The sequence below is a fragment of the Lepus europaeus genome, chromosome 21 (genome assembly GCF_033115175.1).
Source record: "Lepus europaeus isolate LE1 chromosome 21, mLepTim1.pri, whole genome shotgun sequence".
NCBI classification, from domain to species: domain Eukaryota; kingdom Metazoa; phylum Chordata; class Mammalia; order Lagomorpha; family Leporidae; genus Lepus; species Lepus europaeus.
The window spans coordinates 53,544,049-53,668,962 of NC_084847.1; the positions used below are offsets into that span (position 1 = coordinate 53,544,049).

The following is a 124,914-nucleotide window of genomic DNA, read 5'->3' on the forward strand; positions in this document are numbered from 1 at the left end:
TAAATGTACCTTTTAATTCTTTTAAAAAAACATTAATTTTTCAAAAGCATAATTTTTGAAGACAAATTTAAAAGTCATATTCTTAGCTATACAAGTGCCCTTGATGTGTACCTGCCAATTCAGTGACATGTTAACAATAGATAATCCATGTCCGTTAAACACGAGCATTTGGAAGGGCCTTCTAGATAACAGAATTGATGAGCTGAGCAACTTCCCTGAAGCCACTGGGAGGCCAGCAGCCTGAGGTTAGACCCCAATCATGTCAGTCCCCACAGGGCTTCTTTGGTTTCTGCACTCGATGTGCTTCTCTTTGAATCCATCCAGCGAGTTATCTACCAAGTGTCTGCCCAGCCCCACTGATGCAGCAAGCGTTGTCCGAGGCCCTGAGGGTTCAGCCGTGAACAGCAGGTGCATCCTTCGGGTCTGCGTGGAGTTGACAGTCTACAGAGAAGACGAGGAAGAGGGCACCAAGCTAACCAGGAGCGCTGGTGGCCTGGAGGTGCCATCTTCCGAAAGCAGACCGTGCAGAGGGGACACGTTTGCTGGGCAAGCTCCAGAGTGCTGGGACGGTTGGGACGGTTGGGACGGTGAGGTGCCTGTGAGAGGAGCCAGGGGAGATGTTTGGCAGGCAGCTACAGAAGCAGGTCTGGGCTCAGCAGAGAGATCTGGGTTGGAAGAGAGCAAGCGAGAGTGAGTAGCACATCCAAGCAGATGAAGTCATAAGGAGACTCAGGGAACGGACAAGATGGCCTGAGACCAAGCTACGAAGAACTCCAGTGTTTGGAGGTCAGGCAGAGGAGAAGCTGCCAGACCAGAGGCCAGAAAGCTGAGGAGAATGTGGAGTTCTGGACCTAAAAGAAAAAAGGAGAATGGCAGACTGTTAGATGCTACACAGGCAAGACCGAGAAGCGTGCATGGGGGGGGGGGTGGCTGCCATGGACTACTTTGGCCAGGCCCTTTGCAGGGGATGCTGGAGGCGAGAGTCTGCCTGCAGGGGTGAGGGTGAGTGGGCAATGAGGCAGTGCAGACAATGAAATGAGTGAGAGGGGGTAGAGAAAGATGGGGCAGCAGTGGAAGAGAGTGTGGAATCCAAATGTTTTGATGGCAACCACTGGAGCATGTCGTGGGAAGCCCAGGAGGCGAGAGAGAGAGAGAAAGAGAAAGGACTCAGGTAGGGGCTGATCAGTGCGTGCCCAGTGTGAGAAGAGAGAAGCCCAGAGCACGTGTGGAGGACCAGGCACTGGCAGGTCTCGCGACTTCCTTCCTCCTCTAAATGTTCTTTCTCAGTCTTCTCCCGGACCTGTTCTGCTCATCAGGGCACTGTGCAAATGTTGTTTTTCCCAGGATCCTCACTTCCATCTTCTCTTCTCCCTGGTGCTGCTTCTCTGTTATGTAACTCCACCCACTGCTGCGACTTGACCTTCAAATGGCTCATGACCTTCAACCCTCTGTCTCTAGCCCAACTGTCTCTTCCTCGCAATACACTTGGCATATGTCCAAAAGGGGACACATTGAGGGTTTAGATTAGAGATTTTAGGCTTGAAGTGCCAGGAGAAATGTTCAAGAGGCGGCTGCCGGCCGGCGCTGTGGCTCACTAGGCTACTCCTCCACCTGCAGCACCGGCACACCGGGTTCTAGTCCCGGTCGGGGCACCGGATTCTGTCCAGGTTGCTCCTCTTCCAGTCCAGCTCTCTGCTGTGGCCCAGGAGTGCAGTGGAGGATGGCCCAGGTCCTTGGGCCCTGCACCCACATGGGAGACAAGGAGGAAGCACCTGGCTCCTGGCTTTGGATTGGCGCAGCGCTGGCCGTAGCGACCATTTGGGGGGTGAACCAATGGAAAGAAGACCTTCCTCTCTGTCTCTCTCTCTCACTGTCTAACTCTGCCTGTAAAAAAAAAAAAAAAGAGGCAGCTGCAAGGCAGGTGTGGGGCCCAGCAGAGAAATCTGGCTTGGAATAGAGCCCCAAGAGTGAGGGGTATCTTCAGCCAGACAAACTCTGCAGACCGAGAATCTCCTTTTGGGTGCTGATGGGCAGTGTTGTGCTGGCGTCAGCTCATGCCAGTTCAGACTGACTCACAAGAGCCCACTGTCAGAGGACACTTCTCTTCCCGGCTCCCTGCCCAGTGAAGTCACTTCGATAGTCACAACTTGGAATTAACCATGGTGGGAGGAGTATTTACATCACGGAAATCAGCACGTGCTTCAGATTAGGGTCCCCCCTCCGGAAGGGCTGGGTAAAACATTCCCTATACACTGTTGTTCCAGACACCTCACACTCAGCACATTCAAGACTGCATCAGACAGGTAACTCCACGCCCTATCCTGCCCACCCTTCCACCTTCCCCAGATCTCTCAGCCCAGTTAGCAGCCCCACAACTCACCATCCAAAGACGGTCCAAGCTGCTGTAACAAAGAAGCCCAAAAATTCAGTGACTTAAACCCTAGAAGAGACCGCAGGAGTGTGGACACTTCTGGCCTTCATCTCTGTGTCCAACATGGTCCAAGCTGAATCTCAACCTTTGGGAAGGGGGTACGGAGAGCAACACAAGTTCTTTCCTGGTTACGGATGCCACTGACTTCCGCTCAGAAGTTGGCCAAGACGTAAGGAAGGCTGGGATATGTAGTCTCCAGCTATGGACCCTGCAAAAACATCAATGATGGAAGAAAGGCGATGGGTAAGGCTGGCAGTCAATCGGTGTCATTGGTAGGTACCCGCTGTCAGTGCTGCCTCCTGGATACTGCTGGACTCCACCCCTTCTGCCGTGTGCCAGCTGCTGTCCTGTCGGCCTTGCCTGTTTCTTGGCCTCTAGGATAGCCCATCTCTAATCAACCTACCAAACAGCCGCCAGAGATATCTTCCTAAGATGCAAATTGCATTGTATACCTTTGCTATTGAAAACCACGCAGCACATGCGTAGCTCCCCACCGGTTCCATGCATAGGACCAAACCCTATTTGCGTGACACATAGGCCTTGACTCAGCACGCCTCCCACCCACCCCCACCTTAACTCCATTTCCTTCTCCACCAGAAAAATTCAGGTCATGTTCTGGGGCTTCGCTGAAATATTGCCTCTCAGATGACATTGTGCCTCACTGCAGTGCTGGCCGCATTCCTATGGCAGCCGTTACTGGATTGTGTGTTTCTGGGCATTTGCCACCTGCTGTGGGCCAGGGGCGCCCTGTGAAGCCAAGCACTTGGTATATCTAGTGGAAGGCTGGCTGAAGCTCAGTCAGCAAGGAGCTAACTCTTAACAAGGTGTGGGGGTCGGAGGGGCCCAGGTCTCACTCTGGCATCTTCAGCATCAATACCAAGTGCTCAGGTTTGGCCAGCCTAAATGTGGCCATGGATGTGAGAACCTCCAGATGACTTTACTGAATTAATTGTTTAGTCATCCATCTTCCTGGATAGATATTAAAGTCTATGAGTGTCCCATCAAGTTCTATGAGCCATTTTATTCCCAGTCCCTGCAAGGCACCTAGAGAACATGTGTAGAATGAGTAAAAGCGTGACGACATCTGCCCTTGGCCGGCACTTTTCACAGGCCTCAGTTGAAACCTCAGCTCTGTCACTGAGCAACTGAGCTGCCTGGGGCGAGTCACTCAGCCTGGGCCTTTGTTTCCCCTGCAAAATAGGCTAAGAATCTGCTTGTTAAAGGGACTAAAAGGCAATGTTTATAACACTTACAGCAATACCCGGGACACAGAAAATGCTTTGTATGTTGCTAAATAGAAATGGAGTTGGAGGAGCCAGCGCTGTGGTATAGTAGGTGCCAGCATCCCTTATGGGCACTGGTTCAAGTCCCGGCTGCTCCTCTTCTGATCCAGCTCCCTGCTATGGCCTGGGAAAGCAGTAGAAGATGGCCCCAGTGCTTGGGCCCCTGCACCCATGTGGGAGACCTGGAAGAGGCTCCTGGTTCCTGGCTTCGGATCAGCTCAGGTCCAGCTATTGTAGCCATTTGGGGACGGAACCAGCAGATGGAAGACCCTTCTCTCTGTGTGTAACCAAGCCTCTCAAATAAATTAATAAATCTTTATAAATAAATGGAGTTGCAGGTGTGGACCAGTTTGTCTTTGATTTGTATTTTTTAAAAAAAGGTTTATTTATTTATATGAAAGGCAGAGTTACAGACAGATGGAGAGAGAGAGAGAGAGAGAGAGAGGGAGGGAGATCTTCCATTCACAGGTTTACTCCCCAGATGGCCACAATGGCTGGAGCTGGGCCAATCCAAAGCCAGGAGTCAGGAGCTTCCTCCAGGTCCCCAATATGGGTGCAGGGGCCCAAGGACTTGGGCCATTTTCTGTTGCTTTCCCAGGTGCACCAGCAGGGAGCTGGATTGGAAGTGGAGCAGCTGGGAATCGAACTGGTACCCACATGGGGTGCCAGCACTGCAGGTGCGGCTTTACCCACCATGCCACAGCACTGGTCTCTTTTGCTTTGTTTTCTACTCTTAGCCCCCCTCTGACACTGACCTCTGCCATCAGCTCATATCCGACCCTCCTCTCCTAGACCAAGCGCCTAATGATTCCCACACATTCTAGAAGGGTTCGTGCCTCTAGACCTGGGCACATGCTGCTCTCTGCATGGAAGACTTTCCCACCCTGTGCCCTGTTTACCCTTCATATTCAGCTCGACTCCACTTCTAGACTCCTTCCTGGACTCACAGAGATGAGCAGCCCCTGCCTCCACTGGGCCTCCATGTCAGCCATCTACAGGCATTGTCTCAGCTCTCCCCACTGTACCAGACTCCTTATGAACAGGTGTATTTTTTATCTATCTCAACACACCCCACACACACCTAGCATAATTCTTGCCACACTGTGGACAGTAAAGATGTTTGCTAAATGAATGGATAGACATATGAAATGCATTAATTATTTCACCTTAACCACTTCTATAACACAGTAGAACCTTATGTCAGATTTCATGAGACAGGAAAACTGGCCACAGTTGCCTGGGAATGAACCAAGCCTAGTTGCTTTTCTTCCAGTTGCGAAAGGAAAATTCACTTCTTATAACCAGATAGACAGCAAGCTTCTAACTTATGCACAATAATAGAAAGGCTTTAAAAAAAAAAAAAAAAGAAACCTGGGGACATTCTTGGGGCCCAGTGCTTACAGAATCCAGGTCCTTGATTCTGGCATGGGACGGGGTCCTCAGGGACAGCAGAGCTTGGAGGGAAACACGGAGGCCACATCTCACTGGCTGAGAAGAGATGTGGCTCCACCCCCCTGGCTCCACCCCCGCTGGGCTATGTGGCCAAGACAGCGCCCTGCCTCCATGTGGGGCGACCTCTGCAAAACGCAGGGCTTGGACTGGTAAGGTTTCTTCTGACTGGGAAAGTTTCTACTCTGAGACGGCTGGTGGAGACGGAGGTTGAAGGGGAGTGGAATTGACTTGGGGGGAAGTGAGGCAACATCTCTCAGTGTTCAGCAGACAGCATGCATAGGATCAGCATGAACAGAATCTCTTTCATCCCCACCTCAGCATTTTGGAAGACGAAGAGATACAGGCTCTGGGAGCTTAGCGGGCTCTCGCAGTCCACCCAGGCCTCACTGTATAGAGAGGTCAGTGACTGACCTGTGGTCACTTGAGAAAATGTCAATCTCCTAGCTGCTGGGTCAGCTCCTTCCCTCCCCTCCGGCTCACCCCTCCCACTGACACCTGCAGGGCTCCAGTCTGGGGAGCCAGACCTGGACTCGGAGCCCACCGCGGGGATGCGCAATGCCACTGTCACCAGTAAGTAAGGAATGAGCCAGCTCAGCCCATCCTTTGGTCGAGGAAGAGCTGGGTCTTTTCCATAAGGGGCAACCAGTGAGCAGAGAACCCTCGGGGACACGCCGCAGTCACACTACCCTCTTCCTGTGCCATTGCTGTTCTCACAGCTGCCAACCCCCAAACAAGCAGATGGGAGTGCAGAAGTGCCCCAACACGTTATATTCACATGTGCCTATTACATGCACACACACAGCCCCAACATGTTATGTTCACGTGTGCCTATGTACATGCACACACAGCCCCAACACATTATGTTCACGTGTGCCTATGTACATGCACACATCCAACACGTTATGTTCATGTGTGCCTATGTACATGCACACACACAGCCCCAACATGTTATGTTCACGTGTGCCTATGTACATGCACACACAGCCCCAACACATTATGTTCACGCGTGCCTATTACATGCACACACAGCCCCAACATGTTATATTCACGTGTGCCTATGTACATGCACACACAGCCCCAACATGTTATATTCACGTGTGCCTATGTACATGCACACACAGCCCCAACATGTTATATTCACGTGTGCCTATGTACATGCACACACAGCCCCAACATGTTATGTTCACTTGTGCCTATGTACATGCACACACAGCCCCAACATGTTATATTCACGTGTGCCTATGTACATACACACACAGCCCCAACATGTTATGTTCACTTGTGCCTATGTACATGCACACACAGCCCCAACACATTATGTTCACGCGTGCCTATTACATGCACACACACAGCCCCAACATGTTATGTTCGCGTGTGCCTATTACATGCACACACACAGCCCTAACACATTATGTTCACGTGTGCCTATGTACATACACACACACAGCCCCAACACATTATGTTCACGTGTGCCTATTACATGCACACACACAGCCCCAACATGTTATGTTCACGTGTGCCTATGCACACACAGCCCCAACACACTATGTTCACGTGTGCCTATTACATGCACACACACAGCCCCAACATGTTATGTTCACGTGTGCCTATGCACACACACAGCCCCAACACACTATGTTTACTTGTGCCTATGTACATGCACACACATTATATTCACGTGTGCATATGTACACGCACACGTCCAACACGTTATGTTCACGTGTGCCTATGTACATGCACACACAGCCCCAACATGTTATGTTCACGTGTGCCTATGTACATGCACACACAGCCCCAACATGTTATGTTCACGTGTGCCTATGTACATGCACACACAGCCCCAACACGTTATGTTCACATGTGCCTATGTACATGCACACACACAGCCCCAACACATTATGTTCACGTGTGCCTATGTACATGCACACACACACAGCCCCAACACATTATGTTCACGTGTGCCTATTACATGCACACACACAGCCCCAACATGTTATGTTCACGTGTGCCTATGCACACACACAGCCCCAACACACTATGTTCACTTGTGCCTATGTACATGCACACACATTATATTCACGTGTGCATATGTACACGCACACGTCCAACACGTTATGTTCACGTGTGCCTATGTACATGCACACACACAGCCCCAACACATTATGTTCACGTGTACCTATGTACATGCACACACACACAGCCCCAACACATTATGTTCACGTGTGTCTATTACATGCACACACACAGCCCCAACATGTTATGTTCATGTGTGCCTATGCACACACACAGCCCCAACACACTAGGTTCACTTGTGCCTATGTACATGCACACACATTATATTCACGTGTGCATATGTACACGCACACGTCCAACACGTTATGTTCACGTGTGCCCATGTACATGCACATGTCCAACACGTTATGTTCATGTGTGCCTATGTACATGCACACACAGCCCCAACACATTATATTCACGTGTGCCCATGTACATGCACATGTCCAACACGTTATGTTCACGTGTGCCTATGCACATGCACACACACACACACACGGCCACACCGGCCAGCACAGGCTCACAGAGTCTCCCTCGGCTAACTCGGGCAGTCGGAGCTGCTGCTTCACCGCTGCTGTCCAAGCCTGCTATGCTGGTAGTGCTGGGAGCCCAGAAGAGCCCAGGGCCTACCAGAAGCTGGACACCGTGATCACTGCCCTCTAGGGAGAACAGGCGGTTGAGCAGAGAGCGAAGGGTAAGGACAGGTCGGCTGAGAGCCTGTGTGTGCATGTGTGTACACGTGTGTGCGTGTGTGTGCATGTATGCACGTGTGTAGGTGGAAGGCCCAGGAGAGGAAAAGAGGCCACGAGGGAGGCACGGGGAAGAGATGGAGACACACCCCCTCGGGTCGCGCCCTCTCTGTCTTCCCTTCTACTCCGGGAGACTTCCTTCAGGCCCAGGTGTGACAGAAGCCTTGTGATGGTGGCACTCCCCCCAACACACCCCACAGCCCATTTGAAAAGCTACGGCAGCAGGGTCCCCATCAGTCACCCTGCGGGATCCTGGTCTCCCTCGCTTCCCTACTCTCCTCTCTGCCGCCCATTGCCCAGGGCTGGTCTCGCTGGGGCCCTCCCCGCCGCCGAGCGCGGAGGTGTCTGCGCCTTTAAAGCGGCGGCCCCCGGCCGGGTTATTGTCTCGCCTCGCAGCCAATCGCCGGAGCCGTTGGGGGCGGGGTCCCGGCCTCCCGATTGGCCGCCGCGCGCCCCGCCCGCCCGGGATCCCGGGAGCTGTCCGGCCGCCGCGGTGCTGATCCCGCCGCCGCCCACGGGCCGCGAGCCGCACCGAGGGGCACTATGAGCGGGGGCGTCTACGGCGGAGGTGAGCCGGTCCCGGGCCTCCGGGGCCTCGCGCGCAGCCCTGCGCCCCGTACCCGCGCCGCCCAAGCTCGGGGCACCCCGGGGCCTGTCACCTCGGCGCTCAAGCGAGTCCGACCCCAGGTTTGGGTCCCGTGCCACCCCTACTTTCCCGGGACGCCCCAGGCGCGCCGGGCCCAGCCTCTCCACTACCCTTCTCCGTCCCTGGCTCCGTCCTTCCCAGCCCGGAGAGTGGCCTGAACAAGGCCACCGGCTAGGAGGGAACTCTGGCGGCTTGACCCCCACTCCAGGGCCCCCTCTCGGACCGTGGCTCTGCCCTGTCCCCCTTCCTCTCCGACCTGTCCGCGAGGACAGAGTTTGGGGGAGGTCTCCTCACCTGCCCGTCTCCCCGCACAGATGAGGTGGGGGCGCTGGTCTTTGACATTGGCTCCTTCTCGGTCCGCGCCGGGTATGCTGGGGAGGACTGTCCCAAGGTGAGCCTTTCAGATCCCTCCCCAAATCCTCTCCAGGCTCGCCACTAACCCAGGGCTCTCCCAGCTGAGCAGATGTGGGAAAACAGTCAGGGGCGGGCTGAGGACCCTGCCCTGGGACTGAACGGGCAACCGGGTGATCTTCCTTTCTCTGCCCATGCTGCCCCCTCCCACCCAGGCTGACTTCCCCACCACGGTGGGGCTGCTGGCCGCGGAGGAGGGGGGCGGGCTGGAGCTGGAGGGGGAGAAAGAGAAGAAGGGGAAGATCTTCCACATTGACACCAATGCCCTGCACGTGCCTCGGGATGGAGCGGAGGTCATGTCGCCCCTCAAGAACGGCATGAGTAAGGCCCCCCCCCCGACCCTGAGTCAGACCAGGAGCCCACTCCCCGCCCGTGGGACTCTGTCTCACAGCCACAGAGTCCTCCTCACAACTGCCCAAGTCCCAGGGACCTCCTCAGAGCCCCCTGCAGCTGCCTGGTTCCTAGCCCAGGAGCCCCAGATTCCCGGGAGTGGGGAAGGGGCTTTTCCTCTGGAGTTGAACTCCCCCTCCCCTGGGCTTGGCGTCCCTCCACGCTTCCTTTCCTGTCGCTGACCCCTCCCCGCCTCACCTGCGTCTTTCTGGCCCCAGTTGAGGACTGGGAGTGCTTCCGAGCCATCCTGGATCACACCTACAGCAAACATGTCAAGTCTGAGCCAAACCTGCACCCCGTGCTCATGTCAGAGGCCCCGGTGAGTGCCCTGGGCCCCCAGCACACCTGTCCCTTCTCAGACAGCCCTTCCAGCCTCGTCATCTTGGGCCACCTGTCTTCCTCTTTCTCTTCCTGCTCTATACGCTCCACTGCCCTTCTCCCCTCCAGTTCTTTTTTAATCCTTTAACTTGAAAATAGTTGTAGTACATAAGGTCGATTTGCTTTATAAAACATGTGAAGAAGAAACACTGCAATTCTTACCGCCTTCTTCCATTTCCCCTTTTCCAAATGCCATTGCTTTTCTCCCTGTTATCTTTTTTTTTTTTTTTTTTTTTTTGGTATTTCCTTCCATATCTCCCAATATCACACTTACATTGCTGTTTGCAGGTTTTCTATATTAGGCATCATCTATGAATTTCCTACTAGAAAAAAGAGCATCGAGTTCTCTCCTCCTCTAGCCTATATCACACATATTTCTCGTTCCCCACCTTTAAGTACGGTTCTGGCTTAGATTTTCTGAAAGATCAGTATTCACTATTTAGCCTCCTGTTACTATGTATGCTAATCAGGGCTGAGCTGGGGAATCAATGATCGCTTTTCTGTTTCTTGAGTGGCTTTAAACAATCTGATTTTAGCTCTCCTTTCACCTCCACATCCAGAGCCACCTGACAGTGCCCATTTCTGAGCTCTCTCAGGGTTCTGTGGCTCAGTACAGGTTGTTCCTGGCTTTTCCCAGTACTGCCTTGGGAGTCAGCATTTACAAATCTGTTAAGTCAGTTACTACTCGCCGATCTGACCCTTAACTTTCAAAGTTTTCTTGCTGGTTGCTCTTTTTTCTTTTATTTATTTATTATTTATTTATTTTTTTGACAGGCAGTGTTAGACAGTGAGAGAGACAGAGAGGAGAAAGGTCTTCCTTCCGTTGGTTCACCCTCCAATGGCCGCTGCGGCCGGCGCACCTCGCTGATCCGAAGCCAGGAGTCAGGTGCTTCTCCTGGTCTCCCATGGGGTGCAGGGCCCAAGGACCTGGGCCATCCTCCACTGCCTTCCCGGGCCATAGCAGAGAGCTGGACTGGAAGAGGAGCAACCGGGACAGAATCCGGTGCCCCGACCAGGACTAGAACCCAGTGTGCCAGCGCCACAGGCAGAGGATTAGCCTAGTGAGCCGCAGCACCGGCCGCTCTTTTCTTATTTTCACAACCTGAGGCGCTACTCTTTCTCAGGTGAAATTCACATGACATAAAATTCACCTTTTTAAGTCAACAATGGAGGGGCAGGCATTTGGCATGGTGGTTACGACGCCACTTGGGATGCCGGCATCCTACATCAGAGTACCTGGATGCAAGTCGCAGCTCTGCTTCTGATTCCGGCTTCCTGTTAGTGTGCACCCCTGGGAGGCAGCCAGTGATGACTCAATTATTTGGATCCCTGCCCCCCGTGTGGAAGACCTGGATTGAGTTCCTGGCTCCTGGCTTCAGCCTGGCCCAGTCTTGGATGTTGAAGGATTTGGGGGAGTAAATCAATGAATGGGAGCTCTGTCTGTCTCTCTCGCTCCATATTTCTGAGAAAAAAGCAATTCCATGACTTAAAAAAATTATTAATATAAAGAGAACAGATTTCATGGGTTTTTTTTTGTTTGTCTCCCATGCGGGTGCAGGGCCCAAGCACTTGGGCCATCCTCCACTGCTTTCCTGGGCCACAGCAGAGAGCTGGACTGGAAGAGGAGCAACCGAGACAAAATCCGGTGCCCCGACTAGGACTAGAACCCGGTGTGCTGGTGCCGCAGGCAGAGGATTAGCCTAGTGAGCTGTGGCGCTGGCTTCTTTTTTGTTTTTTAAAGATGTATTTATTGGGGCTGGCGCTATGGCACAACGAGTTAACACCCTGGTCTGAAGCACCAGGGGCATCCTATGTGGGTACCTGTTCGAGACCCGGCTGCTCCACTTTCGATCCAGCTCTCTGCTGTGCCCTGGGAAAGCAGTAGAAGATGGCCCAAGTCCTTGGGTCCCTGCACCCGATCTTAAAAAATATACATATTTATTTATTTACTTGAAAGACAGATATAGAGAGAAAGAGAGAGAAATCTTCCATCTGCTGGTTCACTCCATAAATGGCTGCATTGGCCAGGGCTGGGCCAGGCTGAAGCCAGGAGCCAGGAACTCTATCTGGGTCTCTCACAGGAGTGCAGGGGCTCAAGCACTTGGGCCATCCTCCACTGCTTTCCCAGGCATATTAGCAGGGAGCTGGATCAGAAGTGGAGCAGCCGGGACTTGAACCGGTGCCTATATGGGATACTGACACTGCAGGCTGAAGCCTAACCTAGGCCACAGCACTGGCCCCATCATCACCACTATCTAGTCAAAACATTTTCCTCGTCCCTAAAAGGAAACCCCTTCCCTTGAGATAGTTTTTCCCACTGCTCTGTAGCCTCCAGTCTGCTGTCTCTGGACAGATCCGTGCCAGCCCTTTCCTATAAAAGGAACCACATCATCTGTGACTTTGGGTGTTCAGATTCCCCCATTTAGCGTAATTCTTTTTAAAGTGCACCCAGCTTGCAGCGTGTGTCAGTGTGTCATTCCTTATTAAGGCTGACTACTAGGGAATCTACGACAGTTTATTTATCTTTCATCACTGGGGGCCATTTGGATCAATTCTATCTTTGGCTATCCGGGATAGTGCTGCTGTGAACATTCGTGTACAAGGAGCTGAGTACTTGTGTTTAGTTCTCCGGCACATATGACCCAGAGTAGAGTTGCTGGATCCTGTGGTAATTCAGTGTTCGCCTTTTTGGGTAACCACCAGCTGAACATTTTACATTCTCGCCAGCAGTGTGCCAGGGTTTCTGCGTCTCCACGTCCTTGCCAACACTTGCTGTCTTCTGGATTTTAGTTATCATCACTCTCTGGTGGGGGTGAAGTGGTACTCAATAGCCTATTGCATTTGCATTTGATTATAGTTTCCCTGGAGTCCCGCATCAGAATAAAATTAGATACGTGTATTCAATCTACCATTATTAACCCAGAAACCCTGGTCTGCTGCTTTGTTCCCTCTGAGGGGAGAGGGCTAGCCGGAGGTCTGGGAAGGGCCTGAGGGGAGTGTTGCCAGAAAAGAGCCCTTAGGCCACGGTGCAAGGACAATGACTCCAGACACAGCTCGGGCCAGAGCTTCTGGGTGATCTTGGGCAAGTCTCTGAGTTTTGTCTTCCTCAACTAAGTTTGTGCTGTGACCTCCAACATTCTTGACAGCTCTCACATTCTAAAGATCCGTGTGAACCAAGGCGCTTGATCTGTGTCCCCTGTCAGAGTTGTGTGTACATATGTGTGTGTGTGTTGATGTATGCGTACACGTATAGGAACATGTGCGTGTGTGTGTGAGAGAATGTGTGTGCACCCCCATGCACGGGTGTGGGTCTGTGCCTCTCCCTTGCTGACGCCTCCCATCCTGCACTTTCTCCCCAGTGGAATACTCGGGCCAAGAGGGAGAAGCTGACGGAGCTGATGTTCGAGCAGTACAACATTCCTGCCTTCTTCTTGTGCAAGACCGCCGTGCTGACCGCGTATCCTCCGGGTTGAGCTGCTCCGCCTGGGCGGAGGACCAGGGTGGGGTGTGTGGTGCCCTGAGCCGGGAGCTGGGCTGGCTCTCTGAAGATCAGTGAGCCAGGTGGACAGACGCCTCCCTTCACCCCATTGGTGCAGAAGGCCCAGCGGGCTGAGTGCATGGGGGGCAGATCAAGGATCTTTCCTCATTCCTTGCATCAAGCAGAGTAGAGAGAGAGAGTCGGACAAGTAGAAGGCCGGGGCTGGGGCTGGAGACAGGTAGGTGGGTATGACACGGGCGGGGTCCTTCCCAATCAGCCAATCAGCGTAAGACACGGGGGGGGTCCTTCCCAAGCAGCCAATCAGTGTAAGACACGGGGGGGGTGTTCCTTCTTAAACAGCCAATCAGCGTTGCCCTTTCTTCAGGGCCTGCCTTGCCTTGACCCCCACGCTAGGCTCTGGGGTGATAGGATCGCTTAAATTCAGGGCGCCGGTAGGACACAGAGCTAAGCATGAAGAGCTGGGAGTTCAGAAGGAAGAGAGGAAGGAGCTGTGATCCAGACAGGGAAGACGGGGCCTTAGAAGCCTTTCGCAGGAGTTGCGCCAGGGGGAGGGACTTGCAGACCGGTGGGCGGGACGCCGGGAGAGCAGGGAGCGACCAGGCCAGTTCTGAGTCCCAGCCCCGACTGGCTGCTGCAGTCTCTTTGACCCACCCGTCCCACACCAGCTTTGCAAATGGACGCTCCACGGGCCTTGTGCTGGACAGCGGGGCCACACACACCACGGCCATTCCAGTGCACGATGGCTACGTCCTGCAGCAAGGTGGGGGCTCGGCAGGGGCTGGGGGTGCCCTCGGGAGGACCAGGTCCTGACGCTGTTTCCTCTTCAGGCATCGTCAAGTCGCCCCTGGCCGGGGACTTCATTTCCATGCAGTGCCGGGAGCTCTTCCAGGAAATGGCCATCGACATCATCCCTCCATACATGATTGCAGCCAAGGTGGGGCCCCCAGGGGCCCGGAGTTGCCACCACAGAGTCCCGGGTGCTCACCCTATGCCCGTCAGACCCCTGACCCATGAGCTAGTAGGTAGAAAGCAGTAGGGCTCCCAGGAGACCTTGGATCCAGTTCCTCAATTTCCAGTCGAGGCATCCGTGCCCTGGCCAGGCTGAGGGACATGACTGAGATATTATGCAACCGGCCAGCTTGCAGAAGGACTGTGCCGTGGGATCTGGAGTCCAGTAGACCCAGGTGTGAGTTCTGCCTCTGTCTCTGAGCTGTGTGACGTCAGGAACGGTGTGGAAACTCCCTGAACCTCAGTGGAGAGGGCTCTGTGAGTGTCTGGTGATACAACATACACCTCACATGAAACACAGCCCAGGGAAAGGCCATTCCTGGAAGCTTCTGGTCTCCCATTGGCACCCACGCTGTGTGACCCTGTCCGTTCTCTCTCCTCTCCATCAGGGAAGGGTGAAGGACACCTCTCCGGGCCCGCAGAGCAAAGATCCCAAGCCAGCCAGCCTAGGAAGGCAGGTGTGGTCATCTGGGCTGGGCAAGCTTGGTCTGGGCTGGGGTGCTTAGAGGCTGTACCCCTACAGGAGCCTGTTCGAGAGGGCGCCCCCCCGAACTGGAAGAAGAAGGAGAAGCTACCTCAGGTCTCCAAGTCCTGGCACAACTACATGTGCAACGTGAGGCACTGGGGAGGGCCCCCTGAAACAGACCCCTCCCCAGAGGCTCTGCAGGGGGTTGGGGGTGGATGCTCGGGAGCCAAACCAGGTCTTCACCCCTCCCCGCTTCTCAGGAGGTGATCCAGGACTTCCAGGCCTCGGTGCTACAGGTCTCAGACTCCCCCTATGATGAGCAGTGAGTGGGGCTCGGAGCTGGGGGGGGGACGGAATTAGGGCTCAGGGGGCCCTCCCCCTGGGGCTTTTGTGAGCACCCCAAGCAGAGTCTTGCTCCTTCCCGGGCAGGGTGGCTGCACAGATGCCCACAGTGCACTACGAGATGCCCAATGGCTACAACACGGACTACGGTGCCGAGCGGCTCCGCATCCCCGAGGGCCTGTTTGACCCCTCCAACGTCAAGGTCGGGCTGACTGGCGGGCACTGGGGTAGTGGCCGGCCAGGGTCCCTGGACACTGCAAGAGGCTGAGAAGGACTACAGGGGTTGGGGGGAGGACAGAGGGCCCAAAGCCCAGGTCACCTTTGTCCACAGGGCCTGTCAGGGAACACTATGTTAGGCGTGGGCCACGTGGTGACCACCAGCATTGGCATGTGCGACATTGACATCCGCCCGGTGAGGATGGAGCCAGAGGCTGGGCAGAGGGGCCCGGGGTTCATGGGGAGGAGGGACGGGATGTTACCTGAAGGCTTACTCCTCTCTCCTGCTGTCAGGGCCTGTATGGCAGCGTCATCGTCACCGGCGGGAACACGCTGCTTCAGGGCTTCACTGACAGGCTCAATCGAGAGCTCTCCCAGAAGACCCCACCGGTAGGAGCCCACCCTTGACTGGCATCCTGGAATTCCTATCCTGGCTCCGCCCTCCGGGAACGCGGCTCTTCCTGGCCCCATCCCCAGCATCCAGTGCTCCGGCCACCAGAGCAGACCGCCTGCCCCTGTGGCTTCTCAGCCCCGCCCCGACCCCGCCCCTTTCCAGAACCTGGGTGTCTGCTTCCCCAGCCCCTTTGCCCCCACAGAGCATGCGACTGAAGCTCATCGCCAGCAACAGCACCATGGAGCGCAAGTTCAGCCCCTGGATTGGGGGCTCCATCTTGGCCTCACTGGTGAGAGGGAAGGGGCTTGGCATAGCGCTGAATGTGGGGGAGGGGCGCCCCGACTGCTCCTGCCGCCTCTGCCTGCCTCCACATTCACTCATTCAACAAACATTTATTTATTTTTTTTAAGATTTTACTTATTTGGGGCCGGCGCCATGGCTCAACAGGCTAATCCTCCGCCTAGCTGTGCTGGCACACCGGGTTCTAGTCCCGGTCGGGGTACCGGATTCTGTCCCGGTTGCCCCTCTTCCAGTCTAGCTCTCTGCTGTGGCCCGGGAAGGCAGTGGAGGATGGCCCAAATCCTTGGGCCCTGCACCCCATGGGAGACCAGGAGAAGCACCTGGCTCCTGCCTTTGGATCAGCACGGTGCGCCGGCCGCAGCACCCATTGGAGGGTGAACCAACGGCAAAGGAAGACCTTTCTCTCTGTCTCTCTCTCTCACTGTCCACTCTGCCTGTCAAAAAAAAAAAAAAAAAAAAAAAGATTTTACTTATTTGAGAGGTAGAGTTACAGAGAGAAGGAGAGACAGAGCCACAGGTCTTCCATCTATTGGTTCACTCCCCAGATGGCCGCCATGGCCAGAGCTGAGCCGATCTGAAGCCAGGAGCCAGGAACTTCTGGGTCTCCCACATGGATGCAGGGGCCCAAGCACTTGGTTTATCTTCAACTTCTTTCCCAGGCCATAGCAGAGAGCTGGATCGGAAGAGGAGCAGCCTGGACTTGAACCGGTGCCCATATGGGTTCTGGTGCTGGAGGCGGAGGCTTAGCCCACAATGCCACAGCGTGGGCCCCACATTTTTGGAGAGGGCAGTCAATGAGGACTACTCTACTAGGACACAATTCGGGGAGCAGGGGGAGCTAGAGTTGTTCGGAATGAGGCTGCAGTGAGGTGCCCACTGGGCCAAGTTAGCAGGAGGGAGACCCTGAAGGTTGGGGCAAGGGAGCGATGAGACATAGCAGGCCTGCCTGGTAGTTCTTGGGATCAGCTTGTAGTCTGGGGTCAGGGGGTCAAGGTTAGGGTACGGAAGTAATGTGACCATGCATGTCCTTCAGGGAAGACCACCAGACCTGAGACCTTGGGATCTAGAATCAAGGAGTTCTTGGAAGGTGGCTGGAGTCGTGGAGTGGGTATCTGGGGAGGGGGGTGCAGAGTAAGGGGCCGCTGGAGAAGGAGGCGGACAGGCAGGGTCTGGGGCCAGAGGTGGTGAGTGCAGTGTGGATCTGCTGCGGGGGCAGAGGCAGGACGTGGAGCAGGGAGCTGGCATGCAGTCTCCATCTGCAGGGCGCCAGCCACCCCAGAGGACAGCAGGGCCAGCCACTAGAAGGGGAACCCCAGAAAGACAGAAATGAGGCTCAGAAAAATTGCATCTGGCGGTCCACGCTTATCTAAAGGCTGGGGCAGGTCAAGCACATTACCGCAGGCCTAGGGTGTGCTTGTTCTAGACACACAGCCCGACAGTCCGCAGCTGCATGAGCAAGACCGTCTGCCACAGAGACCATCATCAGGAAGTGGCCACAAAGTGCGCAGGTGTTCCTTGGAGAATCTGGTGCAGGTCAGGGGTCATGAAGGGCCTCCAAGGAGCTGAGATGGGAAGAGGTGAAAAAGAAAGGGAGGGTGCCCAGACTGGGGGAGCCAAGCAAGGCCCCAGGCCAAGGACAGATGCAGTGGGTTCCGGGCTGCAGGGTGGATCGGAAGGAGGCAGAGGGCAAGCACAGCTCTGCTGTGAGGGGGGAGTGGCTCTCAGCGCTGGCATTGGGAGCTAATCGGTGAGTTCATGGACAGAATGTGGGTTGTTTGCAGGCAAGAGGTCCAGCCCGCTAGCTCTGGCAGGCGTAGGGCAGCACTGTCCAACAAGAACACGACGCAAGTCACATACGTGATCATACGTTTTCTAGTAACCTCAGTGATGGCTGGGAATTGGTTTTGGGACCCCTTGGATACCGAAATCCCTGGATGCTCAAGTCCCTTATATAAAATAGCTTCATATTGCCCAGAACCTCTGCAGATTCCCCTGTAAGCATTAAACCATCTCTAGCTTACTTACAATTCCTAATTTGATGTAAATGCTGTATCGACTGTTGTTATACTGTATCCCTTCAGAATCACAAGAAAAAGTCCTCTGTACTTGTTCAGTTCAGATGAAATGTTTTGAATCTGCTGGTACAGAACGGGCAGATATGGAGAGCCAAGACTACAAACAGCTGAAAATAGAGTATTTTTGAATTAGTGTGTGTAAAACACCATAATTTAACAAGCAATCAATATAAAAAATTCTTAGTGAGATTTTTTAAAAGAATTGTTTGTTTATTTATTTATTTGAAAGGCAAAGTTACAGAGAGGTAGAGGCAGAGAGAGAGACAGAGAGAGAGAGGACTTCCATACGCTGGTTCACTCCTCAGATGGCCCAATGCCCAGAGCTATACCCATCCAAAGCCAGGAGCCAGGAACCTCTTCAGCATCTCCCACGTGGGTGCAGGGACCCAAGGACTTGGGCCATCCTCCACTGCTTTCCTAGGTCATAGCAGAGAGCTGGATTGGAAGTGGAGCAGCCAGGACTTGAACTGGTGCCCATATGGGATGCTGGCGGTGCAGGAGGCGGCTTTACCCGCTATGCCACAGCGCCGGCCCCAAGCAAGATCTTTTACACCCTTTTTTCTGTACTCAGTCATCAAAACCCAGCATATTTTTCCCACTTGGAGCACATCTCAACCTGGACTGGCCACATTTCAGGTGCTCGTTAGCCACTCGATGCTGGTGGACAGCCCGGGGGCAGCCTGGGTGTAGGGGGTGAGAAAGGCCAGGGCAGCAGCAGGACTGGGTAGGCTCTGCAGGAAGATGGTGAAGTCCTGTATGAATATGAGGGCCGAGGGAGACTCAGGCAGAGATACTCAGGGCACAGGGACAAGAGATGGGGAGCCTGGGGGAGGGGTGAGGTAGGCCAGATGGCCCAAGAAGGGCCGTCCAGTGAACTGAGGAGACAAACAGGGACAGAAGTTGGGGACACACAGACGTGGAAGGGACAATCTCAACAGGGCTGGGGGTGTGGCAACAGAGCACCTGCCTCCTGGAAGTTAGGTGGTGTCTGGGTGGTGAGATGTAGGAAATGGGGGGAGGCCTGGATTTCCCCCTGATCCCCGTGCAGGAGTGGTGTGTGTGTAGGGTTAGGTGTTTGGTAAGAGCAGCCAGGAGCTCGGTAAATACTTGTGAATGAATGATTGAACGCTGAGGCGGGCATTCTCCTAACGGATACGGAAGAGAGGTGGAGAGGGATGTGGCCGGGAGGGGCAGGGGCTCAAGCGCGCAGCGGGGTGGGGTGGGGGGCGGCGCGTCCTGACCCTGTCCCCTCCCCTCCACCTAGGGCACTTTCCAGCAGATGTGGATCTCCAAACAGGAGTACGAGGAGGGCGGGAAGCAGTGCGTGGAGCGGAAGTGTCCCTGAGGGCGCCCCCTCTCCAGCCCCCTGCTGCGGACAGGGGCGCTCAGGAGCGGGGGCCGTCCCGGGGCCAGGCCTCCATGGAGCGAGCGCAGATCGAAGCCCTCCACCCCCTCCCAGCGCCCCCTCCCCGCCCCCTTCGTCCTCTTAGATTGAGATGTTTCTGAGCTGAAAGAAGTAAAAAGGTTTTAATTAAAACAAAAACAAGTTTGACCTCTTTGGGGCTGGCCGGGCGGAGGGAGGCGAGTGGCGCAGGGAACAACCCCAGGAAAGAACCGATGGCCCCACGTGTCAGCGGCCACCGGACCCAGCTCGGGGCCAGCTAGGAGCCAGCTGGGGGAGGGTCTACGGAGGAGAGGAGGCGGCGGGGGCGGGGCGGGGGCGGGGCCTCCGCCGGGCCTCGAGTCTCGGGCGAGCTGCGCTTACGCACCCCGGGACCTGCAGCTCAGGTGAGCCAGGGCTGCGCTGTCCCTTCCCGGGGCTCTCGGCGGTGACAGGCACGAGGCGAGCACTGGGGCACTGATACACCTCAACAGCTCAGAACTTCAGGACCTGGGGAGGAGCTGGGGTTTCCGCGGGGGAGACCCCTGAGCCCTCCCATTAAGAGCTGCTTGTTCTGGGCTCTTCATTGGAGCTTGGGGACCTGCACCCTTGGGGTGAAATTGTAGTCATTTGCGCCTGGGATGTGTTTCTGGGGTGAGGGCACCCAGCCTTTCTTCAGACTCTCAGAGAGTGGGTCCCGGACCCAAAAGAGGCAGAAAACCCCTGATCCTAGTCCCACCGAGAGCAGAGGCGCCAGTGCCCAAGAGGGCCATGACTTGCCCAAGGTCACCCAGCTCTGCCCACACCTTGGCCAGGGCTCCTTCCACCTCCCCCTGACCCTAGACCCCCATCCTGGAGCAATCACTGGGTTGGGGGGGGTGGCATGTCCTCCCACCTTGCCAGAGCCAGCAGGGGACTGATTCCAGAGAGAGCTCCTCATGGGAGCCCAAACCCCAGCCCCTTACTGTGTGATGTAGCTTAGGATCCTCCACCCCCACCCCCACCCCCAGGGATCCTGCAGGCCAGACCAGGAGGGGGCCCAGGTCTTCATGGTGAGCCTTCCACAGTGGTGTGGGGGGGCTTGGGAAGAGGCCCCCCTGTGCATTGGGAGGGATGGAAGTGGGAGAGAGGGGGTAGCCACATCTGCACCCTGCCCCCTCCTTACTGGACTCCTCCCCCACTCCTGACAGGAACTAGGAGGCCAAAGTCTGCCCCAATGTCAAAAAATTGATTGCTTTGCAGGGCGGGGGCAGGAGTGGGGCTGTGGAGGGATTGGCAGGGAGGGCACAGCCCCTCTGCTTGGGTCTGGGCTGGGGTCATGTCTGGAGGGCGGGTCTGAGGCCACCTTAGAGAGGGAGGGCGGCTGGGCTCCGGCTGCCTGCCAGGGCTGATAAGGGGCCCTGGGGGCTCCCACAAACGGTTTTGTCACTGGGGGGAGGATAGCCTGCAGGGCTCAGGAGGGGACAAGGATATGGAGCCACTTTGGGGTCTACTCCGAAGAGCGGTAAGACCAGTAGGGTGGGGGACAGGCCCTCAGCCCCCCCCCCCAAACCCGAGGGCTGGCCCCTCCCCTTCCCTGCTCTGTCCTCCCCCTCAGCTTATCTCCCAGATGTCGCCCCTGCCCCAAAGTCACTGACCCCCTTACCACCAGATCCTTCCCCATCCCCCAGACCACTTTCCCCAGGCTCATGCCCACCCACCCCCCAACAGCAACAGCTGTCCCCTCGGTCCTCCCAGACCATCTACAGGCGTGTGGAAGGCCCCCAGCCAGGACGCCTGGAGGAGGAAGAGGAAGAAGGGGAGGAGGGGGCCGAGCCACCGGCCCGCTTCTGCCCCATGGAGCTGAAGGGCCCCGAGACCCTGGGTTCTAGACAAGGGCGTCCCGGCAGCATACCCTGGGCGGCAGCAGGACAAAAGGCTGCCCCCTACCTGGTCCTGACCGCCCTTCTGATCTTCACGGGGGGTGAGAGCCATCCCCACTCCCACAATGCAGGGCCCGGGGCTGGGGTTGGGGGAGATCCCCGGGGTCCGGACGGGGGCACAAGGAGAATGCCTGTCTTGCCACCCGCCAGCCTTCCTTCTGGGCTACGTGGCCTTCCGAGGGACCTGCCAGGCTTGCGGGGACTCCGTGCTGGTGGTCGGTGACGATGTCAACTATGAGCAGGGCCCGGACTTCCACCAGGGCACGTTGTACTGGAGCGACCTCCAGGCCATGTTCCTGCGGCTCCTGGGGGAGGGGCGCCTGGAGGACACCATGAGGTGAGCATCAGCCTGGCCCCTACCTGGCTGTGAAGGGTTCCCCCCCCCTTGCCGGCTCAGACTGAGCCTCCTTTTCTGTCGTCCCCCTCTGCGCCCTCCCACCCGCCTTGCCGGCCTCCCTGGTCTACAGCCCCGGGTGGGGAGGGGCATTGGGGATTGCGGTGTGGGGGGGGTAAGGCTCGGGCTCAGAGTGGCACCTGTACAAGACAGAGGCAGGACAGGCCAGGAGAGCCCTGAATGCTGGACCCATGGCAGTGGGGTGTTTTGAGGGGCGCCGAGAAGGGGTGATACAGGGAACCAGAGAAGGAAGGCAGGAACAAGTGCCTTTGTGGGCACAGACCTCGCTCCAGACTGGCAGTCGTGAGGCACAGCAAAGGCGCCCTGTGTGTGTCTCGTCCTGCAGTGGGCGCCGATCCCTGCTGGGGAGGATGGGAGAGCTCTCTGTGTCTATCTCTGCCTCTCTGCTTTTCAAATAAACAAAACGAAAGTAGAACCCATAGCTCAGCCATTATCCTCAGTTCGGGTCCACTGCACTCCGTGGCTCAGTGCCATGTCCGCCCCCACCCCCACCCCCACGGGTCCCCTGGAGGAGCTCGAGCGACTGTTTGAAATTGCACCTGTTCAGTGGGTCCAGAGAATAACGGTGGTGCGCACTGTGAAGTCCTGTGCAGCAGGGAGAACAGCCAGCCGGAGGCACACAGGGCAAACGGACGCACCCTTGAAAGGTGCGAAGTTTAGTGGGTTAAAGTGCCTGTTGCCATGCCTGCTCCTGGCTCTACTCTTCCAGGTTCTGACCATTTCTCCCGGGGTGGAACTCTCTTCCTGTGAAGCCCAGGCCATCAAGCTCTCCCTGCTGATCTGTTCTCTCCCCCCGCCCGGCCCTTCTCCTCTGCACACCCTGGCCCACTATGCTTCTGCACTACTTCAAAATCCACACAGCGCTTAGGACCCCCCCTTGACAAGTCCGCACACCCCACATCCGAGTGCCCGAGTCTGCCTCCTCGGAGCCCTGGGGGGTGAGAAGCGGAGCATCCCTCTCTTCAGATCTCCAGGACTGGCTGGAGCCATGGCATGGCGGGTGAAGCCACTGCCTGTGGCCCTGACACCCCATGGGGGTGCCGGTTTGAGTCCTGCCTGCTCCACTTCTGACCCAGCTCCCTGCTGGATCATGTGAGAAAGCAGCAGAGCATGGCTCAGGTCCTTGGGCCCCTGCACCCACGTGGGAGACCCCCAGGGGAAGCTCCTGGCTCCTGGCTTCTGCCTGGCCCAGCCCTGTCTTTTTTTTTTATTATTTTTTTTATTTTTTTTTTTATTTTTGACAGGCAGAGTGGACAGTGAGGGAGAGACAGAGAGAAAGGTCTTCCTTGCCGTTGGTTCACCCTCCAATGGCTGCCGAGGCCGGCGCACCACGCTGATCCGAAGGCAGGAGCCAGGTGCTTCTCCTGGTCTCCCATGGGGTGCAGGGCCCAAGGACTTGGGCCATCCTCCACTGCAGAGAGCTGGCCACAGCAGAGAGCTGGCCTGGAAGAGGGGCAACCGGGACAGGATCGGTGCCCCGACTGGGACTAGAACCGGTGTGCCGGCGCCGCAAGGCGGAGGATTAGCCTAGTGAGCCACGGCGCCGGCCCCAGCCCTGTCTTATGGCCACTTGGGGAGTGAACCAGCAGATGGAGGATCTCTCTCTCTCTCTCTCTCTCTCTCTCTCTCTGCTTCTGCCTCACCATCTCTGTTACGCTGCCTTTCAAATAAATAATAATAAACACATATTTTATTTATTTATTTAAAAGGCAGAGTTAGAGAGAGAGAGAGAGAGAGAGAGAGAGAGAGAGAGAGACAGAGAGAGGTCTTCCATCCACTGGTTTACTCCCCAGGTGGCCACTGTGGCCAGAGCTGCACCAATCTGTAGCCAGGAGCCAGGAGCTTCTTCCAGGTCTCCCACGCAGGTGCAGGGGCCCAAGGACTTGGGCCATCTTCTACTGCTTTCTCAGGCCATAGTAGAGAGCTGGATCAGAAGTGAAGCAGGTGCCCATATAGGATGCCGGCACTGCAGGTGGCGGCTTTCCCTGCTAGGCCACAGCACTGGCCCAATAACTATGTACTCACTAACTGACCAATTAACCAGCTAAGAGCCTCCAGGCCGCTTGGTGTCTTGGGCCAGGTTTCTGCCAAGGCCAGCCCTCAGAGGGGTCTTCTGTGATGAGGAGTGCGGGCGGGAGAGGGTCTGTCTCAGCAAAAAGGCCACGGGGGAGCCGACTGACAGCGGGCTGTGCGGGTACAGCCCATGCAGAGGCGAGAGCCAGGCGCACAGGGTGGAGATGGAGGTCTGCTGCCTCTGCCCGCCTACCCTGGCCGCCGCGGGCCTGGGGCAGCTCCGTCTCTGGCATCCTCCCTCTTCTCCGAGGCCCTAACGCCACCTCTCCCCGCTCAGGCAGACCAGCCGTCGGGAACGGGTGGCGGGCTCGGCCGGGATGGCTGCTCTGGCCCAGGACATCCTTGCCACGCTCTCCCGCCAGAAGCTGGACCACGTGTGGACCGACACGCACTACGTGGGGCTGCAGTTCCCGGACCCGTGAGTGCGTGGGGGATGTGGGCGTGCAGCGGGTGCACGCGCGGCCAGGGGCACTCACCACCTCCACTCCTCAGGGCGCACCCCAACACCCTGCACTGGGTCGACACGGCTGGCAGAGCCGGGGAGCAGCTCCAGCTGGAGGACCCCGATGCCTACTGTCCCTACAGCGCCACGGGCAACGCCACGGTGAGCGCTCCTGCCCGTGCCAGGGTGTGGGACAGTGCGGGCCCCTTCTCCCGAGGGGCGGGGAGCATGGTGTCACCATCCTCTGTGTCCCCAGGGAGAGCTGGTGTACGCCCACTATGGGCGCCCGGAGGACCTGCAGGACCTGCGGGCCAGGGGCGTGGAGCCGGCCGGCCGCCTCCTGCTGGTGCGCGTGGGTGTGACCAGCTTTGCCCAGAAGGTGAGGGTCTTTGGTGGTGGACAGCGTGGAGCTGGGGGGCTCTAGGACCAGACTGCCCCCTGGCAGTGGGTGGAAGGTTGTCAGAAAGAAAAAAGAAAAGAGACAAGCCAGTAGGAGGAAAACATTTGTGGGAACCAAAAGTCGGGCAGGGAGCAATCACTTGAGGGGCTGTGGGGTACCGTCGGGTTTGAAGGGCCAGGTGGTGCCACCCACAGGCTAGACAAGTGCAGGCCAAAGGCTGTGCATTGTCACCTGTGCTTGCTTGTCTTGTCCCACATGACTGGTTTACTCTGGGTGAAGGAGTCCTGTGGCTGCCCTGCTCCCACAGGTGGCCAGCGCCCAGGCCTTTGGTGCCCGGGGGGTGCTCATATACCCAGACCCAGCCGACTTCTCCCAGGACGCACACAAGCTAGGCCTGGCCAGCCACCGCGCTGTGTATGGACACGTGAGTCTCAGGGAAGCCAGCAATGCCCTCCTGGGATCCCAAGGCCATGCCTCCTTGCTGGGAAGGGGGCTGACACCCCCCCCCCCCGATTCAGGGAAGCCCAGCCCAGAGTTTCAGGGCGGGCACGCTTTTCACCACAGGTGCACCTGGGAACTGGCGACCCCTACACGCCTGGCTTCCCTTCCTTCAACCAAACCCAGTTCCCTCCGGTGGAATCCTCAGGCCTCCCCAGCATCCCAGCCCAGCCCATCAGTGGAGACATTGCTTCCCAGCTGCTGGGGTGAGAGGGAGGAGGGGGCCGGGGGTGAACTAGGAAAAGGAGACCCTTCTTCTGGGCGGACACACTTCTGGCCAGGACCGAGCGACTGGCCAATGAAGTTCCAGCTAGATTTCTCACCCACCTCTCCTGGGCGCTGGTGCCAGACACGCCCTGCACAACTGCCCAGGGCAGCCTGGGCTGCACTGCCCCCTTGGACACAGGGTAGGGGCAGACACCTGGAGGAGGCAGAGGCGGGCGGGAGGGAAAGGGTGAAGAGTGGGTGTTGGGCTCCTCTGTAGCCTGGCCCTCGGCCATTGCCAATCCTTCCTGTCTTCTTCTTCTCCAGGAAGCTCAAAGGCCCTGTGGCCCCCCAGGAATGGCAGGGGCACCTGCCGGGTCCCCCTTACCACCTGGGCCCTGGGCCAGGCCTGCTCCTTGAGGTCAACAACCACAAGGCCTCCACCCCCATTAACAACATCTTTGGCTGCATCGAGGGCCTCTCAGAGCCAGGTATGCTTACCTGCCCAGAGGGGACAGGGGAGGGAGGCTGGTGGACAGAGGCTGAGCGGGGACGGGTGGGGCACCCAGCAGTGGAACGGGCAGTGCTGCTCAACAGTGAGCCCCCCAGCGCTGGAGGTGAGCAGGCCCCAGGTTGGCGGGTAACAGAGACCCAAGCATGAAGGAGGTCAGATGAGAGCCATAAGCCTTTCAAGCGTTAACCGGATGTAGCTGGTGGTGGGGCCAACGCAGCTTGTTCACCTAGAGAGAGCAGGGCTTGAGTGTGGTGCAGGTAAGTGCCACCGGGCAGGAGCAGGGAGGCCTGCGGTGGGGTTCAGACGAGGAGGCTGGTGGTGGGATTGGGAGCAGGGAGTTAGAGGGGAAAACCTGTCGGGACCCAGCAACCAGTGGATCCTGAGGAGCAGTGAGACAATGGAGTCGGGAGTGTCCCCTGCCACCCTGCCCAGGGAGCAGGCCATTGGGGAAAGACAAGGGGACAGGGCTGGGGTGGCCGACACGGGGCAACTCAGAGATGGGGCTGGCGGAGGGGATGGAGCCGTGAGGGGTGGGGCCCTGGGGCCCCGTTTTAAGAGCTGGGCCCCCAACACGCCCTCCCCAGATCACTATGTTGTCATTGGAGCCCAGAGAGACGCCTGGGGTCCGGGAGCAGCCAAGTCTGCCGTGGGCACCGCTATCCTGCTGGAGCTGGTGCGAACCTTCTCCTCCATGGTGAGCAACGGTAAGGTCAAGGCCTGGGCCCTGCGGTGCTGGGGCTGGGACCAGAGGCAGTTGGGAGGGTGGCGACCGTGCCCTGGGCTCCAAAGCTGCCTCCTCCACGGCCCCGGTGTCACCGAACCTCCATTTCCTAGTAGGAGATTCCGTAGGCAAAGCCAGCTCGGCACTGGCGGAGCTGAGACAGGGCAGACGCAGGGTGAGACAGACTGAGATGGAGGCCCGATGGGAGATGTGACTGGGACACAGGGACACAGAGAGGGGGTCCTTGCTTGGCCCCAGCCATGCCCCTTCCCTCTGCCCCCCCAGGCTTCCGGCCCCGCAGAAGTCTGCTCTTCATCAGCTGGGATGGGGGCGACTTTGGAAGCGTGGGCTCCACAGAGTGGCTGGAGGTGACATGGGGTCCTGGGCAGGTGGCCTGACAGCCTGGTGAGCTGGGGGCTCCCACTCCATACCCTGAACACCCCCCATACCCCACCCGCACACACACAGGGCTACCTCAGCGTGCTGCACCTCAAGGCCGTGGTCTACGTGAGCCTGGACAACGCGGTAATGGGTGAGCCGGGGACAGTGCTGCCCCCTGGCCCTAAGGCTCCCCGTCCACCCGCCTCCTCCCCCTGCACCAAGGCTAAGCCTTGAGCCTGGCTTCGCTCTGCCCATTCAGGAGATGACAAATTCCACGCCAAGACCAGCCCCCTTCTGATCAGCCTCATTGAGAACATCTTGAAGCAGGCAAGAGCCCGCTGGGTAGCACAGCTCAGGCAGGGGCGCTGGTGTGGGCAGAGCTGACCCCAGCCCGCACCTTGTCCCCAGGTGGACTCCCCTAACCACAGTGGGCAGACCCTCTACCAGCAGGTGGTGGTCACCAATCCCAGCTGGGATGCTGAGGTGTAAGTGGGGGTGGGAGGGAGCTGGGGGGATGGGAGGAGGGGCGGCTGAGCCCATGGAGCCCCTACCCCCAACCTCCCTGCCCCCAGGATCAGACCCCTGCCCATGGACAGCAGTGCCTACTCCTTCACGGCCTTCGCGGGGGTCCCTGCTGTGGAATTCTCTTTCCTGGAGGTGAGTGGGCCTCCCGCCCCGGCCCCCAGCGCCAGCCCCGCCGCCCGCCCGCACCACGCGCTGCCCTAGCCGCTCCGTGTCCCGGCAGGATGACCAGGTCTACCCGTTCCTGCACACGAAGGAGGACACCTATGAGAACCTGCACAGGATGCTGCGAGGCCGCCTGCCCGCCGTGGCCCAGGCTGTGGCCCAGCTCGCGGGGCTGCTGCTCATCCGGCTCAGCCACGATCACCTGCTGCCCCTGGACTTCGGCCGCTACGGGGACGTGGTCCTCAGGCACATTGGCAGCCTCAACGAGTTCTCCGGGGACCTCAAGGTCCAAGATGCCAAGCGCGGTCCTGGCCTCTGGGGGTGGCGGGCACGATATCCCCTTACGGTGGGGCCCGGGCTCCCCCAGCCCTCGGGGTCTGGGTCCCCTGTGGCACCCTGGCCTTTTTCCTCCCATCCCCAATCCCCTAAGCCCCGAGGGCCTAGCTGGAATCTTCCAGGTCCCGGGGGCCCCGCCCTCCGCGAACGCCAGAGTCCAGGGTCCTCTCCTCTCCATTCCGCACCCTCCCCCCAGCATTCTGTGCCCCGATCCCTGCTCGCTCCTGCCAGGCTCCGGGTCCCAGCCCCGTCCCCTAGCACCCCGACCCCATCCTGGGCCGGGGTCCTGGCCCCTCCGCCGGCCCCAGCCCGCGCCTCCGCTCTCAGGCCCGCGGGCTGACCCTGCAGTGGGTGTATTCGGCGCGGGGGGACTACATCCGGGCGGCTGAAAAGCTGCGGAAGGAGATCTACAGCTCGGAGCAGCGCGACGAGCGCCTGATGCGCATGTACAACGTGCGCATAATGCGGGTGAGGCCCCGCCCCGCCCCGACGCCCCGCCCCCAGGGACCCTCGGCCTCTCCGGGGTGGGGGGCGCTCCCTGCCCTGCGCGTTCACGGGGCTAGCTCCGCCTCGTCCTCTGGGCGCTAGCTAAGCCTGCCCTTGCCAAGTGGTGAGATGGGCCGGGAGGGCCAGGACCTTGGCCAATCACCCTGGCAACATCTAGCAGAGCCCCGCAGTTACCTCCAGGAAGCACGTCGACAGTGGTCCACAGCCTTAGAGGACAAGCTTAAGGCCTGGGTGGTGGAAGAGGCTAGAGAAATTTGGAACGTGGAGCGCTCTCTTTCTTCTGGTAGTGAGCTGGGCGAAACCCAGAAGGGCTCCCTGGAGGAAGTGTCTACTTCTTGCTTCCGGCTGCCTCCTTTGGCATCGCATATTGCCTCTGTTTACAAAGCCCATCCTTCCATTTTTAAAAAAGATTTTATTTATTTATTATTTGAAAGGCAAAGAGAGGGAGAGGGGAGGGAGCAGGGGAGAGTGAGCTTCCATTCGCTGGGTCACTCCCCAAATGGCCACAGTAGCTGGGGCTGGGCCAGGCCAAAGCCAGGACCCAGGACCTCCATCCTGGTCTCCCACTTGGGCTGTGTGCTGATTTCCTAGGTGCATTAGCAGGGAGCAGGACAGGAATTGGAGCAGCTGGGACTCCAGCCGGCGGGCGCTCCAGGATGGGATGCCTGCCTTGCAGGGCAGCTTAGTTCCCGGTGCCACAGCGCCAGCCCAAAGCCCATCCCTCTTTTTCTTCCTCGCTTCTTTCTCTGACCTCTCTCCTGCTCCTTTCCCCCTCGGCCGAGACGCCTGCGACCCTGAGGTCAGACGTGGAGAGCCGGCTGGGTCCATTCTCATTCACGGACCTGGGTTTAACTTCTGCTTGGTTTGATCGCTGCAGGAATACAAAAAAGACACCCGCTCTCCCAGTCTCTCCCAGGGTCAGGAGGCACCTTTGTATGAGATGCATGGCTCTGGCTCAGGGTGGACAGGCAGGGACCCAGGACTGCAGAGCGGGGGCCAGACTCAAAGAACTTTGTAGCTCAGACAGGGGGTTTGGTAAACTACAGCCAGCAGGCAAGACTCAGCCACTGCGTGGTTTTGTAAATAAAGTTTTATTGCAACACGGCCATGCTCATTGGTTTTCGTGTGGCTGCTTAGTGCAACAGTGGCCACACGGAGTCATTGCCGTAGGAACAGTCTGGCTTGCAAAGCCTAAGATACGCACTGTCTGGCGTTTTGCAGGGAGTTTGCTGACCTCTGTTTTAGACTGTGACTTGGGTGTTGAGGTACAGGCAGAACTTGAGTTGCTACAGAACCAGGGTGTGGTGGTGACACAGGCCTGGCTTTCCTGAGAGGCAGGGCGTGGACAGCAGAGGCAGAGGGGAGCCGAGCGCCCAGGAGTCGGTTAGGGATCCCTTGCTGGAGCACTGCATGCTGGGAGAAGGCGCTGGAATTTGAGGGTCTGAGCGCCAAGGGAATTGGCAGGGTTTCTGAGCAGTGAGTGAGGTGGCAGAGGGGCGGCGTAAGTGGGCTGAAGAGGAAATGAAGTTCACAAAGGCGGTGCTCTGGCTGAGGGTGGCCTGGGTACTGAGGGAGGAGGAGGGGCGTGGCAATGGCAGCTGCTGGGAGCTGTACCTCAGTTTCCCCAGTAGGACTCCCCCAAAGTCCGAGAGGGAGGTGGCTCCTATGAGAGGCTAAGAAACTCCCCCAGGTCACACAAAACCAGAGACCCCCCCCCAAAGCCTGGGCTCACCCCCACCTCCCTCCCCTGTGACGGGGAAGATGGTGGCGCTCACCAGGGAAAGCAGGTTCGGGTTCTGCAAGGGGTCGGTCCCACGCCCTAACCCAGGGCGGTGGTCCTGTGAGTGACTTGGTTGAGGGGGTTTACCTGGGTGAAGCTGGGGACGTGGACGAGCTCTGAGTGAACGAGGGAGCTGCCCCTGGGGATTCCGATTTCGCGGGAGTGGCTGATTCTGGTATTTGCCGGGAGGCCCTCCGGCTGCTCAGCTGCTCGGGGAGCAGGAGGAGGAAGCAGAGGGGCCGGCAGCCAGGTGGGAGGAGGTGAGGCCAGAGAACAGCACGCGGGTCAGAGGTGACTAGGAGCAGAATCAGGCAGGACTGTGTGTCTCCTTGACCTTTGACCCTGGCTGTGGACATTGGGGGAGGTAGGGCAGAGTGGCTGGGTGTGGAGAGGTATGGTATTAAGAAGGGAAACGCCAGGACAATAGATTGTTCTTTGAGGCCTTGGGCAGGAAGTGAAGGGGTGACCGAGAGGCAGGCGTGGGGGCTAGAACCCAACTTGGCGGGAGGACGCCCCCTGCCCGACAACTGATGGCGTCAAGAGCACGGCTGTTCCTGATTGGGCAGCCACAGGGAGGTGGGACTTGGGCCGCTCCTGGCTGTAGACCAAGCCAGCTAGCAGCTACCAGATCACCGAGGGGCCGCTGGCGGGAAAGAGCCAGGCCTGGAGCCCCCAGCTCGAGCTGCCGCCCCTGTGTGCGCAGGTGGAGTTCTACTTCCTGTCCCAGTACGTGTCGCCGGCCGACTCCCCCGTTCCGCCACATCTTCCTGGGCCGTGGGGACCACACGCTGGGCGCCCTGCTCGACCATCTCCGGCTGCTGCGCACCGACTCCGGGGTGGAGCCAGGCTTGGGCTTCCAGGAGAGCCGCTTCCGGCGCCAGCTGGCCCTGCTCACCTGGACGCTGCAGGGGGCAGCCAACGCGCTGAGCGGGGACGTCTGGAACATCGATAACAACTTCTGAGGGCCGCCAGCCCTCCTGGGCGCCTGCCCCCGGGCCCTGCGGGGCCCTCCTCTCCCCGCTGCTGCCACTGACCCCTCCTCAGCCTGGGCGCAGACCGCGGCCCCGCGGGTGGGAGGAGGTGACCATTCCTCCCTAGCCATCCCCTCGCTCACTCTCAGCCCCCCTTCCACCTTCTGGAAGGTTGGCCAGGCCTGGGACGTGGCCGCTGTCTTCACAGGAGAGATGGTGGCATCGTGACCTTGTGCCCACAGGTGCTCCGCGGAGAGGGCCATGGGTCTGGATTCAATAAACCTCCTGAGGCCACTGTCTGTCTAGTACTTGTCGGTTCTTCCTCACCCGTCTCACTCCTTTGAGACTTAGGGAAGGGCTGGGCAGGGGGCCCAGAGGTCCCAGGAATTTGGTGGGGAAGGCTGAACTGTAGGGAACTAAGAAAATAATGAAGACCCTTCTCCAGAGACCATCGTGGGGTGGGGACCTGGCTCAGTGCCTCATCCTGGTGTTGAAAAAGCAGGAACAGGGGTCGGGCTGAGCCACAGCCTGAGATGCCGCATCCCACATTGAGTGCCAGGTTGAACCCTGGCTGCTCTGCTTCTGATCCAGCTTCCTGCTAACGCACCTGGGAAGGCAGCCGCAGGTGGTTCAAGAACTCGGGGCCGGCGCCGTGGCTCAACAGGCTAATGCTCCGCCTTGCGGCGCCGGCACACCGGGTTCTAGTCCCGGTCGGGGCACCGATCCTGTCCCGGTTGCCCCTCTTCCAGGCCAGCTCTCTGCTGTGGCCAGGGAGTGCAGTGGAGGATGGCCCAAGTGTTTGGGCTCTGCACCCCATGGGAGACCAGGATAAGCACCTGGCTCCTGCCATCGGAACAGCGCGGTGCGCCGGCCGCAGCGCGCCTACCGCGGCGGCCATTGGAGGGTGAACCAACGGCAAAGGAAGACCTTTCTCTCTCTCTCTCTCTCTCTCTCACTGTCCACTCTGCCTGTCAAAAAAAAAAAAAAAAAAAAGAACTCGGACCCTGCCGCCCAGTGGGGGGCCACATGGAGTTCCTGGCTCCTGGCTCTAGCCTGGCTCAGCCCTGGCTGTTGCGGCCATTTGCGGAGTGAACCAGCAAAAGAAAGCTCACTCTGCCTTTCAGATAAATTAATTAAAAACAAAAAAATCAGAAACAATGCTCTTTCTTCCAGGCTGTCAATCGGCCATGTTTTCTTTGCTATTCACTGCCGCATTCCCTAGGCACACCCTCCCAGGCACCCAGGGTGCTGCCCCACAGACTGGTGGGAACAGCCCATGGTGCCCAGGCCCCTGCTGGGGGAGGAGGGTGGCAGCTGTTTCTGGCTGCCAGCAGGGACCTTGTAGCCCAGAACCCACCCTCCACTGTCAGGGCGAATTTCCCTTCCAAAGCATAAACTCAAACAGTAAGATTATTGGGGTGGGTGTTGTGATGCAGGGTATAAGCCGCTGTCTGTGGTGCTGGCATCCCATATAGGCACTGGTCTGTGTCCTGGCTGCTCCACTTCCAATCCAGCTTCCTGCTAATGGCCTGGGAAGAGCAGCAGACAGTGGCCCCTTTGTTTGGGCCCCTGCTACCCACATGGGAGACCCAGAAGAAGCTCCTGGCTCCCAGCTTCGATCTGGCCCAGTGCTGGCCATTATGGCCATCTGGGGAGTGAACAAGCAGATAGAAGCTCTCTCTTTCCTTTTAACTCAAAATAAATAAATATTTAGAAATAAAAAAAAAAAAACCACAAAAATAAGATTACCAAGCATTTCAAGACAGCAACGACAGATGAAACCTCAAACAGTGTCCTTCTGAACAAGGGTCCCTGTAAGACTGTAGTGGCCACGTACCTGTCGGAGCGGCCTCCTCAGGCCTGCCTTGCCCAGCCTTTGTTCAGTGAGGGTGGAGACACAGGCACAGGGTGATTATCCCTTATCTAAAATTCCTGGGACCAGAAGTGCTTCTGATCTTGTTGTTGCTTTTTTTCTCTTTTGACTTATTTATTTGAAAGGCGGAATTCCAGAGAGGCACAGGTAGAGACAGAGAGGTCTTCCATCCTGGTTCACTCTCTAGATGGCCACAATGGCCGGAGCTGCGCTGATCCGAAGCCAGGAGCCAGGAGCTGCTTCTGGGTCTCCCACATGGGCGCAGGGGCCCGAGAACTTGGGCCATCTTCCACTGCTTTCCCAGGGCACAGCAGAAACTGGATTGGAAGTGGAGCAGCCGGGACTCGAACCGGTGCCTATACGGGATGCCGGTGCTGCAGGCAGCAGCTTTACCCATCAGTCTCTTCTCACCCCTATACAGAAGGTTCTCGGTTCCAGTGGCTGATTTATGACTTGTTGACTTTATGATGGTGGGAAAGTGAAACACATTCAGCAGAAACCCTACTTCAAACTGATCTTTTTCTGGGCCAGTGCTATGGGGTCTGGTCCTCTCTCTCCATGCTGGGCCATGGCAGCGAGTGCAGCTCCCAGTCAGCCCCAGGGGAGTCAGCTGTGCACGGATGCCGGGCAGGTTAGGTAGATTAAGTAAGTGCACTTTCAACTTAACGTTCTCAACTTACAGAGGGTTTATTGTAAGTAATTTTACAGAGAACCAAGGAGACAGCTGTCTCAAAAGCTTTGAGGGGCCAGCATTGTGGCACAGCAGATGAAACTGTTGCCTGCAACGCTGGCATCCCATACTGGAGCATCTGTTTTGCATCCCAGCTGCTCCATTTCCTGTCCAGCTCCCTGTTACTGTGCCTGGGAAGGCAGCAGCAGATGGCCCAAGTACTTGGGCCTCTGCCACCCACATGGGAGACTAGGATGGAGTTCCAGGCTCCTGGCTTTGGCCTGGCTCAGCCCTGGCTGTTGTGCCCATCTGGGAAGTGAACCAGCAGATGGGAGATCACTCTCTCTGAGTCTCCCTCTCTCTCCCTTTCAAATTAAAAAAAAAAATTAAAAAAAAAAAAAACAACAAAAAAAAAAAACCAAAGCTCACTGAGCCCACCAGCAACAAGGCCTTCTCATAGCAATGTGAGTGGCACCTCCAGTGAATTTTGGGGACCTGCCAGGGCCAGCCTAACGTGAATGGTTATTATCCAAAAGTCTGGCAAGAGAGGTTGGGGGGCCATGGCCGGAACTCTACCCAGGCTCCCGGACACAAATGCAGACCCATCCCCTGCATGTTATCCGGGCCACGCCCTCCTGTGCCTTCGAGGGTGTGGGAGGGACAAGACTCCTGGGGCAGTGGGGCAGGCCCCAAGGCCCCCCGAAGCCAAGCTGCACAACTGATGGCCTCCCGACCTAATGGACATGGAAGATCTCTCACCCTGCCGTTCAAATAAATAAAATCAACTTGCCCCTTGTCCTCATTCTACAGATAGGAACGGAGGCTCAGAGAAATAACAAGACTTGTTCAAGGCTCCTAAATCCTTCCTGGGCCCCGTCACTGCTCCAGCCGCCCGAGCCCCAGGACTGGGAGCGGCAGGAACAGGAGGCTGCCCAAGTACCAAGTAAGAGACGGCAACCTAGGGCCAACAATCCTACGTTTCCCACTGCAACTTTAAAAAGTTATTTTATTCAACTTGGAAAATGAATACAAATCCCTGGATATTTTGCTCTGGGGACGGGGGAGAGGAGTGGGTAGGGAGGAGGAGGGAGCAGAGGCAAGGAAAGAGGTCACAGTGGCTGCCTGAGTCCCGGCCTGGGGGGGACGGGGGCAGGGGGCTCAGGTCCGGAGAAACACCATGGTGAGGAGGCCTGGGGGTGGAGGATGAGAGAGCCAGGTCAGTGAGCAGCCTGCCCCTGGCGCCCCGCTCTCCCTTCTCTAAGGCCCGGGTCCCCAGCCGCTGCAACGCTCACCCAAGACGTAGGCTGCCACCAGCTTCTGTCCCAGGGACACGTGCAGGACCTGGGGCAGCTGGCTGCCCACTTCGTCCTGGAGTGGGAGCAGCAAGAAGGCCACAGACACTGTGCCGGTCAGCAAGAAGAGCAGGAAGGAGCTGGTGGCCAGCTGCTGGCGGGGGGCTGCGGGACAGGGCTCATCAGCAGCTGCGCTCGGCACTCCCGCCCGGCCTCAGGTGCTCCAGGGAGGGGGCTCAACGTGGGAGCTGCATCCCCCAGGAGCCCCCAGGAGCACAGTGCAAAGTACCTTCTCCTCGCCAGCACCCATGTCCCCGCAGCCACGGAGAGCCCTCTCTCCTCTAGCTCCCGGCCGTGTCTTTCTCTCTTGTGCCTTCTTCACGGCCTTCTGGGCGCCCACCTGACAGGCAGGGGCCACTCTCTGCTTCCCATACCCAGCTCGCAACTCAGCCCAGTGTGGTTGCTCAACAGGTTTCTTACTGAACTGAACTGGGTTGGCACTGGACAGGAAGTATTGCAGTTAGACTGAAGGAAGAACTTCCCCTCTGCATAGAAGCCAAAAGCCAGGGAACCTGCAGTCTTCCCTGTGCACCGCCCTGCCCCACGTACTCCATATAAAACCTCAGCTCTTAGGGCAAAAGGAGATCCCGGGAAACCCAACAAAGTTCGTGTCTAGGCTAACGCCAGCTCCTTCTCCCCACAGAAGCCCCATCCCTTCACTCACTCTCCTGGAAGGGTCTGGCCATGGGGGCTGCTGTCCAGGCAGGGGGCCCCAGGGGGGGCACCGGGGCGGGCTGTCCCTGAAGCTCAAGGGGGTGTGCTGGGGCTCTGAGAACCGAGGTGATGTCCTTGCGGCCCACCACTCGGCCATCGGCTCCCTCCTCCGACAGCTCAATGCGGAATCGGTCCTGGACGTCGTAGTGGCTGGGGACGGGGGCCACATGGCGAATCACTCTGTCCCGTGGAGAGAAGTGAGGGGCGGTCACCAAGTACTCCAGGCGTGCACCCTCCACCCCCGACCCGCGGCCCTCCGCCCCTGCCTCTCCCTCAGGCCTGGATCCCCAGACAGGACAAAGTCTCAGCGCCAAGACAACAGGTTGCAGCGACCCCTGGCTTTGGCCCAACTCCCCTCCCCACAATTCACTCACATGTCAGTGCAGGACTGCGCCTTCACGTAGCCCTCGGCGTCAAACACCGTGTATTTCGCAGGTGCTGTGCACAGGACTGGGGGTAAAGACGCACCAAGAGACGCTGGACAAGCCACGGGGGGGACGCCTTCGGCCCCAGGGCTGGACATCTGGCCCACCTCAACCAGCCCGCCCGCCCCCAGGTCCCTAGCGGGGGGCGCTCCCTCCCTCACCTCGGAAGCGAAGCGCAGTTCCTGTGGGGTTGTAGAGGGTCAGCAGCTGTCGGGGGCCGCTCCGCTGGTCCGCTCTGAATACTAGATCCGGGGGGAAGACGAGGACCGGAACAACCGGCCCCGAGGGAGGAGGGGCGCTCCGGGACCCCCGCCCAGGGGCCCCCGGACCCACCAGCTCCTGGTCCTGGGGCGCCCCACGGCGCATGCAGGCTCTGGGAGGTCGGACATCCGAGGGCAGAACTAGGGCAGGGCCTGGAGTCTAGGGCTGGGGACTAGATGCGACCGTGGGGCAGGGCCTGGACTGATGGTGCCGCCGCCGACGCCACCGCTCGGAGCCCCGCTCGAGGGGGGGCCCGCAGACCCAGGCCCAGGTCCCCCACACCTGTCCCCTTCCCAGTTTTGCCCCAGGTCCCCCTTCAGATCCCGCCCCAAAACCCAACCTCGATGGCCACGCCCACCCCACTAAACCTGCCCCTCGCTGCTCCCAATCCCGGCCTTCTCGTCAGGCTGGGTTCGCGGGCCCAACAAGTCCCGCCCACCTCGGAAGGTCCCGCCTCTTCCGGGCGTCCCGACGCTCCCGCCCCCCTCTTTCCGGCCAGACTCCGCCCGCTGTACAACACTCTCCCGAGCTGCCTTTCACGCTCCCTGCCTTCCGACTCGCCTGCGTGTTCCCGACCCCTCCTCCCTGAGCTCGGCCCGCGTCTCGTCGGGCTTCCGGCTCCGAACGGCCGTTGGTGTTATGAGGCTCACCTGGTGGTCAAAGCCCCTGCCAATCAGCTGGTAGCCCGACCAAGGCGGCCATCTTCCCGCGAGTCTCTGTGTCTGCACTTCCGCCGTACGACCTCTCCTATTGGCCGGACGGCCTCGTTTCCGCCGTAGCGACACGCCGATTGGTGTGCCTGAAGGCCAAACAGACGGCCTTCCCGCTTGGCGCCGGCGATTGGCTTGGTGACGGTGACGTAGGAGTTTAGCGCGAGTAGCCCCGAGTTAAGCGGGAGAGGCGAGGGCGGAGCTGCGGGTTGAGCTTTGTCCGTTCCTCTGCCTCCGAGAGCGAGGTCCTGGGTCTCCCGCCTCGGCTTCTCGCAGCAGAACCGCTGGAGGCTGCTCCCAGGTGGAACTCGGGCCTCGGCCCAGGGCTCCTATCCCGTTTCTCCCCGTGCACACTGGTACCAGGATCCCGCTCCGCCAGCCCCTGCCACGTACATCATCCGGTAGAATCTTGATGGCTTTTACAGGTCAGGAAATAGCCCCGCCGAGGTGAGGAATCTCACCCTGAGCCGAACGTCAGCAGTGGTGCAAAAACGAAATTGAGCCTATGAGGACAGCCTGTGTAGAATCCCCGCCCCCCTTTGTCTTGTATTTCTTTTAACTGGAAAGAGCGCGCTCCCATCCTTGGGTTCACTCCCAGATGCCCACCACGCATCCAGCTGGTCCGCCGGGTGGCAGGAACCCAGACCCTTGAAATCGGAGATGACCCCCTACGCCTGCCTACTTCACCCTCCAGGGTCTGCACTGGCAGCCAGGACTCGGACCCAGGTACTCCAGTGTGGGTTGTGAGCATCCAGCCGCGAGGCGAGCGCCCACTCCAGTGTTCCTGTTCCTGCTACAGTACTGCTTGACCTCCTGCTGTATTCTTATGTATTTGGAAGGCAGAGTGGACAGAGAGGGAGAAGCAGAGGTCTTCCATCCACTGGTTCCTTCCACAGACACCGGCATCAGCTGGAGCCGGGCCCGGAAGAAGCCAGAAACTCCCATCTGGGACTCCCGTGGAGGTGGCAGGGCCATCCCTTGCTGCCTCCCGGGTGGGGGGGATTAGCAGAAAGCTGGGGGTGGGGCTGCAGCCCAGGCCCCCGACACAGATAGGGTACAGGTGTCTCCAGCTCCTACCTCGTTGTCTCTCTCTCTCCACAGAGTGCCTGGGGAGAATGCTGAGCCTGGAGGGGTGCAGGACGTGAGCCAGGGATGGCAAGGAGCAGCGAGGGCCCACAGGACACCTGTCTGTTGATTGTGTGAATGAATGAGAATCCTCCACAGGGTGGGCTCGAAACCATAAAGTCGAGTTGATTTTTTTTTTTTCTTCAGTTAAGAAATATTTATTCAGGTAAGAGAGGGGCCCTGCGGGCCAGGAGTTGGAGCTGGCCTTGGTCTCACTGGGACTGGGCAGGTTGGGAGGGGCACTTCCGCTTGCTGAGGTTGGTGAGGATCTGGTGCTGGGTGGGCCGGTAGAGAACCACGAAGCTGTCTGGAGGGAGCATGGGACCTCCGTTCTCTTTCACCTGGCCCATCAGCAGGTAACTGGCTCCTGGGGAGGCGGGGTGGATGGTGCGGTTACTGAGACCTTGGCCAGCTCCTGGCTTGGGTCCCACACCTCTGTCCCCTCAGCCGGCCCCTTCCCATTGCCCCGGGGTCTTTGTTACCTTTCTTCAGGGGGCGACAGTGCTTGCAGGGCACATAAAACTTCAGGGAGGCGTCAGTGGGTGGAGAGGGCAGCTCCAGTCCTCCGGTTTTGTAAGCACCAATGAGACTGACTGTGACCCAGAGACCCTCACCCGGGCCCCGAACTATGGACTTTACTGTCCCAGTCACCACTGCGGAAGAAAGGGGGTGAGAGATGAACAGCCAGGAGGCCAGGGCTCGGGGGTCCAGGGGAGGGGCTGGTTAGAGGAGTGAGAGCAGGGCAGGGGGCGGGGCGGGGGGGTGGGCTTCTTACCCAGGTTGCTGGTACAAAAGTTGCTCTGCATGGTGCCTGTCCGCTGGCACTGCTTTGGGCAGGGGATGCTGGGTACATCTAGGAGGGAGGGGGCCAGGTTGGAAGGCTCCTGTTCCCCATAGCAGCCTCATTGATGTGACTGGTTTAGAGCTCTCTCCAGCTCTGGGTCCCAGCCACTGGCAGCAGAGAGACGCCAGGGAGCGCTGACGAATGAATGGAGTGACTGAGCCCAGGGGGAACGGAACGGCCCTCTCCCCCTCCCTGGACTCACCGGGGTCCTGGGGAGGTGCCTTGGCCTCTGGCGAGGCCTCCGGCTTCCCTGCAGGTTGGAGGCGCGGCTTCACGGGCGGCTTGACTTTGGGTCCAACTCCCGGCTTAGGGCCAGAGTCGACGAGTGCGGGACCCGGCCGGGCCTCCTCTCCTGCACCCTGGGCTGGCCCTTGCGCTGCCGCGCCCCGTGGCAGGATTCGGTAGGAGGCCGAGAAGCCGTCGGCGGTGACGCTGAGATCCGACACGAACTGGACAAGGAGCTCATTCCCTTCGGAGGAGATGGGGCTGCGGGACATTGTGGAAGGAATCAGGCAGGCCCTTCCAGGCTCCAGGGCCTTTTAACCGCTGCGGGCCGGTCCAGGGGCCGCACCAGCTTCCCGGCTTCGCAGTCCCCATTTGGCTCTCAATTCAGACCCCGGCCAGAAGAGGGGCCAAGGCTCCCTTTACCTGGCCCCTTCCCCGCTCCGCCTACCGGCCCGGATCCCGCCCCTCTGATTGAGCCCCGCCCCTCAAAACAGCGGCTTTCTCTTGGGACGCGGGAGACCCCAGACCCGCCGCGCACCCCAGGGCCGCCCCTCACCCCGGGGCCGTGTCGCCGCAGAACTTTCCCAGCCTCTTGGCGTCGTCGCTCACGGCTCCGTTGAACACGCTGACCGAGTCGTAGCGACAGTAGGTGTCCGGCTCCAGGTCAAACTTCCCGAAGGTCAGCGCGATGACCTGCCGGCAGACCGAGGCGGAGGCTGCGCGGGCGGGACCCCTCGCCTCCTCCACCCCAACGCCGCCTCCCGCCACCTTTAACATCAGCCGGGTCTGGTCTCTGGGACCCCCGGGGCCGCTCCCTAGCCCCACTGCTGGGGGGGGGGGTGTCACACACAGCCAAGGGACCCCCGGCAAGGGGGTGAGACCCTCGCGCCCGCCCGCGCCTTGTACCTCGCTCTAAGATCCTCAGGTTGTAATTTTACATTTTTTGTGTGCGCGCGCATGCCGCATCTGGGCCTGGTTTTGGTCCGCACCGGGCGCAAGCTCAGTGCACAGTCGACGTGTGCTGGCTGCAGGCTGGACGCCGCCCGAGTCCCCCACGGGCAGGCCCAGCAGAGGGTCAGTACCTGGTCAGGGGGCGCGATGATGTGCCAGGAACAGCTGATGCCCGGGGGATAATCCGACTCGGGCCAGTTGGGCGTGGTCAGGGTTCCCTGCTCCTTCTCCATCCGCCCCCCGCAAAACTGGTGCTCTGGGGAGGGGAGAGAGGAGCGGGGGTGGGGGGCGCTGGAGACCTTGGGTCGGCTCGGGGAGAGCGCTAGGCTGGGAGCCTGGACAGGAAGTTCGGGTGTCTGGGTCTCAGGATGAGGGGAGCAGACAGGAGGGCAGGTTAGCAGAGGCGGCCGGGTGGAGCGGGCGCCCCTGCGGGCAGTGGGAGGAGGAGGAGGAGGCATTGGCTGGGCGCGCTCCCTTCTGGCCCCTCCCCGACCGCTTCCCCTGGGAGATCCCATCCCCCCGGCCTGGCAGAAGGGTCCCCTTCGCAGGCTGGAGCGCCCCCACGCCGTGAGGGTGCCCTCGACTGGGGGCTTAGCCCCTGAGACCCCCATGGGGAGGTCCCCGCCTGAAACACTTCAAGGAAGACTTCTGCCGCCAGGAGGGGGTGATGGGACCGCAATCGGGAGCCCAGGGCTGGACGTAGGGGGCTCCGGGTCGGGGGAACTTGGTCCCCCAGCCCTGGGGTGCCCCCTCGCGCCCATCGGAGGGAGCCCGATTGCGGACGGGGCCGGGCAATTACTCACCATCCCAGTAACCCCAGGCCGCCCATTCCACCCGCGGGTCGGTGACCCATTTCCGCCTCGCGCCTGGGGGGGGGCCTGGAAGACGGGGTGGGTGGGAGCGGGAGGGGGGAGAGAAGACCGGGAGGAGGGACTGAAGGGGCAGTTAGTGAGGAGGAAGGGCCAGGGAGGTCAGGGGGCCCTAGGCTCTCGGGCGCGGGGTGGGTTAGGGCTGGGGGCGGGGCCTGCGCCGGGGGCGGGGCCAGGAGGGGCAGGCGGAGGTGCGGGAGGGCTCACCAGTGCCCGAGGTGGCCCGCCCGCTGTACCAGAGCAGGAATCCTCGTCCTCCCGTGCCTTCGTCCGCTGTCATCCTTAGGGTCACCTGGTTGCCGGGGGCGACTAGAGGCGCCGGCCGGAAGGTCCCGCAGAAGCGCCCAAGCCGCTGGCCCGAGGTTCCAGACCCAGCAAAAACCTCCAGAGCATCGTAGCGGCAGGAGGGGTGCAGCTCCAGGTCAAAGACTCGGAAGGAGAGGGACACAGTCTGGCCCTCGGGGACCTGATACGGGGGGCAGGGGCGGGGAACCCCCAAAGTCAGGCCACACACAGATGCCTCTCCCCGGCGGTTCCTACACCACCGGTTTGAGGGGAAAGGGCCCACGTCTAGCAGAGCAGAGGGGGCTGTGCCAGAGACAGGGCTGGGGTCTCGGGAAGAAGTTGGGAGTGGAGAATCAGGGGTAGAGCTGTGAGTTAAAAGTGGGATGGACAGTGGGGACGGGAGTGGAGGGGGCTTGGGCTGGACCCGCTGTGGGGGGAGTCCCCGTGGTGGTCAGGCCTTTTCCCTGGGAGACTTTGATCGGGGCAGTGACCAGAGGGGTCTCTCACCGTGATTGTCCAGATGCACTCTTTATTGGGGGGGTAGAGGTTGGGGAAACCCTCGCTTGCCACGTAGCCCGAATCCCCAGTCACCTCCCCTCCACACAGGAACACAGGTCTGGGGAACAGAAGAGGGGCTGTCAGGGGTGCGGGCAGCAGCAGAGATGACAGGTAAGGACTGGAGGCTGGGGTCGCTGGAAAGAAAGACCCAGGGGACCTGGGGTGTCTCAGCCACCAGGAAGGAGGGCTGGGGAAGGCGCCGGCAGAGGGTAGAGAAAAAGTAGGACCGGCTCAGGCTTCCCTCCAGCCCCCCCCCCCAGTCCCCACCCCCACCCCAACAGGAATTCCGGGAATCCTCAGCCCCTCTTCCCCACTCCCCCCCCCCCCCCCCCCCCCCCGTCCTGCCTGGCAGTCAGGGACAGGAGCTGCCTAACCACTTCCAGATGTGGACGAAGCCACGAGGCGATGTGGGGGGGGAGGGGGCCGAGACCAGAGCCCAGGCTCTTGAGCACCCTACCTTTGACCTGGACCTGTTCCAGGAGACCACTGGGGTATCTGACTCCCCGGCCTCCCCCTTGCTGTCCCCTCCCCCCACCATCTCTCTCTAGCTTCTTCCTGGAATCCAGATGTCCAGCTCCCAGGCAAGTTCAGGATCTTGGCTCCCTTAAACTCCATGGGGGGCCAAGGGTCTGGGTAGAGGGGGAGATTTAGGAGGGCAGAGGATCGGGAGTGGAGGGAGGGGAGCAGCAGAGTGTGGTCTTCAACAGGGAGGGAGATGTGGGGGGAGGGGTGCGAAGTCTCGGGGTGGTGTTAGCAAAAGGACCTCAGGATCCAGACATAACCCCCATGAAGCAGACAGTCTCGAAGCTCCCTGGAGCTGTCTGCAAGATGCTGAGACCTACCTGGTGTAGTTGGGGGTCTGGCCCTGGGCGAGAGGAAGCAGGGCCCAGGCCGTGAGGAGGGGCCCCAGGAGGGAGGCTGTGGCAGCAGGAAGCATGTTGGGGGGGAGCAGTGCTGGGGTCCTCGACGGAGCAGCAGCTGAGTTTGGCGGAGGCAGCGGCAGCGGCAGCGGCAGCAGCAGCAGGATAATCAGTGCCAGATGAGGCAGCCCCAGGCGGGTGTGTGGGCGTGGGGACTGGCCAGCGGGGCGGGCGGCAGGAAGGCGGGACAGGGAGACAGAGCGGGACGGTGGCGAGTCCAGGGGCCTCTCTAGGTCTGGGACACATAAATATTGGCCTAAGTAGGGGGTGGCGCGGTGAAGGCCACAGGGAGCATCCTCCAGGACCTCTGTGAGGTCCTCTGGAATGGCCCTCTCTGCCTGGGGCCCGGGCCGCCCAGGGCCATGGCCTCTGGGCCTTCCCCAGGATTGTCCAGCCCACCCTGACCCTCCCGCCCCTGCTTCCGCAGCACCAAGTCCCTCACAGGACTCCCACCCCGAACCATTCACCTCCTTCCTGGCCACCCCTGCCGCCCCCGGCCTGTTTTCCACTTCTACTGCCGTCTCTCCAGGCCTGGGCCAGTGGGAGACCTGGCCAGGGAGGACGAATTCTGCTCACTCCTGTTTCTAACTATTTGAAAGTCAGGAGTGGGGTCGGGAGGCATGAGGTGCTGTGGAAGGGAGTGGAACAAGGGGAAGGGAGGGGCTGGCTCCCCGAGAGCGAAGGCAGATGAGTGGAAGATGTGGTCTCCTGGGGGTGGGGACACGTCCAGGAGACAGAGGCCTGGAGCCATGGGCCCAGATAGTGTGTGTTCACCGAGTGGCCCCAGAAGGTGGGGTTAGGACGTCCAAGCCCCTCGGACTGGCTGGGGTCTGCAGAGCGGGAAGGGAGGCAGGTGCTGGCGGCTCTGCAGCAGCTGATGGCTGGCGCCGGTCCTGCCCTCCGTCACCCGCTGAGACAGGCATCGGCCCCCTTCCTCTATCTGTGATGACCCCTAGGCCCCAGGGCTCCAGACTGGGCCTCACTCGAGTCGTTTATTCTATTTGTCCATTAAATCTCTCGTCCATGATAGTCGGGTAGGGGGCCCCTCCTGGGCAGCCCCCGGAACATTTTATAAAAGAGGTCCTTGCCCTACCCTGGCATGGTCAGCAGTCCCCACCCTGAGACCCCTCCCCACACACAGCATTCATTACCACCAGCCGGCCTCCCCTTAGCCTGTGGCCCCGTCTCAGGGTGAGGCCGGGCGTGGGGAGTCAGCTCTCATGGGTCGGGGAGCCTGGGCGGCCCCCGCCAGCTGCCCTCTGCAGCATGTCCAAGGCCTCCCAGAAGAAATCCTTCTGTGCGGCCATTAAGGGCATCCAGCCCACGATCTCCCGCATCTTCTCCATGCGCTCCTGCAGCGTGGGGCAGCTGTCGATCTGGATGAGGTACTCCTTGCAGGCCCGGGCAGCCCCCCCGGGGTCCTGCGATGCACAGGCCCCCGTGGGCTCTGGGGTCCTGCTGGCTGGCAGGTCCCGATAGGCGGGATGGTGCTCGATGTCGTGGCTGGACAGCATGTAGAGGCACTCTCTGGTGGAGCAGAGGGAGCAGGCACACAGGGGGACCTGGGGGACGGAAGGGCGTGGCTGAGAGGGGCCAAGAAGCTGGGGAAGCTGGGGCTAACCCTGCTCCTGTGTTCTTCCCTCCCAGGCCCTGCCCTGAGCCAGCAAGTGAGCTGTAGCTGGCTAAGTGCCAGGTTGTGCAAGGTCAGATGAGGCCAGTGGGGTCGGCTAAGGGAGAGCACAGTATGCCTGCAGGGAAGGGAGGTGGGGTGGTGCCGGGGAAACGGGGCCCCTGGGTTCCTGCAGGAGTCCCAGCCACAGTCCTGGGGGCGACCAGGCTCCACCACTCTTGCCTTCCCGGCCTGCCCCTGCTCTGACCTTGACGTGGAGCCTGACGAAGGAGGCGCTTCCCTTAGGCCAGCCGGGGAGGCGGCCTCCAGCCCCACAGCCGCAGCCCAGCAGTTCCTTGCTGAAGTCCGAGCTCTGGCTCAGCACCAGGGAGTGGTTGAGGCCGCACCACATGGCAATCGGGCATTGCAGATAATGTACCTGAGGGGACACAGGACCAGGGTTCCTGAGAGGGGGGACACTGGGGCTGGGGGACCCGCTCAGAGCAGGGGGACTAGGAGGCTCAGGGCAGGGTGTAAACTGGAGGGGAAGGAAACGGGAGGCAGAAACCTCTTCTTTGCTCCCTGGAAAAGCAGCTCCTTGCAGAGGCCAGGGCCTGCTGTCTGCTCCTCCCCTCTCAGACCAGTGCTGCTTTTCAGCCTTCCAGCCTCTGCCTCTCCCCAGGGATAAACAGGGCTTAAACCCGGTGCGGTTTCAGTTTAGCGGCCGCCCCCACCATCCTGAATCTCCCTGCCTCCCTCCCTCCCTCCTCTCTCTCGCATCTTCCACTTGTCGCCTCATGCTCTTCCCAAAGGCCCGCCTGTTTTGAAGAAGTGCTTCATGGGATTCCGGCTGCTTCCTACCTCTGCCTTCGAAGCAGCAGAACTGGTGCCCTGACCAAATGGGTTTGACCACATTCTTGTCCCTGCCACAGCCAGGCCTCCCTGAGCCTCCTTGCGGCCTGGCTTCTCTCCCTGCCACGCCCCTCACACGCTCTCCCCAGGGACGCTTGACCTCCCAGTTGCCAACTCTCAGGGCCCCTCCTACACGCTCTCTCCTCTTGAGACTGTCACCACTTTAATTCTGAAGGTGCAGACAAGTAATTTGTGGCTACTCTAGAAAAATCAAATATTGGCAAGCAAAAAATTAATTTCAAAACCCAGGGAAACCCCACCACCTGCTACTAATATCTTGTTCGAGAGCCTTCGCTGTTGCCTAAACAAACACATGAGTTGTGTATTTTCAAACATAAACAGGATTGGGCTATGTAAACCCTTTGATACTTTTTTTTCCCCCCTAAAACATGTGATAGGACCATCTTTCCGTATCAGGAAATGCATCCTGACAGTGTCACACTGTCACCATTGGCCGTCCACCTTCCCCAGCCTGTCTGAAACTTTCTGCTCTCCTGCCTGGTCTCGGACACTTCCTTTCTTCTCTCCCCTGCCTGCAGTGGTTTGCGTCTCTCTCTCTCTCTCTCTCAACTTTTGTCCTTTCAACCTTATTCCAACTTGGAATCCAATACCAGCCAGACATTTCCAGTTCCGTGTTTTATTCTCACTGCAGGAAGTTCAAACTCTCACTCTCCTCAAACCAGTAATTCCACCTTTCACATTTGTTGGCGGTGTCTCCACCTTTTTCTCCTAGTCACCTCTGTCTCCTCACATCGCATCAGTTTCAAGGGCCTTTTTTTTTTTTTTTTTTTTTTGATGCTTTTCCCCAACACCTCCTGGATCTGTTCCTTCCCATTCACGATCCTCCCGGGTGCTGCGGCAGCTGACCTGGGGGCCTTCTCTTCCTGCTCAGAGCCTGCAAGGACTTTTCCCCAACTCTGCATCTCCAGCCTGGTGCCCGTCTCCACCACCTCACACTGCCTGCATCCCTGCACACCTTCTCTGCTCTAGCCAGCACAGACCTCCCACTGACCAGGGGTGTGCAGGCTTCACCCCATCCCCACTCCCTACTGCCTGGGATGCCTTTCCCAGTCCCCGCCTGGATCGTCTCTAACCCAGCAGGCCCTCTCACATCTCCTCTCTTCTAGCTACTGTGGCCACTGCACAGACCTCACAGTGCCAACCCTTGGGGAGAGAGGACCCCAGTGTCACAGGAACCACAGGCTGACTGCCTAGCTGACCTGGGAAGTGGAAGTGGCCACAGAGAGTGGACAGGCCCAGGGATTAGGGAATCTAAGGCGTGGGGATGAAGCTGCCCGCAAACGACCTCACCTGCGTGGGTTCCCCTCGGTCCATTTTGTCCCCTGTTCCCAGCTGCCCGTATCGGTTATTTCCCTGCATAAAGATTCGGCCAAATTCATCCACCAGGCCAAGATGATTATAGCCAAGAGCACAGAATAGGATCTAAGAGGGAAGACAGAGAGGGGAGGTGGGCACTCAGCTCCCTGCAGAGCAACCGGAGCTCCAGGACCTCCCGACTGCTGACTTGCATCCCCTGCGGATCTCTACCTTGCCCCGTGCCCTGTCCCACCCGGTCCGGCATCTGATCTCTGAAGCTCCCCTCCCCGCCTCTGGTGTGCCCCATCCCTCTAGGATCCTACCTTGGCAGGCAGTGAGAGAGCAAGTGGCATCTGCTGGTCCAGGGGGTCAAAGGCTTGAAGGGTCCCAAAGAGATCACGATACACCCCTGGGGTATGCACCTCAAAATACACTCCACCCTGGTCTGGGGGGTCGGGCGCCCTCAGCTCAGCGGCTTTGGGCACCCGTTTCCTAGGGCTAAGTCCCCACCTGGGAAGAAAGCAGCAAGATCTAGGGAGGCTCATACCCAGGAGAAATGCGCGAGCTATGCCGCCCAGGAACCTGACCACAGCGTCTCACTGAGATGCCCCAAGAGGTTCACCGTTAAGCTCTGGGGTCAGGGCTGCCAGTAGATGGGGGGCTGCTCACGGTGGGATCCTACAATGAGGGAGGTGGTTCTTACCCGTGATGTAGAGGGTACTGCTCTGGTTGGAGGCCATGCAGGTCACACGCAGGTGAGGCAGGCAGCGGGACACCTTCCGCAGGGTCAGCTGGACGGTGTAGGAGCGGGGCTGATCTAGCTGGGTCTCATTCACTACCAAAGAGTAGATCTTGCCTTCCTCTGGGGGTTGGGGGGGAGGCAGACAATTATGTGGGGGAGGGGCCTCTCCAAGGTCCATGCTATTGTCCAAAAGACTCCCTAAGCCAGGGATCAAGCATTTCTGCCCTAGGGTGGGACTGGGGGAAAAAAAAAAGTGGAAATGATATAAAGGAAGAACGACTTGAAGTCTCCCAGACCCCAGCCACTGAAATAAACCAGAGAGGTACTTCAACAAGAACCTGGTGGTCAGCTTTGGCAGAAGCCATTTGAGTGCTGGGAAGCATGAAGTCCGGGGATCTGGGGCCCTGCCTGGCATTCAGACATCCAGAATGTGAGGGTGTGGTCAAGTACAGAGGACACCTGGGAAAGTGGGGGGCAGTTCCGGGTACCGAGTAAGGTGCCTGTCATGGACGCTGGGAGGGGCCAGGCATTCATCAGAGCAGTGTTTTACAAACTACTTGTTGGGAGCAGGACCCTTTGCTCATGTTGGCATATTATGCAGAGTTCTGGCCTAGAAGACAAACAGAGCTATCCGGATTGACAGGAGGAAGAGGTAGCCTTTGGAGTCCTGAGAAGTCTCCATCCCTTCCCCCGCCTGCTCCACCACCCCACGGCAGGTCCTGGAGAAACTGCAGGAGACCCCGGGCAAACCACGGCTCTAGGTCGCACCTGTGAGGAGCAGCAGCGCCCGGTGGGTCTCCTGCCCTACCAGCACGATCTGTTTGAAGCTCATGGAGTGGTGGAAGGTCATCTTGAAGACTCGCTGCCCGCTGGACTGCAGATAGACCTCAACACAGTCACAGGCCCGGTTGCCGGTTGCACCAACCACTCCCGTCTGCTCTCGAGTGGCCAGGACGTAGAGGTACTTCCGGTAAACCGTGTCACATCTTGGGTCTGAGGCGAACTGTGAGGGAGGATGAGGGTGTCTGGGATCAGGGGTGAGGTGGGGCCGTAGGTGGGAGATGAGACATTCTGGTGCTGGGTGGGGAAATGAGGTTTTCTGGTTCCTGACAGGGACACGTAGGGACTGGCAGGGCCTGGTTCCCTGGGGGGGTGGGAGGGTGGCTCTCAGCTGCCAGTGTTCTACTCACATCCTTGGCTCCACGACACAATACAACATAGCGGCAGGCCCGCTTCCACTGGATTTGGCCAAGGGTGGAGGAGACCAGGGCATTTTTGAGGAAGAAGAGCGTCCCCACATAGTCAAGAATGAAGACGTGATCCTTGGTGGGCAGGAAGCGGCGGTAGCCATGGGCTAGCAGAGGGGCCACGCTCTTGCTGAGACACCGGCGGCGGCCTCCAAAGGCCTGGAAATACAGTCCCTTGGTGTCTGGAGAAGGGAAGGAGACGGAATGTTCAAGGGGCAGAGGGGGACACAGGGGGGTCAGTTACGGTTTGGGCAAACTGGATTTCTCAGACACCCTGGTGTTTAGCTCCTCCTCCTCCCAAGGACTGGGGTGCAGCCCCCTTCCAAGGGAGATGTGGACAGCTGAGATTCTACCCCACGTCTGAACCTTCGTTCTCTGCCCCACCACAGCCCAGGGCAGATGCTGCTTCTCCGTGAGCACTTCCTGGCATCGCCAACCTTGCATCAGAGGCATCAAGGGGAACATGGGAATAAAAACACAGAAGAGAGGCAGAAAGAAGAGTGAAAGCGAATGGCTGAGGAGGACCAGTAACCTCCCTCACCCCCAGCTCTGGATCTGCTTTCTGGACCAATCTCCTAATCTATGTGAAAGGAAGCCGTGGGACCGGGGTGCCCTTGGAGAGGCACAGATGCAGCCTGGTTGCCCAGCTGGGGGTGATCTTGTCCCTCAGGGGACGTGGTTTGTCACAACTAGGGGAGGTGTTGCTGGCATCCAGTGGGTAGGGGCCAAAGGTACTGCTAAACACCCTCAAATGCACAGGACAGCAAAGGAGGGATTTGTCCAAAATGCTGGTGGTGACAAGGCCGAGAACCCCCGGTTTAGAGGAGGGAGCAAGCTCAGGTTTGGGGAGCTGGGGATGCCTCTAAGGTAAGATCTGGAGTGAGACCTGGCAGGGATGCTACTGAGGGGAGGTGGGAGAGTCTGTGTGTGGGGTGGCTCTAGGGTCCTGGAGGAAGTAGTCAAGGGAGTCTGTCTGAATCTGACAGGTTCCTTCCAGAGGAAAGGGAGAGAGGGAAGGTTGGCTGGGACGCAGCCATAGAGAGCAGGAGGGACCCCACTGCATGGACAGACGGAGGCGAGGAGAAGAGGCTCTGGGGGAGATGTACAGTTAAGAATGGCGGCTCTCTTCCAGGGCCGGACCCCGGACCCCTGCTCTCGGAGGCGGGGACTGAGCTTGCGACAGATACGTCTCCACACGCCCTCGGCATCGCACACTTGGTGGAAGTAGTGGCAGGTCCGGCCCAGGGCGATCACGTCTCTGACAGGGAGGAAGGAGATGATATGCTCCACCTGGGGGCCGGGGAGGAGGACGCGGTCATCAGCAGCCCCTGGGCGGTCTGGCCCCAGTCCTTCATCCTCGGCGGTGCCGCCCCAAGGACTCACCAGCTCTGGGGGGAACAACTGAACAGAAACAGGGTTCCCTCTGCCCTTCTTCTCTTCACCCCCGGGCTCCGGGCCACAGGAAGGGCAGCTCCGCTTCACCTGCCCAGAGAAGGGGGATGCGTGGTTCTACGAGGGTCTCGCTTCGTCCTCCCTCCTCTGCTTCTCTTCCGTGAGTTCCCGTCTTGGGGCTGCTCTCAAACCAGCTCTCTCCAGGTCCACTGGCCACCCCTCCCTCAGCTCTGGCTGCCCTGAGTTCCCTGCCCTGCCCTTGCCTGGCCACCCCCTCACCCTGCGCCCCTCCTCCCATCCGCACAGCCCAGTGAGATTTTGCAGCTTCCGTCTCTGGCTTCTCACCATCCTGACTGCCCCCTCCCTGCTCCTGCCCTCATCTCTCTGGGCCCCTGGGCCCCCCGTACGCAGTTCCCTGGCCCCGGCCCTGCTGCCTTTCCCACACCATGTCCCCTGCCTGGGCTTGGGGGGCTTTTAGGGCCCCTCTGCCTTCAAGGCCCCTCCCTCATGGAGTCTGGGGCAGACAAACCTCTCTGTGACCTCACTGTCCAGCCACTGTGACCTGTTCCCCTTAACCTGGCTCTGGACTTTATCTTCTAGCTCCTGGGTTCCAACTCAGCTCTGGCCACCTGACGACTCATAGAATGTGCATTTGACTGGAGAAATAAAGTCTGTGTTCCTGGCAGATGAAGCCTGTACTTTCGGGGACCTGCAGGAGGTTTTCCCACTTGAGGCTCTTGTAGCACTGATGCTGCAAAGAAACACTGCTGAACCCTTGACGCCTGAGCAGGCTGGGGCCTCTTGGGGACCCGGGCCAGGCCCACCCGGCTCACAAAAGCATGCACGGGATGGGAGTGGGAACAGTTCAGCACACATCCTGCACAGTCTCACGAAAGGCTAAAGCAGACCGCTTTCTTAGTACGAACACTGCATGTGTGAAGACAACCTAGTAAGGTAGGAGAAAGGGCTGACTTGACTGTGACAGCTTAGGACACCTCCAAGAGTGAGCTATTAGCTTTGTCTTATGGGGGGGGGCATTTATGAGGAGAAAGCACAGGAGCTGGTGTTGCAGCTGTCCAGGTAGGGGCCAGAGATGTGCACCAGTAAGTCCCAGGCGTCGCTGACTCTTCCAGGGGCCTACAGCAACCCAGTCCTGCTGGCCAGCGAGCTCCTCTGCGCAGGGTTGCATAGACCGTTTCGTTAGCTGCGCTGGTGAACAGGCTGTCCACCACGCCATCTGACTCCCTTGCTTACGGTGACGAGCAAACACCTAGTCTGCAATACCCAAGACGGAATGTTCAGTTAACAGATGTTCAGGAAATCAGCAGCAGGGACGCGATTTACGTCAGCCATCCTGTGGCTGGGCCATGGACAGCACAGAAGTGGACTCTCGGTTGCTGATGGCACTACCAGGATGCTACCAACTCCGAGAAGGCCGTGTTTTGTCTCGCGTCTCGGTCCCCCTCCTCTTGCTCCATTTCAGCCCATGGAGCAAACAAGAGGTTGTGCCACTGTAAAAAGTGGGGGAGGGCGCTGCGTGGAGGACTGGGGGTTGTCAGGAACTTGCAGGCTTGCCCTCTGCCTCAGTTTCCTGATTTGGAAAACGAAGAACTTGTTCTCAACGGTGACGACCTTTCTGTCAGGGGGCTGGTGTAGACCCACAGCGGGTTAAGCCCCGGGCTGTAACCCCATCGTCCCACATGAGCGCCAGTTCCAGTCCCGGCCGCTCTACTTCCCAGCCTGCTCCCTGCTAATGTGCCTGGGAAAGCGGTGGACGATGGCGCGAGTGCTTGGGCTCCCGCCATCCACGTGGGAGACGCGAATGGAGTTCCAGGCTCCTGGCTTCCGTCTGGTCCAGCCCCGACAGCTGTGGGCATCTGGGAAGTGAACCAGCGCACGGAAGATCTCTGTCTCTCCCTCTCTTAGAAACAGAAAGCCCAGGTCTGGTCACCACGACTGCGGCCGCGCGGAGCCGCTCGGGCTGGGTGTCTACAGCCCCCAGGAAGCCGCCCGCCCGGGACCCGAGATCCTAGCGGCCCCTCAGCCTCCGCAGCCGGAAACGGCCCCCGCGGTCCCTTCGGCTGCGACAACGGCCTGCACACCGGCTCCCTGGCTAGCTCCCTAACGCGTCCAGCGTGCGCCACGCGACTTCAGCCCCGGCACTGCTCTCTCTCAGCCAACCCGGCGCGCCTCCCTCACATTCTTTACCTCAAAGTTCTAGCTCACCCGCCTCCTCCTTAGCGAAGGGCCCGCCTTCTCGCCCATGCTACTGGTAGGTAGACCCGTCTCTCAGAGAAAGAGGCTGGGCCTGATTTCCTCTGAAGGACCTAATTGGCCTTCTCGACAATCACTCGTCTTGTATCTGGCTTGCAATTGGATGTCGTTGGATGAAGGCCGGGGCGGCCTGCGGCTTGTAGTCGCCGCCTCTATTCCTTCTAGAGGAGCCCCGTCGTCCCCGCCTCCCTGATTGGCTCCATCGCAAGCCATCTAAGCACGGTGATTGGATACGGCTGCGCGGGGCGGGCTGGGCTCGGAGCGTCGGCCGTTAGCGTGCGCTCCGTTCTAGTCCCCCTCCCATCCCGCTCAGGGCTCCGGGCACGGAGGCTCCGCCCCCCGGCGGGCTCTGATTAGCCGCTTCCGACGCGTCTCGGGCCCACGATTGGTCCGCTGGTCCGTGACCCCGCTTCCTCCCCCTCGAGACGACTACGGCAGCCCCGAGGAGGGGGAGGGGGACGGAGGGACGGCCGGTCCCGTCAGTCAGGCCGCGGGAGCCGCCGGGAGCGGATGGCGGCGGCGGTAGCGGCCCCACTCGCCGCCGGGGGTGAGGAGGCGACGGCCACGATCTCCGTGCCAGGGTCTCCCGGTCTGCCCGGGAGCCGCAGTGCAGAGCGGGCCCTAGAGGAGGCCGTGGCCACCGGGACCCTGAACCTGTCTAACCGGCGCTTGAAGCACTTCCCCCGGGGCGCGGCCCGCAGCTACGACCTGTCCGACATCACCCAGGCTGGTGAGTGGCTCGGACCCCGGGCCCCGGGTCCGACGGGGACCGTCATTTGCATAGCCTCGCCCCCACTCTTGCCCCGCCCCTCCGGGAGCCCAGCCCGCCCCTTCACCTGGCTGTCGGGGGCCCCCCGCGGCTCCCGAGTGACATCGGCCTGCGAACACCCCCTCCCCGTTGTAGGACCCCTTAGACAGTGGACACTTTCCTCGTTTGCACTGGACGCCCAGCGTCTCGGGCCTTGCGTTGTCAGGCACTCGCTTTATTTGCATATCTGCGCACCTGTAGGAGGGTCCCGCCCCTCACCTGGTTGGCTCATTTGCATGACCTTCCACCTCGTTCCATAAAGCAGCCTCCGCGAGCTCCTCTAACCATTCCTTCTGCAACTCCTGCCCCCTTTTCACCGAGATCCGAGCAGCCCCGGGCACCCCCTTGGCGTGCATGGTGGTCCCGGACCACCTGATGCATCTGCTTGCTTTGCCGGGGTCCCGCCCACCAAGGTCCCCCGCCAGCCAATGGGAAAGGAGCACATCTCCGGGCTCCCCTCACTCTCTTCTCCCTGAGCTCTTCCGCCTGTTTGCCCGAGCCCTCGTCCGAGGCTTTTCCTTGTCCCCGCGCTCTGAGGTCACTGCGGGGCCTGTGACTTCATAGGTATCCTGGAATTCCCATGGCAGTTTCTGCTTTCCCTAGGGGGAGGAACTGAGGCAGTGGCTGAGCGGAGGGAGGGCTGGCAGTGCCGGGCCAGCGCAGGGCTCCCCCTCCACCCTCGTGCCTGTTGGTGCTAGGGGGTGGGAGACTCTGCCGTGACAGGTGAGTCAGGCCACAGCTGCCCAGGACGCAGCCTCTGATCTGGCGCTGGCAGCTGGGGGGCGGGGACCAGGATCAGGGCGGAGGCCCGCATTCCCTGCTGGGGTGTGAAGAGGCCTCCCTCGTGGGGCTGGACGGAGGAGCGCGGTGCTTCTCCTGCAGGTGCCGGCTCACCTGCACGCGTCGGGCAGGCCTGGACACACTGTCGCCCTTTCCGCCTCTCCGCTTGCCTTGCTCGCTGTGCAGTTGGGGAGCGGGGTGAGCCCCAGGAGCTGTTCCCATCCCTCAGTCCTGCCCCCCCACCTAACCCCCAGCTCCAGATTGACCTCAGCAGCTGTGTGACACTCGCCCCTCCCCCTCGCTTGTTTTTTGACAAAGACCAAATGTTATTCTTTACTTCCTCAGGGCTCTGGCTCAGTGAGTGGACTCTTGGGGAAAACTACCCAGAACTCCCAGCTCCCGCCCCCCCCCCCCCCCAGCATTCCGGCTCTGGGTGCAGCAGATGCTTCTGTGTGCTCACTGGGGAGGTCCCAGCTTCCTGAGAATCCCCAGCAGTTAGCCCTTTGGGGCCCAGGTTCGAGACCAGGTGGGGTCCATCTCGTGTCCAGAACGCTCTCCTCCGTGCCCCTCCCCACGCAGGGCACTCATGGCTGGGTGCAGAAAGGGGAAGTGACACAAACACAGAGCTGCCCATACCCCGTCCCGCACGGCTCCTTGCCCACCACCCAGACGGGAGGCCTCCGTGCTCCGCTGCCCCAGCCACTCTGAACACCCTCCTCCGCCATCCCTGCTCGTCTCCCTGGGGGCCAGTCCTGATATCCCCTGGACTCTGTTCCCTGGGGGAGGGGGGGAGGGGTGCCTCCAGCAAAGGAGAAGTGTGGCTCCTTCTCTCACAGACCACATCCTGTGCCCCTGTGCCCTGCCTCCTCCAGCCCGGGCTCCCTTCCGCTCCTAGCTTTTGCCCCCGCCTCTGCTCGCCCCATCCGAACTTGGCCTCTTCACCCACGAGCGCACACGCAAACACAGTTGTGGACAGAGAAAGCAGGCAGGTGGAGGGCGCGGGTGGGGAGACCAGATGCAGCCCTCCCACCTTCTCCGGAACTGACTTCTGCTGCTGGGTCTCCTGTCTGTGTGCACCAGGGCTAGGGCAGAGACAGCGACAGCAGCGCCCGTGAGCCACCTCGGCGAGCACAGGGCCCAGCACGCGGGTTGTCTGTACTGTGTTTCCTGTCACAAGACTCATTTCCTTGGGGGATATACCCCAGCTCCCCCCTCCCTCCCCACACACACCAGCTTGGGCTCGCCCCTCCCTGAGGAGGGCCCTTGAAGAAGCTCACCCAAGTTCTGTCGCCTGGGACTTCCCGCAGCAGGCTGAGGGCCCCTCCCAGTACAGGCTGCGTAGAGGAAACAAACGCGGGCCTCTGGAGACCTGGACGGTCAGTGTGTCCGCACTGGCGAGGACCCCAAGGCCTGCCTCCTGGCATGGGACAGCGAGATGCTGGCTGGGGTGGGGGTGGTCATGGCCTCTGTCACCCCCTCCACTGCTCGCCTTGCTGAAGGTGCACACAGAGGTGCGCAGCTCTTGAGGCTCCGGGGCAGTAAGGAAGGGAGTAAAAGGAGGCTGATGGGGCTGGCAGGAGGGCGAGAAGGCCAGGCCTGGGGCAGGGGAACCCAGAGGGGCCACCTAAAGGCTCAGCTTCCAGCTCAGCCGGGCCTCCTTGTCCCCCACCCCCACCCCGTCCCTGGGAATCTGGGGCTTCCTGGTCCCTTGGAGCTGGAGAAAGACTGTTGTCAGTGTCAGGGCCATACTTGTCTCTGCAGCCAGGCTTAGCGACCTTTGCATTCTCCATCCATAACGGGAGGAAGGGCCCCTGAGGGGATGAGTCCTGCCTTAGGGGTTTTCCATATGGGGGCCTCCCAGCCCGTGAGCTCACGGTTCTCTCCTGAGCACCAACCTTCTTTTTTCTTTTTTGATTAATTAATTTATTTGAAATGCAGAGTTAGAGAGGGAAAGATAGAGAGAAAGCTCTTCTCTCTGCTGATTGACTCCCCAGATGGCCCCAACAGCCAGAGCTGAGATGATCCAAAGCCAGGAGCCAGGAGCTTCTTCCCGGTCTCCCACATGGGTGCAGGGGCCCAAAGACCTGGCTATCTTCTGTTGCTATCTCAGGCCATAGCAGGGAGCTGGATTGGAAGTGGAGCAGCCAGGACTTGAACTGGTGACCATATGGGATGGCAGCACTGCAGGCGATGGCTTAGCCTGCTATGCTATAGTGCCGGCCCCCGGAGCACCAACCCTCCTTGACTTTTTGCTTCCAGCTCCCTGGCGTTTTGGATGGATGGGAGCCACCAAGGTGACAGAACGGTCCTCCCTTGCAGGACAGCTGTGCGTCTGAAGACGGTGTTTGGGGCGTATTCCTCTCTCCCAAGTCTGAGCTTTTCTAGCTCAGTGACCCCAAGTCCTTTGTCATGCCCTTGGCACCCTGGTCATGCTCAGAAGATGCTCAGGCTGCCCAAGGCTTTGTTATTTCTCCCAGGAGCACAGGTTTCTGTAGGTCTGGGGGCAGAGAGCTGGGCAGCTGGTTCAGATGAAGTTCCAGGCCCTTCTGTCCAGGGCTGGCTCTTTCTGCAGCTGCCCCCTGACCTGTCTTCCACTTGCCTCCCCCAGACCTGTCCCGGAACCGGTTTCCCGAGGTGCCGGAGGCAGCATGCCAGCTGGTGTCCCTGGAGGGCCTGAGCCTCTACCACAACTGCCTGAGATGCCTGAACCCGGCCTTGGGGAATCTCACAGCCCTCACCTACCTCAACCTCAGGTAGGGTGGGGACCTTGTCCTTCTCAGCCTCCAGGACCAAGGCGCAGTGTCCCGAGTGACCCTGCTGGTGACTCTGAGAGGAGGGCAGAGCCGGACACTATGCCCGGGGAGTGAGCCCACTGCCTTTCTCCCTCCTGCAGCCGAAACCAGCTGTCGTCGCTGCCACCCTATATCTGCCAGCTGCCCCTGCGGGTGCTCATTGTCAGCAACAACAAGCTGGGGGCCCTGCCTCCTGACGTGGGCGCCCTGGGAAGCCTGCGACAGCTCGTAAGGATGGGGAGCAGAGCGAGGAGAGGGGCTGTGCGGCCAGGCACCAGGGCCGCCTCGGGGAAGCCGGGGGAGGCGTGGCCAGGGACGGAGGGCAGTTTCTGAGGGGTCTCTCCCTGCCCCCTTCGCGGTCGCAGGACGTGAGCAGCAACGAGCTGCAGTCCCTCCCCGTGGAACTGTGCGGCCTCTCTTCCCTGCGGGATCTCAATGTCCGGAGGAACCAGCTCAGCACCCTGCCCGATGGTAAGGGACCAGGGCAGAGGGCTGTCGGCGGGGTGGCTTGTAGCCGGCGGAAGTCTGCTGCTCACGTTTCTAGAAGCTGGGAGTCCAGGATCAGGGGCCAGGTGGTCCGGTTCTGGCAGAGGCCCCGTCTGGGTTGCTGACTTCCTGCCCTCACGGGCTTTCTTGAGGGCTCCACGCTAGTGACCTAAATAGCTTCCCAGAAGCCACACCTCCTAATGCCATCCCTTTAGGGGTTACAGTTTCTGTCTTTCTAAAAATTTCTACTCATTTTTGAAAGGCAGAGAAACAGTGAGAGAAAGAGACAGATCTCCCAGCCACTGGTTCACTCCCTTGCCTGCAACAATCCGTGCTGGGTCAGACCAAAGCTGGGAACGCAACCTGAATGTCCCGTGTGAGTGCCAGGGGCCCAGGGACTTGAGCCATCACCCAGTGCTTCCCGGGGTCTGCATGACCAGGAAGCTGGTCTCAGATCCAGGCACTCTGATGTGGGATTGGGTACCCCAGTGGCGTTTTAACTGCCATACTAAGTGCCCACCCCATGGGCGTCATTTCAGTGTAAGACTTTGAGTGGGAGCTGGTGCTGTGGTATAGCGGGTAAAGTCCCAGCTGTTCCACTTCTGATCCAGCTCTCCGCTATGGCCTGAGAAAGCAGTAGAAGGTGGCCCAAGTGCTTGGGCCCTTGCACCCACGTGGGAGACCTAGAAGAAGCTCCAGGCTCCTGGCTTCAGATAGGCCCGGCTCCAGCTGTTCTGGCCATTTGGGGAGTGAATCAGCGGATGGAAGACCTTTCTCTCTCTCTCTTTCTCTCCCTGCCTCTTTGTAACTCTGCCTTTCAAGTAATAAATAAATAAGTTATAAAAAAAATGTGCATTAAAAAAAGAACTTTGAGGGGAGCCAAGCATTTGGTGGATAACAGTGCATCAGCCTTGGAGAGTCTTCAAGGATGAATCATGGCTTAGTTACCCAGGGTCTTGCAGTATATAAAACAAACTGTAAACGAATGTATTTGATCTTCACCATAAGAACTTCCTGAGGCTGGTAAGGTGTGGATTCTTCAGTCTGTTTTATAAATGTGCAAGCTGGCACGGAAAAGGCAGTGTGTGAGCGCGCTGGCTCTGTGCGGAAGGGGCCTGTGAGGTCACCCAGCGTCACTGCTGATCCCACCGGAGCTCTCTGATAGCCGAGTCCCTGAGTCAGCTGATGCCCCACGCCGCCGCCTCCGTGGGGGCTGCATGCCGGAGCCCCGGCAGCGCCACCTGAGCCAGCTAATTGTGCCGCCAATGTGTGCTAGCCCCTGCTGCCTTTTTTCTTCCCAGGGTTGCTGTGTGCGCCTCCATGTTTAGGTGGGAGCTGGGGAGATGTGGGTGATATGACTAGGGCCAACTCTTCAGGGTTTAATGGCTTAGTGGAGAGAAACAAACATTCTTAGGGAAATGTTAGTGCAGGATCCTGACAGAGCCAGGGCAGCTAAGACCCCTGGGGGCAGCGGCACGGCAGGAGCAGGCCTCTACGGAGCATCCCCGCCTCCCGCGTCCAGGCAGAGGACTGTCCACTGCAGGTGGTAGGAGCAGGGCTAGCACAGATGCCGTAGAAGGCAGGCCAGGGCGGGGCAGGAGGGGCCTGGTGCCATGCCGAAGAGAGCAGACTTGGCTTTGAAGGACAGGAGGGGAGTGTGTGAGCATCAATAGGGGCACAGCAGCTAATGCCCCTTGAATGCAGCGAAAATCCTAACCAAAAGCCTCAAGAAGGAGGCTCCATGCAAGAAGGAAGACTTTCTTGGGGCCGCTCATGTGTGGGAGTCCAGAATGGAGTGGCCAGCAGTCCGGGCATAGCTGCATGGAGACTTTTTGTACACGGAACTCGGAAGAGGCAAAATTGTTTTTTACATTTGCAAATTAACGGGGAGCTGGGGGTTGGAACTTGTGTTACAATATCCCTTTGCTATTTTTTTTTTTTTTTTTTTAAGATTTATCCTCTTATTTGAAAGAGTTACACAGAGAGAGAAGGAGAGGCAGAGAGAGAGAGGGAGAGAGAGGCCGTCCATCCACTGGTCCACTCCCCAACTGGCTGCAATGGCCGGAGCTGTGCTGATCCGAAGCCAGGAGCCTCCCCCAGGTCTCTCACACAGGCACAAGGACCCCAGGACTTGGGCCATCCTCTCCTGCCTTCCCAGGCCACAGCAGAGAGCCAGATTGGAAGTAGAGCAGCTGGGACTTGAACTGGTGCCCATTTGGGCAGTGCCGGCACTGTAGGCGGCGGCTCACCCTGCTATGCCACAGCGCCAGCCCCCTTTTACTATTCCTTTAGAATAACCCCTTGGACATCCAGTTTCTGAGGTCTGCCTCATCAGAAAGACTTGTGATGCCACTTAACTCTGGCAGGAGAGTGGCCCTGTTCGGCTGACGGGGTCAGTGGCCTTCTGAGAGAGAGCGGATTGGGGAGGGGGAAGCAGGACCTGAGAAGGCATTGCTGTGGTTTGCTGTCACACAGGGAGTTAGGGGGTCATCCGTTTTCTCTACTTGCCCCACCGCCTCTTTCTGCCTGCTTCCTTCCCGGTCAGCAGGTGCCTTAACGCATTTTCCACTGCGACAACAAAGTACCTGAGGCCGAGTAATTTATAAGGAATAGAAGTTTATTTGGCTAACGAGTTTGGAGGCTGGAAAGTCGGAGTGTGGCACTGGCATCTGCTCAGCTTCTGGTGAGGGCCACGTGCTGTGTCAGCACTGCAGAGGGCATCCAGGCAGGCCAGAAACAGCTTTTATAATCAAGTGAGACAGAAACAAGCCAGAGAGAGCTTGTTTTTATACCAAGCTACTGCCTCAGTACCCATAAGCCACTAATCCATGCGTGGATTAATCCAGTCTTGAGGACAGAGCCTTCTGTGCCTGGTCATTCCCAGAGGGCTCACCTCCAAATACCATTAACACAGGATTTGGGGATTGACTTTCCAATGCATGAAATTGGGGAATGAACCCTCCAACCATTGCAGTAAGGGTCCAAGTAAGCATTTGATCAGGGTTCTCTGTGGGCCATAGAAAGAGATCCAATCAGAATGTCCTGAGGACAGAGAGGGACCTATGAATTCCATGAACCTGAGGTGTCTGGAAAGGGTCATGGAAGAGGTGACACTGGAACTGAACCCTAAAAGGTGCCTGGGTAGGAAAACAGATTCTCCCAGCTGAGCGAACAGGATGTAGAAAGGCCCAGAAGCTGAGGGACTGGAGGGGTGGCCAGTGAAGTGGGAGACGGGAGTGGACCACGCTGCGCTCGGGAGCTGTGCTTTGGCTTCTGTGCAGGGCTGCCCTGAATCCAGACAGCCTGTGAGAAGTAGTGAAAGGCTCCCCGCTGGGCAGGAAGAGCCTTGCCCAGGCTGCAGGGCTTGGCTGGTCCTGGGGGCACTGGGACAAGACAGAACCCACTCAACCCCACAGCCCTGGCTGCCTGCCCTGGGAGGCTGTGGAGCAGGGGGACTCACAGCTGGGTTTGTGTCTTGTGCCGTCACTACAGGATTTCAGGGTTGGTTCAGTATGGAAGGGCAGGCAAAGAGAAGAGGGCTGGGGTGGGCGTGGGAGTCGGGGTACCCGGTATGGGAGATGTTCAGCTCTGAAGGTACAGATGTGAGTGGGAAGAGGAGCAGGGGGGTCATGGGCTTGGGCGTGACCTGAGACAGCCTGGGCAGAGGCTGTGATGGACCCAGGAGTGACCAGAGCAGCAGGCGAGGAAGCGAGCCGTCCTCGGTCCTGCTCCTGACTCTCCCTCACTCGCCCCCAGAGCTGGGGGACCTTCCTCTCGTCCGCCTGGACTTCTCCTGTAACCGTGTCTCCCGCATCCCGGTCTCCTTCTGCCGTCTCAGGCACCTGCAGGTCGTTCTGCTGGATAGCAACCCCCTGCAGAGCCCACCTGCCCAGGTGAGCTGTGGCCCGGGGACCCTGGGGCAGGAGCTGAGGGTGGGAGGATCCCTTTTGGCAGCCCTGCAGGCTCAGGGGAGCCACCTTCCTTCACTCCCCACCTGTGCTTCCTCATTTAGATCTGCTTGAAGGGCAAACTTCACATATTCAAGTACCTCTCAACAGAGGCTGGGCGGCGTGTGGCTGCCCTGGGGGACTTGGCCCCTTCCCGTCCCCCGAGTTTCAGTCCCTGGTAAGTCCTTGGTGGAAGGAAGGGAGCCCTTGGCTACTTCCTGCCCCTTCCCGGCACCAGGGACCCACTGGTTTCCAGGGGAGGCTGAGGGGTTGCTTGCTGCCCCCCATGGGCTGACCACATCTCCTTGGCTGGCCCCAGCCCTGCGGAAGATTTGTTTCCGGGACGTCGGTACGATGGTGGGCTGGACTCAGGCTTCCACAGCGTCGACAGTGGCAGCAAGAGGTGGTCTGGAAATGAGGTAAGGGTCCCTTTTCCAAGGAGATTGGGGGTATCAGCCCTGGGGACAAAACCTCCGAGTGAGAGGTGGCTGGAGTAGGACTGGCTCGGCTGCTGACCCCCATCGCAGTCCCTGAGAGATAGCACCCGGTAGGCCCCGAGCCCCTGTGGTCCCCGGCACTGCAGAGAGGCCATCTCCCAGCTCTTCTCTTTGTCTCGTACAGTCGACAGATGAATTTTCGGAGCTGTCTTTCCGGATCTCAGAACTGGCGCGGGAGCCTCGGGGGCCCAGAGAACGGAGGGAGGATGGTTCTGGTGAGGAGTGGGGCGGGGGTGGGGGCGGGGGCGGTATGAGGCCCCAAGGCCTCTGTCTTCTTGCTGATGAGCCCTGGCCCCTGCAGCCGATGCAGACCCTGAGCAGATGGACTTCATTGACAGCCACGTCCCTGGGGAGGACGAAGAGCGAGGCTCTGCTGAGGTGAGGGGCCACCCCTGGCCTCTGCCAGGAGAGGGGTAGCGGCGGGGGGAGGGACACGCCGCAGGCCTGGGGGCTGGGCCTTTCTTCAGCCTCTCTACTGTTCTCTCTTCAGGAGCAGCGGCCGCCTGAATTCAGCCCTGTGGCAGGGGACGGGGAGAGGGCGCCCAGCAGCAGGTACCCCGAGCCCCTCCCGCCACAGCCCCCAGTGCCCTCTCCGTCCCCGGCCCGGTCTACCTCTCTGATCCCCTCTGCCCCCGCAGGCGAGAGGAGCCGGCCGGAGAGGAGCGGCGGCGCCCAGACACCTTGCAGTTGTGGCAGGAGCGGGAGCGCAGGCAGCAGCAGCAGCAGCAGGGCGGGCCGTGGGGCGCCCCCCGGAAGGACAGGTGCGGCCGCTGCTGGAATGGGCGGCTCTGCCCGGGTCGGGGCTCTGCCCGCAGAGCTGACCGCACCTCTCCTGCCTCTTCCAGTTTCCTGAAGCCAGGGACCAGGGCTGCCGGCGGAGCTGCTGTTGCCTCGTCCACGCAGGCCACCTTCAAGTAGGTCTCCTCCCCGCGTCCTGTCCCCACACACGCTTCCCCTGACGAGTCCCTGAGTCCCTTGCTCTGTCTTCCTCAGTGGCCCACCCAAGTCCAGTGCCACCCAACTGGGAGCTCCAGGGGGGCAGGGAGCCCCTGCACCTGCCCCTGCCTCCCAGGAGCCCCTCCCTGCAGCTGGACCAGGTAGGACACAGATTTGGGGAGGAGGGGGGAGGGCTGGGACCTGGTGGCCTGAGGGGAGAGTGGGACACTGCGGGGACACCTCTCTCACCTGCCCTTGTTCCTGGCTCCCAGTGACAGCACCTGCTCCCCGGCCACTTGGCTCCATTCAGAGACCAAACAGCTTTCTCTTCCGTTCCTCCTCCCAGAGTGGCTCAGGTGGGTTCCCTGTCCCTTTCCCCTCCCCCGCCCCGGCCCCCAGCGCTGTCCTGGCGCTGACCTGACACTGGCCAGTACTAACCCCGGGTCTGGGAGCTGTCTGACCTGTCGTCCTGAGATGCAGGAGGCGTGGGTGCCGTACGCTGGGGGAGCAGTGGAGACAGCCACCACGTCCTCCTTTTCCTTTCAGGCCCCTCCTCACCGGACTCTGTCTTGAGACCTCGGTCAGCCCCCCAGGTTCCAGATGAGAAGGAGCTCATGGGTCAGCTGCGCCAGGTGGGCAGAGGTGGGACCTGCGTGGGCAGGGCCTGGCTGTGGCGGGGGCTCCTCCAGCGTCCTTCTCTGGGACCCAGGCCTCCCTCGACACCCACTCTGCCCACCCTGCTACCTCTCCTGAGGGTGGAAAGGAACAGGGTCGAGTTCCTCGTCGACCCTGACCGGCTCTTCCTTCTGGCTTCCAGGTCCTTGAGTCTCGGCTGCAGCGGCCCCTGCCTGAGGACCTGGCCGAGGCTCTGGGCAGCGGGGTCATCCTCTGCCAGCTGGCCAACCAGCTGCGGCCCCGCTCTGTGCCCTTCATCCACGTGCCCTCACCTGCTGTGGTCAGCGGGGGCCTGCGGGCGGAAATGGGGGCTGGGGCGGGAGCTCCTGCGGCTGCTCCCTGATCTTTGCTTTTCTTGCCCACCCCCAGCCAAAACTCAGTGCCCTCAAGTCTCGGAAGAATGTGGAGAGCTTCTTAGAAGCCTGTCGGAAAATGGGGGTGCCTGAGGTAGGGGGGCCATTGAAGGGTGGCGGTGCCCTGGGCTGCATGCGGGTGGGGTTCTGTTCACAGGGGTGTCTGCTCCAAAGGAAGCATGTCAGCATGCCCCTGCCCGCACGTCTGCATGTTGGCGCGGCTCTGCCTGGCACGTGAGGGTGGGGGCGGGAAGGGCTGTCCGGCTGTGCTGCTGCTGACGGCTGTCCTTTGTCCTTGTCCACCTGCCCTGCCCTCCCTTCCCAGGCTGACCTGTGCTCGCCCTCGGATCTCCTCCAGGGCACCGCCCGGGGGCTGCGGACCACACTGGAGGCCGTGAAGCGGTTGGGGGGCAAGGCCCCGCCACCCCTCTGGCCCCCCTCTGGTCTGGGCGGCTTCGTCTTCTTCTACATGGCCCTCATGCTGCTGCTCTATGTCGTCTACACTCGGTTCCTGGGCTCCTAGGACCGGAAGTCACCCCCTCCCTGTGCCCGCCCTCTTTCTATTTATAAGACTCCTGCTCCTGGCTCCCCACCAGCGGTGCCTTCAGCCCCTACCAAAGACACTAGTGTACCCCTTCACAAACACTGACCTCAGAGGCCCCACTCTGGTACCCCCAGACCCTGGGCCCCCCGCCTCTGGCCCCACTCCTGTAGCCCCTCTCCCTCAGAGCTGATGGTGCCTTCGTGCCCTCTCCTGCCCCCGCCTCTGGTCCCCCCCCCGGGGTGGGGGGCAGGAGCTTGGATCTTTTCCTCGTCTTGCATCCTCCCTTCCTCCCCCCACTGGCTGCTATGGGGGCTAAATTATCTCTATTTTGTAGAGAGAACTCTATATTTGTAGGGGATGAGGGGGCCCCGCGGGTCCCTGTCTCTTTGTATAAACTGTACAGACCGTGGCTGCCTCTGTGTGTGTATGTATGTATGTGTGTGTGTGTGTGCACGCGTGCACGCACGCCCCTGTGCTCCATGTGCCAGCCTGCGGGCCCCAGCATTTCCCTGTGGAAATGACAGCCGCTCCTGCCCCTGAGCCTTGTCGTCTGTGTCGCCCCCTTTCTGTTACCCACTGGCGGCTTCCTCGTGTCCTGTTTGTCCCCGTGTGGTGGGCGCACGCGTCGCCCCGGAACTTTGGCCTCCTACCTGCACCTTGTCTGGCAGGAGAGCTGTGGAGGGGGTGATGAGGGGGAACTTAATCTGGGCCCCTCCCCCCCAGGAGTCCCTGTGCCAGCCCCACCACATCCTGGAAGAGGAGGGGGCCCCGGGAAGGGGCCTCCCCCACATCGCTGCTGTCGTCCACGCACTGCTGGAAAGGTCTTAGGGGTGGAGGTAGGGGCGCGGGGCCAGAGCCGCTGGAGACCCTCGGGACACAGGAGATGCATCTGGGCTCTGCTCCCTTACAAGGACTTGTAAGGGCGGCCTGGGCACATGTGGGCCCGCGGGGCTGAACGCCTGCAGGTGCCGCGAATGTCTGGGTGGAAGACCGGGCGATGGATACTGTGTCGAGCGCAATAAAAAGAAAGCGGAAGCCCTCTAGGCTGGCCTCAGGTGTGAGCATGTCTACGCAGCCGCGCGTCCCAAGGAGGGGCGGCACCTGCTCCGGCTCGCGGCGGCCGCGCGGGGCGGGGCGGGGCGCGCAGACCCCCGTCGCCAGGGGGCGCCCGCGGGAGGCCGGCGGAAGCGCGCGCCACGTGGCGGGGAGACGCCCAGGGCGCGGCGTGGCGGCGAGGCCTGGGGCTCCCTGAGGGCAGGGCCGGGCCGCCCTGCGCTCCTCACACGCGGCATGTTGCCGTGGACGTCTCCCCCGTGGGGCGCGAGCGAGGAGGCGTCGGAGGAGGAGCCAGGCCCCTCGGGGGGCAGTGACCAGAGCGAGGCCTGGAGTTCTGGAGAGGAGGCCCCAGGGGAGCTAGGAACACCCCCGCAGGACAGGTGAGGCTGGGCCGGAGCCACGGGCGGACGAACCCTCCGTAGGCGTGGAAGCGCCGTCCCTGAAGTTGAGAAAATCCCCGCTGACCATTCCCCGGGGCCGTGGCCCTGCCGCTGGGCTCCAGGGAGAGTTTTGGCGGCCTGGAGCATCTCTGTCCCTGCCCGCAGCCTGCAGCCCCAGGCCTTCAGTCCTTCCTGGATCCGGACGGAGCGACTGGTGCCCCGGCCAGGCCTGGCTCTCGAGCAGGCCCCAGGAGCCCCAGGTAGGCACCAGGTGGGCAGCCTCTACCGGGCCCAAGGCGCTCTCGTGCCTCTGGGCCCACGTTAATCCCTTCAAGTCCCCCCCCCCGCCCCCCAGTTTCCCACCAGATGACCTGGGACGTGGCCCCCTCAAGGATGAGCCTGCTGGCACCCTGGGACCCCAACTACCAGGCCCGAGCAGGACCTGGGCTGCTGTGGGTGAGTGGGGGGCCTGGTGACTCCGCCTCCCGTGCAGGGGTGTCTTGGGCCGTGGCTGAGGCCCCATTTATTTCTCCTGCCCCCTTCGCAGGGGGCCGGTGGCGGGTCAGGCACCTTCTCAGACCGGACCTTGTATCATCCGTCGCTCTGTCCGCTGTATGAGGCCAGCTCCAGCAGGCGCCTCAGGCCCCTGGTCCCTGGCCTAGGGCATTGGAGTGGCGAGCAGGTGCCCGGGGGTTCAGGTATTTCCCGCGTGCCCCTCGAGCTCTTGGGGGATGCTGCACGTCCCTGCCCCCTCCCCGGAGCCGGGCTGCCCTAGTGATTTCTTCCTGCAGGGTTCCCAGTGATGTGCAGGGAAGATTTCTTTCTCTCAGACCCTCTGCTGCCCCCGGGGCGACGGGTTCCCCTGTACCTGTCGGAGGCCACCCAGCAGGTGAGCACCTTCCCCTCTGGCCTCCTCCCAGCCTCCCTGTAGGGCCTGGGGGAAACACTCACCCTCTTCTCTCCTCAGGTCATGAGCTCCCAGAGGCTGCTGCTCCCGCCCCCGATCATGTCCTCCTGGGTCCTCCCCACCCAGTCCCAGGGCCGCTCCACCACCTGGCTCAGCGGGCCCGAGCTGATAGCCCTCACTGGTCTGCTGCAGATGAGCCAGGAGGGGGCACGACCCAGCTCCTCGCAGGCTCCCCTTCTTCCTGTGGGCCCCCTGAACCCTGCCGCTCACCACGCAGGCCCCTGTGGTAGCCAGGGCTGTTCTCGATGCACAGCCCCATCTCATTCACAGCCCCCAGGCCCCCATTTTCCATAGCCCCTCTGGGGGCACAGCCAGCCCCCCACTCCCCCACACAGGTTCTGTTGACAATAAAAGTGTCGGCTTGCAAAACAGGCTTCCTGTGCTTTCTGGCCCCCTCTACTACATCGCTGGCTGCTTTCCCTTCAAACTCTTGTCGCCCCCCCACAGCCCCCAACACAGGGTGCAGGAATCCACAAGCCGTCTCTAGGCTGAGCAAGCAGGGTGCTTTTAATGAGTGGGCAGGTGGGTGGGTGGTCCCCAGTACAGGCTGGCTAGGAGAACCATTGTGTGAGGCCACGGCCTGCACTAGGACAGTAAGGGGACACCCCGCTTCTGGGGGCACACTAGTGTGAGACCCCTGGGTGTTCCTGTCACTGTGGTGCTGGGACCCCTGGGCGTGGGCAGGGGCGCGGGGGTGGGGGTTGGCTCAGAAGAAAGAGCTGCAGGTGTTGGGGGTGGGCAGGCAGGTTCCTATGGGAGGCGTCGCCCATGGGTGAGGTCCCCAGGTGAGGTCCCCAGTGATTCTGGGCAGACTGTGCAGAAACAGGGCCACAGCTCCAGCTCAGAAAGCCAAGTTTGCAGCTGGGGCAGTGGAATTAGGGTTCTAGAATGTTCTCCTTCAAAAGACTCCAGCTTCTTGGGGAACCAACCTCCTCCTGAGGATTTCTTAGGCGCCATGGCTGGAAGGAACAGCAGCCCAGGACAGAGGCAGTGGCGTGGGGGGAGGGTCTGGACGCAGAGCAGGAGGTCGTTAGCAACTTTGTTCTTTTTCCCCATGCCCTGCCCCCCACCTGTCGGCGAGACTGGGCAGGGCTGGTGCCAGTGTCTCCTCACTGTGGCCTCCTGAAAATTCTAGAATTCTATGCACGCATAGCTGTGGGGGCCGGCCCTAGGGGCGCCCCCTCGCGCCGCTAGGGGTGGCACCAGGTCCAGGTCGACATAGTTGAGGCAGGCGTCGCGGGACTCTGGCCTGGCACTAGCCACTCGGGCATCACCGGAGGCCGAATACCGCACGCACGCGGACTGCCCGGCCGGCTCTGAGGGCGGCAGCGAACACGGCTGAGCCCCTGCGGGGCCCCCGCTCCCCCCCATGCCTTGATGAGCAGCTGGGAGCCTGGATCCCGGCTTCCCAGCCCCGGACTTGCGGGAATGGGGCAGCGCGCCAGAAGGAACGGACTCTGGAGGAAAGCGGTTCATGGGCACGTATTCGGGGCCTCCCTGGTCCTGGAGCGGCTGGCCGGTAGCATCGCTGTTGGTGGCCTGTTGGAGGCCTGGGGGCGCCATCACCACGTAGCTGCCGGCCTCGCCGCCCGCCATGGGCTCGTAGTCCCTCCCTGCCCGCATGCTTATGTAATCCCTGCCCGGATCTAAGCCCTTGGGGTAGGAGGCCGCCGTCCCTGGCCTCGCCAGGGTCTTGAGAGTTGTCTGCTCCACTCTCTCATCCAGGCACTCCCGATGGCCCAGGCCGCTTGACTGGGCAGGGGAGCCCGGGGTCTCGAAAGGACGGGAGATAGGCGGTCTGGAGGCGCTCGTCGGGGAATCTCTGGGCAGTGGCTCAGCCCTGCCCCCCGCAGCACTGCCCCCGAGTCGCTTCATGGCGGCCAGGACCGTCTCGTGAATGCTTTGGGCCACCACGGCGTCGGGCGCCTGCAGCCAGAGCTCCCCAGGACCCGTGGGCGCCGAGCGGCCGAGTTCCAGGAAGAAGAAAGAGTCAGCGTGGCCGCAGCGGCGCACGCTGAGCAGGGACAGGCGCAGGGCGGGCGGCGGGGAGGCCCGGGGGTCCCGGGAGCCTCTCTCCCGAGGCTTCCGCAGCAGGCTCAGGGCCCCCGAACCCAGACACAGGCGGTAGCGTCCGCTGCCCAGGCCTCGTGTCCGCCCCAGCCCTTTGGGTCGCAGCGTCACGGGCCAGACGTCCTGGAACGGAGCGAGGAACCAGGTCTCGGGGTCCTCGTGGGAGCTGGGACCTGGAGAGACAACCGGCTTGGTCACCAGGGGGTTACGGGGCCAGAAGTTGAAGTCTCTGCGCCCCGAGCAAACGCTTTAAAGTTTGAACTTTCGATGACCTGGGGGAGGGGCAGGACAGGGTAAACCCAGTGCTGGAGCCTTGGAACCCCCGCACCACCACCACCACCACCACCACCACCGCCTCGCAGCCCCGGGGTGCGGGCCTCACCGGCGCCGGCGCGCACCTCGAGCAGGGCGCTGTACCACGCCTGCTGCTCAGCCTCGCTGGCCGCCGCCACGCCCAGGCTGCTGTCGCGCGTGTAGAGCACGATCAAGTGGCGCTGGCGCGCATCCGCGCGCTTGCTGATGGTGCACGCTCCTGCCAGGCTCACGCTGCGCCGCGGGCGCGCGGGGCCCCCGAAGCCTGCGCGGAACTTCTCCTCGCTCTCGTAGCACTCGAGGCGCGCCGGGTCCGTGCGCAGCGCGAAGAAGCGGCGGCGCTGGGACTTCTGCTTCCGCAGGTAGCCGCAGAGCCGCACGTCGGCCGGGCAAGCCCAGGGCAGCGGCGGGCCAAGGGGCACGTCGACCGACTGGGGCTCCGGGGTGGCCGTGGGGCCGCCGCCGCCTCCGGGCGTCATCCCGGGCCAGAGGAGGGGCAGCGGCCACCCGGCAGCTGCGACCTGTCTCAGTTCCCAGCGTTTCTCTCCGGCTCCCGACTCCAAGTGTGGGGCAAGGGGTCTGCGCACTGAGTGTGCCCGGGTGGCTGCCGGGCTTCCTGGGACACCCGGGTCTCCTAAGGCCTCCTTAGCTCCACCCGCCGCCGCCTCCCGTCCCACCCCTCCCTCGGCCGACCCCTCTCGCGGTCCCCACCCCCGCGGGGTTAACCCCTGCACACACAGGCTCCGGGATTTGAATCGGGACGTGTAGGAGAGGCGTCCTCCGCCCAGGGACCGGATCCTTTGCAGGGCGGGGAGTGTGGGGGCGTCTCTACCAATCAGCTGACTGACTGTGGGGGCGGTGGAAGGCCGCGGCGGGGCAGGCAGGGACAGCCCGTGGCGGTGCAGAAAGCAAGCGTGATTGGCATCGTGTCCTTCGCGATGGCAGTGGCCGCGGCCTCTGCTGTTAGAAGGATCCAGCGGCGCCCCCCACCCCCTTCTCTGTAGGCGGCCGTCTCTATGTACCTCTTCCCACCCAGGGATGGCTCTGTGCTTTCTTCCAAGTAATCCTGCGAGTCATGGCTACTGAGCACTGGGCTAGGTCAATTTCTGAGCTGCAGGTCCAGTTTCTCCCTGGATTTGCAGTGATAGGGGGCATCTTGGGATAAGTAAATTTACGGGTTGAGCCGTGTTCACAGCTCAAGTCTGCCGGAATCCCAGCCAGGTAGCCGAGAGAGCCTTTTGGAGCAGGACCCTGCCATCTCCCAGGGGTACCCCTTCAAGCCTCCCCAGTGCCCTCAGCCCCTCACCAGCCCGGCCTCAGAAATGCTACCTGGGAGGGCCAAAGACTGGTCACAGAAGCACCTCTCCCTGGCAGTCTCCCTTTCCCCCTGTATGTTGAGTGGTTTGCCATGGCGTTGGGGATTGGACATTTTTGTGTGTCAGTTCCGATCCTAGGACCGCCCACTCTGTGGGGTGGGGATGGCCCTGGTCCTGGTGCACCCTGGGCAAACATGCACTTGGCATCCAGTGCGGCTTTAGTAGGCCTGGTGAGTTCACTCTGGTGGCAAAGATTCCTGCAGCCTGCAGCTGAGGTGGGGGAGGGGAGGAGGCCTACTGTGGCCCCTGGTGAAGATGGTGTTGGGAGATGGCCCGCAGGCAGGGGGTAACAGTAGAAGCAAGGATACCTGACTCTTCCTCAGTGCAGGGTGTCCCAGCCACTTTTTTTTTTTTTTTAATTTTTTTTTTTTTTTGAAAGAGTTACAGGGATGCAGAGCCAGAGAGAGGCCTTCCATCCACTGGTTCACTCCCCAGATGGCTACAACGGCTGGAGCTGAGCTGATCTGAAGCCAGGAGCCAGGAGCTTCTTCTGGGTCTCCCATGTGGGTGCAGGGACCCAACGACTAGGGCCATCTTCCACTGCTTTCTCAGGCCATAGCAGAGAGCTGGACTGGAAGTGGATCAGCCGGGACACAAACCGGCACCCACATGGGATGCAGCCACTGCAGGCAGAGCGCCGGCCCCTCCCAGCCAGCTTTTCCCACTTCCCAGGGAAGGGCTGGTGCTGAGCTGGAATACAGGAGAAACTGTTGTGCCAATGTGTGCATGGAGCTTGGATTCTCAAACACCTTTGTGGGGCCAGCACTGTGGCACAGAGGGTTAAAGCCCTGGCCTGAAGCGCCGGCACCCCATATGGGCACTGGTTCGAGACCCGGCTGCTCCACTTCCAATCCAGCTCTCTGCTACGGCCTGGGAAAGCAGAAGAAGATGCCCCAAGTCCTTGGGCCCCTGCACCCGCGTGGGAGACCTGGAGGAAGCTCCTGGCTCCTGGCTTTGGATCGGCGCAGCTCTGGCTGTTGAGGCCAACTGGGGAGTGAACCATCAGATGGGAGACCTCTCTCTCTGCCTCTCCTCTCTCTCTGTGTAACTCTTTCAAACAAATAAATCTTAAAAAGAAAAAAAAGTCCTGGCCTGCAATGCCAGCTTCCCATAGGGGCACCGGTTCGAGTCCTGGCTGCTCCACTTCCAATCTAGCTCCTTGCTAATGTGCCTGGAAAAACAGTACAGGATGGCCCAAGTCCTCGGGCCCCTGCACCCACGTGGGAGACCCAGAAGAAGCTCCTGGCTCCCAGCTTCAGATTGGCTCAGCTCTGGCCGTTGCGGCCATTTGGAAAGTGAACCAACAAATGGAAGGCCTCTCTCTCTCTGTCTCTGCCTCTCTCTGTAACTTTTAAATAAATAAATCTTTTTTAAAAATCACAACAAAAACACACACCTTTGCAAAGGTTGTGTCGAGTGGGAGGCAGGGACCTATCTGCCATCCCAAGGATGTGCGTGTGGCTACCAGACAGGCTCCAGGGGCCTGCTGGTCAGCCCAAAGCCCCACCCAGGTGCACTGCTCAGGTGGGGTAGTGGGGAGTGACAGCTGCCCAGGGAGAGGTGGGAATGGGGTGGACCCCTAGACAACCACCAAAACATGACTGTGTTCAAGGCTACGGCCCCTGATGTAGCCAGGGGCTTTGAGATGGCTGCATGCTCCCCCCCTTCCCGGTCTTGCGACTGCCACAGGGCCCATGTCCCTGCTATGGCCCTGGCCTGACAGCCTTTCTCCCCTAGGCTTGAAGGGTTTCTTCGTACTTTCTCCCTCCTGCTCCTTGTCAGCCAGGTCCCCTTGCAAGCACCCAGCCCTGGTGAGGTCACAGCTATTACAGAGACCAGCTCCAAACCTCCTGGTGTCAGAGAACCCCGGGTGCTGGCTGAAAGATACAGCCAGAGGTATCAGGGCTCAGAGTGCCTGGGATCTGGGCAAGAACAGTGGCAGGGAGGAGTAGTATTCAATGCCAGGTGATCTGGCCTGCTGGGGACCAGGAAAAGCCTGCAGTCAAACAGCTGGCCTACATCAGTTGCCTTAGCAACTCCACGGTCCTGGCCCTACCAGAGAAGTTATTTTAGGACAGGGAGCGGCGGAACCTTAGCTCTGCCCAAGTGCCTCTCCCAACTTGAGGGTCTGGCTCTGCATCTCTGCCAGGGGCTGGCAGGGCAGAGTAGTCTAAGTCCCTGTAGGAGATTCTTATTAGCAGGGAGAGGAACTCACAGAGAGGGGACAGGCTGTTCCCACTGTGTTCTGGGTCTTCCACCTTTAGTCCCTGCCTGCAGCCCCATAGCCCTGAGGTTTGACTTGGCAGGCTCCAGTGTGCACAGGGTCCCAGGAGCTCGCTCCTGCTTCCTCCCCCTGAAGAGCCACCTGCAGGTGACCAGCTGAGGGCTGAGGCCAAGCCAGAGGACCACTGTCAGTGGAGCATGGCGACAGTGTTGGCCAGGGCACATGCTGGGGTGAGCTGGGTGAGTCACTCCAGCCTGCCAGTCAGGTCGGCAGGACTAGGCAGGGCCATGCAGGAGCAAAACACAGCCTCGTCATCTGTCAAGCCAGGGGTTTTTCCACTCTTTCCCTCTCGTCTGGAGAGGAGGAGGTTTGAGGTCCAAGGCACCAGGGCTGCTCCACGCCAGGCACAGCAGCTGCAGCCCATGCCCAGGGGACTCCTGATTTCTCGGCCCTGGTGTCTGATGCTGATCTGGTCTAACTCCTCTGCCCAGGGAGCTGGCTGGAGTCCACATGGGACAGAGGGACTGGGCGGGGAAGCCATGGGAGACAGCACGGGTATGCCTGAGACACACGAAAAGGCCCTTCAGCACCCATCCAGGCTTTTACATCTCAGTCCCACGGCCCTGGAAAAGGGTGAGGGAGGCTGGGGAGATAGCAAGACTCCTCCTCCTCCAGCTGGACTCCGGCTTGCCTCCCCTCGCTGGCAGTGAGCAGAAAGGGGAAGCAGACTTGGGGAGAATGACTGTGAGAGAGGGAACAAAGGATGGGGGCTCACCCGGGAGGCCCCACCAGGAGGGTGAAGGCTGGGAAGGCAGGTACACAGACCCAGGCAGGAGGGCGGCCAGTTCCTGGAAAGGGGGCAGGCCAGCCTGGCTGGACAAGTGGCAGCAGCTAGAGGTGTTTCCAGAAAACTCTGCAAAGTAAATAAACTTCTTGCAACGTCTCCTTGCTTTCTGTGGAAAACCCAGAGAAATGGCAGCGCCAAGAGCTCAAGGGCCCCGAGTTCTGGGGCAGTGGTGGCAAGGGAGGCCTCTCCAGAGCCAGGGGACGTGTTTACCCCATGCAGCAGTCTTGTCACCACACAAATAGCCCAGACTTCACAGCTGTTGTCATAACATCCCAGCTCCACTGCCTTGGCCACTTTGGCACCTGCGTCCTTTGCCCACCCCCCAGCCTGGTGGGACTCACCCCCATCACTGCATCCGGGGAACTCGCACGTCTGCAGGGGTAGCCCCGCCCAGCAGCTCCTTCCCACTGCTAACCCAGGACCGGTCGGGACAAGAACTGGCTCTGTCCTGTCCTTGGCCAACAGCCCAGGCAGTCCAGACCAGTGGAGCCAAGGCAAGGGTCAGTCGTGGTGACTGACCTGTGGCCCCTCCAGCTGGCTTAAAGCAAGACCACGAGAGCCATTTTCTTTTTCTTTCAAACGCGGTTCTTTTCCAACATTGCCTGCCACGAGCTTTGGTGCCGAGAATCAGAGCAGCAGAGGCACATGGGAAAACGAAAAGCACAACACCCCAGCCGACGGCACAGAGCCTCTCCCTGGAGAAGCCCAGGCTCGGGGATGGCTGGGACACACGGCTGCCTTCCTTCCCCCGTCCCGAGCTCCAGCTTGGTGGAGGCAAGACCCTCCCCTCCCCCGCCATGTAAAGAGCTGTCCGGGAGAGAACATCTGGGGTCTGTGTGTATGTGGGTGTGTGCATGTAGATGAATGCGTATATCTCGCTATATAATAGGCTATATTAGAAAATTCTCTCTATGTATAAATATAAAACACTGGTATCCAAACCTGACACCAGTGGCTAACTAAAGTGCTTGTCAGGAGCTGAGCTGTGTAAGTAGCAGGTGAAACCACTTATCCTGAGTGCCAGGATGGGGGTGCTGGGGAAGTAAAACAATGGAGGCAGAGCAAAGCAGGTGCTGGCTGAGCCAGGCACCAGGGGCACTCGGCTGCCCGGGTCTTCTTGGCCCCCCGGGCTGCCCGGTCACCGTCCCACGTCAGCACCATGCCTCTTCCTTACCCTACTGCACAGTGCTGGAAAGGTGGGCATGGGGGAAGGCTGGGCAGGCTGTGCCCGTAACTTCTTCTACCCACAGGCCACGCAGGCGAGAAAGGTTGTCATCGTAATTAATCATGTGAAAAAAAGGTATACCGCCATCACTCTTCCAGGCTGGCTCTGCCTCACTCTTCCTGGACCTCCTGCCTGGGGGAGGCTGTAAGTCCCAAGGGAAGCACTAGTACCCCCACCATCCCGAGACCCCTGCCCTGCAAAACCAGGCCCCTGTTGGTCTCAGAGCCACAGACAGGCCCACAGGCAAGTGGCCATGAGAGCTCTAGGGAGCAGGGGGGCCTGGAGAGCGGGAGAGGCCCCCCCAAGGACACAGTGCTACAAGAATGGGTTGGTGGTTGGAGGTTTGGTGGCAAATGGGCTTGGTGAGGATCCAGTCTGGAAAGAAACAACAACAAGTTATGAGATTGGGGAGAAGAGCAGGGGGTCCATGAGAATGCAGTTTAGGCTCCCTTTCTCCCACCAGCTGGCTGGGCCAATGGAAGTGGGAAAGTGGAGGGGCCCCGGCGAACGGAGGCCCAGTGGCAGATCCCTTATCCCTGTGGCCTGAGTTCCACCTCTTCTAGAAGTCCCCCCCCCCCCCCCCCGCAGTGAATGATCATGGTGCTGGGACCCTGGGTACTCACCATGAAGGGATTGGTGGAGATCCCAGCTGGCTGGCTCAGGGGCCTCTGCCCCAGCTTGGCTGATCCCAAGTCCCCAAAGGAAGTGCCTAGGAGGCAAGAGCAAGACTGTAGCTGACATGAACTTGAACCTTGGCTGCTGCTGGCCAGGACAGCCCAAGGTGGACAGCAAGGGGGCCCTTCCTGAGAGGCTTGGGCAGTCAGGGCGGCATGCAGGCAGCCCTTGCTTCCCTAGACTCCCCTACCTCGGTTGAAAGGGAGCCGGGAAGGTCTGTGTGTGCGGGGACCCTTACCATTCTCCTGCTGGGCCAGCGAGCTCTGTGGGGGGAACAGCGGGGCTGGGAAGGGGCTGGCAAAGGCCCCTGCAGGTGGCACAGTCTGCGGGAAGCCAGGCCCCACACTGCTCATCCCAAAGCCGGGCCCTGTGGAATGAGACGTGAGGCTCAGGCAAACTTCTGGAAGATGGGGCTGGAGAATGTCCACTAAGTCCCCCCCCCACCCCGATGGGAAGATAGGATGTAGTTATCCTTAACGAGAGGTAGCCGGGGCTGGGGGACAGAGTGAGCCCTGGAATACTTCTGCCTCTCCTGCTGCCACCTAACCTGTCCACTCCCTGTCCACAGAGGGCATAGCTCTTATACCAAGAGGTCCACAGATCGAGGGCCAGCCCTGTGCCCTATTAAGCTGTGTAACTAGAGCGAGTGTTTAACCTCTGTGCTTCAGTTCTCTCTACAATGGGGACAGTCCTTATCTCACGGGGTTGCTGTGAAAGCAAACCTGACGTGCACAGCATGGAGCCTGCCTGCCACAGGGGTCAGCTTGGGTTGCTGGTCACTGTCTCTCTTCCTGGCCCAAGGTTCAGGGAGCTGGGGGTGGGGGATTGGCGAAAGAGAAGCAGAGGCCAGGGTATGCTAAGACGTGGGGAGAGCACAGGCCCACAGGGGCTCAGTTTCCCTAGGGCTCAGCCTTGGGGCACAGAAGGGAGAGGCTGGATGCTCAGAGGGGCATGAGGAGGGCTGGAGAGGAGTCAGTTTTTTCTAAAATGCTTGATTCTGTGGCTCAGCTGCTGCTCCTTTTAGCCTCCAAGCTAGCCTGAAACTGAAAAGCGGCCTGGCCTGGCCTGTGAACGCTGCTCCTTCCCACAGTGAGCTGAGGGGTGAGGCAGGGAGACGCAGGGGTGTGTGCACCCCAGAGTCAGGCCAGGGACAGTGCCGGAGGCTTACCTGGGGCTAGGCCATTAGGCTGGAACGGGTTGGTGGAAGGCAGCCGGGGCTGGGCGGCAGGGGCGGCGAATGGGTTGGTGAGGCCTGCCCAGGTTGGGAAGGGGAGAGAATGAGTTATTTTCTTGTTTGCTCGGTCCTGGCTTGACTGGGCATTCCTCTAAGAGTTGGTCTGTTCTCTCCACTCCCACCCTCCAGCAGTTCCAATCTGCCCCTGGCCTTCGATCCCCTGCCTAGGTCTCCAGACAGGACTCACCTCCAAAGGCCAGCCCTGGGCTGCTGCCACCACCGGCCATGGGGACCTGGCCAGTCATCCCGAAGAGGCTGCAATAGGGAGAAAAGTTGGCACCTACTTTCTCCAGGATTGGGGGCTGCACACCTGCCCTCCTCTCAAAGACGAGGAGGGGGAGCAGGACAAGAAGGGAGGGCAGCGCGGAGGCAGCTCCCCCATGGGCACCTACCTGCCAGGGACACCTCCAGCTGATGTTCCAGGGCCCAGGAGGCTGCCCACCTCGGTGAGGCTATTTGGCTGACTGGCAGGTGCAAGGGGAGTGGTCCCAAATGGAGTCACCTGGCTGCTCCCTGGGCAACATAGGGAACAAAATGGAGTGCTGGGGTGAGACGGGATGGCAGGAGCAGGAGGCGGTGGAGCAGCACAGCGACAGCACCTGAGGCAACCCCTGGCTTCTCCGAGCAGCTTGTTTCTCTGTGGCCGCCCCACGCTGGAGGGCCCGTCTCCTGCTGTGAGTCCTGGGCAAGGTGACAGCTGAGCCCTTCTCGGGCTCTGCGGTGCTCAAAGCTGCCACTGCAAGGAAAAGGCAACTCTTCCTGTGTCCGGCTGCCCTCCTGAGAGTCTGTGCTCCCCTGCAAGCCAGTGTCTCCATTTAGCAACATGTCACACGGAAGGACACACGTCCCGAGCGTACTCCGGAGACTCGGGGACAGTGGAGGTGCCACTGGGGCTGAGGAGCCGGGGCTGCCCACCCTTAGCACCGGTCCCTGTGTTTGTGTGTTGTGTTTGTGTGCAGCCCTGAGTTTGGCACACTGTAAGATTTTGCCTGTCCTCGTCTTCATGTCCAAAAAGAAAAAGCAGAGGGCCAGTGCCGTGTGGGTCGCCTTACAAAACGGCAGTTCCGAGCAGTCGGTCTCCGGGGAGAGGCCCGAGTCCCTGCCATCTTAAGAAGGCCTCTCTATCCAGGCATCGAGACACGCCTGTGCTGCAGGTCCCTGCTGACCACTCCGGGCTGTTAGGGAGGTGAAATGAGCCCACAAACAGAAAAGATTTCGTTGTTCTGAACGCTGGAAGACTCATTATTACTGAAGTGAAACAAACTTTGTCTAGTGCCTGCTGCGTGCCGTGCTCAATAACTGCTTGCTGAATGGAAACTCGAGTCGGTGGAGTAAGAACTGAATTCTAGTTGTGGCTCTCTGCTTGCTACCACTGGCTGTGCCTGGCAAACCAGCTGTCTCTCCTGAGCCCACCTGTTTCCCTGCCTTCCTGCAGAGCGGCTGTGAAGGACCCTCTGAGCTAAGTGAACCTGTAAAGCATCAGGCAAACCACACCCATGGAAGGGAACACTTCCAGGGCCAGAGAGGCAAGGCAAGGTCTCAGGAAACATGGAGGGCTGTCTCAGGACACACAAGGGAACAAGGGCCTCCCCTGGACTCCCAGCTGCTGGTCTTTGGCTGCAACAAGAGGCATGGGCCCACCTCCTGCTCAGTCTCTGGTTCAGCAGCAGCCTGTCCTGGGTCAGCCTTCCCTGACCCACTGGTGTGATTTTGCCCGTGGTTGTCTTCTCTTTGCACGCCTTCCCCTCCTTCATGGCCTTGGCCGCGTTTGTATCCTTTGTTTCTGTATCAGCTCTCTCCACCACAGTGACTTCACTGCTAGGGACTTTCTGTGCAAACGTGCACAAACATGGCAGGTACAGGGGGAGGGACGGCAGCACTGCTTCTGAGAAAAGGCTGGAAATAGCCTGAATATCCGTTGGTAGGGGACTGATGAGATACATATGGTACATGCAGTTATGAACAGGAGGCTGCCAGGGGCCAGGTGCTTCCTCCTGGTCTCCCACGCGGGTGCAGGGCCCAAGCACTTGGGCCATCCTCTGCTGCCTTCCCGGGCCACAGCAGAGAGCTGGACTGGAAGAGGAGCAGCTGGGACTGGAACCGGCGGCCATATGGGATGCCGGCGCCACAGGCAGAGGATCAGCCAAGTGAGCTGCGGCACCGGCCAACTTTCTAGTATCTTGAAAGTGGCTGAAATAGCCATAAGTGCCTGAATGGGTTGCCAGTCCATCATACACACCTGCATTGTGGGGGATGATGGAGACAGCATTGCCTGCAATATACATGAAGAGGTTCATGGGAATCTGTTTCAGGGGACCTAAGACAACGTCCCAGCAGCGCTTCTCCATCAGGACCCAGTCTATCTCTTGCATGCTGGTATAAGGCACTTGCTTGTCCAAGTAATTGGGTACAATGAGTCTCCCTGGCCACTACTCCGGTCCCTCCTGATCACTGGCCCACTCAGCTCAATGGCCAACTTGAAGCACCGGCATCAGTTCCTGACCAGGCTCCCTTGGGCCATCAAGACAGTGACTGCTTATTGAAGCCAGGAAGCTTTCACCCTGAATGGTACTCCTGGCGCAGGCCCACTGGTGTCTCTAACGTCTCAATAATAGTGTATGCTTATGGGGTACAATGCGCTGTTCCAATCTATGTATACACTGTAGAAAGATCCAATCAAGCTAATTAGCATACCTTTCACCTCACCAACTTATCTTTTTTAAATGTTTATGTTAAAAATCTATTCTTTTGGGGCTGGCGCTGTGGTGTAGTGGGTAAAGTCGCCACCTACAGTGCCGGCATCCCATGTGGGTACCAGTTACGGTCCCCACTGCTTCACTTCTGATCCAGCTCTCTGCTGTGGCCTGGGAAGGCAGTGGAACATGGCCCAGGTCCTTGAGCCCCTGCACCTGGAGGAAGTTTCTAGTTCCTGGCTCCTGGCTTCAGATCGTGAAGCTGGAGCAGTCGCAGTTAACTGGGAAGTGAACCAGCAGATGGAAGACCTCTCTCTCTGCCTCTCCTCTCTGTGTAACTCTGACTTTCAAATAAATAAATATTTAAAAAATTAAAAAAAAATAAACAGGAGGCTAGTATTATGGTGCAGCAGGTTAAACTGCTGCTTTAGGCACTGGCATTCCATATGAGAGCACTGGTTCAAGCCCTGGATGCTCCACTTCTGATCCACTTCCTGCTTAATGTGCCTGGAAAAGCAGTGGAGGATGGCCCAAGTCCTTGGGCCCTGCACCCACGTGGGAGAGTGGAGGTGTGATTCAGATGAGAGAGTTTGGGAAAGGATCTGGGGCTGGAGGGAGGGTCTGCAAGCAAAGGTGCTTTTATCGTGAGACGAGGAAGAACGCGGGGTGGGGGATGACAGACACAAGACAAGGAAAATCAACACTGGGCTGGGTCCCAAGTCCTCGTTGCTTCCTGGCCCTACAACCACATCCTGGTTTCATGTCAGTGAAGTCTGGGGTTTTTCTGAGTGCCCCAGAACTGCAGTTTGAGTGGCAAGCTCTTCCTGTCCCCAAAGCTGCATGTAGTTTTCCTTTCTGAGGGGATCTTCCAAGGGCAAGACACTCAGCACGATGACAGGACCTGGGCTCTCGCACGAGCAGCTCAGGGCCCAGCAGGGAAGCCGAGGTGCCCAGCGCCTACCAGCCACCACCAGCTCTGAGTATCAGCGCCTGCTGTTGCCACCTCCCGCCCAAACGCCTGGGTTTCTAGATCAACAAGCTGGCTTGCTGAGCGTCCTTCCCCCTGTGCAAGGCTCCAGCTGTGCATAGTCAGTTGTTAATCATCTCCAGCCACAGGACACCAGGCAGGCTGGAAAGCCAGCAGGGTGGTGTTGGGTCTTCAGCCGATTCTCTAGGACCCAGGCCTTTCCCATGCCTTTCCGATGGGCTCAAAATATGTGGAATGTGCACACAGCCCGCTCTCCTCAGATCAGACTCTTCAGTTTTGCTCTGGGCCTTTGCGTTCCAGAAGCTTTCTCCAGCAAGGATCAAGCCTTGTACTCTCCCTCCCAAGCATGATGGAGCAGCTTCAGGTCCTGGGAGGCCGGCCATGTTGTGCCTCCCTGTGGCCACTAGAGGGCAGAGCGCGCCCTAACCTAGGTGGGCCAGGCTGGTTCTCACAAAGGCTGCGCACAGGAATGCCTGGGCTCTTGTTTGCTTTCCACGTGCTGGATGTGTTATGCTTGACCTAGAGCAGTTGCAGAGAAAACTGGGTTGTTTTTTTTTTTGTTTGTTTGTTTTTTTGTTTTTTTTTTTTTTGACAGGCAGAGTAGATAGTGAGAGAGAGAGACAGAGAGAAAGGTCTTCCTTTTTGCCGTTGGTTCACCCTCCAATGGCCGCTGCGGCGGCTGCACCACGCTGATCCGAAGGCAGGAGCCAGGTGCTTCTCCTGGTCTCCCATACGGGTGCAGGGCCCAGGCACTTGGGCCATCCTCCACTGCACTCCCGGGCCACAGCAGAGAGCTGGACTGAAAGAGGGGCAACTGGGACAGAATCCGGCGCCCCAACTGGGACTAGAACCTGGTGTGCCGGCGCCGCAAGGCGGAGGATTAGCCTGTTAAGCCACGGCGCTGGCTGGAAACTGGTTTTAAAACTCCTTTCTCCATACTCCCTCACATAAATACAGAAATTAAACCAGGCTTGTCAAGAGTCGCGTGCCTCTTCAAGGCTCCTCACTTAGCGCTTTCTTTCTTACTTTTGGGACACGCTATGAAAAGGCTCCTGGCAACATGGGCCCTGGTAAATGCCGGTTTGGCTGCTTGTTGAGGTGACCAGATCACCTGGACGAAGGGTTCCTGCCCGGGACTGGCTGTGGGGCTAGCTCTGCCCCGTCAACTCTTGTCTTTAGAGCCTCAGCTGGGCAGGAAGGCACCGCAGTAGGGACCAGTTTGCAGGTTCTTTCCTCTAGTGCTCCACTCTCAGAAATGCATCTTTCTTGTTAAATTGGATATTCCTGCCTCAATTTACACTCCTGCCGACCGCACACAAAAGGGGTCACAACACCGGCTGTTATCAGTCTTTTTTTTTTTTTTGACAGGCAGAGTAGATAGTGAGAGAGAGAGAGAGAGAGAGACAGAGAGAAAGGTCTTCCTTTACCATTGGTTCACCCTCCAATGGCCGCTGCGGCCGGCGCATTGCGCTGATCCGAAGCCAGGAGCCAGGTGCTTCTCCTGGTCTCCCATGTGGGTGCAGGGCCCAAGGACTTGGGCCATCCTCCACTGCCTTCTCGGGCCATAGCAGAGAGCTGGCCTGGAAGAGAGGCAACCGGGACAGAATCTGGCACCCCAACCGGGACTAGAACCCGTTGTGCCAGCACCGCAAGGCGGAGGATTAGCCTGTTAAGCCACAGCGCCGGCCTGTTATCAGTCTTTAAAATGTTTGTCAACATAATGTGTAAAATTATCATACCTGAGTTTACATTTTAGGTGGGTTGAGGATATTTTCATATTTTTTGCTGGGGATTTCCTGCTTGTATCCCTTGCCTGTTATTTCATTTTTTATTTAGAGGAATTTAAAAAAAATACTTAATGGATACGAACTTTGGTTCTGTTTCCCATGTTATACCTTCTCTCTTTTTCCTGATTTAAGCTTTGTTTGGAATATCTTTTTTATTTTTTAAAAGACTTCATTTACTAATTTGAGAGGTAGAGTTACAGAGAGAGGGAGAGACAGAGAGAGAGGTCTTCCATCCATTGGTTCACTCCCCAAGTGACCACAACGGCTGGAGCTGGGCATTTCCGAAGCCAGGAGCCAGGAGCCAGGAGCTTCTTCTGGGTCTCCCACATGGGTGCAGGGGCCCAAGCACCTGGGCCAACATCCACTGCCTTCCCAGATCATTAGCAGAGAGCTGGATCGTAAGAGGAGCAGCCGGGACAGGAACCAGTGCCCCTATGGGATGCTAGTGCTGCAGGCGGAGGCTTAGCCTACTATGCCATAGTGCCGGCCCTAGAATATCTTTTATCTTATGCATTGTGTGACCTTTGCAATTTCTACTGTGAGGATTTGTAGAGATTTTGTTTACTAGAATACAGTCAAATTATAAAAGGGTTATATGTTTGAAAATGATGTATACTCTCACTGCTGGTTACATAGCGTTACTTCCATTAGACTTGTTAAGCAGTTCCTCAAGTCGTCTCCTTTTCTCCTTATTTTATCCGTTCATCTTGTGAGAGTGTAGTACGGTCTCCTGTTGGTTTACTGAATTCTCATTGTGTCTCAGTTTTCATTTGATGAATCTCACGGTTATGCTGTCACTTTAAGTACATGATTGTTGAGAACTTCTTTGTGAATTTTAACTTTTATCATTATAAAATGTCTCTTCTCCCCACTAAAAACAAAAGCAGCCAACCAGTTCCAGTGGTGCAGTGGGATGGCTGTCGGTAGAAGGAGATCTGAGAAGTGCCACTCTGGGGGCTGCTTGCTTAACTCTCTTCCATGAATTGACTAAATGTTAAGGGTTCCTTCCAGACCTCAAAGCAGTATGACCAGAGGGCCCTGAGTAGGCTGTGGCATGGGAGGAATAACTTACCAAAGCTGAAACTTCCAGTTAGCATCCGACTGGCTGGCAGTGAGGGTGGAGAAGGGCAAGGGCAGGCAGAGGAAGGGAGAGAGAGAGAGAAAGAGAGTGTAAGTCCCAGGCCTTCCCCCAGGTGTCTGGTCTCTGCAGCTACCCTCCCAGGAGCCCAGGGTGTTTAAAGGAAGAGGGGCAGCCCTGGCCTTGCAGGACTCGGGGTCTGGGCACTCAGGGCGGAGCCTAATGCCTTAAGAAGGCCCTTAGATTCTCTTGTAGTAGTTAGGAAACAACACAGCATGAGGCTGTAGGCCTTTGCTCTTAAAGGGATAGGTGAGGATTTCCGGAGACTACCCTAAACTTTGCCCCAGCCCCTTTGACCCTCTGGGCCAGTCTATCACACAGACAATGAGGGCACTTTAGAGACGAAGCCAGGTTCACTGTGGTTTTTCTAGGCCTCAGGTCTCCATGGTTCCGGCCAGAACGGTCCCAGTGTGTACTCTGCATGGCTCTTGATGCAGCGTGTGCCGCTTTCCGAGATGAACAAGCAGAGCGCTGGGCCACTCTCCTCTGTTGCGGGAGCCCCGTGTCCTCTGCACAGCTCTGCGGCTAGTGGGGATGTCAGTGAGGGCTGATGTCTGCACGTGGACGGCTGATGTCTCTGGGAGACAGAGGAAAACGGGGATGCTGGGGCCGGGGGCAAAGTTTACCTGCCGGTGTGGGCTGGGCCGGGAATGGGGCCTGGCCAGCAGGAGGGACACTTCCAAACACAGCGGCACCGGGGCTACCACCAAAGGCATCAAAGTTGGCAAAGCCCCCAGGGGAAGGCGTGTGGCCTGCAGGTGGAGGGGATGTGAAGGTTACACAGGAAAGGCTGGTGCATGTCCATGGAGGGGACCCACCATGACACCTGCCTTCCCACAGGGTCTCTTCAGGCAGGGGTCTGGGCAGAGCCAGAGCCACACGGGGCAGAGGGGCACCCATTCACTGCCTGCACTTTTTTAGCCTTACTCCATGAGGCATCAGCATTTTTGCTGGGGTCTGGTTTGCAACAGGATTATGTGGAAAAACTTTTTTTTTTTTTTTTGGTGGGAGAATGGACTTGCCTCTACTGACGACGGCTGGTCTCTGGGAAGAGGGCAGAGAAAGGAATACGTGATAATGCCACTCCTCCCAATTTCAGAGAGAGTGCACATAATAAAAAGGGCTCCTTCTAAAAGGGAGTGGGAGGAAGCCCCAGGGGGTGTCTCATAGTCAAACTCCTAAACGTCATCTGCGCGGTATTACTCAGCTCCCGTCCTCCCAGCCTTGCTTCACAATGGCCACCAGGGTGGTTCCCACACAGAGATCTGGCCTTGGCCACCTGACGGACTGACTTCCTGTGTCACAGGGAGGTTGGCGTGGCCAGTCCCACTTACCTCCAAAGGCTGGGAATGGAGCAAAGGCTGGTGCAGCCTGGGGAGCAGCAAAGGGGTCTCCCCCGATGTCGGCCAGCAGGTCGGTAGTGGCTTTCTTGACAGCAGAGTGGGCCGGCAGCTGGGAGCTCCGGGCCTGAGCTGTGCGGGCCTGAGGCTGGCTGACAGACTTGGAGAGAAGAAACTGCATATAGCACTTAGAACTGCACACATGACCTGGGCCGGGCAGAGCCAGCCCCACAAGTGAGAGAGAAGAGAGCAAGTATCTGCCCTTGACCGAGAGGCTTCCTGGGCTGAAGCGGCCCTGTCTTCTCAGGACTCCAGCTCCCACAGCTATACATTTTGGAGCACAGTTCGTGGAAAAGGTACACTGTCCTTTTATTCCATTTCCACAGACTTTCTGAAGTGCCCTCGTGTTAGTCAGGGTGACCCTGAGATGCAATCATGTCACCCAACAGTGCTCTGGAGCTGTGACCAACTCCTCACTCCCAGGTAGTTGGAAGCAGCGTCTTGGCCCCTTCTATCTCCTTGGAGGAAATGGCCAGGTATGGAGCTGGTATTCTGACTTACCTAAACACCACTTCCTGCTGGCTATGTCTTCCAAAAGACACTAAATACAACGGTGACAGATGCAAGAGTACTAATGATAGGAATGAGGACCAACTCACGGGTCCTGTACTGTTGTCCTGCTAGATCTGCTGGATTTGACACAGGAAATGGACACTCCTGTCTCTCAAACCCCAACATAAGCCCAGAGTGCAGAGCAGAGAGGTACCTGGCTCGAGGTGGAAGCAGCAGCTGAGAGAGATGGCACAGGATCACCCAGAAGTGACCGCGGGGGTTTCCCTTCTGGGCCGGAGCCCTGGACAGGGGTGGAGGCACTGCCTTTGGTATAAGTGGGCCCCTTGACTTGGTCTGGAGGGACGTACCTTTGAGAGAGAACAGTCAGGCCGTAAGGAGACGGGTAAAACCTTGGACCGTGCTCAGTTCAGGTGCCTGGCAAAGTGCAGGCGACAGGAGTGAAAGCCCTTCCTCATTTTCTACCATTTCCCTTCGGAGTACAGGGGCTGACAGCTCAGCAGAGCCGGCGTTTCCGGAGCATCCTCTGAGCATCACAGTGCTTTGTCTTCTGCAGTTGGGTTTTCTCTGGTTTGTGCCCTTTTCCCCTTCTCCCTCCTTCCCCTCTCAAACACTCCTGCTCAAGTTTTACCACACCCACACCCACACTCACACACACTAATGCTGGTGGACAGGCAATCCTGTCTTCCAACTTCCCACTCAAGGGCCCCCTTTTACTTCCTGGGTGTTTCGTCAGATTCCTCCTTCTCAGTCCCACAGAAGAGGTGTCAGTGGCCTCACCCTCTAAGTGCTCACAAGCTGGCCGCCTCCTGCTACATCTGATAAAATCCCTTCCACTACAGCACACGCAGTCTCCAAACTCTGGAAGCAACTTTTTAAGCCCGAGGACACCCCCAGGAGGGACTCTGCACATCAGCCCCTGTACTCTTTGTGAGTTCTCCACCTTAGGTTTCCCTCTCCCACCTCCCCACCACATGCATGTTCTGCACCTTCCAGACATCAAACAGCAGCGTCTTCTCTCACCTGGGGAGTGGAAAGGCAAGGGAGAATGGGAACACTGAGCAGTCATGAGTGAAATGCCAGGGTAAAGGCATAAAGCTGTTGGATGTGTGCTTCCCGACGTCTCTACCCATTATGAGATCAGCTGAGCTATAAAAACCACCTCCTGGGGTAGTGCCTGCAGTACACGCATTCCATATGGGCGCCAGTTCAAGTCCTGGCTGCTCTACTTCCAATCCAGCTCTCTGCTATGGCCGGGGAAAACAGTCCTTGGGGCCCTGCACACATATGGGAAACCCAGTAGAAGCTCCTGATTGCTGGCTTCAGATCGGCCCAGCCCCGGCTGTTGCAGCCATTTGGGGAGTGAACCAGTGGATGGAAGACCTCTCTCTCTCTCTGCCTCTGCCTCTCTGTAACTCTGCCTTTCAAATAAATAAATAAATCTTTAAAAATAAAGAACTGCTTCCTGCTCCCACTTGGGTACCTCCCCGCTCTAATCAGTCTCCTCAGAAGAGGGGAGGGACACCAAGTCGCCAGGGTTATGTCCTTTCCCATAGAGCTATTACTGTGAAGTCACAAGTTTGCCCTAATTCAGTCTGAGTAGAACACACTCAACTCAGTTCTAGCCTTTGAGAGAAGCCCAAGTTCAACTCTAGAAACGGCTGTTGGAGGAAGGTCGTCCCCGACACAGGTCTCTGTGGCCTTGCTCTTACCATCTCTTCTTCTCATACTTTTCCTGGAGAAACTCCTTCACCTTCTGAGGGTCCCTGGAATCTGGTATTAAAGATGTCCGAGCATCAAAAAGGCCCAGCCAGATCTTCCTGCACACCTGAGGGAGTGGAGTCAGGTGACGGGGGTTGCAGCAGAAAGCATGGAATTCAGAAGATCTCACTTCTGATTTCTTCACCAATAAATATTTACTGAGCACGGACACACTGTTAGGCAAACCAACAAGCCATGAACTATGCCTCTCCTCACAGTCTGCAATATAATGGGGAAGTCATGCCTTAGGTAAATAAATTTAAAATTATATTTTGTGACTCATATTGAAAAAGGAAAATAGAGAGCAATGAGAATTATGAAGAACTAAAATTGGACGGGGGGGTGTCAGGAACAATTTTCAGAGTTCTGGCTTCCTGGACAGCCTCTGGAGGCCCTGGCGGACACCTCTACCCAAATCCTTACCCTGAGCCAGGGTACTGCTAACACTACGAAGGCAACTTCCAACTGGCAGATTTAGCTGGGGAAGGGGTTTAACTCCCTTTCAAGAAAATAATGTGGGCCGGCACCGCGGCTCACTAGGCTAATCCTCCACCTGCAGCGCCGGTACTCTGGGTTCTAGTCCTGGTTGCTCCTCTTCCAGTCCAGCTCTCTGCAGTGGCCCGGGGAAGGCAGTGGAGGATGGCCCAAGTGCTTGGGTCCTGCACCCGCATGGGAGACCAGAAGGAAGCACCTGGCTCCTGGCTTCGGATCAGCGCAGCACGCCGGCCGTAGTGGCCATTTGGGGGGTGAACCAACGGAAGGAAGACCTTTCTCTCTAACTCTCTGTCTCTCTCTCTCTCTCTCACTAACTCTGCCTGTCAGAAAAAAAGAAAAAAAAAAAAAAGAAAATAATGTGGACTTAAACCAAGGGTGTCAAGGTCCACGTAAGCTGAGCTGGCTCCAGGTCTTACTCAGAGGGGCTGGCACAGTTAATTCTTAATAGGAGCGCTCACTATGTTCCCAGAGGGCCCAGGGACTGTACTCTGTAGATACTGCTTCCTACTTTGATTTCCCCAAAGAGGGGCTGAGACAAACTATAATTTGAGTTACTAAGATTCTGTGAATATGCAAATACATACAGGAGAAAACATCTTACATGCTAACAAATTAAGGGAAACTCAACTCCCCAAAGACTGTAGGCTTTTTTTTTAACCATCTTGAGGTAAGGCCAGCAGACAGGGAAACTGCAGCCCTCCAGCTGGTCCAGCTGTTCGGTGGTTGCAGCTTACCTCGTTTCCACGAGATTGCAGGAATAGGACTTCAGGCTCAGTGAAAGTGGTCATGGAGATGGACTTGACACGATGAGGGGGGTTCAGGCCTCTCCTGGGGGAGAGAAATAGAAAGGAGAAGTATAGCTCGGTTGGCACTGCAGGTCTGGTTATGGGAGGCGAGGGGGGAGAATGACTAAAACGACGGCACACAAACTGAGCTCAGACAGAACCTCGTCTGCAGCTACTTCCTGGTTCCAGGAAAGAACGGAAACAGGAATATCTTAGGGAGTTCTAATGAGAGACAGGGACGAGAGTCAGGAACACACGTGGCCCCAGTCATTTTGGCGAGGGAAGGCAGTCTGTCCGTCTGGAAGCTTCCTCTGGTCTGGCTCCAATCCCAACAGTTCCAGTGTCCAGCCTGTAGAACCCGGTGGGGGTACTTCTGGGAACTCAAACATGTACCCAGTTCCCATTTCCTGTTCTGTCATTGTTTTAGACCTGCAGCACATCTCCATGGTCCCAGATAAATCTCCCAGGCTTGAGGGAAGGCAAACACTAAAGCCCAGGACTATTCCTGGTAACACTAACAACGAGGATTTTGTGACAAAAAACAGATATCCCAGGCCGGCTGTCCCTCCCCTTGTCTACAAAGAATGGGGGACTGGTGGAGGGCAGGAAGGGGGTCCCTTTCTCTTTTAGGAGGCCATCTCTGGGCAAAGAAATATTCCAGACCTTCTTATTTCTAGATCTTTCAATAAGGCAGGAAGAAGTCAAGTTTAACCACAAGATAGGAGGCTGGCACTGCTAGAATATATACCCTGTAGCGATGCTTTTGTGCCTGCTCTGTGTGTTCTGTTAACTCCCTGGGAGTCTTGTTCTGCACACAGAAGCCCTGTAGAGATTACAGCAGAAAAGCAGCCTTGCTTGCCCTCACTCCACTGGTCTCTGGGGTGTTCAAACAGGAGAAACTTGGGACTAAGCCAGGCAGGGCTGCGTGGGTTCCCCTTTCTTCACACCTGAAGTTTTTACTCTGGTCTAGACTCACTGCCCTCAGCAGAATGAAACAAAACTGGCCAAACCAAACCAAAACCACCCTGGGACTGGACTGAAAGGAAGCCAGTCTCAGCTGAGGATGCCTTTTCAGACTTTTCTTCTCAGAGAAAAGCTGGGCAAATCAAGATCTTAAAAAATAAAAGCGCAGGGGCAGGTGTTGGGCTACAGCACAGGTTAAGCTGCCACTTGCAATGCAGGCTTCCCTCAGTGGAGTCCTGGCTGCTCAGCTTCCAGTCCAGCTCCCTGCTAATACACCTGGGAAAGCAGTGGAAAATGGCCCAAGTGCTTGGGCCCCTGCCACCAACATGGGACACCATGAAGGAGTTCTGGTTTCCTGGCTTCAGACTGGACTGGTCCTGGCCACTGGAGCCATTTGGAGAGTGAACTAGCAGATAGAACACCTCTTTCTCTCTCTGTTGCTTGGCTTTTCACATAAATAGATATTTTTTAAAAAAAGTATTGCTGGCCCTCCACATCCGGGGGTTTTGCAACCCCAGATCTAACCAGTATGGATCAAAAATAGTTGAGAAAAAAACTGGGCTCATATTGAACATGTCTTGGCTTTTTTTTCCTCATCGTTACCCTTTAAATGTTATTATATGTCAAGCATTTATATAGCATTTACATCACATTAAGTGTTACAAGTAATGCAGAGATGAAGTAAAATATTTGGGAAGGAGGGCATTTGGCCTGGCAGTTGAGATCTTGCCCATCCCATCACAGAGTGCCTGCTTCCAGTAGTCCCGGCTCTGCTCCCAATTTTAGCATCCCGCAAATGCACACCTGGGAGGTGGCAGGTGATGGTTGAAGTACTTGGGTCCCTGCAACCCATATGGGAGACCTGGACTGAGTTCCCAGCTCTTGGCTTTGGCCTTGTCCAGTCCCAGCTGTTGTGGGCATTTGAACCAGCTGATGAGGGATTTCTTTTTCTCTCATTCTTTCTGCTTCTCAAGTAAGTAAAATAAAACATTTTTGAAGTAGATAAAGTATATGGGTGGGTGTGTGTAGGTTCTGTGCAAACACCATGCCATTTAATATAAGGGACTTGAGCCTCCAAGGGTTTTGGCGTCCACAGGGAGTCCTGGAACCAGTCCCCTGTAGGTAGTGATAGGGTCCTGGTTGAGTCCTCAGGAAAATACTTTACCAAATTAACTTTTAAATTCATAGAGAAGGTGAGTGAAAGACACATTCATGCTCACAGGTACACCCACAGAGCAACAGTGCCTCCGCAGAGCCTGGGAGAACGGCAGTGCAGGCGTTGGTGTGAGCGATGGCAGTGAGGTGGGGAACAGGGGGACTGACGACACAGTGCCGAGCAAACTTGAAGGGAGCCGCTCTTTTGGATGATAAATGACCCATTATGGATTCTGCAAAGGACAGGACACTGGAAGCTAGAGTTAAGGTCATTTTCAGCAACTCTGCTTTTAAGTGAAGGGTCCCAAAATGCCCTTAAAAAAGACAAGCACTATCAAAGAGGGCCGATGCCCCTAGGAAACACAAGAGCAAGAAGAAGGAGAGGGGGAAGGAGGAGGAGGCTTTGTTCCTCCGTATCACACAGTAGCTCTTCCTCTTCTGATCGCATTTCAGAAGCAGCCCAGCTTTTCCCCTTAAGGCTCTCTTGCTAATGGTTCCGTTTGGTTTGAACACTAGCCAGCCCATTTTGATACTCTTTCCACAGGCCGTCCCCTTCAGAATGCCAGACCTTTCTGAAATCTGGCTGGGGTAGATCTCACTGCTTCTAGGACCTAGGTCTTCTCCTTTTCCTGTCACTAACAAATATTTTTTTAAAGATTTATTTTTATTTATTTATTTGAAAGAGTTACACAGAGAGAGGAGAGGCAGAGAGAGAGAGAGAGAGAGAGAGAAGTCTTCCATCCAATGGTTCACTCCCCAAGGGGCCACAACAGCTGGAGCTGTGCCAATCAAAAGCCAGGAGCCTCCTCCGGGTCTCCCATGCAGGTGCAGGGTCCCAAGGACCTGGGCCATCCTCCACTGCTTTCCCAGGCCATAGCAGAGAGCTGGATCAGAAGAGGAGCAGCTGGGACTAGAACTGGTGCCCATATGGGATGCCGGCACTTCAGGCCAGGGCGTTAACCTGCTGCGCCACACACTAACAAATATTTTACTTTGATAAAATTTGCACTTTGATAAAATACACAGCACTCCAGTGGGCACTGTGGGGGATGGGAAAATCACAGGATCTAGTCTTTGATCACCAGGTGCTTAGAGAAAGGACCCAGGAAGTCCGGGCAAAGTACTTCTTGAGGCAGCGGGGTGCCAGTCAGCCAGGCCCTGGCAGATCAGGGAGAGGTGACTCCAGGATGCAGCAGTGGGGGAAGGAAGAGACGCGGTCACAGGAAAGGTAAAATGCGTTATGTTTACACTAGAGAAACAGATTCGAAGCCTGTCTCAGAAAGGTCACTGACATTTCCTGAAAGGACAACCAGGAACTGTTAGCAAAGTGTAAACAGGGAGGTGCACTTCCTTGTGGGGGGTGGAGGGGGGATTCAGCTTTGGCATCAATCAAGAAGGGATGCTTAGAACAACAGAACTTCTTATGGCTGAACTTGGAGGGGCTGGGGGCAGGTAGAGAAGCTGGGTGATAGGACCAAGGCAGGCAGAGAAAGTTAGAAGTGATTTACATGCTGTGGGCCAAATGAATCTGATAGAACAGGATGTTTCCATAGCACAGTACAAAAAGCACAGCTCTGACCTTGATGTCTGTAGGCTGGATTATGTATAACCAGAGCCACAGTTTGGGGGCAGGGAGAATGTTCTAAAGAGAAGCCTCGCTCTGCAGCCCAGAAGAGGGCCTAGCTACATGGCCTATGAGTCAGAAGACTTCTGAATCATAGAGGGACCACTGCTGGCTGAGAGAGGCACTGTGGAAACAAGAGCCCCTCTCCTGCTGGCAGCTGACATCGCACAGTCTCCATGTGGTGCACTCCTCTGGGCACGCACCAGGGTCCTACAATGGGCCCAAAGCGACTCACTGGCCTGGAATTCAGCAGCCCCAATTCTCCAAAGTGTACCCAGTGTAACCCTCAGCTTCTCCTCCACAAGAAGAAGTAGGAGTTAGAAGGAGGCACTGCCCTTCAGTTATCATGCCAAATCCAGTCTGCTATTTCTGACCAGGAGGTGCTAGGGAAACAGAAAGATAAATGTATTTGCCCAGAACAGGGCATGGTTTTCTAGTTGAAGAGGAAGTATGTCGCTGGGACTCAACCCTCCAGCCAGGCACACCGTTTCTATCAACTCCAGTTTCTTTTCTCGCAGAGCACCTAAATGGCATTAGAAATACTTTCAGTTACTTGGCTGATAAAGCCCTTCTACGTGTACACGTTTGGCTGCTCAGTTCTCTCTCCTTCTCCGCTCTCCCCTTTGATTCTAGTAAGCACACAACGATTTCTACAAATACCACACTTTGTTTTCCTGTGACCATCACCTTCAAACTGGCCTACATTTTGCTGCTATCTTGCTTCATAAAAACATCAAACCTGCTCAGCTGCTTAGATAAGACGGTTCTGCCAGGTCAACAATGGAAAAAAACCAGTTCCACCCAGTACCCAGGTTCTTTTATTTGTGCCAAATTTGAACTTGGGAATTTCTTGCCTCTGAATATTTGTGTTCAAATTCATACACCCTGTATTGTGTTTCTTTGCTCCTGGGATTCCATTCCTCTGCTGAGCAGGGGAGAGCTAAACTGGCTTTGCTTTTAGTTTAGGCTCAAACATCACCAAGGAGAGTCCCAAACAGGAAGCCTCTCCGGCTACCCTGCTGCAGGGTCAATGTCGCTGAGTTGTAGGAAACCTCTTCATTTCCTTTGCTGTGTGTCAGTAGCAAAGGTCAACAGCGTCCTCTTGTCCAGAGCCAGGTGGAGTCTGATGACGTTACCGCTGCCCTCTTCAGCGCAAACTCTACCTTTTCCCTTTTTTTTTTTTCATTTTCTTTTTTTCTCATCCCTTTGGAAATTGATTACTTCTCAGCTTTTAAAGCTGCTTTATCCTCTTAGGATAAAGTGCCTGAATATGTAATTTAGTGAGACTCTGGGCAGAGGTGAGTATCAAAAGTGATTGAGTAGGGGCAAGGGACACACGCACCTCCCCCAGACTGGGTGGAAATAGACTGAATTACTGAACACCACGCTATACTTTTCCTCCCATGGGGATAAAAATGCTTCAATTAGGAACTACAATTAGCAAGCTAGGAAGGGAAACTGAGGTGCTTGTTGGGGTAGGAACTTGTCACAAACGAAGAACTGTCGAGTACATCTCTTGACACCAATTCTTGGGCTCCGCCTACCTGTTATCAGAGTAAATTTGGGCAGAAGTAGAAGAGACAAGGATCTGTTATAAAGACTTAAAGGATGGCCCCAGCCATGGCAAGGAGGCATGTTGCACTTTGTTGAAAAAACTAGGTGTCGGCCGGCGCAGTGGCTCACTAGGCTAATCCTCTGCCTGCGGCGCCGGCACACTGGGTTCTAGTCCCGGACGGGGCGCCGGATTCTGTCCCAGTTGCTCCTCTTCCAGTTCAGCTCTCTGCTGTGGCCCAGGAAGGCAGTGGAGGATGGCCCAACTCCTTGGGCCCTCCACCTGCATGGGAGACCAGGAGGAAGCACCTGGCTTCGGATCGGTGCAGCACGCTGGCCGTAGCGGCCACTTAGGGCATTTAGGGGGTGAACCAACGGAAGGAAGACCTTTCTCTCTGTCTTTCTCTCTAACTCTGCCTGTCCAAAAAAAAAAAAAAAGAAAGAAAGAAAGAAAAGAAAAAAAACCAAAACTAGGTGTCAAAGTAAACGCCCATCTCTGATGTCAATGAGGTCTCAAGCCTCAATGTCCACTTATTTCTAAAGAGAAGTGGTTTATCTATAGAGGGACTCAGGCAAACCAGAGCAAGAAAGAACACTTATGGCACTGCTTAGAATAGATGTTTTCTTGGTGGCATTTTTTTTTAACCTCATCTTCAGCTTCAAATGGCAGGTTCACCCTCTGGTAGTGGAGCCAGAAACATAAACAAGCAGGCATGTGTGCAAGAAGGAGAAATGAAAAGGAGCTATATATCCAGGTTAAGTCAATTAGGTATTGGAAGAAAACCAAATGAATAAAACTAGGGCAAATTTGGGCCCTAAAATTGTGGCAGTATGGATGCAAATTTAGCAACAGCAGAAACCAGCAGCCTTTCTCTCGGGCCCTCACATAACACTGAGATTTTTTGCTACAGCTGAGAAAATATTTCTCATTTAAAAAGAGAGCAGGAATGAGCTCATACCCACAGCAATGAAGGCAGAGTCATGCCCACCCACCCCCCAAGATGAAAATGTGAATTTGTCTACAGACCTTAGGAAATTTAGCTTTGGCTGGAACAGTCGACTTTGCTCGCCCAGCCGATCCAGCCAGCTGCGAGCTCTTGTCGTTCTGCTCACTGCCCCCAGAGGACTCCACCCCCTAAGAAGTACACACATTTGTAACAGTCAACAGAAATCTGGCCTTTAAAATAAAGCCAGTCTTGAAGTCTCCTTTCCCTGGCTATGGTGCCAAGCATGGCATTTCAAATCCCCTTCAATACCCTCTTCATTTTAACAAGGAATATTTCTTTCCTTGCATCAAACCTCAATGACTCTCCAGCCCACATGAAGCTTTATTTACTTCACAGCATTTCTAATATTACCTACAATCACAGACAGAAGAATTTATCTGTGGCCCATGGCGTCTACTAGGAAGGAGCTATACGAAGATGGGGATTTTGTCCATACCCTATCTCCAGTGTTCAGAATAGTGGCTGGGGCTTGCTGGGAACTTAGTATGAATCAGTTCACTGATTCACTGAACGTGTAGGCTGCTTACCATAACTTTTACTTCCTACCTCCATCAAATCCTAATCTTTGTGCAATCAAGCTTCTGGCTTTAAGACGCTAAATGGTCCGTGTGCTTCCAGGGAGCACAGCTCTCCACTGTCTGCTGGAAGGAGTGTGTTCTCTCCTCACTCTGCAGCAAGCAGCAAGATCCCCTGCCTCACAGACCAGCTCCGAGTCCTTCCCACAGCACATCAAAGGGATACAGGCCATACTTTGCTAAGGCCTCTTTAAAAAGGACACATGCCTTGGTCTAGTCCATGCTAACTGGAACTCCAATTAGCAAAGTACCAGCAGAACCTAGGCAGACAATCAGGGCCAGGGAAACCTTAGCTGTCTTGCAGAGTTTCTCCTGATATTTTTCTTATAATTTTTCTTTTTTCTTTTTTTTTTTTTTGACAGGCAGAGTGGATAGTGAGAGAGAGACAGAGAGAAAGGTCTTCCTTTTGCCGTTGGTTCACCCTCCAATGGCCGCCGCACTGCGACTGGCGCACCGCGCTGATCCAAAGGCAGGAGCCAGGTGCTTCTCCTGGTCTCCCATGGGGTGCAGGCCCCAAGCACTTGGGCCATCCTCCACTGCCTTCCCGGGCCATAGCAGAGAGCTGGCCTGGAAGACGGGCAACCGGGACAGAATCCAGTGCCCCGACCAGGACTAGAACCCAGGGTGCCGACGCCGCAAGGCGGAGGATTAGCCTAGTGAGCCACGGCGCCGGCCTTGATATTTTTCTCCTTATGATCTCAATGTGCCTTCAGCTCTGCTTCATTTACTGGCCCGGCCTCTTACTCTCTCACTTCTGGCTAGCAAAGGGTTGGCTGAGCATCTCACTTCTAAACCATCAAAATACATCCCCTCAAGTCTGTCACCTCAAAAATCACTCCCTGAGTAATTTTCACAACGCACTACCAACATACTAAGCAAAAATGTCCTTTGTAGAATTTCTTTCAACAAGGAAAGGGCTGATTGATTCCTCCTACTTGGTCCCATGAAAATTTAAGTTCCCAGGGAATTAAGCCCCCACCCAGTTTGATGTAAACACATCCCAGACAGAGACAGGCATCTGGGGGGTACTTCTCTACTTTGCTGCTAATCAGTCCTTAGGCCATTGCTACCTCTGTTCAGGGTCTACCCAGATCCCAAGTGTCTGACTTATCACAACTGAGACCAGTAATAGTGGTCACAGGAAAAAGTGGTAAGGTATTGCAGTGTGCACTGATGCTAAGCGAGTTAACTTTCCTGGCAAAAGAAACCAGGTTTTTGGCCAGCGGCTCAATAGGCTAGTCCTCCGCCTGCGGCGTAGGCATTCGGGGTTCTAGTCCCGGTCAGGGCTCCTCTTCCAGTCCAGCTCTCTGCTGTGGCCCCAGGAGTGTAGTGGAGGATGGCCCAGGTCCTTGGGCCCTGCACCCGCATGAGAGACCAGGAGAAGCACCTGGCTCCTGCTTTCGGATCAGCGCAGTGCGCCGGCCGAAGCGGCCATTGGAGGGTGAACCAACAGACAGGAAGACCTTTCTCTCTGTCTCTCTCTCACTGTCCACTCTGCCTGTCAAAAAAATAAAATAAAAAAAAAAGAAACCAGGTTTTTAATGTGTCCCAGATCCCTTGGCCTTCCTTCTGTCCTGATTTAGGAATATTCATTATAGAAGGGAAATGTTATTTATGGGATACTGTAAACCAAGATCTAGAAAATAATAATGAGGCAGCACTTCCCTTTTATTCAGTTTTATCTTCCATGCCACCAGCAATGGGAATGAAGTAACACAGTTTCCTAACATTTTTCTCCTAGAACCTAGCTCAGACAGACCATGTATTTTCTCTGCTGCCTCCTTCTCCAGACTCTGTAGTCAGATTTCCCTTTTCATAACAGGATCTTGAGGAATCTGCTCCGTGTCATTGTACTTTACATTATAAATACTCCTCAATATTCCCATACCTCTCCACATAGTGCTGGTCCCAATCTCACCTCTCCATGCTCTTGCTTGATTTGCATTTCTATCACAACTTATGACAGCATTCCTGTCTGTTCTAAATCATTGTTCCAAGAGCCACAGTGACTTTTACTGAGGACCAAATCCAGTTCACGCTCACAATACATAAGTGAGGCTGATCAGAATATATAGAGAAGTTTGGCAAAGGAGGTAAAAACTGAGCAGGGAGAGAATTTCAAACTGTAACTGAGGAGCCCTGGGTCCTCATTTCTGGTCTGCCATGATCACAGCTAATATCAAACAACAAATGCTGAGAACAGCAACCCCCATATGGCATTGGGCAAGTTACTAAACCACTCTTTGCTTCTGTTCTTCCATCTGCCATGCAAAAACAACCCTGCTCCTTCCTTGGCTCCTAAAGGTATAAGAACAAGGAAAGCTTTCTTTGTTAAAAAAGAAATTAATAGTCATAAAAAAGTCTAAATAAATCCATTGATAAAAAGCAAAGATCTAGTGTTAGTATCAGATGTTAATCATGCATCTAATCAACTAATTACCTAAGGGTGGGGGAGGTGGAAGGACCTTACTATGTAACAAGAAATGTGGGTTAGAATTGTGGCTGTAAATTAGCTCTGTCATGACCAAATACAGTGTTGGTGCCAAGTGTAGCACTGCAGATTATACAACAAATCAACCCCCCACCCCCAGCCAGAATCTAGAAAGAGTTTACCACCAGGATCCAGCCAGGGCAACAGTGAGCTTCAAGGTGTGTACATGACCACACTTTAGCATGGCTCCCTCAGATCTGCACACCTTTGGAAAAGTTACGTGCTCTGCCAAGGGAACCCATCAGCTCTCACCTCAAGGATCTAAGAAATCTATTCTCTGGGTAGCATTCCAAAGCCCTGCAAGATTAGGATCTTCATGCTGGGCCATGCCTCCTCCTTCCCTGCCACTATCTGTAGGCTGGCATCCTGGCTCAACTCACTCATTTCCAATCGGTTTCTACGTTTCACACTCCAGGAGGGCCACAAACAAGAAGGGAGAAAGGGACTTCTTCACCTTGGGCCCAGCTGTCTCGACCTCTTTCCCTTTCGCCTTCCACCTACATGAAGCTCCCTTTAAGGATCCGCGTCATTTGCTGGCCCTTTAACTGCACCCCCCACCCCCCACGCCGCGTTCTTTTCGATTCTCCACACTTTCTCGCTCCCTACTTGCAGTTCTCCCCATCTCCCTCAGGGAGTTTCTCCCTTCCCCTCCGGTGTCCTTCCTCACCCCCACTCTTCCTCCGCAACGCGACTTCCAGCCGCCTCTGCTCTGCCTGCCTTTTCCCCCCGCGACACCGCTGCAGCGGACTCCCGCGCGTCCCGGGGCCTCCCCACCAGCTCCCCCCGCGCCCCCCATGCGGCTCTCCGACCCCCTCTCCCTCCCTCCCCAGCGCCGGTCCACTCACAGGAGGCCGGAGCAGGTGGTGCAGACGAAACTGCCCACGGTGATGTCCACGTAGGTGACCCCGCGCTGGGCGCACTCGAAGCAGTGGCGGTTCCCGGCCTGGCTGCAGCCGCCCAGCTCCCGCACTCGGCGGCACCACACCTCCGAGGCAGCCTCCGCCTCCGCTTTCCCCGCGCCGACCCCGCCACCCGGACCCGGGCCCTTCTTCGCCGCCATCACCATCGCTGCCCACTTCTCGGCCCTCCTCTCCGCAAGTCAGCAATCGCCCCTTCAACTACTGCCGCCTTCCCGCCTCCTCCGCCGCCTTCGCACGCCCGGCTCTCCTGACAGAAGCCGCGAGCCGGCGGCGTCCGCGCGAGACTCAGCCACCCCCGGCCTCGCCTGTCCTGCACGCTGATTGGCTAGTCTTCTCCCACCTCCGCGCCCTCATTGGCTTGCTCTGGAACGGCCTCCGGTTGCCGGAGCCGCCAAGGCCACGCCCCACTGCCGTCGGGCCTCAGGCCTCTCCCATTGGCGGGCAGAGACTCCGGCTTCGAGAACTGTGCGTGCTCGGTCCTTGTCCCCGCCCTCTCGCGCCACTGCCTGCACTGTGGCCCGCCTCCCAGTTTTGATTGGTGAGTCCCCGGCATTCGGGCTGCTGTGCTAATTCTGATTGGCTGTCATGGCTGCAAAGTTAGCGCGCGAGACAGAGGGGGTGTCACGCGCGTGCGCATCTCTCATCCTCCCGACGGATGACGGTCATTCCCGCCAAATTTCAAAGGCTGAGGAGCGACAGGCTGAGCAGAAGAGAAGTGGCCCTAGAGGGGCTGAGGGGAAGAGGTGGAGAGAAAAGAGCTCGCAGGCGAAAGGAGGGAGAGAGACTGTTTATAAAAATTCATTTACTCCTACTTTATGCCATAGGTGGACTTCTCTTTTTTTATTATTATTTTTTTTTATTTTTGACAGGTAGAGTGGACAGTGAGAGAGAGAGACAGAGAGAAAGGTCTTCCTTTTGCCGTTGGTTCACCCTCCAATGGCCGCCGCGGCCGGCACACCGCGCTGATCCAGTGGCAGGAGCCAGGTGCCTATCCTGGTCTCCCATGGGGTACAGGGCCCAAGGACTTGGGCCATCCTCCACTGCACTCCCTGGCCACAGCAGAGAGCTGGCCTGGAAGAGGGGCAGCCGGGACAGAACCAGCGCCCCGACCGGGACTAGAACCCGGTGTGCCGGCGCCGCAAGGTGGAGGATTAGCCTAGTGAGCCGCGGCGCCGGCCGGACTTCTCATTTTTATACTCTTGGGTTATGGATCACACAGCTGGTGTGTGGCCCAGTCAGGATTTGAATCTGTGTCCTCTAACTTAAGAAACCTTGCTTTTTCCCCCAAATCTTTTCTTTTTAAAGATTAAAAAAATATTTGAGAAGTAGTTACAGAAAGGGAGAGACGGAGAGAGGTCTTCCATCCGCTGGTTCACTCCCCAAATGACTGCAGATCCAAAGCCAGGAGCCAGGAGCTTCTTCCTGGTTTCCCACGTGGGTGCAGGGGCCCAAGCACTTGGGGCCATCTTCTACTGCTTTCCTAGGCCAAAGCAGAGAGCTGGATCGGAAGTGGAGCAGCCGGGACTGGAACCGGCGCCCATATGGAATACTGTTGCCTCAGGCAGAGCCTTAGCCCTCTACGCCACAGCGCCGGCCCCGAAATCCTGCTTTGAACCACCATGTTTTTGTTAGTTGGGACAGTTTTTTGATTCTTCAGTTGACAAACGATTTATTGAGTGTCTGCTAGGTTCCAGGCACGTTCTAGATAACAAAATACAGCAGTGAGCCAACCGAACAAAATCCCAAACCTGCGGAGCATACAGCCTAGTGTCTGGGGCAGACACTGTGGAAATGAATCATCAGTGAACCATTCTATGTGTAGAATTAACTTAAAGTCTTGGAGAAAGGAATGGCTTGCTGGGGACTGTAGAGTACCCGGAACAGTGACTTTCAAGTGAGACTTGACCAACCAAAAGCGGTCAGCAGGGAGGAGGTCTAAAGATGCCTGCTCCCGCCCGCCCGACAAGCAGCTTGGTGCGCAGAATCAGCACCGATAGCCGGAATGGCTGCAAGCATGGTAAGGGGGAGTGCGTGTGTATGGGGGGTTCTAGTGGGTGGGGTCAGGTCAGGTCATGTGGAACCTTTCTGACTTTAGTAGTCTGAATTTTTTTTTCTAACAATAACAGTAAGAGGAAACTATATTCGTTGCGGCTGGCATTGTGGCACAGCAAATAAATGCCTGCGATGCCAGCATCCCAAATGGGCGCTGGTTCCAGTCTTGTCTGCTCTGTTTCTGATCCAGCTCCCTGATGATGGCCTGGGGAAAGCAGCAGCAGATGACCCAAGTGTTTGAGCCCCTGCCACCCATGTGGGAGACTTGAAAGAAGCTTCTGGCACTGGTGAAAGGAAGATCTCTGTCTCATTCCCATTCTCTCTGTTGACTCTGACTTTCAAACAAACAAATGAATCTTAAAAAAAAAAAAAATTAGGTCCCACTCTCATGGAAAACTCTCAGCTGTGCCGGGGACCCAGGCTCCTCCTTTCTTGTGGCTGCTCCCAGGTTTACTTCGGGATCTAGTCCAGTTTTAGCCATCAAGCCTGTTACAGCAGCAGGAAGAGCCTCCTCTTTTTTTGGAAGCCTGGAGCCAAGAACCAAATCCAGGTTTCCCTTGGCAGGGGCCCAAGTATGTGAGCCATCACTGCTGCCTCCCAGGGTCCTTCCACAGGAAGTTGGAATCAGGAACAGGGCCTGGGGTTAGAATCCAGGCACTCTGTTGTAGGCTGCTGGTATCCCAAGAGACATTCCAAGATGGCCAAATGCTCATCCCCCAAGACATTTTTAATGGATTAGATGTGAAACGTGAGAGAAACAAGAACCAATGGCAACTTCTCTTGAGAAGTTCTGACCAATAGAACTTTCCATGGTGATAGAAATGTCCTGAATCTGACTGTCTAAAATGCTAGCTACATGTGGCCATTGATTGGTAAAACTGAAGAAGTGAAATTTAATTCTGTTCTGTTTGCTAAAATTTAAAAATAGACATGTGTGGTTAGTGGCTATCTTATTGGAAAGGGTAGCTCTAGATTTTTGTTTTGAGCTACAGGTTCCATTTATTAAAAAAAAAAAAAGACTGAAGGAGGAACAGATTAAGGGAAATCAAGAGCCAGAAATCAGTCATTTTGCTTTGGGTATGTTGATCTGAGATCCTTGTGAAACTTCTAAGGGGTTGATCTAGTAGGCAGGGGATGCATGATCTGGATTTCCAAGGGAGGCCAGAGCTGGAAATATAGGCTTATGGGACATCAGCATAGGACCTACCTACAACTATGGCACTGATGAAGTTGCTCAGGTGGAGCAGGTAGATAGAGAATAGAGGAGAACCACGACATGAACCTGGAACACCCCGATGTGCACTTTATCCCACCTCCCCTGTTATCACCACCACACATGCACTTCAACATCCCTCAGGAGTGGGCATTGTGGCTCAGAGGATTAAGCCACCATATCAGAGTGCCATTTGAGTCCCATTCTGCTCCACTTCTTAACTAGCTTCCTGCTAATGCATCCTGGGAGGCAGCAGATGATGACTTATGTGCCTAGGACCCTGTCACTTACATGGGGGAGCTGGATGGAGTTCCAGGCTCTTTGTTTCAGTCTGGCTCAACCCTGGCATCTGGGGAGTGAACCAGTGGATGGAATCAATCTTTCTCTTTATTTCTCGCTCCCTCTTTGCCTCCCTCATTTTCAAAAAAGAAAACTCACATCCAAATATGCAGATTGGACATCGCGGCACACTTTAAACGTGCCATCTGAATGGCAGAGTTCATCATTGCCAAGGGCTGCCCATTCCTGCTATAGTTTCTCATTAGCCAGTGGTTACTTCCTACCAACTTAAAATCTTGAGTAAATTTGTAAAGTTAGCTACCACCAATAGTGAGTGAAAAAAATTAGAATGTATACATAGACTGTGGTGGTTTTCTGTTAATTTGTGCTACTGGGTATGGTCTGAGAAGACAAATCTGAAGCTCATCCTACTCCCTCCTCTACTCCACCCAGGCCATACCAGGGAGTAACAACTCTATTTCCCCTACATAATCAGAGGGGGGCCAGCTAGCACGGGGCACCCTTTTCTGCCATTGCCATTGCAAGAGGAATTCCATAAAGGCAGATACAACCTTTGTTGGGTTCCCTGGGGAGAACACCTTGCCCTTGGGCAGTTAAGTCCACAGAGTGTGAATGATTTGGGAAATGGAAAGCAAATGATTTTAGAAGAAAAGTCTTAAGTCAGAGCTGCCACTCTCCCAACCCCAACCCTGGTTTTCTGGACATGCAGATTGGCTGGGGGAGAACTGGTGCTGCATGTCAGCCACTGTTTGGATCACTGATCACTATCAGGAAGACAGAGACACAGGTGTGGTTTTCTAATATGCTAGCTCTGTTTTCGGTAGGCCATTTCATTCTTCTATAAGGCCAGCTGCTTCTAGTGGATGCAAAATGTGAGAATGGCCCATGGCTGATCGACTGTCATCTTTCATCAAAAAGTAAATTTCTTGGTTGGAGAAAATTTTGCTAGGGCCACTCCAGTAATTTCAGGGATGTGAAATAGTCTGAGGCATAATTTGCAGGGAAAAAAACCCTCCAAGTGCGGAATAAATGTTTCCTCTTCATGGTCTGTGACAGAAGGGACCTGCTAGAGTTGATCTGTCACCCGGTTTCTGACCAGCTGCTAAGAAGCACTGTGGTCTCTTAAGCCCTCTGACTAGCATCCAGCTTCCTACTGAAGTCACTTTATAATTCTTTTGTTTTTTGCTTGATTTTCTCCCCTGTCCAGGTAGAGATCATATTACAGGCTAAATATCCCTTATTGAAATGCTTAGGAACAGAAGTACTTTGGATTTCACCCTTTTTTGGATTTTGGAATATTTGCATATTCATGATGATATATCTTGGGATGGGACCCAAGTCTAAATATTAAATTTATTTATGTTTCATATACATCTTAAACATATAGTTGAAAGTAATTTTATACCATCTGGGGAGCAGAGAGTGCACTCCCATTTGCTGGTTCACTTCTCAGATGCTCCCAAAGGCTGGCTCTGGGCTGAGGCAGAAATCAAAGTGCTGGGAACTCAGTCCAGGTCTCCCATGTGGGTGGTAGGAACCTAATTACTTTAGTCATCATCACTGCCTCCCTGGGTCTACATTGGCTAGATACTGAACCCAGGTACTTGGATATGGGACGCAGGTATCTTCACTGACATCACAACTGATAGGCCAAATGCCCACCCCAGTTTTATACAATATTTTTAGCACACTTGTGTTTTGACTATAACTTTCACATGAGGTCAGATGTTGAATTTTCCACTTGTGGAGTTATGTCAATATTCAAAAAGTTTTGGGTTTTGGAGTATTTAGGATTTCAGATTTTTGGCTTAGTAATACTTAAACCTATGTCCTCAAATAATGATAATTTTAACACTTCATTTTTTTGCCATCTATAATTACTTTCTTGTGTGTAATTAAGTTGTGTGAATGTGCAGAACAAGTGAAGTCACTGGATATCTTTTCTCATTCCCTAATTTAATGGGAATGTATTTATTTTCCCATATAACTTGATGCTGACTTTTGGGCTAACATAAATATATCTCATCATATTAAAGAAGCATCCATTTATTCCCATGTTATTTATTGTTTCTACTGTTTTTGGTTTTTGTTTTCATTTTAAAAAATTTATTTATTTGAAAGGAAGAATTACAGAGAGAGGGAGCGAGTTTCCATTTGCTGGTTCACTCCCCAGATGGATGCAACAGCTTCCATTCAGGTTTCCTCTGTGGGTGGCAGGGACTCAAATACTTGGGCCATTTTCTGCTGCTTTTCCAGGCATCTTAGTAGGGAGCTGGATTGGAAGGGGAGCAGCCAGGACTCAAAACCAGCACCCATATGGGATGGCAGCATTGCTTGCAGCTTAACCCTCTGTGCCACAATGCTGGCCCCTGCCTTTTTGCTTTCTAACTTAATTTCTAATTATATCTTATGACTTATTTATATCTTATAACTTATTTCTGATTATTTCTCCTTCTTTTCTTGGGTTTATTTTGAATTTTTAAAATTTCTTTTTTTTTTAATAAAAGATTTATTTATTTTTATTTGAAAGGCAGAGTTACATAGAGAGAGGGAAATACAGAGAGAGGTCTTCCATCTGCTGGTTCACTCCCTAAACAGCTGCAACAGTCAGGGCTGAGCCAGGCTGAAGCCAAGAGCCAGTAGCTTCATCCAGGTCTCCCTCATGGGTGCAGGAGTCTAAGCACTTGGGCCATCTTCTGCTGCTTTCCCAGGTACATTAGCAGGGAGCTAGATTGGAAGTGAAGAGCCATGCCTTAAACTGGAGCCTATATGGGATGCCAGCATCACAGGCAGTGGCTCTACCCACTAGACCACAATGCTGGCCTCTCTAATTCCTTGATTTGGATGCTCACTTATTTTACTGATATTCTTATTTATAAGGCCAAAAGCATGTGAGCATTATTTCAACAGTATCTCATAATTCTGATATGTTATGTTTTTAAATTATTTTCTAAATATTCTGCATTCTTTGTTGACTCAAGGCTTTTTTTTTTTTTAAATTACTTATTTTTTTATTTGAAAGACAAGAGTCGCAGAGAGAAAGAGAGAGCGATTGATCTTCCATCTGTTGATTCACTTCCCAAATAGCCACAATGGCTGGGGCTGGGTCAGGCCAAAACTAGGAGCCTGAACCTCCATCTAGGTTTCCACATGGGCAGCAGGGTCCCAAGCACTCAGGCCATCTCCTGCTGCTTTTCCAGGCACATTAGCAGGGAGCTGGATCGGGAGTGGGGCAGCTGGGATTTAAACCAGCTCCCACTTGGGATACCAGCACTGCAGGTGGAGACTTAACTTTCTATACCACAGCACTGGCCCCATGCATTATCTTTTAATTCCATTCTTTGATGAAGTTTTTGAAGTCCCTTTTTGTCACAGCTACCTTATAATTGTCATCCACTTCCTTACTTATCCGTAGGGCTTTTCATAATGGGAAGGCTCTTACCCTTTGGCCCTTGTGTAAGTAACCGTGGAAAGTTCCATTTCGAAGATGGTGGTATAAAGGCAGCATTTCCCCTTTACCTCCTTGGAAATCATCCAAGAGCATTAAGGAGAACAAGAAACAAAAATGAAAATTCCAAGTTCAGTGAAACAATGGATTAGCTTGAACTTCAAACCACAACTCAGGTGTCAAGGGTGATGGGACATACCAGGAAGTACAAAAGCTACTTGAGGGCCTGTGTCAGTGTTCGAGAAGGGAGAACTGAGTATGCAGAGTGATTGTGGAAGCTTCTGGTCCCAGCTTAGCTCTGAGAAGAGAAGAGGTGGAGCTGAGTGCCAGTCAGACAGGCAAACCACTGCACAAGTCTCTAGCGGGAAGGTAAGAGTCTGCTCCATTCATCCCCAGTCTTCTCGTCCCCATGGTTTGAATGCTAGGCACCAAACGGTGAAAGGGATAATGAAGACAACAGGGGCATTTCCCAGCTGTTTGCTCACGAAAATCTTCAGAAGTGGCCTCTGCTGAGAGTTTGGTCACAAGGGCACACCTAATTACAAGGGAGGTAAAATGTAGGAATACAGGGGTTGGTATTGTGGCTCAGTGGATTAAGCCACTGTCTATGATGCCAGCATCCCCTGTGGGCGCTGGTTCAAATCCTAGCTGCTCCACTTCTGATCCAGCTCACTGATAATGCACCTGGGAAAGCAGCAGAAGATAACCTAAGTGCTGCGCCTCTGCTACCCACATGGGAGACCTAGATGAAACTCCTGGCTTTGGCCTGATCCAGCCCTGGCCACTGTGGCCATTTGGGGAGTGAACCAGTGGATAGGAGATCTCTGTTTGTCTCTCCCTCTGTCTGTAGCTCTGCCTCTCAAATAAATAAATAGAATATTTTATTTATTTACTTGAGAGGCAGAGCTACAGGCAGAGAGAGACAGAGAGAAAAGTCTTGCATCTGCTGGTTCACTCCCCAAATGGCCACAACGGCCGGAGCTGGGCCGATCCAAAGCCAGGAGCCAGGAGCTTCTTCCAGGTCTCCCATGGGGTACTGGGGGCCCAAGCACTTGGGCCATCTTTCACTGCATTCCCAGGCAGAGAGCTGGATTGGAAGAGGAACAGCCAGGACATGAACCAGCACCCATATGGGATGCTGGCGCTGTAGGCAGAGGCTTAGTCTACTACGCCACAGTGCCGGCCCCCAAAATAAAATCTTTTTAAAGATGAAGGAATATAGACTTAGTTTGGATGGTCTTGTGCCTGGCTAAAAACTCTTTCTGTGGAAGAATGAAAGACGTTGGTGGGATAAGTAGCAGTTTCTGACAGATAATCCTGAATATTTCCCGAACACTTTCTCAAGAAGCCATTGGTGAGTACACAACCTACACAAAAGGGTACAGCAAGCCTTTGGAAGTATTTAACTCTTTAAATTATGTCCGTATCAGACTTTATTAAAAATATGAAAAAAGAAAAGATAAATGAAATCCCTTTCTTGGTTTTTTTTTTTTCCTTAAGATTTATTTATTTATTTGAAAGTCAGAGTTACACAGAGAGAAGGAGAGGCAGAGAGAGAGAGAGAGACAGGTCTTCTATCCACTGGTTCACTCTCCAACTGGCCGAAACGGCCGGAGCTGCGGCTGATCAGAAGCCAGGAGTCCGGAGCTTCTTCCAGGTCTCCCACGTGGGTGCAGGGGCCCAAGCACTTGGGCCATCCTCTACTGCTTTCCCAGGCCATAGCAGAGAGCTGGATCGGAAGTGGAGCAGTCAGAATTACAAACCGGCACACATTTGGGATTCCCGCACTGCAGGCGGTGGCTTTACCCGCTACCCACAGCGCCAGCTCTTTATGTGAGGAAGGTAGACTTGGGTGGAAGGAGATGACATCGGTGGTAGCCTGTCGCTAAGTCACGTTAACAAGCTGAAGTTGGGGCTAAGTCACAGCCACTGTTCAGGACACCCACATGCCATATCAGAGTACTGGGGTTTGATTCCTGGCTCTGGTTCCTGATTCCAGCTTCCTGCCAATGCAGACCTGCGAGCAGTGGTGATGGCTTAAGTGATTGGGTTCCTGCCACCCATGTGGGAGACCTGGAGTGAGTTCTTAGCACCAGCATTAGCCTGTCCCAACTGTTGTGACTATTTGATGAATGAACCAAAAGATGGGAGTTTGCTCTCTATGTGTCTGTCTGAATAAAATTTTTTAAAAAATTTAAAAAACCCAACAATCTGAGGTAGAGGGGAAAGCCATAAAGTCCCATTGTGAGGCACCTGGAGTTTTCCTGGTCCCAGAACCTCCTTGGGTTTCCATCTTCATGAAACTTGATCCCCTTAGGGCCCCAGATCTAAAATGTGTTCTCTCTCATCTCTCTTACTTGAGCTTCATTGAGTAAACTTGTTTCTTGTAGTGAAGAAAGCCTTGCTAAAATAGAGGTGTATGCTGCTTCCAAAGCTCCTTATTAGTTGAAAGGGTATGTCCTAGTCTGCTTTTGGTTGTTAAAGAAAGTACCTGACACTGGGTAAAGTATAAAGAAAAGAGATCTATTTAGCTCACTGTTTGGAGCCGAAAGTCTGAGATCGGTGACTCCATGTGATCAGCCTCATGACAGATGGCCTCACAGTGGTGGGAGAAACTGCATGAGGAGACAGAGAACCAGAAGGATTTAGGGGTCAGGCCTGCTCTTTTTTATGAAGACTGCTCTCCTGGGAACCAGTCAGGTCCCTTGAGAACTACATTAATCTCTCCCCCTTTAAAAAGTATAATTTATTTGAAAGGCAGAGAGAGAGAGAGAGAGAGAGAGAGAGAGAGAGAATCTTCCACCTGCTAGTTCACTTCCCAAATACCTGCAACAGCCAGGGTTGGACCAGGCAGAAGCCAGGAACTGGGAACTCCATTTGGGTCTCCCTCATGGGTGTCAGAAATCCACCTACTTAAACCATCACCTGCTGCCTCTGAGGGTGCACATTAGCAGGAACCTGGATTAGAAGCAGAGCCAGGACTCAAACCCAGGGACTCTGACATGGGATGTGGGCACCCCACACAACAACTTCACCACTGTACCAAATGCTTGCCCCTACATGAATCCTTTCTGAGACTAGTGCCCCCGTGACCTAATCACCTCCCATGAGATTTCTCCTCTTAAATGTCTTACCACTCAGCATCGCCACACTGGGGATCAAGCTTCCAGTACACGAACCTTTGGGGACACACTCAAACCGAATCTCAATCACAGCAAGGTAGAAAACATAGCGATGCACCCTTCACTCTGCCCTGTGCCACATTTTCACCCCACTCCAGTGCTTTTTGTTTTTTGTTTTTAATTTATTTGACAGGTAGAATTATAGACAGTGAGAGAGAGAGAGACAGAGAGAGAGGTCTTCCTTCCGTTGGTTCACTCCCCAAATGGCCGCCATGGCTGGCGCTGCGCCCATCCAAAGCCAGGAGCCAGGTGCTTTTTCCTGGTCTCCCAGGGACCCAAGCACTTGGGCCATCCTCCACTACCCTCCCGGGCCACAGCAGAGAGCTGGACTGGAAGAAGAGCAACCAAGACTAGAACCCAGCACCCATATGTGATGCTGGCACCTCAGGTGGAGGATTAGCCAAATGAGCCATGGCGCCGGCCCCCTCCAGTGTTCTCCTAAGAACATCACTCACATGCCAGGTCCTTGCATTTCTGCAAGTTTTAGCTCATGTCCCCTCTCCCCCTTTTTTTAAGATTTATTTATTTATTTGAAAGGCAGAGTTATAGAGAGGCAGAGAGAGAGAGAGAGAGAGAGAGAGAGAGAGAGAGAGAGAGGTCTTCTATCCACTGGTTCACTCCCCAGATGGCTACAATGGCTGGAACTGAGCCAGTCCAAAGCCAGGAGCCAGGAGCTTCTTCTGGGTCTTCCACATGGGTGCAGGGGCCCAAGAACGTGGGCCATTTTCTAGTGCACTCCCAGGCCATAGCAGAGAGCTGGATCAGAAGTGGAGCATCCGGGACTAGAACCGATGCCCATATGGGATGCTGGCACTTCAGGCTAGGGTGTTAACCCACTGCGCCACAGTGCCAGCCCCAACTCATGTCCCTTACATTCATGTTTTAACAAGTCCTGGAGGAGCCATGCTGCTTTCTGATGTCCAAATCAAATCAGCATGATGTCATCAGTATAGAAAATTAGGGTGACATCCTATAGAGGAGCCAACCACCCCTGTGTGCCAAGGACCCAGGAGTTTCCAGGGATACAGAACTTTCAGTGCCCAAACAACGGTCCTAGGCAAACCCAGATGGTTGGACGCTGTAAGCGAAGTTGACTAGGTCCCTGCCAGGGTAGGCGGCTGCACCTGCCAGTTGCAGATAAATAGCTTCTTATGGTGTGGGTAAAGAGACACAGAGGAAAACACTCTTATCAAACTGAAGACAGCATCTCAGGTTCCTACTTCATTAAGCTTGAGATAATCCTCCGTTATTTTTCAAGCCCTGTCAATCTTTGGTACCAACCAGCTGGGGGAACTGAGTGATGTTGGAGCAGCCTTCCCTGAAAGTCCCCGTCCTGCCCCTTCAAGCAGCTCTGGGTCTAGAAACTGACTCAAGAATGACTACAGCCAGAGGGACTATGACTGTGTAGTTCTGGCTTGAGTTAGAGTTTTGCTCATTAAGGAATTATTTTGCTGTACAAATCGAGCAGAACTCAGGCCCGCCCATCTGTTCTGTTCCTGCCAACACTTCAAGCAAAAGCTAAAACCTCAACTCTGTGTTAGACCATTTCTTGCAACAAATTTCCCACACCTACTTGACTTTTGCTTTACTGTGGCCACAGCGAGGGGTGATATTCAAAATATTTAACAGCTGGCTACCACATGACCAGCAAGCGATTAGATCAGGCACAGACTTTAGTATGAAATCAGGTTCCTGGAGGTCAACAGCTAGGCTGGGTGTTAACTCTTTTGTTGCTGAATGGAAGGGCAGTCTGGTGGCTTGGAGGCAAATAGATGGGAATTGGGCACCCAGAGATTTACCAACTGGTAGGAAAGCTCTTCTGTATTTTCACAGTCCATATGGCCCCAGGAAGAATGTCAGCCTGGCCTCAGTGAAGAGGCAGAACTAGGATGGTCCACCCACGTTGCTTATACTTGCCTTCTCTTGGGTCAAATGTCTAGTTTCCTTCTTTCCCAATGTATTATAAATTCATGTCAGTTTATTACCCTCCCTCCAATTTCCTGATAGGATAACTCTCCACTCTCTCCCCAACAAGAGGGCCTTGCTAATTAGTCTTTCCACAGTGGTGAATTTTTCTGGGTTAGAGGTGGAGGGCGGGGTTGGGGCGGGGGGAGTAAGAGTTAGCTTAGTTAGACAAGTCATTGCCTTCTCTTACATCTTGGTATTTATTCACCTATGATGTTCCAAGAGCCACCAGGCTCCTCGGTGTCAGTGTGACAAAGAAGTATAATCAACCAAACCATGTGTAGGAAAAGAGAAAGGAGATGGGGCTTGGGGGAAGAGGCATGGGGGTGGGGGAGGAATGAAGGGAGGGAAGAGAGAGAAAGGAAATGAGGTAATAGTCTGTCTTCCTTCATTACAAACTCAGGATTCAAGTCCACACAGTTACTCTTGCAACAATTCCTCAGAAAAATTTGCCTGTAATTTCTTTTCTTTCCTGCTTGTATTTTGCACCCCATCCTTGGTTTCCTGGTATTTCCAAATTCCTGTGACCAGATGTTCCTCATTATGAGATGACTCATCACATTTGCTTGGCAATGGTGAATGCAGTAGAAGTGACTTAGATGGGCCCAGGGAACTGGGGAGACCCATCCTTCAAGATACGTGATTACAACTGCCAGGATTTCAGTCTTTGATGATAGGGACCTTAATTTGCATCACAGAAATCCAGTACAGTTGTGAACTTAGCAAATGTTGTAATTTGGCAGTTAATAGTATCAGTTTCTATTATAAAATGTTTGGCAGAAAATTTCTGTAACATATTTGAAAAGAGTAAAAAAATATATATTAATTATGCATCAATATAAATGAACACTAAAACCCACCACTCGCCTTAATAAGTGGAAGATAATTAATATTTACTTGGTGATCTAATGTTCAGTGGTGCATTCTAATCACTGGGTGATAATAAAAGGTGTTTCTTGTTGTAGGTCCACATAGTGGCCCAAATATTATTATCTGATTCTACTTAGGCATCCTGGGACTAAAATTTGTTCCTTTCTGCTGCAAATCTCTTTATACTTTGAATAGTGTCCATCTAACCCAGTCTTGATACTCCAAATTCCTGTAGAATATTTCTCTAGCTGTAACTCTCGGACTTTGTGGATTTTAGGCTCAACTCAGGAGATGTAAGAAGTACCCATGGCTTGGCCCTGTCCCAGAAAATTAAATCAGAATTTCAGAGGATGCAACCGAGGCATCCATGGCTTTTAAAGTTCTCCAGGGCCCAGCGCCGTGGCATAGCGGGTCAAGCCACTGTCTGCAGTGCCGGCATCCCATATGGGTGCTGGTTTGAGCCCCAGATGCTCCACTTCTGATCCAGCTCTCTGCTATGGCCTGGGAAAGCAGTGGAAGATAGCCCAAGTCCTTGGACCTCCTAGCTTCAGATCAGTGCAGCTCCAGCCTTTGCAGCCATCTGGAGAGTGAACCAGTGGATGGAAGACCTCTCTCTCTCCCACTGCCTCTGCTCTCTGTAACTCTGCCTTTCAAATAAATAAATAAATCTTTTTTAAAAAAAGTTCTCTAGATGATTCTAAAGTAGCAGCAATAAAATCCACCAAAGTTTTCCCTACAATGGATAGAGTATCTGAACACTAAGACTTCATTAGCTGTTTTAGCAACCCATAGATCTCTCTCTCCCTCCCTCTCCCTCCCCCTCCCCCCCCCTCCCTCTCTCTCTCTCCTTCAAGACTATTTATTAGAAAGGCAAAGTTATAGAGAGAGAGGAAGTAATCAAGATCTTCCATATGAAAGCCAGGAGCCTGGAACTCCACCCTGGTCTCCCATGTGGGTGGCAGGGGCCCAGGTACTTGGGCCATACCCTGCTGCTTTCCCAGTCACATTAGCAGAGAGCTGTATTGAATGTGGAGCAGCTGGGACTCGAACTAGTGCCCATATTGGATGCTGGTATCATAGGTAGTGGCTTAGCTTGCTGTGCCACAAAGCCAGCCCCAGCAACTTCTCTTCCTCCTCTTCCTCCTCCTCCTTTTCAAATGTTTATTTTATTTATTTGAAAGGCAAAATGAGAGAGAGAGAGAGAGAGAGAGAGATCGATCTTCCATTTGCTGGTTCACTCCGCAAATGGTCATGACAGCTGGAGCTGGGCCAGGAGCCAGGAGCTTCTTCTGGGTCTCCCACAAGGGTACAGGGGCCCAAAAAGTTGGGCCATCCTCCACTGTTTTCCTAGGTGTCTTAGCAGGGAGGTGGATTGGAAGTGGAGCAGCCAGGACTTGAACTGGCGCCCATATAGGATGCCAGCATCAGTGGTGGCAGCTTTTACCCACTATGCCACAATGCTGGCCCAAATCCATGGACTTCTAATTTCCCATTCAGGGATGTCAAAATCATTTGCCTCCCTCTCCACTGTGTTAGTATGAGGAAGTATCTCTTCTGAGATTCTGTACTTGCAACCCCACTCCCGGGATAAGCTTCTATGTTTAAGTAGTTGTCCCCCACCACCACCACCAAAAAAAAAATAAATAAATAAAATAGGGGCTAACAAAATTTTAGGAAAAAAAATATATAGGCAGGATGGAACTGGAAATCTGCTCAGTCTGAGGTGGGGCACGTCGCTTTCATCTCTCAAGGCCCACAGAGCTTCCGACATGGCATCTCTCTCTCTCATTATCAACCCCCTTGAACAGTGGGGATTTCAGCTGGTTGGTAATTGTTTTCAGACTCAGAATGTCTCTATGAGGCAGTCTTTAATCCAGCCATCTGGCCAGCGCCCAGTTAGAATGCATGAAAAGCCCAAAGCTGAAAGCAAAAGTGTGGAAAGTTGCAGTTGCCACAGGAAATGTGGGGGCGGGTGTGTGGCACAGTGGCTGACATCACTGCTTGGGACATCCACAGCCCATATCCAAGTGCCTGGTTCGTGTCCTGGCCACTTCACTTCTTTTTTGGACAGGCAGAGTGGACAGTGAGAGAGAGAGAAAGGTCTTCCCTTTCCGTTGGTTCACCCCCTCCCAATGGCCGCTGCGGCCGGCCCACCGTGCTGATCCAAAGCCAGGAGCCAGGTGCAGGGCCCAAGGACCTGGGCCATCCTCCACTGCACTCCCGGGCCACAGCAGAGAGCTGGCCTGGAAGAGGGGCAACTGGGACAGAATCTGGTGCCCTGACCGGGACTAGAACCCAGTGTGCCGGTGCCGCAGGCGGAGGATTAGCCTAGTGAGCCGCGGCGCCACTGGCCACTTCACTTCTGATCCAGCTTCCTACTAATGTGCATCCTGGGAGGCAGCAGGTGGTGGCTCAAGTACTTCAGTCGTTACCACCGACATGGGAGGCCCACATTCAGCTCCTGACTCCTGGGTCAGCTGGGCCCAGCCCCGGCCATTGTTGGCATTTGGGAAGAGAAGCAGATGGACGATCTCTCTCTCTCTCTCTCTCTGATTTTCTTTCTTTCTTTCTTTCTTTTTTTAAGATTTATTTTATTTATTTGAAAGGCAGAGCTACAGAGAGGGCAGGGGAGAGAGAGATCGTCCATCTGCTGGTTCAGTCTCCAAAGGGCTACACAGCTGGGGCTGGGCCAGGCTGAAGCCAGGAGCCAGGATCTTCTTCCAGGTCTTACACATGGGTGCAGGAGGGGCCAAAAAACTTGAGCCATCTTCTACTGCTTTCCTAGGTGCATTAGCAGTGAGCTGGATCAGAAATGGAGCAGCCAGGGCTGGAACCGGTGCCCATATGGGATGCTGGCATTACAGGCAACGGCTTAACTCATTATGCCACAAGGCCGGCACCTTGGCTTTTCAAATAAAATGAAAGTAAATTAAAAAAAAAGATGGAAAAGCCATACTTTTATCAGACAAAATAGATTTTTTTTTTTTTGACAGGCGGAGTGGACAGTATGAGAGAGAGAGAGAGAGAGAGAGAGAGAGAGAGAGAGAGAAAGGTCTTCCTTTTCCGTTGGTTCACCCAATGGCTGCTGCAGCCGGCGTGCTGCGGCTGGTGCACTGCACTGATCCGAAGCCAGGAGCCAGGTGCCTCTACTGGTCTCCCATGCGGGTGCAGGGCCCAAGGACCTGGGCCATCCTCCACTGCACTCCCGGGCCACAGCAGAGAGCTGGGCAGGAAGAGGAGCAACCGGGACAGAATCTGGCGCCCCGACCGGGACTAGGACCCGGTGTTCCGGCGCCTCAGGCAGAGGATTAGCCTAGTGAGCTGCGGCGCCGGCCTAACAAAATAGATTTTTAAAAAAAGATTTATTTATCTGAAAGGCAGAATTACAGAGAGGCAGAAAGAGAGAGAGAGAGTCTTCCATCCACTGGTTCACTCTCCAGATGGCTGCAAAGGCTGGAGCTGCACCAATCCGAAGCCAGGAGCCAGAAGCTTCCTCTGGGTCTCCCGTGAAGGTTCAGGGGCACAAGAACTTGGGCCATCTTCCACTGCTTTCCCAGGCCATAGCAGAGAGCTGAATTGGAAGTGGGGCAGCCAGGACTTGAACCAGCGTCCATATGGGATGCCGGCACTGCAGGTAGCAGCTTTACCTGCTATGCCACAGTGTCAGCCATAAAATAGATTTTAAAGCAACAAATTTTACCAGAGATAAATAGAAACACTTTATAATGATAAAAGGGTGAATTCATGAGGAATATATAAAATTATAATCATACATACAGCTAATACTAGAGCCCCAAATTCATGAAGTAAAAAGTGACAGAATCAAAGGGAGAAATATGTAATTCCATAGTAATAGCAGGGGCCGTCAACACTCTGCTTTCAATAGTGAAGAGAATGGCAGAAGATCGATAAGGAAGTGGATGCTCAACATCATTGGTTATCAGGAAAATGCAGATCACTGAGGTACCGCCACACACCTGCTCAGATGGCTGTAATGGAAAAAAATAGGAAATATACATTACTGAGGCTTTGAGGAAATGGAACCCTCATGCGCTACTTGTGGAAATGTAAAATGGTGCACCTGCTTTGGAACACAGTCTGGCAATTACTCAAACGAGTGTGACTCAGCAGTTCTACGCCTAGGGATATACCCATGAGAACTGAAAACCCATCTACCCAAAAGCTTGTACAGCAACATTATACATAATAGCCCCAAAGCAGGAATAATCCAGATGTTCATCGACTAATGAATGGATAAACAAAATTTGGTCTATCCATGTGTATAACCATACAGTAGAATATTATTCAAACATGAAAAGGGATGAAATACAGATACATGCCACACCATGGAAGAATGCTGAAAACACTGGGCTAAGTGAAAAATCTAGACAAAAAATGTCACATATTGTATCACTCCATTGATCTGAAATGTCCAGATTGGGCAAATCCGTAGAAATGGCAAGTAAATCAGTAATTCTCTAGGACTAGGAGGGGATGGGGGTGTTGAGTACAGCTAGAGTTTGAGGTTTCTTGTGGGATTATAAAAATGTTCTAAATCTGACTATAGGGATAGTTGTGCCACTATGTGAATGCACTAAAAGAAGTTTAAGTGGGTGAATTGTCTAGTACGTAAATTTAATCTCAATAAAGTTATTAAAAATTTTAAAATCCCAAACCTAGGGCTGGCATTGTGGCATAGCAGGTAAAGCCATTGCCTGTGATGCCAGCATCTCAAATGGGAGCCAGTTCATGTCCTGGCTGATGCAGTTCAGCTCCAGCTCCCTCCTAATGGCTAGGGAAAAGCAACGGAAGGGGGGGGCCAAGTACTTATGCCCCTGCCACCCACATGGGAGACCCAGATGAAGCTCCTGGCTTCAGCTTGGCTCAGCCCTGGCCCTTGCAGCCACTTGGGAATGAACCAGCATATGGAAGATCTGTTTCTCTGTCTTTCCTTCTCTGTAACTTTGACTTTCAAATCAATCAATCAATCTTTTAAAAAAAATTAAATATTAAAAAAAAGCAAAAACCCAAACCTGTGTTTCTGCAGCAGGTCCTGACACTGCTGGCACTGTAGCTGGAAGACTGCTCTAGACAGGAGGCCCAATAGAGCGGTGTCGCGGGGGAAGAGAGGCGCTGAAAGCAACAGCAGATTGGATACACATGGGACCGAAGGAAAGGGAAGAGTCTCTTGAAGACACTCCTTAGGGCCTGATTCATGGCACAGAGAGTTAAGCTGCAGCTTGCGACACTGGCGTCCGATATGGGCGCCGGTTTGAGTTGCGGCTATTCTACTTCTGATCCAGCTCCCTGCTACTGCACCTGGGAAAGCAGTGGAAGATGGCCCAAGTGCTTGGGCACCTGCTACTCCCATGGGAGACCTGGATGAAGCTCCTGGCTCCTGGCTTCAGCCTGGCCTGCTCACTGCGGGCATTTGGAACATGAGCCACCAGATGGAAGATCTCTTTCCCTCTCTCTCAGTAACTGTCTTTCAAATAAGTAAAATAAATATTTTTTAAAATTTTTTTTTGACAGGCAGAGTGGACAGTGAGAGAGAGACAGAGAGAAAGGTCTTCCTTTTTGCCGTTGGTTCACCCTCCAATGGCCGCCACGGTAGGCGCGCTGCGGCCGGCACACCGCGCTGATCAGAAGCCAGGAGCCAGGTGCTTCTCCTGGTCTCCCATGGGGTGCAGGGCCCAAGCACTTGGGCCATCCTCCACTGCTCTCCCTGGCCACAGCAGAGAGCTGGCCTGGAAGAGGGGCAACTGGGACAGGATCGGTGCCCCGACCGGGACTAGAACCTGGTGTGCCAGCGCCGCAAGGCAGAGGATTAGCCTAGTGAGCCGCGGCGCCGGCCAATAAGTAAAATAAATATTTTTTAAAGAAGCTCCTCTGTCTCCACATTATTGCCAACCTCTGCTGATGCCAAATGGATCTCCCTGTCCCGTTTTGTCCCCATTCAATCCATCTTCCATTCTGCTACCATAGTTTCCTTCCTAAAACTCAGATCTCATTGTGTCACTCTCTCAAGATTTAGAGATCCTGAAGCCACACAGCTCTCCCACAGCCACACTGGCATTCACACAAGTGTGCTCCACCGTAGCCACAGGCAGCCACGTGCCATCTCGGGTCTTGCCACGGCCCTCCTTTGCTCACCCTGTTGCCTTAAGCTGGAATGTCCTCAGCCTCCACATCTACAGCCACAGTTAGAATTATCTCCACTCTTCAAGGCCTGATTAAAATTCTACCACTTTTGTGTAACCTTTTCCCTCCCTTCGCCCCATTCTGGGAACACACGGTCTGGTAGGGGAGATAAATGAGACAATTGCATTCTGTATTACAATGTGATAACACGCTAGCTGCAGAGTGCACGGTGTCCTAGGAGGGCAGCGCAGGGTAGAAACTTTTCAGTTCTTTAGAAGAGAAGAAATTCCACAGTCAAAATTGACTTCTCTGCCTAAGGGCTTAGAAATGTGAGGAGGCATTGATTTCATTGTGATGGATACCCTTTGACAAATATGCTATTTTCTTAAGAGCAGGGCTGTGTTTTAATTTTCTTTTTAAAAAAGATTTCTTTGGGGCATGGTGCTGTGGCACAGCAGGTTAAAGCCCCAGTCTGCAGTGCCCGCATCCCATATGGGTGCTGGTTCGAGTCCTGGCTGCTCCACTTCCGATCCAGCTCTCTGCTATGGCCTGGGAAAGCAGTAGAAGATGGCCCAACTCCTTGGGCCCCTGCACCCACGTGGAAGACCAGGAGGAAGCTCTTGGATCCTGGCTTTGGATCAGCACAGTTCTGATCATTATGGCCATTTGGGGAGTGGACCAGCAGATGGAAGACCTCTCTCTCTCTGTCTGTCTCTCCCTCTGTAACTCTGCCTTTCAATAAATAAAATAGATCTAAAAAAAATAAGACTTATTTATTTGAAAGGCAGAGAGAGCGAGAGAGCGAGCGAGCTCTTCCATCGCTGGTTCACTCCCCAAAATGGCCACGATGGTCAGGGCCAGGCCGGAGCCAGGAGCCAGGAACTCCATCTGGGTCTCCCACGTGGCTGGCTGGGGCACAACTTCTTGGGTCATCATGTACCTTCCCAGGCACATTAGCAGGGAGGTGGGCAGGGAGCAGAGCAGCCAGGACTCAAACTGGCACTCTAATGTGGGACCTAGCGTTGAAGTTGAGGCTTAACTTGCTGTGCCACAGTGCTGGCCCATGTGTTTTAAGTTTCTGTCCCTACAGTAAGTACATGGTAGGGCTGCTGGCTAAAAGTGGTGACAATGAATCTTTTTTTTTTTTTTTTTAATTTTTGACAGAGTGGACAGTGAGAGAGAGACAGAGAGAAAGGTCTTCCTTTTTGCCGTTGGTTCACCCTCCAATGGCCGCTGCGGTAGCGCACTGTGGCCGGCGCACCGCGCTGTTCCGATGGCAGGAGCCAGGTGCTTATCCTGGTCTCCCATGGGGTGCAGAGCCCAAACACTTGGGCCATCCTCCACTGCACTCCCTGGCCACAGCAGAGAGCTGGCCTGGAAGAGGGGCAACCGGAACAGGATCGGTGCCCCGACCGGGACTAGAGCCCGGTGTGCCGGCGCTGCAAGGCGGAGGATTAGCCTGTTGAGCCACGGCGCCGGCCTGTGACAATGAATCTTTAAAGGAGACTGAATGACACCTTGGAGGAAGGGTGGGGAATCCTTCCTAGAGGAGGTAACAGCAGAGATGAGCTGTGAAGGTGAGGACATGAACCGAACGCAACAGGAGCAATGGCCAGGAGGTAACCAGACCCCAGCTCCGGCAGGGGGTGGGGGTGGGGTGGCTGGAAGGATGTCAGCAGCTTTGCACCTGAATTTTAAGAAGAGAATGGAGAGAAAAGGCTGAGAAAGGCCAGATCCCTAAGGCTGGGCATTCTGTGTTGATGAAGTTGATGCAAAGAGCAGTGGGAAGTTACTTACAGGTCTTCTGAGAGCAACTCATGGTGTGAGTGATGTTAAAGAGACAGAATCTAAGTCCATAGATTTATTTATTTATTTATTTATTTTATTTTTGACAGGCAGAGTGGACAGTGAGAGAGAGACAGAGAGAAAGGTCTTCCTTTTGCCATTGGTTCACCCTCCAATGGCCGCCGCGGTAGCGCGCTGTGGCCAGCGCACCACACTGTTCCGATGGCAGGAGCCAGGTGCTTCTCCTGGTCTCCCCTGGGGTGCAGAGCCCAAGCATTTGGGCCATCCTCCACTGCACTCCCTGGCCACAGCAGAGAGCTGGCCTGGAAGAGGGGCAACCAGGACAGGATCGGTGCCCCTACCGGGACTAGAACCCGGTGTGCCGGCGCCGCAAGGCGGAGGATTAGCCTGTTGAGCCACGGCGCCGGCCAGTCCATAGATTCTAACCTATTTGGAGGATTTTCCTTCCTCCCTTCCTGAAGATTTATTTTTTTATTATTTGAAAGGCAGAGTTACAGAGAGTAGAGGCAGGGAGAGAGAGAGAGAGAGAGAGAGAGAGAGAGAGAGAGAAAGTCTTCCATCCACTGGTTCACCCCCCAGATGGTCACAACAACTGGAGCTGTGCTGAAGCCAGGAGCCAGGAGCTTCTTCTGGGTCTCCCACACAGGTGCAGGGGCTCAAGGACTTGGATCATTTTCTGCTTTCCCACGCTGGATCAGAAGTAAAGCAGCCAGGACTCAAACCAGTGTCCATATAGGATGCTGGTACTTGCAGGTAGTGTCTTTACCCACTACACCACAATGCTGGCCCCTTATTTATTTATTTTAAAGACAGAGTTGCAGAAATAGAGAAAAATAGAGATCTTCCGTCCACTGATTCACTCCCTAAATGGCTACAATGGCCAGGACTGAGCAAGACCAAAGTAGGGAGCCAGGAGCTTCCTCTGGGTCTTCCACATGGGTGCAGGGGCTCAAGCACTTGGGCTGTCTTCCGCTGCTTCATTAACAGGGAGCTGGATTGGAAGCAGAGAAGCTAAGACTCTCATTGGATGCCAGGATTGCAGGTGGCCGCTTAAGCCACTGTCTCACGATGCCAGACCTGGACTCCCCTTAAAATGTCAGTTGAACTTGGTTTTTAAAAAATAGGCAAAACAGTTACATGGTTCAAAATGTTGAAAAATTGCAAAGGGCATATTGTGAAGAAAATCTTCCTACCCCTAATTTACAGACTGTGTGGTCCCAGGCTTTGTCCTCAGCTCTGCTCTTTGGGGAACCCAGGGGGTCAGATTCTGCATTGTTATAGTCATGTATGGAACCTGCAGCCCACTACTCTTGCAGATCACTTTTTGCAGATAATATATCTTAACAGTTGTTCCGTATCAGTCTTTAAACATTCTTTATTCTCTTTCATGGCTAATAGTTTATTATAGCAGTATTTCAAAATTTATTTATATTTTGTACATTTGATATAATTTTTAGGGATCTCTTTTTGTAAAAAAATTTTTTTTATTTATTTGAAAGGTAGAGTTACAGACAGAGAGGGCAAGACAGAGAAAAATCTTCCATCTGCTGGTTCGCTCCCCACACGGCCGTAATGGCCAGAGCTGAGCTGAGCTGAGGCCAGAAACCAGGAACTTCTTTTTTTTTTTTTTAAGATTTTATTTATTTATTTGAGAGGTAGAATTACAGACAGTGAGAGGGAGAGACAGAGAGAGAGGTCTTCCATCCACTGGTTCACTCCCCAAATGGCCTCAATGGCCGGAGCTACACCAATCCGAAGCCAGGAGCCAGGAGCCCCTTCCTGGACTCCCACACGGGTGTAGGGGCCCCAGGACTCAGGCCATCTTCCACTGCTTTCCCAGGTCACAGCAGAGAGCTGGACTGGAAGAGGAGCAGCCAGGACTAGAACCAGTGCCCATATGGAATGGCAACGATGCAGGTGGAGGATTAGCCCACTGCGCCACAGCACCAGCCCCCACCAGGAGCTTCTTACAGGTCTCTCACGTGGATACAGGGGCCCAAGCACTTGGGCCATCTTCTACTGCTTTCTCAGGTCATAGCAGAGAGCTGGATTAGAAAAGGTGCAGCCGGGACATCAACCAGCGCCCATATGAGATGCTGACACTGCAGGTGAAGGCATCCCATATGAGCACCTGTTTGAATCCTGGCTGTTCCACTTCTGATCCAGCTCCCTGCTAATGTGCCTGGGAAAGCAACAGAGGATGGCCCAAGTCCCTGAGTCCCTGGACCCATGTGGGAGACTTAGAAGAATCTCCTAGCTCCTGACTTTGGCCTGGCCCAGCCATGGCCATTGCAGCCATTTGTGGGGTGAACCAGTGTATGGAAACACACACACACACTCTCTCTCTCTCTGTAACTCTGCCTTTCAAATAAATAAATAAATCTTTTAAAAAAGAAAAAAACACACAATTAAAAAAGATTGCTCTGATGATACAGTAATAACTTTTGGGTGAATTTGTACACTAAATTTTATTTATTTATTTATTTACTTATTTATTTATATAAAAGGCATATCATCAAAGAGAGATTTTTCCCATCCTCTAGTTCACTCCCCAAATGGCCACAACAGCCAGGGCTGGGCCAGGTGGAACCCAGGAGCCAGGAACTCCATCCAGGTCTCCCACATGGCTGGCATGGGCCCAAGCACTTGGGCCCTCCTCCCAGCTATAGGAAACTGGATTAGAAGTAGAGCAGCCGGGACTTGAGTTGGCACTCCAGTGTGGGATGGGGGCATCATAACCGATGGTTTAACCTACTGTGCCTCAATCAGTCCCAGTGAATTTGTACTTTAATTGACATGTTATTTAGATACATTTGAATCTCCCCATATACAAGGCATCTCATTTATCCAGTCCAAAGACCTGCACATGGATCCAAATACAATCAGCTGCTCATATCTGCACCCATGGATTCAACCAACCATGGGTTGCAAATATTCAGGAAAAAACCTGCATCTGACTTGAGCATGTACAGACTTTCTCTCTTGTCATTATTTCCTATATAATACAGTATAAAAGCTATTTACATAACCATTGTGTATTAGGTATTATGAGTAATCGAGATGATTTAAACTATACAGGAAGCTATGTGTGAGTTATGTGGAAATACTATACCGTTTTATATGAAGAACTTGAGTGCCTGTGGATTTTGGTATCTTCAGGAGTCCTAGAACCAATCCTGTGTAGGTATCAAGGGAGAACTGTGTGTGCCTGCACTAACTAGGCGTTTCCCCCAGGGTCCCCGCCCCCTATCTACAGCACTTAGAGCCTGAGTGGTTGCCAGGGGAAGCAGGGGTGGGATACAGAATGATGTCAGTATCTTTGACACCCATCATTGGAACTGTGAGCACCAGAGGAGCTGCAGGCTGGGGAAGGGGACAGACCTATGGTTTAGCCATATGGAGATTACTGTGTCTTTGGATTTCAAGCCCTGTGGCTACTGTGCTAACACCCCTCCCAAACGTGGAAGCATCTTACCCAAACCTGAGGGGTTTGCTGGAGGAGCATGGAGGGGCATTTGGTGGAGAGGTCAGACAGGCTGCACAATTGCATCTGAGTCTCTTGAGTGTATCTTCTGACGCCAGAGAAGATCTGACTTACCATCATCAAGGCAGTTGAGTTCTCTTACAGCCAAGCAAACACCAACTGAGCCCCATCCTTGGTGCCAGGCCCTGGGTTAGAGCTTCGCTATATGGCAGTGCCTGCAGAGTTGTTGGCGATACACTGAGAAACATGTAATTACCCAGTGTGACATAATGGTTGTGGTGGTCCCACAAATCCTGCGATGATCCTCCCTCCAAAAGCAGCGTCTAAGTCATGCCTTTGCGCATGTGCTGGACTTAGGGACACGCTTCTAACAGAGAGAATGTGATAAAAATGAACGCGTGTGACTTCTGAGGCTGGGTCATAAAAGACATCGTGCTTCCACCTTGCTGCTTCTGGGAAGGCCAGCTGCCACCTCATGGAAACACGCTGGCGGTCTGTGGAGAGGCCTGCGCAGGAGGAAGGGAGGTTGGCTGCCAATAACCGGCCCCAACCTGCCTGCCGTGTGGGTGAGTCATCGGGGAAGCAGGCCTCCAGCTTCAGTCAGCCTGCAGGTGACTTCAGCCCTCCAGCTTTCCCGTCTTCCAGCTGAGGCCCCAGATACCATGGAGCAGGGCCAAGCCAATATCGCCGTGCCCTGAATTCCCAACCCACAGAACTGGAAGACCAATTAAAATTGTTTCACACCACTCTGCTAGGGGGTAGTTTGTAACACACAGCAAAAGATAACTGATAAGGTGGTAGCAGGTGCACAGGGAGTGCTGGGGAACACAAAGACTGGGTTCTTGGCTTAATACAGGGGTCTGCAATGCTTTCTGAAGGAGAGACAGCTTGAACTGAGTCTTCGAGGATCCATAAAAGTTGTCTAGAGTCTACTCCCTATTCTAGCTTCCTGCTAATGTGCACCGTGGAAGACAGAGGTGATGACTCATGTAGTTGGGTCCCTGCCGCCCATATGGAGACCTGGACTGACTTTGTGGCTCCTGGCCCAGCCTGGCTATGATGAGCATTCACGGAGTGAAACTAGAAGATTGGAGTTTCGCTCTCACTGTTTCTCTCTGCCTCTGTCCCTGTCTGTCTGTCTGTGTTTTTCTACCTCTCAAAAAAAAAAAAAGAAAAGTCCAGAAAGTTTGGAAGGGTATACAACATCGCAGGAACAGCAGAGGTCAAAGTAGGGAACTTAAACAGCATGGTGTATGGGGGTGAGCTATGTATATAACCTTTCTCCTTCGAAATGTGTTCCCGACAAATCAACTTTATACCACGGTCTGCTCTAGAATGACTGTGACTGGTACAAATGACCTTTCAATTTAGGATACAATGGAGTGTCCGAATTTTTTAATTTGTTGATTTTTTAAAAAGATTTATTTATTTATTTTGAAGTCAGAGTTACACAAAGAGAGAAGGAGAGGCAGAGAGAGAGAGAGAGAGAGAGAGGTCTTCCATCCTCTGGTTCACTCCCCAATTGGCCGCAACGGTCAGAGCTGTGCCGATCTGAAGCCAGGAGCCAGGAGCTTTTTCCGGGTCTCCCACACAGGTGCAGGGGCCCAAGGACTTGAGCCATCTTCCACTGCTTTCCCAAGCCATAGCAGAGAGCTGGATCGGAAGTGGAGCAGCTGGGACTTGAACTGGCACCCATATGGGATGCTGGCACTGCAGGTAGTGACTTTATCCACTATGCCACAGCAACAGCCCCAATTTGTTGATCTTTCATGAAAGGATTTTCAGAAAGTTTACTGTCTTGATTTTTTAATATAATACTCCATTTTT

At 55.9% G+C, this 124,914-nt stretch overlaps 10 protein-coding genes and 1 long non-coding RNA gene across 15 annotated transcripts; 5 read left to right on the plus strand and 6 right to left on the minus strand.

Moving 5' to 3' along the window:
* The first annotated feature begins 8,474 nt into the window (after nt 1–8,474).
* ACTL6B (actin like 6B) lies at nt 8,475–19,437 on the plus strand. Its single transcript, XM_062180370.1, has 14 exons — nt 8,475–8,535; nt 8,928–9,004; nt 9,180–9,345; nt 9,633–9,733; nt 13,152–13,249; nt 13,957–14,051; nt 14,119–14,225; nt 14,823–14,912; nt 15,026–15,087; nt 15,195–15,309; nt 15,439–15,519; nt 15,618–15,713; nt 15,920–16,006; nt 19,357–19,437. Exons 1-14 carry the CDS (start codon nt 8,511–8,513, stop codon nt 19,435–19,437), a joined length of 1,281 nt encoding a protein of 426 aa, XP_062036354.1. The 5' UTR covers nt 8,475–8,510.
* Nucleotides 19,438–19,858: 421 nt separating this feature from the next.
* TFR2 (transferrin receptor 2) lies at nt 19,859–31,621 on the plus strand. The gene is given in 21 exon segments (XM_062180372.1): nt 19,859–19,880; nt 20,484–20,525; nt 20,917–20,977; nt 21,184–21,436; nt 21,546–21,732; nt 24,161–24,301; nt 24,376–24,487; nt 24,582–24,704; nt 25,033–25,149; nt 25,290–25,429; nt 25,755–25,918; nt 26,526–26,645; nt 26,948–27,030; nt 27,131–27,194; nt 27,303–27,370; nt 27,452–27,528; nt 27,616–27,700; nt 27,789–28,016; nt 28,394–28,534; nt 31,057–31,101; nt 31,103–31,621. Coding segments are annotated over 19 exon segments (2,394 nt in total). The 5' UTR covers nt 19,859–19,880; nt 20,484–20,525; nt 20,917–20,944; the 3' UTR covers nt 31,316–31,621.
* Nucleotides 31,622–34,856: 3,235 nt separating this feature from the next.
* Nucleotides 34,857–36,965, minus strand: MOSPD3 (motile sperm domain containing 3). Its single transcript, XM_062179582.1, has 5 exons — nt 36,520–36,965; nt 36,308–36,383; nt 35,884–36,113; nt 35,160–35,324; nt 34,857–35,057 (listed from the first exon to the last, which is right to left on the minus strand). The coding sequence occupies exons 1-5, from the start codon at nt 36,722–36,724 to the stop codon at nt 35,026–35,028; spliced, it is 708 nt and encodes a 235-aa protein (XP_062035566.1). The 5' UTR covers nt 36,725–36,965; the 3' UTR covers nt 34,857–35,025.
* A 1,610-nt stretch (nt 36,966–38,575) lies between these two features.
* PCOLCE (procollagen C-endopeptidase enhancer) lies at nt 38,576–43,244 on the minus strand. Its single transcript, XM_062179578.1, has 9 exons — nt 43,029–43,244; nt 42,136–42,244; nt 41,551–41,809; nt 40,606–40,730; nt 40,080–40,216; nt 39,501–39,784; nt 39,230–39,307; nt 38,937–39,107; nt 38,576–38,821 (listed from the first exon to the last, which is right to left on the minus strand). The coding sequence occupies exons 1-9, from the start codon at nt 43,121–43,123 to the stop codon at nt 38,667–38,669; spliced, it is 1,413 nt and encodes a 470-aa protein (XP_062035562.1). The 5' UTR covers nt 43,124–43,244; the 3' UTR covers nt 38,576–38,666.
* On the plus strand, nt 42,216–50,133 carry LOC133750180 (uncharacterized). Its single transcript, XR_009864676.1, has 3 exons — nt 42,216–42,297; nt 48,330–48,647; nt 49,323–50,133. It is a non-coding gene; the product is annotated as an uncharacterized LOC133750180 (long non-coding RNA).
* On the minus strand, nt 43,525–52,756 carry FBXO24 (F-box protein 24). Of its 2 annotated transcripts, none has more exons than XM_062179584.1 (10): nt 52,552–52,756; nt 50,317–50,415; nt 50,040–50,223; nt 48,877–49,115; nt 48,455–48,689; nt 47,648–47,806; nt 47,268–47,389; nt 46,939–47,070; nt 44,984–45,154; nt 43,525–44,668 (listed from the first exon to the last, which is right to left on the minus strand). In XM_062179584.1, exons 1-10 carry the CDS (start codon nt 52,588–52,590, stop codon nt 44,318–44,320), a joined length of 1,731 nt encoding a protein of 576 aa, XP_062035568.1. In that variant the 5' UTR covers nt 52,591–52,756; the 3' UTR covers nt 43,525–44,317. The 2 variants fall into 2 exon arrangements, with proteins under 2 accessions (XP_062035568.1, XP_062035567.1); XM_062179583.1 differs by lacking the exon at nt 52,552–52,756 and adding an exon at nt 50,605–50,688.
* A 338-nt stretch (nt 52,757–53,094) lies between these two features.
* LRCH4 (leucine rich repeats and calponin homology domain containing 4) lies at nt 53,095–65,497 on the plus strand. 2 transcript variants are annotated; one of them, XM_062179577.1, is made up of 18 exons: nt 53,095–53,329; nt 56,796–56,940; nt 57,081–57,207; nt 57,345–57,450; nt 61,222–61,358; nt 61,478–61,590; nt 61,732–61,831; nt 62,034–62,124; nt 62,211–62,287; nt 62,400–62,461; nt 62,548–62,670; nt 62,755–62,823; nt 62,903–63,006; nt 63,118–63,201; nt 63,392–63,477; nt 63,663–63,800; nt 63,890–63,967; nt 65,141–65,497. In XM_062179577.1, exons 1-18 carry the CDS (start codon nt 53,110–53,112, stop codon nt 65,243–65,245), a joined length of 1,965 nt encoding a protein of 654 aa, XP_062035561.1. In that variant the 5' UTR covers nt 53,095–53,109; the 3' UTR covers nt 65,246–65,497. The 2 variants fall into 2 exon arrangements, with proteins under 2 accessions (XP_062035561.1, XP_062035560.1); XM_062179576.1 differs by having other exon boundaries at nt 64,199–65,234.
* A 173-nt stretch (nt 65,498–65,670) lies between these two features.
* On the plus strand, nt 65,671–67,174 carry SAP25 (Sin3A associated protein 25). Of its 2 annotated transcripts, none has more exons than XM_062179579.1 (6): nt 65,671–65,853; nt 65,976–66,113; nt 66,209–66,309; nt 66,420–66,551; nt 66,645–66,742; nt 66,821–67,174. In XM_062179579.1, exons 1-6 carry the CDS (start codon nt 65,708–65,710, stop codon nt 67,112–67,114), a joined length of 909 nt encoding a protein of 302 aa, XP_062035563.1. In that variant the 5' UTR covers nt 65,671–65,707; the 3' UTR covers nt 67,115–67,174. The 2 variants fall into 2 exon arrangements, with proteins under 2 accessions (XP_062035563.1, XP_062035564.1); XM_062179580.1 differs by having other exon boundaries at nt 66,019–66,113; nt 66,401–66,551.
* A 128-nt stretch (nt 67,175–67,302) lies between these two features.
* LOC133750957 (insulin receptor substrate 1-like) lies at nt 67,303–69,896 on the minus strand. Its single transcript, XM_062180740.1, has 2 exons — nt 69,273–69,896; nt 67,303–69,063 (listed from the first exon to the last, which is right to left on the minus strand). The coding sequence occupies exons 1-2, from the start codon at nt 69,679–69,681 to the stop codon at nt 67,952–67,954; spliced, it is 1,521 nt and encodes a 506-aa protein (XP_062036724.1). The 5' UTR covers nt 69,682–69,896; the 3' UTR covers nt 67,303–67,951.
* Nucleotides 69,897–74,194: 4,298 nt separating this feature from the next.
* Nucleotides 74,195–98,911, minus strand: AGFG2 (ArfGAP with FG repeats 2). Of its 2 annotated transcripts, XM_062180741.1 has the most exons (13): nt 98,552–98,910; nt 88,290–88,383; nt 87,012–87,127; nt 85,496–85,649; nt 84,724–84,889; nt 84,016–84,141; nt 83,324–83,356; nt 77,176–77,296; nt 76,971–77,038; nt 76,718–76,801; nt 75,788–75,916; nt 75,498–75,583; nt 74,195–75,249 (listed from the first exon to the last, which is right to left on the minus strand). In XM_062180741.1, exons 1-13 carry the CDS (start codon nt 98,770–98,772, stop codon nt 75,190–75,192), a joined length of 1,458 nt encoding a protein of 485 aa, XP_062036725.1. In that variant the 5' UTR covers nt 98,773–98,910; the 3' UTR covers nt 74,195–75,189. The 2 variants fall into 2 exon arrangements, with proteins under 2 accessions (XP_062036725.1, XP_062036726.1); XM_062180742.1 differs by lacking the exon at nt 75,788–75,916 and having other exon boundaries at nt 98,552–98,911.
* Nucleotides 77,304–83,317, minus strand: LOC133750960 (uncharacterized). Its single transcript, XM_062180743.1, has 2 exons — nt 81,892–83,317; nt 77,304–80,983 (listed from the first exon to the last, which is right to left on the minus strand). Exon 2 carries the CDS (start codon nt 79,153–79,155, stop codon nt 78,076–78,078), a length of 1,080 nt encoding a protein of 359 aa, XP_062036727.1. The 5' UTR covers nt 79,156–80,983; nt 81,892–83,317; the 3' UTR covers nt 77,304–78,075.
* Nucleotides 98,912–124,914: the final 26,003 nt, after the last annotated feature.

Excerpts from the sequence above, each read along its gene's own strand:
- FBXO24 (XM_062179583.1), bottom strand. The coding sequence starts at position 50,673 with ATGGTGAGAAGCCAGAGACGGAAGCTGCAAAATCTCACTGGGCTGTGC. Across the intron at positions 47,807-48,454 it reads GGCGCTGCTGCTCCTCACAG|AGGAAGGCAAGATCTACTCT; the intron begins GTGCGACCTAGA and ends CCCAACCCCCAG. Across the intron at positions 47,390-47,647 it reads CAGTACCCTCTACATCACGG|ACCAGGGTGGAGTGTATTTT; the intron begins GTAAGAACCACC and ends CCGACCCCCCAG.
- LOC133750957 (XM_062180740.1), bottom strand. The coding sequence starts at position 69,681 with ATGACGCCCGGAGGCGGCGGCGGCCCCACGGCCACCCCGGAGCCCCAG. Across the intron at positions 69,064-69,272 it reads CGAGGTGCGCGCCGGCGCCG|GTCCCAGCTCCCACGAGGAC; the intron begins GTGAGGCCCGCA and ends TTGTCTCTCCAG.
- AGFG2 (XM_062180741.1), bottom strand. The coding sequence starts at position 98,772 with ATGGTGATGGCGGCGAAGAAGGGCCCGGGTCCGGGTGGCGGGGTCGGC. Across the intron at positions 75,917-76,717 it reads GCCTAATGGCCTAGCCCCAG|GGCCCGGCTTTGGGATGAGC; the intron begins GTAAGCCTCCGG and ends CTCATTCCACAG. Across the intron at positions 75,584-75,787 it reads GCTGGCCCAGCAGGAGAATG|GCACTTCCTTTGGGGACTTG; the intron begins GTAAGGGTCCCC and ends CTTGCCTCCTAG.
- MOSPD3 (XM_062179582.1), bottom strand. The coding sequence starts at position 36,724 with ATGCGCCGTGGGGCGCCCCAGGACCAGGAGCTGGTGGGTCCGGGGGCC. Across the intron at positions 35,325-35,883 it reads GGCCAGACCCTTCCAGGAGA|CCCCCCGCCAGCAGCTGGCC; the intron begins GTGAGTGAAGGG and ends CCTGTCCCGCAG. Across the intron at positions 35,058-35,159 it reads GGTGGCAGCCTACGTCTTGG|GCCTCCTCACCATGGTGTTT; the intron begins GTGAGCGTTGCA and ends CTCCACCCCCAG.
- SAP25 (XM_062179579.1), top strand. The coding sequence starts at position 65,708 with ATGTTGCCGTGGACGTCTCCCCCGTGGGGCGCGAGCGAGGAGGCGTCG. Across the intron at positions 66,114-66,208 it reads GCAGGCCCCAGGAGCCCCAG|TTTCCCACCAGATGACCTGG; the intron begins GTAGGCACCAGG and ends CCCGCCCCCCAG. Across the intron at positions 66,310-66,419 it reads CAGGACCTGGGCTGCTGTGG|GCACCTTCTCAGACCGGACC; the intron begins GTGAGTGGGGGG and ends GTGGCGGGTCAG.
- PCOLCE (XM_062179578.1), bottom strand. The coding sequence starts at position 43,123 with ATGCTTCCTGCTGCCACAGCCTCCCTCCTGGGGCCCCTCCTCACGGCC. Across the intron at positions 40,217-40,605 it reads TCATCGCGCCCCCTGACCAG|GTCATCGCGCTGACCTTCGG; the intron begins GTACTGACCCTC and ends GTCTGCCGGCAG. Across the intron at positions 39,108-39,229 it reads CTTTTGTACCAGCAACCTGG|TGGTGACTGGGACAGTAAAG; the intron begins GTAAGAAGCCCA and ends TTTCTTCCGCAG.
- LOC133750960 (XM_062180743.1), bottom strand. The coding sequence starts at position 79,155 with ATGCAAGAGATAGACTGGGTCCTGATGGAGAAGCGCTGCTGGGACGTT.
- LRCH4 (XM_062179576.1), top strand. The coding sequence starts at position 53,110 with ATGGCGGCGGCGGTAGCGGCCCCACTCGCCGCCGGGGGTGAGGAGGCG. Across the intron at positions 62,671-62,754 it reads GGCGCCCCCCGGAAGGACAG|TTTCCTGAAGCCAGGGACCA; the intron begins GTGCGGCCGCTG and ends TGCCTCTTCCAG. Across the intron at positions 62,824-62,902 it reads TCCACGCAGGCCACCTTCAA|TGGCCCACCCAAGTCCAGTG; the intron begins GTAGGTCTCCTC and ends TGTCTTCCTCAG.
- ACTL6B (XM_062180370.1), top strand. The coding sequence starts at position 8,511 with ATGAGCGGGGGCGTCTACGGCGGAG. Across the intron at positions 9,346-9,632 it reads GCCCCTCAAGAACGGCATGA|TTGAGGACTGGGAGTGCTTC; the intron begins GTAAGGCCCCCC and ends TTCTGGCCCCAG. Across the intron at positions 9,734-13,151 it reads TGCTCATGTCAGAGGCCCCG|TGGAATACTCGGGCCAAGAG; the intron begins GTGAGTGCCCTG and ends CTTTCTCCCCAG.